Below are 137,204 nucleotides of genomic sequence, written 5' to 3' on the forward strand. Positions count from 1 at the left end.
GTGTGATAGATTCACCAATTTTGTTTTTACAAACATACTTTATATTATCAACTATCTTGTCTTTACAAGGAAATTACAATGAAAGTCATTGAGAACGTGTAACTTAGGCTATTGTTGATGATCTATACATGTAAAAAATATTATTTTGAGGAAATCTCTTAGTTACCCCAACAATGTTCTTATAAAACAGTTCAGAGGTGAAACATTTATAAAGATCGCTATAGACATTTATCCAAACGGGACAACATACCCAAACAGTCACTCCCACACAACACTAACCAAAATGCCCACAGGCTGCCAATGGCTGTGCAATGATTATTTGGGGCCAGCCCTACAAACTTCTGTTGTCTAGTTTACAAACAGAATGGCGTGATTAGCCAAAACAGCAGTGTTTGTGGACAAACACCCCTTTGTTAATGACAGGTCAGAGTTGAATGGTCATACTCATTCACGCTAACAGGAAGGTCACAAGTACCCAAACAGTGATACATGTAGAAGAGGATATCTGAATGTACAATTTGTAAAACCTTGAAGCACTTTATTATGTACACCTAATGTACCTTTATAAAGTGACTACTGACTCGGGGTATGGCTGTCAGTCAGTGAGGTAATGTTATTTTATGTTTCGTTAATGTTACATTAAGTTATTTTCACAATGCACCCCAACACCTTCTTCACTTTCTTCCTCCTCAGTTGCGTTTAGTCAGTCGACCTGCTCTACCTGCCCCTGCTGTGGGTATTGGAACCATACATCACCAGCAACAAGAGGCCATCCTCTCTGCTACCTTTTCCTAGGAGCACCACCTGGTGTTGGTTGCCCAGTAGGTCCATACGGATCAATACAACATGGCATATCAGTAGTGGTCTTCTACTACTATATCAGTGCTGAAATGGAGAGCTGCTTTATGACGGATCTATCTGGTGTTTGGTTTATTTGCATTACGTTATACTGAATCTGTCATTTCACTGTGTAAGATATACTGTGAAAGTGAATGGTGTTTATAGTTATGTTTACTCTAATGCAGTCAAACTTTTGCTTTTATTGTTTTTGTTATTGTGGTAGCTGAGTTCAAAAAGCATGGTCAAGACTCCAGTTGGCTCATTGACAATGATTTATTTTCTGAAAAGGTTTTCTCATGCAGCATGGTTATATTCGGTAACTGGTACTGGAAGGTAGGTACTGAACAGCAGGGTTATGGCACTTTTCCACTGCATAGTACCAGCTCAACTCGACTTGGCTCGTTATTATAATTAAAGTTAAACTAGGTGTGTAAAAAAACATTCTTTTTTTTCACACCTACTTCCTCTGGGCAGGTGTGTAGGAGAGGAACCGTTACTGAAAGATAGTAGTCATGTTGCCTGAGGAAGGTTAGATGACCGAAACGTTTGCATTAATAAAAGTATTTAAGTGAAGATGAAGAAGTGGGGGTAGTTAACTGTAATTCAAATCAGAAAAAAACTAAAAACAACTGAAACAATTGGTGTACAAACTAAAATTAAAATACACAGAAAATGAGTTTAGTTAGTCTGTGTTCATTTGGACAGATTTCAAATCAACACAAGCACTTAGTGGACTTATTATTGCATATATACTGAGACTGGGATGTCTACCTGACTGAGTCACATAGTGATGTGTTTGTATCGTAATACCTATTCTGAACTTCTTAAATCTTGCCCCGGACAAATCATTTTAAGAATATTTAATTTAAAATATAATAATTTATCATAATTATGTATATAAAAAACTAAAACTAATAAAGGTTTACTTAAAAGCAACAACATTTTAATAACTGGATTCAACTTCACTTGAGTCGAGATGAGACAGTATCATGCATGGGAAAGGCACCAATACAGTTCTGTTTTAATCAAGACCTGTGAAGTCAAGTTTACAATAGACCCCTTAACAGACGACATCACACTGATAAGAACCAGTATGCGTGCAACCAGTATGCGCTAAATGAAACCCATTCTATCAGGTCTGGCCAGGACGTGCCACACTAGCCAACACACAAGAGGGGGTTGGGGTGTGCTGAAACTAGCGCACCCCGAAACAACAGGTTGGAAATTGATTGCGTGAAACAATCACCTGCGCATCCAGTCTCAATGTTAGTAAACAATTAATTGGTCTATAAGACTGAACAAAAGCACTTTGAGTTGATCAGCACATTATGATTGCAACAAGTAATACTGTCTACAACTTGCTTATGGTGTGTATCATAGGCTCCATTTCTCAGGTTGTTGTTCCAGAAGGACATGGCCGTCTCAAGCTTTCTTCGTTGCTTGAATTTTTTTACTGTTGTATAAGCATCAATCACCAGTTTGATATATTTGTAACCCCTAAAGTTTTAGCTTTAAATATTTGTGTTGTGAGAGACTGGCAGCGTCAATATCATGGATTGAGAAAAATGAACAATGTTTCTGAACAGTGTTTTCAAATGAATCTACACCACAGCTTTTAAACATTTCAACTCATACATGCCTATTAATTGGGATAGATACAGTTGTGATGATGTGGTGGCTAAGTTATGTATACATACATACATGTTAATCAAATTTGTACGTAAGCACCGAGCAGTATTTGACCTTTCATGTTAATGGAACATGATTTAATCAGGAAACTTTAGGTCCAAATAGTGACATTAAAGGGCTACTATTACATGTCAAAGATGGATTATCACATGGAAATATTTTTTGAATAAATCTACAATTTTAACCCTTTTGTATGATGTTTGCTTTCAGTGTTACACATACTTTTCCTAAGTCTTGCAAATCACTGGTCAGATCTGACACCAGCTAGTGGCAATTTGCATAATATAATGCATCACTGGTCTCATGGTTGTATTGGATCATTCTGCATAATGACTACTTTTATGCTCTCAGTCCTATATTTTGATGCCAATACTGTTGTACTTGGGACTTTTACTCAGTGCATTTCTATTTCTTATACTAGAATTGGATGAATTCCTATTGTTGACCTGCATTACAAGTCAAGACTCCTCCTGAGTGTGTCAACGTACGGTGTAACGTTTCCTCCATAACATTAACCTAGCCAGTTTAGGAGAGCAGTGTTTCTCAAGGAGTGGGGTCATTTGGGGTCACAAAGAACATCTTTGTCAGAAGCAGGGGTCATCGCCATGCTGGCGCTTGTGGTGGACATTTTTGTCGAAATTCTATTTTTGCCACGAACATACAAAATGAGTGGACAATGATATTACCAGAAACACATATTCCTCTAGCCCTGAATGACCATAACAGGTCTGTAACTCTGAGTGTGTTCAAAGTTATGGAGGTCCTTGTAAATAAAACATGAGAACCATATGCCATGGTGTCATAGTAAATCAGTGTCATACATATTCTGAAGAAAACCTGGAGACTTGACATTCAGTAATTGGGTCTTATGATCAGAATAAGAACATAATGGTTTAGAAAAATAAAATAAGGATTGCCACGGACAAGACCAAGTCTTTGCCACGGACACATTTGTCTGAGTACGGACATATTGATGTCCCCTGGTCAGAAGACTGTTGTTTATAAATAAAGATCATGCACAATGTGTGTTCCCATTCAAACTCGACAGAGAACCTCCACCCTGCCAGTCCATGTTTTCCATCTGTAGGGTCTAAAGATACAGAGCACCCTAAAAACTAACAACACATTAGGGGGGGCTGTGTCCACACAAAACTTATCGAGTGACACCAATGCTTTCTGTGGACAGAGCCCAAAACATATTTTCTCTGCTTGAGATTAATGTATAATTTGTACATGATCCCTAATACAAAAACGAATAAATGAAATGACCGTACAATAAAATATTTGCCTCTGAGGTGTAGCCTGGGGTGGAATAAGTAGCCTATCAGCAACATTGAAATAGCCTCTTCAAGTAAAAGTATCAATACTGCAATATAGAAAGTACTCATTATGCAGGATTTCCCATTTCACAAGTTTTCAAATGTATTAAGATCTTATGGCCTAAATGTATATAGGGCTGAAGTGGTTAATGTATGTTTTGTAATAATACAAAATCTACAAAGTAACTAGTAGCTAAAGTTTTCAAATAATTGTGGTGGAGTAGAAAGTATTTGCCTCTGAGGTGAAGTGCCTCTGAGATTAGAGTAGAAGTAAAAGTACAGACAATTGGAAATACTCCATGTAAAGTAAAAAAAAAACTCAATTTTACTTAAGTACAGTACTTGAGTAAATGTACTTAGTTACTTTACACCACTGATTATGTGTAACAACTCCACAAGAAGAGTTTCCAGTGGGTCGATGGTTTGGTGCAATGCGAACACTCATCTCCAAACCGTTGTGGAGGAGCGACCTCCCACTGCTTCTATTGCTATAACAACCAAAGGGCGGTCGGTCTGTGTGACTCAATGATGGCACATCAGTTCGGATGCGACTGACTTAGGACTAGGAGTGTCATCATCATCATCATCATCCTTCTCAACGTATGGCAGTCTGACCTCACCGTGCACCATTCTGTGACGAAATAAATTGCGCTCCATTGTCAAAGGAGATAATAACAGTGAGGAGGAAGCCCCGAATGTGCTACGTCAGACAGATTAAAGTAAAACCTCTCGTCGGGAAGGCAAGGCGCACCTTGACTGGACTGTGACTGTACGGATGGACCCGAGAAGAACGCAAATTATTACCTGAATTAATGACATAGGAACTATCTGCTGAAGTGGACTATTACTTTTGTCTCCCACACGCACGCCCCCCAGTGCGACGACATGGCGAGAGAGAACGGAGAGACCAACGACGGCTCTTCTTGGAAGAAACATGTCGATGATATCAAGAAGATCTTTGAGTTCAAAGAAGTCCTCGGGACGTGAGTACCGTAGCACCTTGAAATGGAACGGTTACAATGTAACCTCACTATGTAGCACCTTGAATGGAACGGTTACATTGTAACCTCCTCGGGACGTGAGTAGCCTACTGTCTATGTAGCACCTTGAATGTAATGGTTACATTGTAATCACCTCGCAGCTCTGGGTGGAAACTTTGTATCCAGTTGCTGCTGAGGCAGTGGCAGCGTCTTGCCTAGCCATGGATACACGACGGTCGTCTGTTACGACCGTCATGGATGAAGTTCAACCTGATGTTTGCACTTTCTCCATTACGGATGGTATATCTACATAAACGTTCCGATTTCAAATATAAAGTGCTTACCACATGGCCACGGATGTTACAATACTATTCGGGCCATCAGAAGTACCCGTATCTTCCGTATTGTTCAATAAAAAGCATTTTAATCCGATCGGTGGCCGTTTTCTCATACAGTTATAATGTTACAGTGCAATACACCCTCCAATACTCCCAACCGATAGGGTCATGTCTTTGAAAGCATATGGCGAAAATACGACGAAATGGCCACCGATCGGATTAAAATGATTTGTATTGAACAATACGGAAAATACGGGTACTTCTAAGGGCCCGAACATAATTGTAACATCCGTGGCCATGGGGTAAACAGTTTATATTTGAAATCTGAACGTTTATGTAGATGTACGGGCCGTAAATGGGGAAAGTGCAAACACCAGGTTTAAGTTCATCCATGACTGTCATGATTTGACAGTCATGTTTCAGGGCTACGTCTTGGTTAATTAATGTAATATCCTCTACACACTCCGTCCTACGACAACGGTGCCGCTTGCCGACAAGAACAGAATATCTGCTTCTTTTCTTGTCGGCAATCGACTCCTGTCGTGCGATGAAGCATATGTACACTGAGCGTGCAGACGACAATACCACATTGTATGGATAACACGGAAATCACACTGTAGCCTATATAATTTTTTGACATCTGTTGAATATAACCACACAAATCAACTCAACGATCTGTTGACAGCGACGACAATAATATGAACGCAAAGACGTGTTCTACTTGGCAAAGGATACATTTGGCCTAATTAGCTGTGAGCTGTAATTAAGCCTCCTATTTGTTACACAATTAGCGAACGAAGCAACTGATCGTGACGGAATTGAAGAACGTCCGCATTATGATGAGAAAACGTGCATGCATCGTGCTTGACATCATCATTATCACATCCAGAAACGAGTGTGATTGTATATTATTATTAATTTCATTCCAGAAATTACTGTTATCTGTAGATTGGTGTATGTTAGGCTAGACAAGACAGTTTCTTATTTAAAATGTAGATTAAGGCATAGTAAGGGTCCATCAACACATACACATTATAAGATGCACCTCTGGCCTATAAAACTAACCTACAAACTGTGTGAATCAATCCATGACGTGTACCCACGTCATGATGCAACCCAAGAGATCCCCTAAACAACAGTCAGACACATCCTGACCCTACATAAGCTGCACAGTAGGCTACTAGTACACAGTAGGCTACACACAGTATCAAAATTATCTCATTATAAACAGCCACTCATCAAACATGTGATCTTATTTTCAGCTGACCAACTATTTATTTGTAGGCTATTCATATAGTAGCCTACTGTGGTTTTCAACCCTTTTCATATCAAGGCCAATCAATATTTCCTCTACATTCTCTAATTGTGTAGACTTCTTGTCAATTAAGTAATGCAGATTTAACAATAATTTAACTCTTGAGAGCGTAAAATTAAACACTCATCTTACGCTCTCAAGAGTTAAAGATCTATAACTCTCCATCATTTAGCTGGGGATCACCTGGAACCCCCCCAAGGACCACTGGTGGTCCTCGGACCAGTTCATGTTCATGTTCACACAGTAAACATAGCCTAAACACTGTCTGGGGCTTGGTTAAACTCTTCTTGTCCATATACCAGAGGGGAATAGTTCAGCTCTTTGGTTTCACAACTTACTCTCTGGTGTTTGGACCACAGAGCAGGCAAATTCCACAGTTTATTTTAGTCCATGGTTAGTGCTGCTTGACTTAATGTATTTTTTTGCTGGATGAGTTACGTTGTAGAGACGGAATGTAAAGTGATGCACTTTGAAGGGCAAATTCCCCCAAATGGAAGACTAAGCACTAGAGGGGTTTAGTCAAGGGCTCTTAATGTTTGGAATGATGGTATACAACTTGGGGCGAATTTAACCAGTGATAAATTATATTTCCGTTTATATGGAGAAAATGTGTCAAAACATTGGAAAGAATATATTGCTCATTTTTCTGACGTGTTTTCCCAGAAACAAGACCTATAACCCAGCTCCCCCGTCTCCCCAACTGACTGGAATTTGATGTGCCGATGTGGGGAGGGGTCTGTGTTGTGGACTGAGTCTCCCAGGGGAAATATGTTTGGTTTTTTTTGGCCTGGGAAAATGGTGTCAAGCTTGGGGGGGAAATGATTTGGCCAGGGGCCATGGTGTTCTTTAACTGTGATGCTGGTCAGTGCCCATTCATAAATGTAAACACAGGTTAGATGAGATGGCTGGCTGGCTGTAGTTCTTAGATGTGTGTGCTTTGCCTTTCAATGACGCACTCCCTCTTTACACATTGTTATTATGAGCAGACTATTAATGAGACATTGAAGGAGCGTGTTTGTGCCTCATGAAAAGCTGCCTCCGTTGAAGAGCCCTTTGTCATCAAATGCACGGTAATAGTCAAAACATTGGCATAGTATTTATTATTTACAGTCCTAAACATAAGGTGAAATTGACATATTCTTTTAAAGTCCTGTATAATCTGTTGATGGCATGTGTAGATTTAAATCTAGCTACATCAATTTTGTGCGTCATTACCTCCTTGATTCTGCCCCCAGGGCACAATGTGTGTTCCCTGGGAGTCTGTCCTGACAGATCTCCTTGTTCCTGTGGAGCTCTTAAGCAGGACAAGGCTTATATGTGACCGTGAGCACAGGAGCAACCACACATCATAATGGTTTAATGGCTTTGTAGTGCATAACAGACACACTCTTGGCATGTTTGCTGTTGCACTCAGCAATCACACAATTCTAACTGTATAGGCAGCAATGATTTCCCCTGGGTTTTCATTGTCCTGTGCAGAGCCTATGAATACCGTCAGTGAATGATCACGACTTGCTGTCTATACAGTGTCCAGGTAGGAGGAGGAGATGATCTCATCCACTACCAAGAGTGCTCACAGACCAGTTATCTAACCGCCCACCTCCATCTTTTATGACTTACTGTGTGTACACTGCTCCTTATTAAGTTGAAGTACTGTAACATGAACTATTTTAAATGGCTGAGTCCATGGCTGAGGCTCCTATGGCCGTTTTAAATGAAGGGAGTGCCTTGTTGCGTGGGTAGTGCTGCTCAGATGGGGAGGGGAAGGGGGTCACTCAGGCCAAAAGGCTACCAGCACTGTTGGCCTGTCTTGATCAGCCCACACAGCTTTGCCTAGGGATTAAGAATAGACTTGAGTCTTGGCCAGAGGAAGAGACGAGGATTATCCCTCCCTCTAACCATTACCCACCCCGTTTTAAATGAAGGGAGTGCCTTGTTGCGTGGGCAGTGCTGCTCAGATGGGGAGGGGAAGGGGGTCACTCAGAGGAAGAGACGAGGATTATCCCTCCCCCTAACCAGGAACCCCCCCCCCCCCTCGCGCTCGCGCGCACCCGCTTAGGTCCCCCCCCGTGCACACACTTAGGTTTCATCCTGACAGTGTTCAGATGGATTCATCCAATCATCACTTCTGCTCAGTAACCAAAACAATATATATATATATATATATATAATACATTCAGCCATTCCTTTACCTGCTCACCATCATTTCAAATTTTATATTTTTGGATTTAATTTGAAAAGTAAGAATCATACACATCATACAACAGGCAATTCTCCATTGTATGTCCATGAGACTGGCAGTCGAAAGTACTTTTGACTGTTATGCACTTGGGAGGCTTTCGCAACGAATGGCCCTGTTGCCATATTGATAGTTAGAGGCCAATATTTTACTTCTACAATGAGGAAGCCTGCCTTCCATCACTTTGCACATACCGTAGGTTCTGTCCTATGTCAAACCTCCTGAACTGACACTGTGGGATAGTAGACCTGATGGTACCATCTAAACCTTAGATGGTTGCTGTAGCACCACTATCAGGTGGTGCTACCTGATGGTTAAAAAACTTTGAAAATGTACAATATAATTTACAATTTACAATTCAGTCATATAGGCTACTACCACTTTGCAACCTTCACCAAAATGTGAGTAGAAGTGTTCAGATGCTGTGATCAAAATGTGTGCACTACATGTTCTGACTGTCCTCCACAAACAATCTGGACAGATTTTAGAAGCATCAAAAAAGTTAGCAAAATGGCAACATGTTGACAGCTGTAAACAGTACTATAAACAGATACTGGAAACACTAAACTAGAAAAGTGTGCTGTCAGTTTTCCGCCAGGCCGGGTTGCCTACACGGGGCCCGCAAAATTTGGAAAGCAGTCATAGCCAGTTGGAATGTAATTTAAAAGATTTGACTGGTAATTCTTGATCACAAGACTCCAGATTTGTTGCACACAATTTGTAGGAGTAGTAGCAAAAGGTTTTGAAGAAAACACAATATGGTGATAAATCTAGTCTGGCACAAATGGCCGGCCCGGGGCCTATTGGGAGTTATGTTTTTCTCACCCTTCCCTCATTGGCCGCAGGGCAAACCATGCCAGTTGACAGGCTGGCTCTTGCATTGTTAGCCTTGAACCATCTATAGAATGCATTCAAATCATTCTCCAGTGCAGCATCAGCCCTCTAAATCGATGGGAACCTGCCTTTATTGTCCTTTATTTTCTTTATTTCAATAAGATCATGACTTGCCCTTGGTAGCTATAAGGTTGTGTTATGAGTTTGAGCCCTGGCTAATGCAGAATAAACATGCTAATGACTACTAGTACTCCAGTATTGTGCTGTTTAGATTAGAGACTGACTGTGAGAGATGTATTTTTCCTTTGTCTCCTCTTCATCCTATACTTCTTCCTTTTCCTCTTCCTCCTCTTCTTTATCATCCTCCTCTGCTTCTTCCTCTTGCTGCTCAAAATGTCCTTTCTGCACACTTCTCCATAGGTTCATTAAGCTATTAGCCTATTAGAGTTCCCAATGCAGCTACGTCCAAATATGGAGTATGTTTTTTAAAGTGTGGTAGTTTCGCTCACCCTCTAGTAGTTGGTAAATGATTAGTGCACTGCAACTTTAAGCTAGATCAGGCCAGCCTGTTCATAATTGCCAGCAGCCACCTCTGATTTCCCATTTTCACTAGGTAGTTCAACATGCTCACGGCATCATGGCATTGGTGGCAAAAGTCCAAGTTCAAGACCTGGGTGATGCTGCAGAATGAAAACCATATACTCTGACTTCAAGTTTTTATGATAATCTGGGTCTAAATCTGGACAATTTTGCTGAAGGACCCTCCTGCATTTCTCATTTTCCTCTTCTTATTTCCCCCCTCCTTTCCCCTCCCATGCCCAGCACCGACTCATTGCTATAATTGTATTTGGATTCCTCACTAAGTCAGTCTATTTTACACATACAACTAAAAGCACATCGCAAGGACAAATTTGATTGTCTTCCACAGGTGATCGATCTTTGTGAAAATATTATGCTTGATTGGGTTTCACCAGTCAATAAGGTTGTGTGCGACGGAAAGCCCGCAGCTGTGTCTGTATTAATGGTCTCTTCTTTTCCTCCTATTACCGTGTGGTTGCCACTAATGAGATCTAGCCAATGTTACATGACTGTCACTTGACGGCACAAGTCTAATTTCAGAACCTTAAGCCACCGGTATTCTGAGGGAGCAAATAAAGTAACCGCTCAGGGGAAATCCCTTTTACAGCCCTAGTAGGGAAGTGACCTAAAGGAGTGGCTGAAGAAACATTGCTGATGGTGATGATATGCTAGTCTGAGATTATTTCAGCGCAAAATACCCCACTAAATCTACGCTACCTGGATAGCGCTTGTATTATACATTTAATTTGTGCATGTGTGTGGCTGTTTTGTTGTGTGTTAAAAAAATTAAGAAACACAACCACCCATAAACAAATGGATTCTTTGATCCAGACTTGTATTAGGAGTGCTGTTGCTGTTTCTTCTCAGGGATACATTTGTCTGAAATGGCTGGAACTAGTAGGTACTCGTCTACGGCCATATCGTTTGAAGGGACAATGATGACCCGTATCTAAACAGTCAGCATTCTCCATCTTTTGGTTAGCCTATTCTTCAGACCGGTATTAGCCAGACCTATCTCTGAACTGTGTGACAGTGTATTGGCTAAGTTGATGGCATTAGCAAGTCAGCCCTCTAGGAAAGATCCCAGTGATTAGTTCCTCTTCTTAATCAGGTCTGTATGAACACGTGGCTCACATACCAGGAACATTGCCTCACGTTGTTGTATAGACCAGGTTCTTTGTATCCAGAGATATATCTTTAGATCCAGTCAGAACGAAGACAAATTGTTGTTTACACATTGCATTAGAATGCCTGTCAAATAAATGCATGAACAGTGACCAGTTTTGATCAAATCTCACGCCCGCTGCTCTTTGGCTTCCACCAGACCAACTCACTCGCTCAAGATGTTTCATGTACCCTTGGCCTTTACATGGATGAATTTCAAGTATGTGCTAATATACTAACTAGACAAATACCCCAACAACGAAACAAATGGAGTAACTGCTGTATAGCCTCGTACAATCAGATGCTGGTTGGTTGCAGGTTTATTAGACTAAGAATATATAGCAGACTTGGTGCATAGACTGTCGGAGACAACTGATTGTATCCCCTCACTGAAAATATTGTTTTACAGTGACAAGAAAAGTTGTGCATTAGCATCACTTTCAAGACCTGTAGAGAAGTATTTGTTTTATGCAATATGTTAGTAATGTTGTTGAATACAAAAGATGTCTTGTTTTTCTTGTGAACGATACGTATACATTACAATGTGTCCCCTTCGGCCCCTGCCCCCTTCACCAACATGTCTACATTTCTGGTAGTTCCGACTGCACTGTGGTAATGTACAGTATCTGAGTCTTGCGCTACATTGATGGAGGCTCCACCTGGATTATCAAGCTCCAACTTTCCCTATGCGTCCATTACATAACAGGCTGTGCTAATGCATCTTACACAAGATGATTCAGTGTGATTACTCAGCACGGCTGCTGCACTGACTGTCCACACAGTTGTCAGTAAGCTGCCTCTAACCTCCAGAAAAAGACTGTTTAGCCCATTAAAGCCGGTAAAGCATCTGTGTCATTTTAGATTAGTTTAGAACAGTGGTTCTCATACAAAAAAGCAGATATCGTTGCTGTCCGGCAGGAACCAGCTCAACTAAATTTTTCCGCTTTTGCATTTTTTTTTCTATAAATCAGTGCTACTGAACACCCTTTATGTCTGTGTGTTGGTAAAAAACATATTGAACCAATGAAAAGTATTAAAAAGTGCTTCTGACAAAAGCAGCTAACTCCATTGGATCCTCAAACCTTCTGCTAAACCAGCTCTCCAGCAAAGGGGGGTGGAGTTTGCTGGTTTTGCTGACTCCAGGATCCACCCCCTTTTGACCTCCAACCTCATTGTTAGCTTGGAGGTCCATTCAGCTGTTCTTATCAATGATGAACAAAACCTTCTAAATCCATTCCTGAAAAATGAACATTTTGGAGTTAGCTGGTTCCTGCCAGACAGCAGAGTTATACAAGCTCACAGTGCGACACTTTGTGCCGCGCTGCGAGCTTATACATCTGCTATTTTGGAACATTTTTGAAAAATATCAAAGGTTTTGAAAGTTTTGATTCATCTTAAATAAAAGTCTTCTTTTCTGGGGGTCCCTGGCACAAAACATTTTCAGATGGATCAATTTGGGGGTCCTTGACACGAAAAGTTTGAGAACTACTGATTTAGAAGGCATTTGTAGAATCGGCCTCAGGTCTTAATGGGTTAAAAAGCACATCTTTGCATAGAGTGCTGTAATTGTCATCAATACACAAGGCTGTTGGTGAAGTTGATGCCCTCAAAAGTGTGGGTGTTTCTGACTAGCTTCTTATCAGCACCATCAATTCTCAAATCCATTTGATAAAGCGTGACTACATCCATTAGTTTAGCCTTGAGTTGGTGCAGTGCCACTGTGTGGGTTTAGACCTTCCACCCACCGCTAATACTGTGGTGATACTCACCCTGTCCGTGGGAGGAACAACATCACTGTTGTCCTCCAAGGGAATCATCCACCTTCTCATCAAAGTGCATTGGTTTTCGTTGCGTCGAGTCATCTGAGTCCGAGCTCACTCGGTAACTCTAGGTCAAACATCTTTTGTAGTCACACAATGACTGTATCAGGTCACGGTGTAATGGATTAGTTTTAATGATGAGTTCCAATTTATTGCATGCGTGTGTGTGTGTGTGCGTGTGCGTGTGTGTGTGTGTGTGTGTGTGTGTGTGTGTGTGTGTGTGTGCGTGCGTGCATACTTGTGTGTGCATACTTTATGTGGCCATTGGTACTTCCATTTATCTCTAACACAATGGCGTACTTTTGGTTTTGATTTACTTTGTCAATGGGAGGAAGTGATATTGCTATTGCTACTGTATGTATCTTGTGAGTTGGGCCGCGGGCGGATAGCACGTGCAACTTTAACCAACTTCAGAGGCTTCCTGTGTTTCTTGTGATGATTTTTTTTTAGCAGTCACTTTTCAAAGCATGCTTGGTTAAAAAAAAACGTGCAAGATGTTGCCTTTTATCTTTTCACAGCCACAGGGTGCTGTTGGAGAAATCCTGTGCTTCTTACAGGAATGCAGCCATAGCAGTGGTGGCACGCACTGAATTGAAATGATCCTCACAGCATCATCTACAATCAGAAGAGAAGTGCCGCAACAGGCTGTTGTGATAGCAGCTACTCATGATGACTCAACTCTCTCAGCCTCAGAGGCCCTTGAATTTCCATATTGCCCACATTATGTCTGGGAATGTTGTCTCTCTCTCTCTCTCACACACACACACACACACACACACATACACATTCAGTTGTAAGCGGTGAAAATGTGTTCCACCTCTTCATCATAACTAGGACCACCTGGCTGGGTGGCCAGTGTTGTTTTTATTTATCCTCTGCCTCATGTATTCATCCTGTAGCCCTGCCCTGTCCCGCCTACCCCCACCTGGAGTGCAGAGAGGGGGATTAGCGTGGATTTGATGTCCACAGGAGGGCTTAGTGGACCATGCAGCGCTGACTTTAGACCCCGCTGGGAGGAACTGATTACATGCAGAGTATATAATGGACCCCTCATGAGCCGTCATACTTTCTATTTATTTTTATGTTTTTAAAGGTGGCAAAAGAGGTGCATCTCAATTTAGATGTGTGTATCGTTTGTCTGATAAGTGACAATGCTGATGAAATTCAACGGGTCACTAAATCCCACTGACTCTGGGATAAAAGATCTGAGGAAAAATGAACAGAACAATCTCAACCTGGAGATCAACCTGAAGAAAAAATAAAACAAGATGTGTATGATGAACCGTCTGAGATTTCTGATACATACAGTGGCTCCTGTATAGGAGCCACTGACAGGGATGGATCGAGAGAAAAGCTGCCCAGAGAGGTGTGGAGGACAAATGAGATGAGTGTGTGTGGGGGTGGGGGGTCAGATGTATTAAGGTGGACTGAATGTGGTAGCATAGCAACAGATACAGATTGCTTGGGCAAATATTCCCTTAATTCCATATTTGCTTTCTAAGGCATTCATGTATAGAGCCAGATGGCCATGGAAGACACGCCATCTACAATCCTAAATGAGTGTTTTTAAAGGTTTTAAAAGTGTTTGCCCGTGCTATTGCCAGCACAGAAGTGCACACACCACGCCGTGAGCCAACACAGGAGGCTGCTGCTCACAGCGAGGGGCTTAGTTGGTTCTCAGTAAATATTCACAATATGCTGTTTGTGTACTCTGCCGTGTCTGCCACTGAGTGCCCTCTGTTCACCGAGCATACGTTTTCTGTGTCAATAATCTCTGTGCGTATGAAAGCTGACCAATAGTGAGCTCCTTTTCTCTCCCCTGCTGTGTTTCTTTCTTCACAGTGGTGCGTTTTCCGAAGTGGTGATGGCTCGGGAGAAGGTCTCGGGGAAGATGGTTGCAATAAAGTGCATCCCTAAAAAGGCACTGAAGGGGAAGGAGACGAGCATCGAAAATGAAATTGCTGTGCTTAGGAAGTAGGTAACGCATGACCAGACAGTTCAACCAGCAGGGATTTTGCTGACAAAGCACACCACTTAAAAAATAAATGGTTAACTCCTTACACACTTTTTGTTTTAACCCTATATACTTCGTTGACCGTTGTCCCCCAGGTCTATACTTGGCCCTCTTCTTTTTCTCTCCACAATAAATCTTCACCGAAAGAAGCCGATCTAGACACTCACAATGCGCTGCATTGTGACACGTTGTGAGCTTGTAAAGCGGGTATTTTTGCCAAATATTCATCTATTATGACATGCCCAAAAAAGAGACTTGTGTCATGAACTTCTCTGGGTCTGGTTCTCATTTACAGAGACTGCTGCCTTGGAGTTAAGATGCCAATGCAGCACCATTTATTTAATGGTCATTATCGGCCAAAGTGACCAATGCAAACACACATGGGCCATTCAGGATTGTGTTGAAGCCAGATGACACTCTATTTACCTCTAAGCCTGATGGGTTGTTCTCCTGAGATGCTTGGTTATCATTCACTCTTGACGAGAGCGTGCCAGTTGTTGGGTGTGGTTGCCTGGTTACGGTTGCTATGCTTTGACTCCGGTTTCTCTCAATCTCTCATCTCCTCTCTCCCCCTCCTCCCCACACTCGCACTACCTCATTTCTGTCTATTTAGCGACCCTGAAATCGGAACCTTGTTTTTGTTAGAGCCACCCAACCAATACTGGGAGAGGAAGTTGTGGGGGCTGTTTAGTCCTCGGAGACCCCACCACCTCACCCACCTGTCCCTCTGAATAAGCCGTGTCACTAACATATCTCCTTGGAGAGTTATCCATTTTTTTCTTTTGAACCCACACCCTGTTGCATGGTTGCCTGGACACTGCCTTCTAGCACAGTATTGATTCTATATTCTATTCTATAGGTGCTCCTGCTGGGGGCAGCCAGCCACTGCGTGACTCAGTGGTATGCTATAAGAATCCTCCCCCTCTGTTGAGCACAAAAAGTTTCTTTACATGCACTGCTGCCATTGTGTGTGCGTGTGTGGAACAAACAAACACACACGCATGCACACGCGTGCGTACACACACCACAGTACAGTATGCGTGTGCGTGAGGTGGCTTTACAGAAAGTAGAAAACAATGCAGTAAGCCAATTTTACATGGCAGGGCTTCATTTCAATGACAGAATCTGGGTAATTTAACTGGGCTTTTGGACTGTGCTGAATCAGAGATTGACAGAAAGTGAACTGAATTTCCCATTGTCCCTCTCTCAGGATACAACATGAGAATATAGTGGCTCTGGAGGACATCTATGAGAGCTCAAACCACCTGTACCTCATTATGCAGCTGTGAGTACAACAACCAAACCACACCACTGGTCATGCTCATAATGTATTGTGTGTTTTTGCCTGAATAAGCATGGATAATGTCCTTGAGTTCCCATTGTCCACGGAAAGAGAAACATTGGAGCAGTCCATGCTACTGTTCCGGCATCCATGAAAAGATGCCCAATTTCAAGATTACATGTTTCTAGTATAGCACTATTAACGTTTCATTGTATTTTCTGTATGTGCTTATAGGGTGTCTGGAGGTGAACTTTTCGACCGCATTGTAGAGAAGGGTTTCTACACAGAGATGGATGCCAGCAGACTCATCAAGCAGGTCTTGGATGCGGTCAACTATCTCCACGACATGGGTATAGTCCACCGAGACCTCAAGGTACTGCAGTCCTGCGTTCACACAGATTACAGATAATAGTTAATGTATTTTTATGCGCTTTTCAAACAAGGTTACAAAGTGCTTTACAGAACAAGGTAAAAGAGCAGCAGGATACCCATAAAGCGTTAAAACGGCAAAGTAAAATCATGTTAGTGTTGAGGAGTAGGGGTGACCGCGCCTTTGCTGCTGCTGCTCCTACAGTAGGCTTTGGAACAAAGCTAATTCTAATTGCTAATTCTATTGAGGCTTTTAAATCCCATCTTAAAACACACTTTTATTCTTCAGCTTTTGATCACATTTAAGTTCATGTCTTGATCTGCTTGTTGTATGTGATGTGACTTTGTTGTTGTTGCACTTACATACTTTCCTGTTTGATGTTTTTTGTCTCACCCTGTACAGCACTTTGGTCAATTTCGATTGTTGTAAATGTGCTTTATAAATAAAGTTTGATTTGATGTTACACAATAACAACACAAAAAAAGGACCTGACATAAAGGTATGTTTTCAGAAGTGATTTAAAAGATGACACTAATCGCTGATACTGTTATTTTCATATATGACTACACACACGCACGCACGCACGCACTCACGCACACACGCACACACACACACCAGCTTGGACACCCATACTGTTTTCTATCTTTTCCAGCCAGAGAACCTGCTGTACTTCAACCCCCACGATGAATCGAAGATCATGATTAGTGACTTTGGCTTGTCCAAGATGGAGGGTACAGGTGACGTAATGGCCACTGCCTGTGGCACCCCGGGATATGTGGGTGAGTCTCCCCTGAGTTTGACAGAAAATGGCTCGCATAAGAAGGAGACACACAAGTTACACCAAAATTACCTGATCTAATCTGCTATTAGACATTGGCTAACCTTAGGAGTAAAGTACCTGATCTGACACTAGCCAACAAGACCACTAATGAGGTCAGACTCTGAGAAAAGGCACTAATTAGAAGCCTTAATTAAGAAAAGGTGTCCGCTGACTCTTGGTCATGTGGTTTAGCTGTGCCTCTGCTGCAGCACTAAGTAATTAGGGAAGCTCCTTTCAGATGACAACGGAGCCTTATGTGTCTTCCCTATCCCAGTGGTTCTCAACCTATGGGTCGGGACCCCAGGGGGGTCCCCACATGATTTTTGGGGGGTCACCAGATGACAGTAAAGTGACAATTTATGGACTTTTAATACCTAATACATAAAAAATAAAATAAAGAAAATGAAATAAAAAAAGACCATTGCTGCATCAAAAGTAATCAACAAACTATACTAAAAAAACTACTCAAATAATATGAGAAAGAGGCAAAATTTGTGAAAATAACGCTGCGAGGCGCTTGTAGATCGGTTATTTTCACAATATTTATCTGTGGAACCGAGTCAAACTAAATGTAATGCCTCAACTCCTACAATTCCAAGTGCTTGTCGGGGTGGGGGGTCCCCAGTTCAAATATGATTATTTTGGGGGGTTACGCCCTGAAAAGGTTGAGAGCCACTGCTCTATCCTATGTCCTTTAACATTAAGTTTACACTTCCAGTCTTGTCTCCTATGTATCAGCCTCTGTGAATTAATAACAGTTTGTCTCCCTGTCTTCATACATGTAGCTCCAGAGGTTTTAGCTCAGAAGCCCTACAGCAAAGCTGTGGACTGCTGGTCTATTGGTGTCATCGCTTACATTCTGTGAGTGTGTCATTTATCGCTTACATTATGTTGAGTGAGTCATTTTCAGCGGAATAATCTTTATTGTCACATCACAGCTTTAAAACAGTGGGTGAAATTTGTTTTTGTGCCAGTTCCCATCGTTTTTGTTGTTTCCAGAAAGAGAAAGGGAAAAAAAAGAAGGGGGAGCAAGGGGGAAAAGAACGGTATTTGCAAATTAATGCACAAAATAATTTATGAAGCCTTCTTTAATGTTTTCTGTTGATTCTATGCTGAATGCTCTGTTGAAGCTTCATGTGAGTGTGGGGGGGTGGTTAGCCATAATGGTAAAACTAGTGGTCTTATTTTGCAGCTATCCAAAGGGGTTCTGTCAAAAGTCCCATGAGTTAACGACTGCCAAACGAATTAAGTAAAGTGCTGCTACTCATTAGCAAGGAGAAAATCTCTTGCTTTGTTATCCATTCGTTAGGTGAGAAGACTGGCTAGGTAATCAGTTGGAAGACTTTCTAATGCCTTCGCAAATGATAATTCTGTATGTCTGTTACCGTGGAACTGTGAACACTTAATAATGCAATTAAAATCCCAATACATATCCACAGCTGTGTGCTTCTTTAAAAATATGCACTGATTCATTGGTGCACCACACATGCTCTGTGTTCTTGCAAATCAGATGAAAACTGACCGTTTCGTGCACTTCTTTTCCGGTGTATCCCTGTAGTTGCCTTAATCCCTCTGAGCCGATGGCTGGTATGCAATATGAAAGATCAAACTGCCCTTGAGATTAGTCCCTGACAAATCCTTTTTGTATTCAGGCTAAAGTTTCAAACATGGGTTGGATGATAGCTCTCACACCGTTGTGTAATCTTTGTCTGTTACCCCAGGCTGTGCGGTTACCCTCCATTCTATGATGAGAACGACTCGAAGCTCTTTGAGCAGATTCTCAAGGCTGACTACGAGTTTGACGCACCATACTGGGATGACATATCAGACTCTGGTAAGCTGTATTAAGATTAATTCGCACTCCATCGCATATCAGTGTTACTAGCTGAAAAGAACTGATGTTCAAGCTAACAGCGAATGCGCTGTTAAGTGACACTGTCGTGCGATGGAGTATGTGTGCCTCTGTTTGAGTGTGCATGTATTCACATGTGTACACATTTACTCGAGTGCATACGAATGCTGTATACTGTTCATTTGTGTGAACCAAACTTAGCCAACTCTAGTGATGATCTCAATCTGGAGATTTACGTTTTCATTCCCTCTTCAGCCAAAGACTTCATCAGCTCCCTGATGGAAAAGGACCCAGAGAAGAGGTTCACATGTGACCAGGCTCTTGAGCACCCCTGGTGAGAATCTAACCACCGACACAATGAATGAAGCCCCTTCCAGACAATCATAGGGCACCACACATCTCAATGTAGCTAAACAGTAGCGTGACGCATGTCAGACGGCTGACGCGTTTGTTGGCCGAGAGCATTTCCTCCCACTGTCATCCGTCTCCATGGCTCCAAGCTCCGAACCTTGCTCTGCCCGGCACTGTCAGCCCTGAGAGAGAGATCTGTTGAATAAATGGCCACCAATTAGTAGCTGACATCCTGAAGGATCCTTGAAGAATGCAGAGTCTCTAATGAACAATTAGAATGTCTTGCCAGGCCTGAGTCTGAGATAACGAGAAGGGGTGCGTGTGGGCAGCTGTCTCCAGCCGAGGTGGCTAATACGAATAGCTCTGTTAGCCAGTAATAGGCCTTCCGGATCCTGGGCAGGTGGTCTACTTTATGCAAAATACACAGTTTGGTGACACTGGTAACGGGTGTCATAAACATCAGAAACAACTTTCATTGTGAAAGTAATGGGCGCACTGGAAACAGTCACGTCCTGTCACTTGTAGCATTGTCACAACTTGATTAAACCTTTTTTTTTTTTTTTTTAGTTGCCAATTTTTTAATCAAACTATTTCCCCCAATTTAGTCGTTATGCCAATTAGTTCCTCCGCACACATTTCTGTGTTGCCACTGCTGTTGTACCCTACTGGCTCACCTGCCAGTGAGGAGTCCTCACCAGGAGGACGTAGCGTCTTATACTCCTCCAGTTCAACACCTCCCGCTGACAGGCACCACCCCAGCCCGTAGGAGTACGTGCAGCTACAAAGATCACCCTCCCCGCCTGACTTCCCTCCCCCGAACACTGGTCAATTGTTTTTGTATAGTCGCTCGGCCAAACCGGATGCATATCGTGGATTTAAATCTCTAGACTTTGCGGTGGTGGACAGGTACTTTACTTCTACACAACCTGAGTGCAAAGTTCAACTTTGTGAGCTTTGGTGCGTTTGACATCTCGGCATGCGTTGGCCACTCGCATTCAGTCACGCATGTGTGACCGTACCCTCGACCAGATGTCATCAACCAAATAAAGGTTTTAATAGACAGAACATACCTTTATCTGAGCCACAAAGAATCATACTGGCAGGAAAATGCTTGAAATGAGTTTGAACTGTGCTCGCAGGACGTAATATGACTTTGTTTTTATTTTCCCCAAGGATTGCTGGGGACACTGCCCTCTGCAAGAACATCCATGAATCTGTTAGTCGACAGATACGGAAAAACTTTGCCAAAAGCAAATGGAGGGTGAGCACATCATTTGTGGCCTTGTGCAGACCGTATTACGTGAAGACTTTGAAGTACAGTAGTACTGCATGTTAAATGAGTGCCTGGTAAAACTCACCAGTCATGTAAGCATTTCTATACAGTAGACTGTGTAAAAATGTGCTAACAAAATGGTATAATTGTAGATGTTTATTGAATAATGACCACCAGGTAAAATATTCCCCCCAAAATAGATACTGAACCATTTTTGGAATGGATCCCGTCACGTAACTCTCATAATTCTCTTTCTCTGTCTCCCTTTTTCCTGGTCACAGCAAGCCTTTAATGCCACAGCTGTGGTCCGCCACATGCGCCGCCTGCAGCTCGGCAGCAGCATGGAAAGTGCAAATTCCTTAGCCAATAACCAGAGCCGGATACCAACCAAGAGCCAATCTGTGGACTGTGCCCCTGTCTCCTGCAAGGACTGTGAGTGATTCTTCAGAAGCTGTCCGCAAACCAGAACCAGACCTTGAGCTTTGTTCATTTTGTCTCCCCTCTCAGTGTTTTAAGCTTAATGTACTGTATAAGTGAAACATTGTCGTGCAACATGCCACTTGAATGAAAATGTACAAATTTAAATGAAATTAATTGAACAATACATTATTCAATTTGTCAACGTTTATTTGATTAATTTTATGTTGATTTATTAGTCGGCTTAATGCGCGTCTTTGTTCCATATTATGTTTTTGACGGCTGAGTAAACATTAAGCACTTTCATGATGTCTGTTGACTTCTATGACAATTGCATAGATCAGTGGTTGTCAAAGTGGGGTACAGGGACCCTCAGGATTCCTTGAGGGGTTCCAAATGGACCCTTACAGGTCTGTAGCTCTGAGAGTGTACAAAAGAACCAAATAGACCCTCCACCGATCCATTTGGTTCCCTCTCAGAGTTACGGGGGTCCTTGAAATTAAACAAGTTTCTATCTATGCCATAACCACTGGCATATATGAATTATGAGAAGATTACTTGATTCATGAAAATAACCCTTAGCTGCCTGGCTGCAGGGATTCATATTCACCACGTGGTTTTCCAACAGGTCCTCCAAACGCCAGTGTGCCCTCTGCTCCTCCAGCCTGTAGTGAGGACCCTCCCCTCCCCTCCGCTGCATCCGACGACGAAGCCCCTGTGGTGGCCGAGCCACACTGGCCCCGGCCCTCCACGGTCACCGTCATCCACACAGGGACTAAATGACGCCAGGTTCCGCGGGAGGTCAGCTGGGAGACCACAGAACTGTGAGGTGGGAATGCCATTCCGCCTTGCAGATGTTAACGCTGTTGTCGCCCGGTTTGCCCATCCTGCCACCTTTCCCTGGTGCCAACTGCTGCTCCCCTGGGAGGAACTTGAGGAGTATCGGCTTAGCTCCCATTTTGACCACGGCTCAGCACGTCTGCAGTGCACCCCATCTGCTGTAACACACATTACAGATCTGGATGTGGAGAGAGAGAGAGAGAGAGAGAGAGAGAGAGAGGCTGGGAGAGGTCATAACCGTGTTTCCACACCATTGAGGCCATGTTCTCTGGATTTTCTGGATTCGTGGTTCCCGTAAAGGAAGGAGCCAGTCTGGGAGGTGTCACGCTATTATGAAGTCTCTATTGTTATGTCTTTGACTGAGGCTGCTGTGACACAACTTGACACGGGATGCTCCACTGAATGCCTTGTGTCCGCCTGGAGCGAGTGAGTGGAGTCATGTTGCCCAATTGAAATATGAGCTTTATGCTACGAGTAAATAATAGTGACACCATTATCCGCCCTCTGTATCTCTATATAATGTATAGTTGTAATGACGGCTTTCCTTAATTTTCTATGGTGATTGCTACAGTGTTTCACAGTGTCATAACTTCCAACAGTATGACGGATGTGATGTTTCTTTGCTTTGTGGTTTCTGGACCTGAAATATCTCAACAGAACCATGTGCTTTACGTGTGTGCGTGTGTGTGTGTGTGTGTGTGTGTGTGTGTGTGTGTGTGTGTGTGTGTGTGTGTGTGTGTGTGTGTGTGTGTGTGTGTGTGTGTGTGTGTGTGTGTGTGTGTGTGTGTGTGTGTGTGTGTGTGTGTGTGTGTGTGTGTGTGTGTGTGTGTGTGTGTGTGTGTGTGCGCGCCTGAACTTCTGCATGTGCGTGTGTGGGACCATTGCAGTGGGCAGTTTTGATGGTCAGTGCACTGTACTAAATGACCCAATTGAAATTTATTGAATTATTTATTTTCTTACAGTCTGTTGTGATTTTTGAAAGATGATCGCATAATGTGTAAATGTGTATTAGACTGAATTATAAAAAAAATACAGTGGCTAAAAAAAAAAGTTTGACAAAGATACTGTATGTAGTAGTTGTTCCTTTGTTATCGCTGTTTTATTTGCTGTATATTTTTTAGGCTGCATTATTGGTGTGAAATCCTCCATAGCCACAGGAGGGCGCCCATGAGTCCTAGCTTTGTGACCAGTTCTCAGGGATTATGCTTTCAGACTAATGGAACCAAACCCCTGTTAGAAGAATGACAGTAACCCTTAAACCCTGGTGTTTTGGGGGTGGAGACTGACTATCTAATGTGCCATTGGGAGAGTTTGTCAAATGAGGTCCGTTTATGTTTTGTGTTTAGAGTTTTACTCAATTATTCTCGTCATTGTGAGGATGATATATCTTATGCTGAGTGGAAGGTTTCTGCTTAATATTCTTTATGCATTTATATTACATTGAAAGACTATATCTCGCTTTACTCTCGTGGGACTTTGTGTAATGCAAATTGATTGGCCTTGACAAACCATTATGTATCTTGACATCTGTTCCTCTCAAGTAGTAAAATCAGCACTGTACAAATAGAATCCATTTGTACACTCAATTGAGTTAAATTAACACCGAGGATTTTATTGTGTACAACTGAATAGGATAAAAGTGTCCGTCTTGAAAACCGCTCACACACAATCTCAGTGTTTAGTCACTGTGCTTTCATACCAGCTCTTTGAATTTAGCAGCAAGACGCTGCCTTCTCTCCTCTGTCTCCGTCTCTCCCAAGGCTTTCAACTGGCCACACAGGAGACGAGGGCAGAATAAATCAGTCTTTGAACCATGTGAGTGTGATACCTCTATTTAATGTTACATTATCCTACATGGACGAAAACGAAAGAGTAGGCTATAACACCAGAACTTTCTCTGCTGAGGGCTTTGCCACCTTGAAATGTCAACTTTGTTATTGTGAATATAGACTTATTTGTGGAGAATGACCCATCTGTGTATTGTACATATAAATCTGATGAATTACCTTTGCTTAGTTCAGAGTCTTTATTGGTGTATTCATTTTTCTTTCCTTCGTAAAAACACAGAAGCAAAACAATAGACGGCATTATGCTTAACCATTTAAACCAGGGGTCATCAACAGGGGGTCTGGGACCCCTAGGGGGTCCTCAGAGATACTGCAGGGGGGCCGTCAAATCATTGTGTGATTATTTTTATTTTTTTACATTAACCACTTGAACCCTCGCATCCCTATTCTTGGGGGAACATTAGCCGAAAATAGCAGATCTACAAGCTCAATGCGTCTGCGACGCAGCTTGTAGATAGGCTATTTTCGGCGAAGAGGTTTGGCGCACAGGGAAAAAAGAGCTGACCAAGTACCGAGCCTAGGGTCAAGTTTACAAATTGTTGAGGGTTTAAGTCGTTCAATGTCACATTTAAAGTTGCAGTTCACTCCAAACTTGGTCAGAAATATAAATGTTTGATCAATATGGTCCATGTCAAGTATTTTTCTCACCCAAAAAATGTCTATAAAGGAGTTTTATAGCACCTCAAACTCAGCTCCGTCTTTGCCCTCATTTAGAATTCCAGTTACCATTAATAATGCAAGGACACCTGTAGAAATAACCCCTCATTAATATGCTAATTTGCCACGCCCCCGGAATCAACATTCAGAGACTCCATGCCCCCCACCCCCAAGAAAGAAAATGCCAACAACAAACCCAAAACTAAACCTAAACACAACACAACACACAACACAACACAACACACCTCCCTCACACACCTGTATCACTATGGCAAGAGGCAATATTAGACTTATTAGAATTACGCCTTATCAGGGTTAAAAAAAAGTTATACATTTGAATGTTTATTATAATTGGAAGTTATAAATGAATTGCAATGTAAATATATCAACCTAGTTTTGCCAGAATGGTACAATGTAGGCAGTGGTCGAATAAAGATTGAGTTCTTCTCTGCAAACATTTAGATAAATAACATGTGTAGAATCTAGAAGGAAAACTGCACGGTTCATTGAGCCGATCTACAAGTTCACAATGTGTCGAGGTTGCGACGCATTGTGAGCTTGTAGATCGGCGGTATTTGCTCTGGACACCGTTCAAGGAAGCATCAAGCATACATCTGGAAGGCTATAAAGCTATAAATCTGTCGTTTCCAGAGGGAAGCGAGTGTGTCGCACTCACGCATGCGAGCAAGCGACCTGCCGACTAGATTTTTTCATGTGCTTCTATTTACTTCTTAGTACCAACTCCGCTTCTACCCTTCGGGGATCAATAAAGTATCTATCTTTTACAAAAGTCGGCCTCCTGGTGTCGCTAGAAAAGGCAGGGCATAGGTTTATCCTTGGCCTCTAGGGAGTGTGTGTGCAAGGTTTCACACAGATTGATGCAGTTATAGGTAAAAACACAAATCGGCCTATTATAGCGCCACCATGAGGCTGATTTGAAAAAAGTCAAGTGGCATTTCTTCCTCGGCCTAGTGGAAATGTGCGTGCAAAATTTCACCAAAATCGTACCCTTTATTCATGATTTGAGGCATTTTGTTCAAAACGGACTAATCCTGCAAACTTTGGAAGCTAATCTTAGCCTTTCAGGATGGCATGTGCAAAATGGGACAGATCCGCCTTAATCACATGACTATGGAGATACTGTGTACCAATTTTCATGATGTTTGGACAGAATCTGTAGGAGTAATGTAAAACTTTTTTTTTTGCAATCTCGGCCTCCTGTTGGCGCTATTACAGGCCAATCTGTAAAATGTGCCCAGGCAGTGTGTGCACAGTCTCACTGCAATCGAGCCAACCGTGCCGGAGATTTGCTGTTCACAGACGGACGGATGGACGGACATGGTGCGATTCGAAACATAGTCTCTGCCACGCCTTCGGCCTGTTAAACGCAGTACCTGAATTTCATGTCACGTGCCACACCTGCTTTCGCAGAGAGGGCGGTCTTAAGGCCAGTTTTGGGGGTAAACATCCATACTTTAGAGAAAGGCAAAGTGCCAAAAAACACCAGTATTTTCATGAGCTTAAAAAACACATTAAAAATTAAAAAAACATGATTTTGTTTGGAGTGGCACTTTAACATGAATCCAATATGTAGTGGGGGTCCCTGCTTCATCTCTCTCTCAACTAAGGGTTCTTGCCTGAAAAACGTTTAACAACTGATTTAAACCAGTTTTTTGACAGGTATCCCCCGGGGGTCTATACCTGGTCCCCTCCGTTTCTCCCTCTACACCAAATGTCTTTGGCGACATTAGCCAATCTACAAGCTCACAATGCATTGTATTGTGATCTTGTAGATGGGCTATTTTCTGAAAATGTTCACCTATTTTTGACGACTGTTGCCTATTATGATATTTCTAGAATAGGGACGCTAGTGTTCAGTTGGTTAATTTATGCTCTGGCATATCATCAAGTATAAATCGGGAACGCCCGTAAAAACTCAGTAAAGAATAAATATTATAGAAACATCAAACTTGACAACGTCAACATTCTAAATAGGCCCAAGTGTATTTCCAGTTGCAGTGTTTGCTAAGATCAATAGCTGACAGAAAAAAAGAAAGGAAAAAAAAGTAGTTGCCTAGCAACACAATTCCACTGAAAACTTCTATACATTGGTTAAATATATTTATTTATTTATTTTCGTTAATCAGATATTCTTGTTGGGATCTGAGCCATTAACAAAACATTCTTTGCCATGTAGATAGATATCAAGCAGTTTGTTGTATAGGATGCATATAAAAAAAATACAGTGTATATACGTATATAGATTTAACCACTTAAACCCCATATGGTTGAGAGGAGTCCCTCAGGGCTCTATACTAGTGTATTTTCTGTTTTCTGTTATTGTGGGGAAAGCTCTCTCTGAAAATAGCCGATCGTCAAGCTAGCAACACGTTTAAGTGGTTAAATAGATATTGTAGTAACTAACTTATTAATTAAATGTACAAAATGTTAGTATATAAAAAACATTGCCACGCTCAAACTGCTACACTGCTACCCTGCTAGAAAACACTACAATGCAGGCATTATTATAATATTACATATTACAAGTAGAGGTAAATCCTTTAAGGCACTGTTTCTCAACCAGAGGTGGCCTGGGCTGAAAAGTTATGCGATGTAACAAAAATATTGGGTTTTCTCATATTTTCTTGGGTCTGATTTCACGATCAACACAGAATTCACACACTAAAGTACTCATTCAACTCTGAGAGTGTACAAATGGGTCCATTTGGTTCGATTTGTAGACCCTCTGAGTTAAATCAACACATGGCATTGTACAGTGCAGCCAGGTTCCAGTCTGAAACCAGTTGCGAAGCAAGTCATTCTCATCCTCTGTTGTTCATGGCGTGACGTCTCTCGGTGGGGAGGCAACAGGGCTGATCTCAGATTGATTGCCTGTTGTACTCGTGGGGAGGATGCATTCCGTCATAATGAAACTGCCTCCACTGTTCGGTGCTCTCTCTGGTCCTCTCGTCTTGCTCTGTATGGGTATAGAGTTCAGTGGTGTGACGATGAACGAGGTTAAAACATCAATTACCTCATTCTGCCAAGCTCTGTGGTCTCTGCACCCGTTGTGGCTGGTGTTTACCCGCTGCAGTGATTATCAACCTTTTTAATTTTGAGGACCCCCAGTTTCATATAATAGAGAGAGTGCAATATTATAAATATTTTAGGTGCCTAAAGTCCATATTGACATGCTTTTATCACAGCTGAGACAGAAATTGGCTTTTCTCTTCAGAAATAAATCACGTGTAGTGATTCGCGCCGAGCTGTGATCGAACCTCAGTCTCCCACTCGGCAAACCGATGCACAACCATACCGTGCCAATAGAGCTGAACCCGATTGGCAGAGTTGTTGTGGCCGGGTCTTGTCTGGGGCACTACATCTACCCCCTCAGTTTTTGTGAGCATTTCCTTGTGCTTCACACTACCACACTACACTGTCGGCGTTCATGATATACGCTCAACGAGGCAAGTATTTTCATGTCCCTTACACAAGACAAGAACCTCCTCCAAGTCCTGCCGACTACGCCAGATGTAGTGATTCGCACTCTCAAACCTCTGGATGCAGTTTATTATTCTGTATTTTGAATGAATAAATGTAATTTTGTCCAATCCATATGGTAGAGTATGTTAATACAATACAACTTTAAATTGGGGTGATTGTATTTTGTCTCCCTGCTCATCTATTTAGATCGTGTCAAAGGTCATATCTCACCTAGACACAGGATCTGACACAAATTAATACCTGATGGTCAAGATTCAATTTATCCCCTTTGGGTATAAATTGAATCTTGATCATCAGGTATAAATCAAAGGAAAGTTAAATAGTGCAGCTTTAAGGTTCATCACTGGTGGTAGTTAAGAAAAACACACCAATGCCTACTGTACAAAAAAAATTACCTGCCTGGTCTATCAGTGAGGAGAGATCAGCATTTCTCTTATTAAATGTATGTCCCCGGACCCCACACTGAGAACCAGTTGTGACCTACCGTCATTTTCCTCCTCAGCATAGTTCTCAAACTCGTTCCTCTGCTCCTCGTGGTATTCCCTCTTTCGCTTATCTGCGAGCAGAACCTGCTTCTGCTCAGCTGGAGGAAAGAGGAAAGAGACATATATAGTGACATAAAGAAGCTATACATTTATACCAAAATTATTACTAGAAAAGTGTGCTCCTTGGAGTGCAGATCTCTGCCAGGTTAGGTTACCTACCCAGGGCTGTGTCTGTCAGGACACAAGTAAGCTGCAGGGGGAAATCGAGTTTGTACGACAGATTCACGTTTGTGGTGACCCCAATGGGCAGAAATGTAAGTGCTTTGGAGGCCCCTCAACATGCGATTCCAATTTGTGGATGACTAAATGTTGCGTTCATGTCATGATAATATATGATTTTTTTTCTTTTTTTAAATGTGAATTTTGTGAATGCAAATACAGGCATGGTGTAAAGCAATTACAGGTATGGACTATGACCATCATAGTCCATACCTGTAATTTCTAAGTTGTGAAGAAAACAAAAGTTTCTGCCACAAACAGCGACATTTGGGTGGAAGTAAAACTACTTTTGGCTATGCGTTTACTGTAGGTGCCTCTCAATGTAGATCGGACACTGTGTTGATTATTATTTGTGGCATTTCTTTTGTAAAACAGGCCCCTCAGGCATACAAGACAATCATTGGCAATTACATGATTCTCCCACACAACTATCCTTCTCCGTTCTCTACACTGGCTCCCCGTAGCGGCTCGCATCCAGTTTAAAACCCTGACTGGTTGCCTTGTCGCTCAGTGGTCCTTCTGGCCGATCTACGCGGTCACTGCTTTTTTCTGTTCTGGCCGCACAGTGGTGGAATGAACTCCCCACTGATGTCAGGACAGCAGAGTCACTGCCCATCTTTCGCCGCAGGCTGAAAACCCACCTCTTCAGGAAACACTACACTTCCTCTTCGCATTGCTTCTTGTTGTTAACTAGTTGTACGAACTCTTGTTTTATTGTTTTATTGGATCTTGCTCATTTGATTTTCCTATTTGTCTCATCTAGAAAGTAGGTAGCTGATATATTTTACCTTAGTGCTAGGTATACTCTTAGCTGCTTGTTTTAGAAGAGAATGCACTTATTGTAAGTCACTTTGGATAAAAGCTAAATGACTGTAATGTAATGTAATGTACATGATCAAATTATTCTGGAGGTAATGTGTACCGATTTAAGTGAGTTATGTTCAAAATCTGTATCTGTTGAAGTAATAGCAAAAAGTGGAAACGCAAAGAGGCGGAAAGTGTCTTGCTCATGGACACTTTATCACAGACAGGCCCACAGACATTGCACAGACAGCCTCTCTACCCACTCAGCCAAGGCTGCCCACTCTCAGAATGTACAAATGAAACCAAAAGGACCTCAGTAGTTATACATCATATACATGCAGCTCAGTATCTCAATCATGGAGGTTTATGCAGCAGTAATAACATGAGGCCTCACAATGTTTGGAATGGCCCAAGTCAGGTCATGACCTCTGACCCCTAGCTACTTTGAGAGACAACACAGGCCTGCACATGTGATGAGCTACACTCTCCCGGAATTAACTTTAGGGAATTTGAGTCGCCCAGTTGTAAATTACCAAGTGCTGAAATATGACATTTACAGCTTTGTTTGCTGATGCCTTGTGACGAATAGGCCTATAAGAACAGTCGCCCCCAACCCTACTTGCCCCAGTCAAATCCGGCTGCCTTGGAACGGTCGGCACCAGGTATTCCTAAACTTAACCGCAGTAAAACTATGCCTAAACCTAACCTTATTCCTAAACTTAACCTCAGTAAAACTATTCCTAACCCTAACCTTATTCCTAACCTTAACCTCAGTAAAACTATGCCTAACCCTTATTCCCTAAGGAATAATTTCTGGTGGCGAGCGTTCCGAGAAAGCAATGGGGGGGTGTAGGTTTAGGGACGACCGTTCCGTGACAAGGTTTGACTTTTAAAGGGCTTCTTATGTCCAGAATACAAATGAATAGAGATTGAGTTCTTTGGAAACATTTAAATTTAATTCATAAATGAATTATCCTTTATAGAGTACACATCACTTCTTGTGCAAAGTTCTCATATCTGTGAGGTTGATGTTCATGCAGTGTGCCAATATAACTGGAGTTGCATTTAAAGGTAAGCCACTTGTTAAACCACTTTCCCCTTGTTTATCTCTGATCCCCCTCCCTGCTCTGTATGCCTGTGTGATGGCACATTCCACATTCAGCTCCCAACCACTCTCCCTAACTCCATCGCTGTCTTCCATCTCTTTTTGTCTGTTCTCCATTCTCTCTTAGTTTTTTATCTGTTACTCGTACCTTTAGCAGCCCTCAGCAATTCTTACACAAAGGCCCACAGTACAGTGTTACATAACTGCAATTCAAAACAGCTCTCTTGGCATCCTGTCTCACCTTGCTGTCAACAGAACAGTCAGTGACGTTGCATTGCACTTGTATGGGAACTGCAAACATCAGGCAATATGTGAATTTTCTCAACATGTTCCAGTATACATATACAGTATTTAAAAAAAGCAAAAGAAACTCTTTCCACAACTAAACCGAGCTGTAGTAGATGTGGCTATGTGTGTGTGTGCTCCATGTTGGCCTGTGGCTCCTGATCCAACTTCCAGCATACTAGCCAGTATGCTGTATGACTCCATCTGCTTGGGGGAGGTCTGGCAAGGCACACCACTACCTGAGGTGTCCAGGCCACAAATAACAAATAGCTTCTGGCTGCTGCCTTCATCACAGTCAATACAAGCTCCAGCCAGCCATAAAATGTTCCCTACTGTCCATTCAGTCAAGCACTAGCTACTTGAATCACCTCCAATTATGATAAAAACAGAATGACCTTAGTAATAGCACAGCAGTAAAAACTAGAGATTAAACTCCAAATAAACTACCCACCAGTTTGACAAAGTGCTGATGTAGTCATTACCACATACACACACTCCACCTCGGCTGACCGAACCCCAGTCCAAACAACCACAAAAACCTCACCGTCAATCTCATCTTGAGACTTCGCACCCCTTCTGGTGCGGCGTCTGAAGAAGTCTGAGGCGTCAGCCTCCTGCATGAAGATCCTGTTTAGCGAGCCTGTGATGGAAACAGAGGGAGGTTTAGCTCATGAGATGATGGATGGAGAGTGGATGTTTTTATTTCAGATGTAGGGATGGGAACAGAACTTTATCCTCACCTCGGGAGTCCGTAGCCTTAGCTGTGTCCTTACCATCAGGGACAGCTGCAGCATCCGTCTCTTGAGACACTGCGTCAGAGGAGAAGTCAGTGTGAAATAGAATGCACTCCAATGCTTTGTTCTCCGAGAAATACTTAAAACTTGGAACACTAACACAGAAACACAGCCTGTACCATTTCCCTATTTATCCACACACACACGCACACGCACACGCACGCGCACGCACACACACACACACACACACACACACACACACACACACACACACACACACACACACACACACACACACACACACACACACACACACACACACACAAACACAAACACAAACACAAACACATGCACATGCAACATATTCCTCAAATACCTATCCACGCTCCTGAAAGGTGAATTGCCCCCAAATCCCACAGTCCCTTGCATTAGACTCACAGGACAGTGCGAGGAGGACAGCGAGTAGGGCTGCATGTGTCCAGGACATGTTTGGTTCTGTCTCTGTTGAGCTGTTGAGGGAAATGAGAGAGGGGTAGAGCAAAAGGTGACTGAGATGTTTTGGCAGAGCGTATCCCAGGGGGGTGGGGGGCTTGGAGGAAGGGCATCAGCTAGAATCTATGGATTATTGGCCAAAAGAGGGAGGTGCATAACAGACCTGATAAGGTGGACACTGCACACACAAACAAGAATAAATGAGTACCGCGTCAAAGTGAAGGGATTGTACTTCATTAAAAGGAAAACTGTAGCCTGTGTTTGCATGATGATCTTTTTTTAATTGGATTTCCCTGTGTTTCCTCAGTCAGTTTTGGCTGCATTTCATATGGCTGAATACCTAATGCTTCTTAGATGGTCTCCAACTCCATATGTGGAAATATGTAGTATTCACCCCTGTTCAGATATCATATCATACCAGGTTTGAAGCACTCAACGTGGACTCAAAGCTGACTTCAGTCACAGTAACCTGTGACTTGTGGTTTGAATTGGATTTGTGAATTTGGACAGGACTCAGACATAGAGGTTGTTTCATTTGGACTTGAACTTGGACTTTTTAACTGTTAGAGTACAAGTTTTATAAATTAATTAATAATACAAATACGCATATAATTCCATGAGGCATGTGATTTCAATACCATCCCTGGGACCAACCAATAGGGAACAGCATTGACAAGATTACAAGTGTGGGGGAAATCAGGGAATTGGCATAACAACTAAATTGGGGGAAAAAAGGAGAAGAATTGGCACACAAAAATGCAGCTATTATACGGTATACTCAAAGTATTGTGTGGACTAGTGCTATAATTCACTTTCAGAATTGGTTTCACCAGTCACGCACAAGTTATTCACAAAGAATTTGGACTGTCAATTGGGTGACTTGCACTATTAGTGCTGTAGACTTTATTTAACCACTTGAATCCTGGTGTCCCCATTCTGGGCATGTCATAATAGGTTAACATGCGAGATGAAAACGCATTGTGAGCTTGTAGATCGGCTATTTTCTGGGTAAGGATTTGGTGTAGGAAAAAAGGAGCGGGCCAAGAAGGATAGAGCCCTGGGCCCTGGGGGACCCGGGACCCCGGTCAATATATAGGGTATTAGTGGTTAAATGACTTGATTACAACACTCACATAGACCTATGAGAACATGTTTTGTTGTTTAGGGGGTGGTGGGGTAACTGGGATCTCTGCATGGGAAGGAAAATTCACACGCCCCAGGTGTAGATTGTTCCTCAGGCAAATGTGTATTTCATACCAAGGCCTATCAGACATAATGTATGTCCTGGATCGGTGTGACAGAAAGCAATTGAAAGCACAAAGTCAGACAGTGCTGCTTGCCAAAGTAAGTCTCCTTCCAGATGCAACTGGAAATGAGCCGCTGAACAAGGCTACTCTCTCTGCTCAGCAGAACTCCTGCTGGAAAGTATGCACCTCTCTGTTTGCTCAAGTCATTTCTCCCCACCTGAATGGACAGGCCCCAGAAAAGACTGAATGTGTAAAACTGTTGTAGAGAGAGAGAGAGAGAGAGAGAGAGAGAGAGAGAGAGAGAGAGAGAGAGAGAGAGAGAGAGAGAGAGAGAGAGAGAGAGAGAGAGAGAGAGCTCTCCAGGATGTTGGGATTGTAGCTCAATGAGTGAGTGAAAATAAATTGGAGGGACAGTTTGTGAATATTCATGAGTAGGTTATATTTTTTTGCTGGTACCGTTTTATAAGAAAACCCAGAAACTAACAACATGCGTAATGACGACCAAAGACTAGATGAAAAACGTGTTTAAACGTACTTATTGCAGGGTTTTGTGCAACATTATTTTGGGGTTTGCAATTGCAACCGGTTGTTATGTGTGTTTTGGAAATATAGCTCAAAGACAGCAACATAATAACCTCCAGAAGAAACCACTGTGGGGCGACATTTGATCATATTTTATCCTCATAACGGACCAGGGGTGGCGCTGTTTCCCCACTAACCGCCCTATAGTCGGAACAGTCTGAATGTATTTTTCGATGACACGGCGGTGTGGTGGTCAGTGTTGCCATGTCCGCTTATTATAAGCGACTTTGGGCTTGTTCTTCTGTAAAGTTGCTTGTAAATATTATGGTAGTTGCGGGTTGCGTTTTTTGGGGGGGGACTGGTTTCTAACGTGTACTTGCTTATTTAGGCTTGCTTCCACATGTTTTTTTAATAATTATTTAAACCAGTGGTTCTCAAATATTTTCATGAAAGGGTTTTGTGCCCAGGGAGATTTGTGTTGTTAGAAAAAAATCTAAATATTCCATATTTTATTTCAATAGTTTTTGAAAATAGCGGATGCATATCGGTGTAAAAGTACTCATGTGGCCTAGTTTCTTCTTTTGGGCTTGTTTTCCTAGACCTGGTTGCTTGTTTCTCTCACAAAACCTGGCAACACTGTGTGGTGGCAGCAGTAGGACACACAACAGCTCGTCCCACCACAACGATCATCAATCCTCACCATCGTCTGTCACGTTGAGTATGTTTCTCCTCTAAAAGCTTAACGCCACTGGTTTGTCATCGTCTGGAGTGTAACTTATAGGTGACGAATAGTCATGTTGGGCGCCACGTACCCGCGGATATTATAGGCGACAACAACGACCGAGGCAAGAAGAAACTAAACACATCGAAAAACAACAAAGCATTCCTTTTTTTCTCTCCTCCACGGTCGGTGGAATTTAAAGACGTCGGCATCCGGCCTGAAGAGAGGCTCCGAGGTCGGGGATCCCTCGGGTCGGAACAACGTACACCGTTTCTGGTGAGTGGGAAATGATCGAGCCAGTGGCCCAGCGCATTAGAAGGAGTTCTCCTTATAGCGCTATGTTACTCTTGAGCTGTTGCCCGCACACCCCCGGTAGCGCAGCCTCTCGTCTGTAGTAAAAAATAAAAGATACACTTTCGCTACTCACCAAAACAAAGACGGGTTTATGGTGTTGAAAGTCTTACTTTCCCTAGTGGGAACACTCGGAGGCCCCCACCTCACGTCTAAAATACACTTTTTGTCCAGAAAAGAAAATAATTCACCCGAAGGAAACATGTTTTTAAGTTACTCCACTGCGCCCCCTACAGGTCCGGTCAATGGATTTTTTCTATTGACACATTTTTTTCCTTCCGGTGAAATATTTTCTTTTATGGTCAAAAAGTGTATTTTAGACGTGAGGTGGGGGGCTCTGGGTGTTCCCACTAAGGAAAGTAGCCTTTCAACATCTTAAAACCGTCTTTGTTTTGGTGAGTAGCAAAAGTGTATTTTAAATTTTTACTACAGATGAGATGCTGCGCTCCCGCGGTTGTGCGGGCAACGAATAGAAAGTTAAGGAGAACTCCTTCTAACGCTATGGACCAGAGCTAGAAATGATCTAGAATTTGTGTCGGTGCTTTAACATTACAGCAGAAAAACAAAGTGGACGGTGGAGCAGAGGCAGAGCACCAGTGTTGCCAGGTTTTGTGGGGGAAATAAGCAACAAGGTCTAGGAACGAGCCCAAAAGAAGCAACTATAGGCCACATCTTGAGCACTTTAAACCTATATGCAAAATACAAGCTCACAACGCGTTGCAATGCAATGCGTTGTGAGCTTGTAGAGCTGCTGTTTTCCCCCAAGAAATATTGAAAAAAATGTGGAATGATAAAAAACTAAATTTTAACCACAAATCTTGTATGGTGGTCCCTGGTATAAAATATTTTCAGATGGTGGTCTGTGGACAATTACATATTAATGTGGGGGTCCTTGACATGAAAATGTTTAAGAACCACTGGTTTAAACAACATTACACAGCAAGCCCAAAAATAAAAAAAAACTACACTTTAGAAACAAGCCAAAAAAGCCCGCAACTACCAATATTGTAAGCAACTTTACAGAAAAACAAGCCCAAAGTCGCTTATACCAAGTGGACATGGCAACACTGAACACTGCCGGCTACTAGTTGTAGCACCGTTCGTTGACAGAACTAACATTGTTATCGCCGCTGCATTGTCACAAAATGGGGTAACAATGTAGCAATGTTTACTCCACACCGCGCACCGTGCGTGAATGCAGGCATTCGTGTGCGTGCCTGTGTGTGAGAGTGTGTGCTTGGTTGGTTGGTATTCACTTTGGGCTTCTTGTCCCGCTTGCCAAAGAATGGTTCCTGTTTATAAATAAACATGTCGCTAAACACCAACCGCCTGCAAGCTGATTTGCTCTAATTTAAATGTCAACAACATAGAGCAGGGTTTATTCAAACTTTTTCATCTTATGGACCTGCACTTTCATTATGCCATAGGGTAGACCCTTATTATATGAAAATATGTTTGGTTTAAATAAATAACATATTAAATTGTTTAAATGTTGTTGTTGTCCTGTCCATGACCATGATGAATGCAATCATGGGGCGGTATTAAAACACTGTTCTAACCATACGTTATTCTAACGTATGGTTAGAATAGTCACTCATTGAATAATTTGAAGTGATTGGAAAATGGTGACAGCCCACGCCACCCTCCAAGGAACCCTGGGGCCTGGGCGTTCTGTAACCCCTTTGAAAACCACTGGATAGATAGATGATGGTCGAGTTTCAGCAGAAACAATCAGTCACAAGTTAAAGTGACTGATTGCTTTTTATGTATAAGACTACAACATAATTTTCAGATTGTCAAAACTGTTTGAAAAGAAGGGGCTTGTGCTGTGCATGTATCAACTTGCATGGCTGATAACCTGCCCAAGATTTTACTGACCCATTTTTAAGATGTTTCCCTTATTTCCTGTTCCCATTATTCAAAACATGGCAAGCAGTGCCAAGCTCATGATACATCATCCTTGAGAATGAGGCCATTTAATCCACTGTAATCAACCCCCCTGTGGGACGATGTGGAGCATGTTTTGAGGAGTGCTGCTGGTATTTGCAGTTTCAAGGAATCTCAAGAGGCAGCCTTCATGGAATTCCTGTCCCCCTGCTGTCTGCAAAGTGACTGGAGTTAAAGTGTGTGTGTGTGTGTGTGTGTGTGTGTGTGTGTGTGTGTGTGTTTTAGGTCTAGAAAATATACATTGTTCTGGAAAAGTGTTTAGTAGAGCCCGACGATGCCAGATTTTGGGTCCGATCATCGATGCCCATCCCACTTTGGGAGAGTCCTAGACCACTACTGTTTTGACCAACATTTTGTCCAAAAGATTTTCTAGTCCATTTTAAAAAAACGGATAAACTATAAATAGCTATAAGGAATTGCCAATCTACAAGCTCAAAACACATGGCAATGCAACATGTTGTGAGCCGTATACGTTGCTGTTTTTGAAACATTTTCGCCTAAAATGATTGGGACATGTCGACTGCATAATTGCAGATAGTGAGGTAATCAAAAAAAGTAAAATAATGGCTGATATATTGGTTGGGATGTAGTGTTGTACAGTATTACTGAGGAGGAGAAAGAAGAAGAGTGTGTATGAAATTCACTTTAGTTTGTGAATGTAGCCTGTAGCTCATGGTGGCTCACTGACAACATCATTGATGTTGTCATGTTATAATGGCCACAATCTTACTGGGTTAATTCAGGGCCCTGGCTAGCGAGATGTACAATTAGCCTGTAAACTTATCTTGCGCCGTTTATAGCAGGGTGAGTCGCGGTCGAGTGGTTGGGAGGCGAGGTGACTTTCTCTCATTTCCTGTGTGGAAGTTACAGCAACTTACACAACCTTGCTTGCTTGATGTGACATTGCTTGAGGAAATACAGTAAGCAGCTTGAGGTGCCGTGGTACCTGGTAAGGAGTGAGGAGATCGTTGGTGGTACTGGTACCGTGGTAGTGTCTGTTGGTGTGTGCTGGTTTGACGTGGGATGGTTCCCTTGGTGAGGACCTTGGGGATGGTGGTAGCAGGGAAACATGACACGCCGTGAAACAGCTGTAGCCACACGGCAGTGATCCCCATGAGGGCCAGTGCAGATCATATTATGGTTGGGTATGTATTTGAGTGAGAGAGTGTGTGTGTGTGTGTGTGTGTGTGTGTGTGTGTGTGTGTGTACGTGTAAGCATACTTAAGAATAGATTAGTTTTTTGTGTGAGACTGCCATAGAACAAACATAGACACATGCACAGGATTGTACCACACTCAGTGAGAGGCTTACCTATATAAAGTCACTTTTCCATTGCATGGCACCTGGCTCGACTCGTCTCTACTCGCCTTTTTTGGCATTCCTTTTAGGCAAAAGTACCTGACACTTGGTACTTCTTTGGTATCTCCTTCGATGTTCCAAGTTAGCTGAGGAGATGCCAAAAGGTGACAAAACACGGCTCACTACTACTAAGTAGCCGGAGACACATATTGTCACCTAGCGTATTGGGTCAAAATGGGTTCCCCATACATGGAAGGCCCCTCATACCGTTAACTAACTTTTAGAATAGTCATCCATACTGTTTTGGCTTATTTTTCATCTAAAATTTACAAAAAGATGTTTTTTTGTTTGTTGTTTGTTTTTTTGACTATACATAAAGAGAGATAATTTACAGACAGCACTAGCGTTTAAATGAAGCATTATTTAGTACGCTCCTATGCAGGAGTTTGGACGTCGCTATGACGACCAGCTACGTGGGGGGGCGGGGGGCGGGGGGGGGGTACTACTATCTGAAGTGAAGTTAGTTGAGTCAAGTTGAGATGTTTACATTTATGGAAATTCTGGTGTTATAGCAGCTATAGCAGTGAGATTGAAACACAGGACAAGTATAGGAAAGAAGAACAATGCCTAGATGATACACCATAGAACGACGGTGTTGCTTGCCGACAACAAGATCAGCAAGCGAGTCGCGGCAGTCATGCGATGAAGTATAAATTGATTAATTGAAAGTATAAGAGTAAGGGCAATAATGCACCTACATTCTGTAAGTGCTAGACTGAGTTATTTTTTACTTTAATATGTGTGAAGAATAAATTATGATCAGTGTAAATAGTTTGTGCGTGTGTGAGTATGTTCTGGGTTCATGCTGAAGCAGCAGGCCATGGACAGCTGGCTGAAGGTTAATATGTCACCTCTCCCTGGGGAGCAGCTGCTATGTGACTATATCACAGTCACCACCACTCCTGTCTATACATAGAGAGCCATGAATACAAACTATTTCTCTTTCGCTACTGTTAACACAAGGAATCTGGCACCAGCTTTTAATTCTATACCATGAATACAGTTGCCCTAGACAACAAATGCTGGCGCTATGTAGAAAAATTGAGCAGCCTCCACACCCCGAAACTCCTTCAGTCTTTAACTGGAAGTGTCCCCTTTGCTAAAGTCACCCAGCAGTCGTCGCGGGGCCAGCTGGATATGAACCTGTTTGATTGAGTCATACAGTACTGCCTTATTACTCACTTAAAATGTCTGGATCATTTACTCCTTTTAATGTCTGAAAGAAACAGGTGATGGACAAATACTGCCTATTTTACCCTCACACTCAGCACATATGTCTTTAAAGCATTCAGATTGTGTGTCTGTTATTCACTTCATAAGTCTCCATCCAAAGTACTAGGCTATTTCTGTAATAGCATAGCTAGGCATATTAGAGATGCTCTGAAATAATTACTTGGTAATTATGAGCTTACCAGTTACATAAAAAAGATTCAAAGTCCCATTTGTGGCTTGTTTATTAGTAGAATATGATTGGAAACCCTGACTCAAAATATTTTTGTAACCAATTAATCTGAGTGGATACATGCTCACGTAGACCAGAAATGATTGCGGTCTCTCTTAATAACAATATTATTTCTCTCCTGAAATTCAAACATTCTCACCACTCAGGCCTTTGCAAATGTACATCCTGGTTTCCCAAGCGCAATTCACTAACTTAGAGCCCTGTGGTGAAACGCAGACTTTCAGTGGATGAATATTTTGCATAGTCCCTGACTGTGTGAGTCCTGTAAAAGCTACAGAGTAGTTCTTGTGTTTGCTGTTAGATATGGGTACTGATACTCTTGATAACCCAGCTTGTCCTGCCACCCGGCCTCAGATAAGCGGTGTGGCCTGTTGCTCCTGTTGACAGCCAATAAAAGGCCTTCGGGAAAGATGAGGCTTGCTGGTGTGGAGGATGATCAGAGGCCTGTTGTTTCTATTGACAACTTTGACCATGGAGTCCCTATTTTTGGCATGTCACAAATTGTGATTTTTTCGGCCTCAAATTTAAAAGAATTTCAAAAATGTAAAATTTCTTTCGATAATAGAAGGCCTGCAAGCTTGCAACGCATGGTGAACTTGTAGATTGGCTATTTTTGCTGTTCGTCGTATGACAAAGTATATTGGGCACTTATATAGTGTATACTTTGTTGTCCGGGGTCTTTCAGGGCTATGTATTTGGTCCCCTCCTTTTTCTCCCACCGAAAATAGCCCATCTACAAGCAAAATCTTTGGGAATGTGTCACATTCTCAGATTATCTGCCTATTTTGTCATTCACAGAATAGAGATGCGGGGGTTCATGTGGTTAAGTGGTTTTAACAGCCAAAGGCTCCCAGGAACGTCAAGGCCTGCTGGTGAGGAATGATCAGATATGGGTGAAGAGAAAGGGAGGGAGGCGCGGATGATAATCGCTGTTCTCTGTGATGCTAATACCCGGCACACAAACAAAGACCAGGTAACTTCACTCCAGATCAGTTGAGCCCTTTTCCCGGGTCATTATCCTCATAATGAACCTGTCTGTGTATAAAGACCCCACCGCCTTTTATCTAGGCTGTGTAAGAGCACGTCCCTCCCGCTGTCTGCCTGTCCTGATAACATCAGACGGTATTCCTTGATCTCTCAGTTGTCTGTACCAGAGAGCCAACAGTGTGTCTGTTTGGCAGAGCGGTAATAATTCATGTCAGTCTTCTATCCCGTACACAGTGTTGTCATGTTAAGGATAAGCAGTGCGCTGGAGTTACAGCTCTCGTTCAGATGCCTGATTTGATTCTGAGTTGCAACATTTTCATTTATACAAAAAACTGTTCAACTGTTTTGTCCTATTAAAATGTCTCCCCTATTTAATTGTGGACAGTTCCCCCATTAGTAGTCCTTGTCACTGGCCTCCTGTACTGGTCTGGGGAGGGTAGCCAACCACGTGTCTCCTCCGATACACACATGGAGATGCCAGGTAGCCGCTTCTTTTCACCTGACTGTGAGGAGTTTCACAGAGAGGTTCTGCTCCCTTCTGAACAAGCACCCTGCACCCGGACCAACCTGTAGGAGTCAGTCTGTAATGCAATGACCGAACACCCTCCCCTGGCCCCAGGCCCACCCAGATTGACAGCTTGCCCCACTGTATGAGATCCATGAAATTCCACCTGGCAGAGTTGCGTTGCGACTGCAGCATGGCAGCCGCAGCTGATCATGGCCCGCTCGAGAGTCTGGTAGACGATGCTTGTGATTCCATCAGATGCATTTTCAGACGTGTCCCAGAAGCGGCGAGCACGCATGATCCGCTGCCCCTGGTCTATTCTTTCTGCGTGCTGCTCATGGAAAGCAGCCAAAAATCATATGGACATCATCCACCAAAAATAGCCGATATGCAAAGTTTCTGTTATTTTCAGGGAATGTTTGCCGCAGAATAGTTCATGTGGTTAAGCCCTATTGAATAAAAAAAAAAAGTCACACAATAGCTCTGATATATCAACAAAAGCGTATCAGTTGGGCTCTAAAAAGGAGAATCGTGGGTGTTACTACTAGGTCACAGGGAGAGCTTATACAGGGAAAGAGAGGAGCAGCCGGGGCCTTGTCAGTCAAGCTGCTGTAACCATAGCAGCAGTGTTAATCAGCGTCAAGTCTTATTGTCACAGAGATCTGTGGCCGTGCGTCACTCATCGGCTCCGGGCCTGCTGTTGGCCTCAGTCTCTGGCGAAGGTGTCTGCTGTCGATGCACGCACGTAACCTAATCAAAAGACGGTTAATCAAAAAATATTTCCAAATCGCAGAGGCTGCAATTAATTGCGTAAGAGAGGGGTCAACATGTACTTTTAAACAAGGTAGACACATTCTAGTGTTTTATGACATATCAAGTACAATATTCATTCCCCCTTTAAATTTATACTAAAAGGACCATAGGTGTTTACGTGTTTAGCTCACTGTTAAGTTTTCCTTACCTTCCAAGAAGCCATTGGTTTCCATTAATTTCTGTATATATGCAAATCAACAGTGACTTAAAACATGCTTGAGATAGGCAATCCAACACAGTGAACTTCACAAGTATATCAACTTTATTTTGGTTGAAGATACATTATTGTTGCATTTTAAGTAAGTGTTTTCATCATGGTGACGTGAATATTAGCTGTAGGGGCAGATCATTTAAAAGGTAACTTATCACCTGGAAGTTAGACCTACAATATAGGGAGAAAATGTAATTATTCAAAATACCTTTATTTGGAAAGTCGGTAGTAATATAAAGTGTTGAGGAATTCTAGATCTTTCAGGAATGGATGTTATGGCTAACAGCGTCAGAGACAGAGACACTAACTTTATACTACGTTTAATACATGATATCATGGGAGAAGTACATTAACCACATTATATACTTTGTTGACCAGGGTTACTCAGGGGTCTATACTTGGCCCCCTCCATTCTTCCCTCTACACCAAATCTCATCTTTGAAAATAGCTGATCTACAAGCTTCGCATTGTGAGCTCGTAGATCGGCTATTTTTGCCGTCTGTTCTCTTATTATACCATGCTCAGAATAGGAAAGCTAGGGTTCATTTTAGTGTTGTGTAGCCAGAAGATCTGAGATCTCCTCCTACTGTTATGTCTGGCTAAATTCAGTGCGTGGGCTTGATTTGCAGAGAAAGCCGATTCTAACAAACCTACGCCCACTGCTTTGAAAACCAATCCTAATACCTTACTGATTCGTAGGGCTGTCACTATTACAAATTTAAGTTGATGATTAATTGCCACTCAAATTATTGCGATTTACGATTTAATTGTGTTTTTGGCATTGAACATTGGAAAATAATTTCTGCCTTTTATGCTTTGTAATAAAAAATTGCACAGGGCAGATATGACCAATCATTTAAATATATAAAAATATCCCCCCCCCCCCCCTACGAGACTCGGATACATCTTTTAAAGCGATCGGGGGATCGATCATACTGGAGATGAATATTCTATGATTTTTCAAAGGTTGGTGAAAACACTAGAAAATCGCTGGCAGTGGCAGAGCAAATTATGTTTTATTTCTGGCAGTCAAAAGAAATTGAACACTTCAATCCAAGTGACACAGATGACAAGTGTGAAAGGAAAGGTGAGAAGAGAACAGAAGAAGGATGGAAAGAGAGCAACGGAAGAGGAAAGAACAGCCGACAGTGATGGATCTGTTGCACCTCACTATTCAAGAGCCAATCTTTCCTTTAAGCCTCACCTGCCTCTCGGTATGGGGGAAGCATGCCTAATTGCTGCCCTGCACAGGTCAGCTCGACCCAGCACACTACGGCCTCCTCGATTTTTTTTGTCTTAATTTCTTTAATACAGGAAACTGGCTTTCTGCTGCACACAATGGTGGCCTTTATGTAAGCCTCCCATTATGGAGCCAGCTCCTTCACTCATGTCCTCATTGTCTTGGCCAGGGTGAGAAGGCTGCTCTTTAGAAAAGCAAGGCTGAGCTCACCCTTGAGTCATGCCAACAATTGCACTTGTTCACTCTCTCTTTGTCTCACTCTCTCTTTTTATTTCTTTTTTCTTTTTTTATGATTTATAATTTTATTGAGAAAATAGAAAATTTCTCCTTTTCTTTTTTTTTTACACAAACACAAAACTAAACAGAACACGCTTGACAAAACACACTCTCTCTCTCTTAACCCCTCTCATTCATTCATTTTTCTAAATGGCGGTAGTGTCTGGGGTTCACCAGGAGGTCTTCGTCTTCCTGTGTGGGTCCAGAGACTCCAGACTGGTAGAATTATTACTTATACGTAGGTAAGACCCTACTGTCGAATTGTCATGTTGTTCACCCTTTTGATTATGTCCTGACTTATGACAATCTGTCATGATGGCACAGGCCTGGTATTTATTGTTTTCAGTACAGCTTCATCCTACGGATGGATGAATGTTGTTTGCAAAATGATTATTTATTTATTTATTTTTCATCAGAGCGGTGAGGTCAGAGCTTCTCTCTACTTTTGTATGATATTGATAGCCTAAACTTGAATTTGAATTTGATAGTAGTTATTCATTTCTATTGCTTGCTGGATATTAAGACTCATACTTTTGGAATTTCGCTGTATTTTTTCACATTTGTTAATTAAAAGTCGGGCTCTCGTCTGTCTCTCTCTCTCTCTTGCTCACTCTCTCTCCCCCCTCTCTCTCTGTCAAACACGTTACTTGGCTTCCACTGTATTTTAAGCTGAAATACAGGCTACTGGTGCAACATTTCACTTGATGTTGTCCAATAAGAATTTATAATCTCAACCAGACAACTGGTGGTGTCTACCGTATTAACAGGAAGATAGCGCCGAGGGGAAACGGTGAAATCAGCATGGGCAGTGCAGTCGGGCACCATGGCCACTGTGGCCTTTAGGGCATGTCATTTTTCGAGGGGCACACGGCCAAAGAGAGGGGAAACGACATGGCCGTCGTGAAATTCCTGCCCTGGTGGTCATGTAAAAAGTGTCTCGGATACCATTTGCCTCAATATCCTGATTGATCCTGAACTCCTTGACAGTGCTGGAGGTGATGATGATGATGATGATGATAATGATGATGGTGGCAGATTGGTAGCGATTGGTCCACTACGCTGAAATGAGACAGTTCCAGGGATGATGAATTCTGCAGAGACAGGCGGCCACAGTGGAGCGCTAACCTGGCTTCCTGTGCTGCAGGGTGTGTGTGTGTGTGTGTGTGTGCGTGTGTGTGTGTGTGTGCGCTTTCTCTCATCCGCCATGCTGATGCCCCTGCCCTGTCCATTGTTAGCATACAGTCCGCTCAGGGCTACAACGGGGAAGAGGACAGCATATACAGTATGTGGGCTAAAGATGCCCACTGGCATCACATAACATCAGCATCCATGGGGTCCACCCCCCTGCCTACTATCTCCCTCCCCATTTTCCCCTGCTATCTTCTGCTTACTGTCCCTGTGAGGCAGGCTGACCAGGAAATTGAAATTTAGCATACAGCTGGAGCATGATGCGGGAGTTGTGATGCGCAGCAACCGCTGGTTTGGAGGGGATGGAGAACAGGGTGGGGGTGGGGGGGAGTTGTGGATGAACGCCACGGGGGATTGGAGTTGGGTATGACCTCTATAGGGTATTGGATGGGAGATCAAAAATCTGCATGTTGTTTTCCGCCTTGCTCTGCATTTTCAGCACGGGGGAAAAAAGCAGCGGGGTTGCTGTGGCAACAAATCCCTAATGGACGAGTTTGGGACCCACCCTCCGACATCACCTCCCCACACACACCCACCACCCCTTCTTGGCTGTTTCCCAGAGGAGCTCAGAGCTCCGACCTTCCCCTCTCAGGGGAGCATGGTTCGGGTTGGGGACAGGGATCATGTCCAAGCAAAGCTCCACACTCCCAAGTCCTAGAGCCAGGGGATTGAGCCTATGAGAGTACCCATAAACCCTCTCCTTTTACCCTCCAATGCTGCCATAATGTTTCCATTTTCTAGAGAGCACATTATGGGAATTTATGTACACTGAGAGTTGTGTATAAGCTCATAATCCCTGCCATCTACGTATAAAGGATATGCAATTTACATGTATTTCCTTCCAAACATGACATATGGCATACTTATATTAATTCATGTCCTCTTCCGACAGAGAGAGGTAATGGCAAATGTAACACCCGTGTTTGTCAGAAACTACATTTTTGAAGCTTAAATAAGTCTGCCCCACCGCCCCACCCCCTTTCTGTAAATATTTAGATTATTTATTTTAGTGTTGTTGATATGTAATATAAATATCTCAAATAGAAGAGTTAGGAGACCACGTGACGTCCAACCACCACAATTGTGTCTGTTATACTGTATTAACATAATAGTTATTCTGTTACCAATACCAGTTTCGGAAATACCTCCAATACTGCCTAAAATGCTTGTATCGTTATCAGCGAGTACACTAGTCTATGCACCGTTGTGGTACTACGTAATTTATTATCACGTGATGATATCTCATCTACGCTAAACAATTATTGTTTGTTTTGAATGTTTGCTTTTTAATTTGATGTTGCATTATTGTTTTATACCGTTACTGTACTATGTTAAGTCTTATTTTACTAAATTATGCCTGCATTTTTACAACTTATTAAAGGAATTGTTATTTATTTGTAGATTTATTTATAACACACTGATACTATTTTGATCTTCACCAAGTTCAGGTATCGCTATTGCTCTACCCTACAGGAGAATGCAAGGTCACAGAGGGTTGTTCAGTAGAACTGTGTTGTCCATACTGGTGCCTCAATGTACTTTGTGGCTGAACTGACTTGACTTGCAACTGTTTCAAGTGCTGAGTTATTGCACTGTCTTTTTCCAGTACCATGAATAACTAGATTGAATGTCTTTGATCATTTTGATTGCCTGATGAGTGATGACTAACTTATCGTAGAACGGAACCGCAGCACAATATACTGTTTAGCTCAAGAGTCGATGAGTAATACTTGCTTAACTACATTTGGCACAGTTTTTTGGTTCTTCCTGCTATTGTCCCAACTCGCCATGGTCTTGTGTCATGGCTGACGTGTACCACTGGCTGCAGTTCAGTTTATGAGTGATGACTAGGAGACGAAGGCTGCCGGTGGAGATCCGTTGACAGGCAGCTCTAGCCCTCAGGGACTGTTAGTCATGTGGCTTCATGCTTTGCTCTTACTCACAGAGAGAGACAGTCAGGCACATGTCCATGTCTGCACTAGTAGTGGAATTAAGACGGCTCCATTGAGGTCGCAGGGAGAGTAGAGCTGGGCAATATGGATTTTTAGAATCATATACTGTACCTTTGTCGATATTGTGAGGATGACGTATTTGTGTTTTCACAAAACATTTACATAAAGCAATCTTTGATAAATAACGAATAGTGATGCCCACGTGGGAAAAGGCAAATGATAGCAGCTAGAACACATAATGTAAGTTCAGAAAATCACGACTGTATAATGCACTTATTCCATATCATGAAATTTAAAATATCCAAAATCCCAGAAGACTATATCTAATCCCATTATCATGATATTGATTTAATATCCATACATTGCCCTGTCCCAGTGGATTGGTTACACATAATATGGGCATTCTCTTATTTGTCATTTAACATTCATCCTCTCTCTCTCACTGACTCACTCACTCATTATCTCTCTCTTCCCTTTTCTCTGTGACTGCGTATGGAATGTGTGTTGTGAACTGGATGTTGTCCGAGCTAGTCCTGTTCCATTCAGCCACAAATCCCCTGGTTTAGGATTTGCTTTTACAGTCCGGTGTGTTCAGGACCATACTCCCGAACCCACGGGTAGGAATCTCTCCCCACCTTGTCCCAAGTTTCCCAGAACTGTAAAGTAACAGCTCCCGCATTCGCTGAGTCACAATTGGCATTGGTGTGCTGATCTTTGCTTGTCACCACTTCTTTGCCTTGTGAACTAACCATGTCTGCTCCACAGACACTTGCGTCTTGATGTGGGATTAGGAAACACAGCCCGAGGCGGTCGGTTGAGGTGTACTCTTTCATATTTTCTTCCATTGAAAGTGGTTTTGATATTACCTATTAATTCGGCAACATGTCATGGCCTGCAAAGTCCCACTCATGATTGTTTTCACATAGTGGGAATTTTCTCGGAAACTCACAACTGCTGGTATTATAGGACAGGTGGCAAGTGACAAAACTGTTATGTAAATATACATACACTGAGCTGTGTGACTCTGTAAGATATTTTCACACTGGGGTCTTATCAATAGAGGTCCCGCCCCCTCTAAAACTGTGTGTTTGTGTGCGATTTTTTTTTTATTATTATTTTTTTTTTACAACTTTATTTTACAGTTTTTATGTTACATACACGTATATACACGTACAAATGTATGGCATTTTATAGCGATTTATTTAATTTCTGTACATTTATTTCGTTATTATTAGTATTTCACTCTTTTACCCCATTACTCTGTACCACAGGCCTCCCCTTCCTGAGAGCTCCATGGAAAAGATGAAGAGGTTCAAGCGGCGTCTCTCGCTGACGCTAAGGGGAAGCCACACCATCGATGAGTCGCTCTCTGAGCTGGCTGAGCAGATGACCATCGAGGAGAACGGCCTGAAGGACAGCGGTGAGTGAGCGACCTGCATCTCACCTGTCACCACGAGTGTATTCATGACCAAGTTCAGACATACACGTTTGAACAATACAACCACCCCCCTACATACATACATACATACACACACACACACACACACACACACACACACAGATGCACACGCACAGCACACTTCCCTTCCCATGCAGATGGTACTGTTCATTACATCGCTCAGTGGGAGGCATTTGAAAACTGTGACCTATTAAGGCTTCAGAACAAAGCTAGGGTTGCGTGGCTGCTTATCTTTTCTTCGCTGATATTCAGCAGAACTGCGGGTGCGAGGGAGGGAGCGTGCCTTGGTACTCTGCTTCAGTGTTGCTATGGTGTTTGGGGTCTGGAAACATTCCAGAGTTTCCATGACATTGCCTCAGCTACTTGTGGACTATGTGGAACCAGGCGGGTATCTTGATGCATTTCTCTCTCTCTCTGTGTCTCTCTCGCTCCGTGCTCTCCCCCTTCTTCACACAGAGCCCCAGCCTCTTTCAAACCGTGCTCCAGCTTGTTGTTCCCCTCCCGGATTTTTCCAAAGGACAACGCTTTGTTTTGTGTTTTTTTTTCCTTCTCCAGCCAATCGGCTCATCCAAGTTTTTTTTTATCCCCTCCCTCACAACGTACTTCCTGTGAGAACTAACTGGGGTTTGTAAAAAGCTTTTTGTCTGGTGATTAACACCAGGTTTGGCCAGAGTGTTCTGTGCTTGGTGCGAGGGGACAGAGAAGCATAGTGCGCGTGAATGTGTGCGTGCAGGACATTTCAGCAGTCTGTGTGTGTAACAGACTGTAAATGGGGAGAGAGGAGGCAAACTGGAGTAGCCAGATGAGATGGGATCTGAACTCGGCGATTGTGGATGTATTTTCGTCCAAATCTTATTATGTAACAAAAGACACACACACACACACACACACACACACACACACACACACACACACACACACACACACACACACACACACACACACACACACACACACACACACGGGCCAGCAGCTGCAGAGATGAGAGGTGGCGTCATGATCCGGATTTGCATTGTGTGCCTGTGTATATGTTTTAATACGTTTGTATGGAAATATTGTGTCTATTTTTACTGGACTGTGTCCAGCCTGTAATAATCGATGTCAGTAGTTTACTCCCCAGTGACAATCACTGCTTGTGCTGCAAATACCAGTATTTTCTCGTTCTGCTTGATAATGTTGGAAAGCTTTTCATATTTTACCTGGTCAGTTGATGGCCCATATCAAGTAACTGGACAGAGAGTTGCCAGGTTGCCAGAAAGTTGCAACAGACAAAACATAGACAGGGTATATTTACCTCTTTGTGATTATTTTTTATCTCAATTAAGCACGTAGGCATTTTGTTTGTCTGCTTGTACTGTAGTGTAGTGTTTGTCTAAATGTCTGATAAAAAAAAACAAAAACATAAAAAGACAGGGCGCTGGAATGCACTCAATTGATCTGCTTTTGTGATTTGATTAACTTCCCAGTGGTGTTAGTAAAATGTTGAATCAGTCCTGCCCAGCGTGGTCATGGTGACAGACATGTATGGCCACGGTGAAAGCGTGTGGGCCTGTGTGGTCATAGATGGATAGACCTTTATTGATCCTGTGTCATAGAAGCACCACAATAGGTCCTGTGTCATAGAAGCACCACAATAGGTACTAGGCCTGTCACAATTATTACATAATCGTCTTATCGCAATTATTTGAGATAATAATAATCAGCATAGTTGTTTCCATGTTGAGAAATGTTCACACATTTTCAAATATAAAAAAATTGGAGAAATAACAGATCTACAAGCTTACAACGCGCATTATTTATTTGTTTTATCTGCCCTGTGCAATTTTTGATTACGAAGCCTAAAAGGCAAACAGATTTTTTTTATGACCATGTTCAACGGCAAACACAGTTAAATCGTTTATCGCAATTATTTGAGTGACGATTAATCGTCAACTTAAATTTGTAATCGTGGCAGCCCTAACAATAGGTAACACAGGACAGATAGAAGTAGAGAGCTGCAAGAGTAAAAATAATACGAAAGGAGCAAACGGGATCTGACCTACAGGGAGTTAGAAATAAGGTACCAAAAAAACTCAAAAGGAGGTCAGGTTGCCTCCATAAATCTACATTATTTAACACAGCTTAATGTTAGAGCATCTTTCTCGATCTCAATTTTAGAACGAGCATTAAATTCAAATGAGAAGTCGAGTTGAAAGTACTTTTGTTAGTATGTAGTTGTCATTGGAAAGATACATGCTTTCTTATCGATTCACTATTGAAAGCATGACTCAGCTTCCAGTTTAACAGTCCTGCCAACAGAACAGAGATTAGATCACAAATAAAGCTTCCATCCCACAATGGTGTTTGTCAACAGAAACTGATCTTTAAGCTAACAAACCATCACACACCATTGTTGTACTACGGAGTGTAAAAAAATCAGGCTTAACCACTCAAACCTTATATACTTTGTTGACCGGGGTACTGGCGGGGTCTATACTTGGTCCCCTTCTTCTTTCCCTCAATACCAAATCTCCACCGATTGTCTGACTATTTTAGCTGAATGTTCACCTATTATGACATGGCCAGAATAGGGGCGCTATAGGGTTCATGTGGTTCAGAAGAAATCTTGGCTGGCTGTGTCCAGGCCAGGCTTTGGTTGAAGAACTAGGCATGCCTGGTCTTGCCTGCATTTGTAAGAGCATCACACAATGTCTGTAGTGATGTCTTTATTTTTAGAAATAAGTGAGTCTGTCGATCAATGGATAAGCTTCTGCCAACACAACTCCATTCTTCAGAGTGTCTGTAGAGTTTCCATACTCCTATCAACCGTGTTTGTTCTTATATAAACAAAGCTGTTGTTTTTGCCCCTCTACAGAACCCATAGTGAGGAACGGCCGCCCTCCATCAGCCCACAGTGTCCACTCCTTCCTGCACCAGTACACAGGCTCCTTTAAGAAGCCACCGATGAGGCGACCACAGAGTGTCATCGGAGGTGGTCTGGGTTCCCTGGTCATGCCCCGCAATGGCAGTCGCCTTGGTGAGAGACACACACACACACGCACATGCACACACTTAACTTGATTGTTTTCTATAACTAAAATGATTGACCGGTAGATTCGGTCTGGACCAAACTAGTCTTGTGTTGCCAGATGCTCGGACATTGGACATTCTGCCACTGCCCCAATATTAAGGACCGCCCTAAAGTCTTTGTAAAGTCTTTGTATTGGTTTGGTTCATCTCAAAATTGTTTCCACTCAGTGTAGATGTCACCAGATGTATCGGACATCTCCCATCGTCTGGCTACGCTAGACTAGGGCCAAATCTACAAGTTACTTCAAATCCAAAAGGAGATTTGAATGGAGTCTCTGCCTATTTGAAGATATGAAAAACACCTGTTTATAGTCTAAAGTTTCCTTTGAAGCCAGTTTTAAATCTTTCTCTTTTTCTGTCACTCATTTCGCTTTTACCCATATCAATAGAACCTTACTTACACATCATATAGAATAAAACATACAAAATAAAACCACTGTCAGGGGCCCATCTTGTCACATACACACTTACATGTTGACTCAGCCACTTCAGTGTTAGATTCGGTCACACATTAAACAGCTCGTTAGCAAATGTTCTTTTAACTAACATGCCTTCTTAAAACAATGGTAGCTCTGTAGGACAACCACAGAGATTTCCCTTCCAGTTCAATATCCATGATACTCCACCTCTATACAAACAACTACTGCATGACTCGGTGCTTGATAAGAGTAGCTGCCATTAAAAATGTCACAGAGAATGTTATTGTTTCCGTTTCTCTTTGTTGATGTCATCAGCTGGTGCTGAGCAAGCAGCCGCTCCCTGGACTGGTTTCCACTGGAATGCCCTTTCTCAAGCCCAATTTATACTTCGTTGTACGACGGCGTTGTGTGCTGAAAATAGCTGATCTACAGGTCTACAATGTGTCGCATTAGCGACGGCAAAAATAGCTGATCTACAAGTTCACAACACATCGCTAATGTGCCATGTTGTGGGCTTGGGGGCATGTTGTGGGTAGATCATCTATTTTAGGCTCGCGACCTGATGAACATGCATTGACATCGAAACGTTGTCACGTTATTTGCCTGCACCCTGTAAATAAAAAAAGGCTTTATTTGTCTGAGTTTGCTCCAGTGCTGTCCTTCTTCTCTATATAAACACTCTTTATCCCTTCACTTTACCCCTCTGAAGCTTAATTCCTCTGTAGTACAACAGTGACTACGAGTCAAACAAAGGCTGTACAAGTTAACAACGTGTTGCGATGCGTTATATTGCAGATCAGTTGTTTTTGGCAACGACACCTTTGTACAATGGATTGTAAATTAAGATTATCTGTCTCCTTCCAGATATCGTCCACGAGAACTTGAAGATGGGTTCAGATGGAGAGAGTGACCAGGCGTCAGGGACCTCGTCAGATGAGGTGCAGTCACCCACAGGGGTTTGTCTGAGGAACAGAGGCAACCGATCTCGCATCTCAGCGGAGGTGAGACACCCCCCCCCTCTTCCTTCATGACGTTTAGATTTTTTTATGGGACATGAGTCAGCGATCACGTTTGGGCCGGCACAGGAAGTCAAGAGGTTTATTGTTTATTTAGATCCTCATTAGCTGCCACATATGGCAACAACTGGGGTCTGTGTAATGATTCACATGACACGACAGATTTATTCATGAAAGCATGTCACTGGCTATATTAATCAGGAGTGCCTCTTCAGCCTCCACTTTGAACCAAATTAGTCTGACGTTTTACTTTGCCTCTGATGAACCCACCTCAGATAGAACGGTGAGCTGGAGGGACCATTTGACAATGGGCCTTTTCCTCAGGAAGTCCTATTTGATCATGTGTGTGTGCATGCGGCCTCTGAGTGTGGGCGTCTTCTTCAAAGCTTGCAAACACATGAGGAAGTTCTTTACCGGCCACAGGATCGTAACATGTGTCTTTCTCGCACACGAGTAGTGAGCGGTGAAGTCTGCCGTTATAACCCCATTCTACCAGGCACTTTTCGCAGCAGAAGATCTTGAATGCAAACAAAACAAAAGTGCTGAAGTCAGGGTTTTATTTATTTAGTTTTGCATCTGTCATGTGAAACTTAACAGGTCACTGCTATGCTGGTTATGTAATATGCACACACAATATAAACGGTTTGTATGTGGATTCTTGTCTTTTTGCTAAACAATGTCTACTACAGGAATGTAACTTTTCTGGGAAGAACACTTATTAGTATTAGTATGTTTAACACCAGCCTCAACCCTTAAATAGTAAAACCCATCATTCTATCATCTAAAACGAATGTATACTTACGTCAAATCTTCTCATATGCAACTTGCTAATGTTCTGTACATACTGTATTAGTTAGATTAGGATATCAAGTGCCTGTATTTGTTTGGGATGCAGTGTGTGCGGAGGCAGTTGGCAGTACTAAAGTGAATGAATGGCACGTTCCACTCTACCTGATGGGTGCGTGTCCCCCCCCCCCAACTCAAGTGTGTTCATTGGTTGGTTTTGGTCACAGGATTTGTCAGCGGCTCCCAGTGGCTATGTTCAAAGACCAAACATTCACACATGTAAGATGGGGGGGGGAAAGAAGTCTCTTAAGCGGCTTAACTCCACTGGGAGTCTACTCACCACGAGAATGTGACACACCACCTCTCGCTGCTGCTTTGAGAGCTAGCTAGTAGCTAACTCTGCATGCCGGCTGGAACGCTTTTTTTTTTTGACACACACATGACAGACACATGGTCACACTCAGACTCTCTCTCTCTCTCTCCTAATCTAACACACACTCCATGTATTGTATGAGCAGGATTTCTGCTGGAACTGTGAGACCAGTACAGTATGTGTCTGTTCTTTGCCTCTGGGCTGCAATTTGTCCAATTATTTGAGGGGAGGGACCAGAGGAGCATGGGGAACCTGTTCATCTATGGTCAGGTAGTGATCTATGGTCCAGCTCTGTGTCCGAGAAGAAGAAGCAGGACTGTTTTGTGATTAAATCACTCGGATTACTGTAATACGCTCCAGATGGGCCCTGTTGTAGCAGATTAGAACAGGCTGATTGGACCACTGGAGAGGCGGGGCGGAGGGGTTAAAAGGGGCGGAGGGGTTAAAAAGATCAAGTTGATGGCAGCCCACGCTCAAGGGGGCAGTTGACCAGTCACGACCTGGCATACAAAATCATAGACCAATATGATTGAAAAGTTGTATTCAAAAATGTTGGATAGAAATTTATATTTGGTTGAAAATCAAGCGTGACCACATTAGGTCATTATAAAAGCAACCATATGCCTAAACATCTCAAAGCTTGTGCAATCACACAGGCCAGAAAGGCTATGTGTGATTGCAAGTTGCGTATTAATTTTATTGGTGAGGCTGTGGGCTGAAACTGGGAAAGTTGCATAAACTGAGGGAGTGCCCACAGTGGGGCCAAGTGTCCACTGGAGTTTCATTGGATTTAAGGCAACTAAGAGGAAGTCGCAGTGGATTAACAGCAATAATCTAACAAATAGAGGAAATGCATCATGGGAAGAATCTAGGCAGCGTATTATGTGAGTGTGTGTTTTCATTTTTATGTAACAAGTCATCAGGATCATGCTTTTGCAGTCTGTTCCTCTGTATAGAGTGATCCCTGGTCTCTTAAAGAGCCCTGAGGCCACCATTAATTCCGTACAAAAGTCCAGTACACATTTAAGTCTATACGTTACAGTACACTACAAACGAGTGTGTGTAGACACACATACACACACGCACACGCGCGCACACACTCGGCTCGCATACTACCCTCTCTGTTGACTCATAGTCTAAAGCAGGCTGTGTGTGTGTGTGTGTGTGTGTGTGTGTGTGTGTGTGTGTGTGTGTGTGGTGGGGGAAATGGCTCATAACAGACTCAGAGGTCGTTTATTTAGGGTCGCCACCATTTTGTTTAGGGTCTCTAGTATTTATTTAGAGCTTACTCCGTTTGCTCAGTGGTTTACTTTTGTTTGCATAGGGTTTTACACAGTGTTGACACTGTTTATAATGGCCTTCTCTGTTGTTTTGTGTGTGTGTGTGTGTGTGTGTGTGCATGCACGTGCACATGTATGCGTGTGTTTTGCATACAGGATCTGAACAAGCGCCTGTCCCTACCGGCCGACATCCGGATACCCGACGGTTACCTGGAGAAGCTGCAGTTGAGCAGTCCATCGTTCGACCAGCCGCTCAGCAGACGTTCACGCAGAGCCTCCCTGGTGAGAGACACTGAGAGGGGAGGAGGAACAAAGAGGAGAAATTAAGTATTAGCGTGAGGGAAGGAGAGCTTGCTAAGAACGTTTAGAGGAAGGTAGATGGAGAGATGGGCCTGGACGAAGAGCTGGTAATATTGACAAAGAAGGAGGGATAGAGGAGGGCGAGCTGAGATCAGGAAAAGCAGGACTGGATGCAGTATTGATCTCCAGGGGAAATTCAGGGGTCGTAGCGGCAACACCAGCAACACGCATGTGCAGTCTATCACCAGTGAATATATGTATGAAATGAATATACAGTACCTCTATCGCCAATTCATTTGATAGACTATCAACAGAGACTGTATGCACAGTGTCAACTGGTCTTCAACAGTCTTATCAACAGTTAATATGAGTGTATCTACAGTTTATCCACAATGAATGTATGAGTAAGTATAAGTGAGAGAGTGATGCTGATAAGACGAGAGTTGTAGGACGATACAGGCAGAATAAGTTTGAGGATAAGATCGAGAGGGAAGAGATAACTGCAGTATGATAAAGAAGACAGCTTGTGAGAATGGGTTTTTAGTATTGAAATACTGTGAGAGGCGCAAGTTGAGAGCTCATGCTTTGCCACACAGCCTCCCTAATCTCGTCCTCTCAGCTCCTTTGTCGTGTTTACGTTGCACCTCTGCGTTGAATAATCATCTCCCGATTGTACTGTTCTGGTGTACATCTGTCTGAAACAGAGCGGAGGAAAAGTGTGAACATTTCTGCACACTCCCGGTCACATGCAATGTCTCACATGTCCTCCTTACACAAGTGTACGCATGTGTGCACTGTGTGCACACATGCCAAAAAGCCAAAAGCCAACGATTCCCTGTCAGGCGAGATTAGCTATGATGGTCGTTGGGGGAACGGCCTCCTTCTAAACCCCCCCTGACATGAAAGGCAGTCAGAAGGATTTCTTGTGGTGTCTATAAGCTTGTCAACACTAATAAAGAGACGATCTTCATTAATGTAATTTTTCCTCTTCTCTCTACTAGTCAGAAATTGGATTCGGGAAGCTGGAGACCTACATTAAACTGGACAAACTGGGGGAGGTACGTGGAAAGTGTTGTTCACCTTGGCATTCTTTCCTCTATCTCCCAGGTGCTAATGTTCTCATGGCCACTGATGGGTAACACACACACACACAGACACAGACACAGACACATACACATACACATACACATACACATACACATACACACACACACACACACACAAAAGGGCACCTCCTCCGGGTTGCCCCAGTTTCCTCCTACACCAAAGAGACATGCATGTTAGGGATATAATCCTGCCCACTGCCCTTAGACCTGGGGCTGGGCCATGGATGCCGCAGGCTGTCCTTGTAAAATAAGAATTTGTTCTCAAGGGACTTTCCTGGTTCAATAACAGGGTTAAAATGTTTTACTGAAACACACAAACTTGTGTCTCCCTGTTCTCCAGGGCACGTACGCTACAGTCTACAAGGGGAGGAGTAAGTTGACGGACAACCTGGTCGCTCTGAAAGAAATCAGACTAGAGCACGAGGAGGGTGCGCCGTGCACTGCAATCCGGGAAGGTGAGAGGATAAGCATGGCGTACGACGCATGCCTTAATTGCATCTCTAGCATCCTTATTCTGGGGGCGAACATTCTGTGAAAATAGAAGATCTGCGGTGCGTTATGAGCTTGTAGATTGGCTCTTTTCATCAAATAGATTAGTTTTTTATTTTGTATTTACCATATCAGCAATACAATTATGCCAGTACACATAGATGCATCATGAATGAAGTAAACAAGATACAAACACATGCACAACTTAAAAACAACACAAAGGTTCAATAAAATAAAATAATAAGCAAACCCACCCACCCCTCACAGGACCAATGATGCCATGACAAAATAGATTTGGTGTACAGGGTAAAAAGGAGGGGGCCTGGTCTAGACCACTGGGGGACACTGAAGTATAATAGGGTATAATATAAGTGGTTAAGTTGCTTTTCCACTGTATGGTACCACCATCTCAACCTGATTTGACTCTACTCGCTTTACTTGATTTTCTGCTACAGATGGGGGGCCCCCCTCAATGTAACAATGTGGTTGTCATAGCGATGTCCAACCCTCTGCGTAGGAGAGTGCTAAAGCAATGCTAACAATTTTCATGTTACAGTGTGTTTGTGTTGTCCTAATTTCTATAACTGTATACTATGTTTCCTCTTTTTGTGCTGCTACATGACAACCACATTTCCCTCTGGGGATCATCAAAGTATCTACCTACCTACCTAAAGTTGAAGCTACAGTATTGCTGTCTCTAAACATTATCTATTTCACCTATACACACCAAAACAAACTGTTTCTGATAACATTTTAGATGAGAAATAATCCATGCAATTGCTTAATATTGATTCATTTTACATTTCCAGTGGCTTGTTTAAAACTCGGTAGCTTCCACGCATTATAAGACGAGTCGTGATACAATGATGCTTGTGACTCTTCTCTTTGATCAATCAGTAGTCTGCACAGGGTTCTCACGTCAGCTTTTGGCATCGCCTCAGCTTACTTGTTACCTCGATGGAGGTGATACCAAAAAGTTAAAACAAATGAGTAGAGTTGAGCCATTACCATGCAGTGGAAAAGTGCTTTCAGATATGTCTACATTACCATTCAAGTCCTCATGCCTTTCACTCGTCTGTGATGTCAGAGATTTACCCTTCTTTGTTCTCTTCAACCCTTTCAAGTATCGTTACTGAAGGACCTGAAACACGCCAACATCGTGACGCTGCACGACATCATCCATACAGAGAAGTCTCTGACACTAGTCTTCGAGTACCTGGTGAGAACAACAAAGTGACCCCACGTCCGTGACTCGCATAGGAGCCTCAGGAAATGTCTTCCACATCATTATTTGTTTAACTCAGCGCCCTCTGTAGAACAGATAATGTTAATATATGGAGCATGTGAGGCCAGCTGCTGGTCTGGTCCCGTGGTCTATAACAGAGCGCCCTGCTCATCTCTCTGTCCTTTAGGACAAGGACCTCAAGCAGTACATGGACGACTGCGGGAACATTCTGAGCATGCAGAACGTCAAGGTGAGCATCTGCAGGCAGTGTGCCAGACCAGCTGTCTTCAGGGACAGTCTCAAAACTCTGAGGCTGACGGATCTTAAGAAAACAAACATGCTCGCTCTGCCCCCTGGTGGCGGAAATGTCTACAGTTGAGGGAGGAATGATGTGAATCACTTTTTGGAGGTCTACTCCTCCTGACCAAATAAGAGCACAAACTATAATGTTATGAAATTGTGTTCTCTTCTGTTTTTTTAATTGATGGGATATTGCGATTTCCTTGTTGATATATAGCAGTAATAATAATACCTGCAATTTATATAGCGCTTTTCTAAATACTCAAAATCGCAAACAAAACAAATACAAATCAACTTAAACGTATGCAAACTATGAATTAAATTGCACATTTGGGAATGAACACACAGACACATAGATATAGATATAGATAGAGAGAGATAGATGGATGGATAGATATATAGATAGTACATTTTGAATGACCTACTTTCCAGTGATGTTAATTTTATCAGTACAATTATTGATTCAAAGTGCTCTGTCTGTTCTCCAGATTTTCCTGTACCAGATTCTACGAGGTCTGGCATACTGTCATAAACGGAAGGTTCTACACAGAGACCTAAAACCCCAGAACCTACTCATCAATGACAGGGGAGAGCTCAAACTGGCTGACTTTGGTACGAACAATATTGTATTCAATATCTTTCTTTTATTGTGGGAATATGAAAACTGAGGTTTGTGTTCTGGACTCAATGTATTTTTTTTCCTTTCTCATTTGTTTTAAAAACAAAAACAAACAAACAAACATAAAAATCCAGGCTTGGCCCGGGCCAAATCGGTTCCTACGAAGACATACTCCAATGAGGTAGTTACGCTTTGGTACCGGCCACCAGATGTTCTACTGGGCTCCTCTGAATACTCCACACAGATAGACATGTGGTGAGTAGGCTGGTCTTATTATGACAAAAACACTGCTTAGACTTGCAGCTCGCTCCATCATTGTGACCACCTCTACTCCACACAGATGATGGAGAAGCAAATGTCTTTGTTAAATACTGTGAAATACTGCTGACTAGCCATCCTTCATTGTTTAAGGTTCTTTCTATGGGAGTTTTTGTTTGATTAAATTGTGGGCTGCAGTGCAGAAACCAAGACAGGAAATGGAGGATGAAAAGTAACACACTTGTCTTGTGGTCTTTGCACCCACAGCAAACTGGTATTGAGGCCTAAACGCCTCTGCTGTTCTGAATAAGACTCACTTTGTTGCATTGGCACTGGCGCAGAACATATTCATAGTCATGTTTAAGTTTGCACTCTTACCAATATTCTAGACACAAGCTATACATGTCACGCTATATATACAGTATATTCAGTCATTTGAACTTTCAATGTACAGTGACCATCAGGTGATAGACTATCATCGCATTAGCGAAGATGATTATCGTTTTTCAGAGTAGGAAGAAATACGTGAAGTAGACTCCACTAGCAATTGGCCTGTTCATTAACCATCCTCTCTCCTCCCTCTCTTGCCAGGGGGGTGGGCTGTATATTCTATGAGATGGCTGCGGGCAGACCCCTGTTCCCTGGCTCCACTGTAGAGGACGAGCTGCACCTCATCTTTAGGCTACTAGGTCAGTACTGCCCCCTGCTGACAGAGAATCAGTATAACTTTTAACATCACACTGGTTATAGCTTTGGCTGGCAGGCACACCCGGCCGGCGGTTTAAACAGCCCCCTGCCTGCCGTATGATAAAGCCCTACTTAAATGGGTGTCACTTGAATGTCTCAACAGGCACACCCACAGAAGACAGCTGGCCCGGAATCTCTTCCATCGATGAGTTCAAATCCTACAAGTTCCCTAAGTACAAACCTCAGCCCCTCATCAACCACGCGCCCAGGTAGGGATTGCACTTGGGATCTTTTAAAAGAATGATGTGGGAGTACGCCATGCAAAACCCAGGGAAATAGATTTTAAATGTCTTAATTCTATGCTCCCCGGGAATCCTTGCCTTTGCATTCATGAAATGTTTGGATATTTTTGTTTGAGCAGATACACTATGTCGGGGATGACCACATGTTGGGTGCAGTTGTTATTTCACTTAATTTGGCCGTGACAAACCCTGACAGCTGAATGTATATTAATATCTCCCACTCTATACTCCCACTCTCTCATGTTAGTCCTCTAATCGTTGGAGTTGGAAATGAGCAAAACTTTTTTGAGGGACCCAGGTATAGTATGTCAGCTGACTGTTAACCACGTAATCCCTATATACTTAAAGTAGTTGACCAGGGTACCCCAAGGCCCTATACTAGGTCCACTCCTCTTTTTTCCTCAGCACCAAATCTCTTCTGTGAAAAAAGGCGATCTTCAAGCTCACAACACGTCGTGAGCTTGTAGATTTTCAGAGAATGTTCTCCCCAGAATAGTAGACACTGGGGTTCATGTGGTTAATATTAGCGCTTCAGCCTATGCCTATGTGGTTGTTCATGGGCTTGACATTAGTGCTGTTTGGTCTGTTGGATAATGTAGTTTGTGCTCTCTGTCACTTCCTGTAAGGAAATCCTGTGGAATGGTTGACTCTGTTTCTTTCCTAACCCTTGCCAGTATTTGTGAGTCTCCTTCTGATTACTTTTCTGTTTCTCTCTCTGTCAGGTTGGACACTGATGGCATTGAGCTGCTGATGTCATTCCTAAGAGTGAGTGTTACTATATTTGACAAGCATTACTTTGCTAAGTAAAGCCGCTTCTCCACTGCATGGAATCAACTCAACTCGCTTTGTTTTACACAGCAGATAGCACCCCCTCAAAATGGTCGTCACAGCAATATGAACCTTCTGCGTACGGGTGTGTAAAGCAATGGTAAAGTCAAAGCTAATGCTGTCTCAGGGCTCGAAGTTGTGCCCGTTTTGATCGGAAATGCTCCTAAAATGTAATCTGTGTTACCTCAAAATATAATTGGGAGCATTTGTGTGAGTGCAAATTACTCTTTTAGTGAGATCAAAATGAGCGTTCCTCTTCCTCTGCCATCCGGAAAAACAAATGTGCCTTGTAAGATGACAGTCAGTAGGCACTCTGGTGCTATGCAGCGTGGTGATAGTTTACTCATTTACACCGCACACGGCAGAGCAGAGACACAGCTGTGCCGACATTCCAGCAGTTTCTGTGCAGTGTGAATGTCAGAAAATACATTTTCAAGTATGTTGAGAAACAAGACTAGTTGATTGTGGCGAGAGAAACTGTGTGTGTGTGTGTGTGTGTGTGTGAGGCTGTCTTGAGTTTTTCCTCTTTTCTCATAACATTTGTACAGGCATTCTGTTTATTCTATGCTTTGTTTGCACAGGAACACACTCTTTATTCTACGATTGCCTACATTGTGTTGTGCACATAAACTTATGGCAATATTTCTAAGTAGGTAAAATTCCAGTTATATTAAACAAATAGGCTATCAAATTGAGCAAATAAAAACCCCAGTTGAAGATGAGATTGGAATCGGGGTCCTCCTCTGTAGACATTTTATGTCTAGGTCTCAGTGAAGAGATGGGTGGAAGAGGGACAGAGAGCCAGGAGACCATATTTTAAATCCTGCCACCACCGCCCCAGCATATATTGCATAAAGCCCCAGTGGTGTCTTACCATGCATTTTTAAGACAAACACACACACACACACACACACACACACACACACACACACACACACACACACACACACACACACACACACACACACGTATATACTGTGTATACATATATACTGTACTGTATACATTATTTATATAGTTGTGAGCGCCAGTGCTGGTATCCGGAAACGATCTGTATTTAACCTGTACAATCCAACAAACACAGTTTCTGATAACATTGTACGAGAGAAACAGGACATGCAGTTGCTCAATATTGTTAAATTTCACTTTCATTTCACATTCACATCAAGTAGTTTGTTAACATAGCTTCCATGCAGAATAGGGGTAGTCCGTCATGATGCAATGTCCGTAGTGATGATTGTCTCTGACCAATCAGTGGTCAGCAGTGTTTTCATTTCACCTTTTGGTATTGCTTAAGCTCGCTTGGAACCTCGGCTGGAGGCCATGCCAAAGAATTACCTGGTACTTTTGTCCAATGGAAAGTCCAAAAAGGCTAGGGTTGAGATGATTTGAGCTGGTTCCATTCAGTGGAAACGCGCTATAGTACTGCGATACATTTTGCAGTTATATTGAGACTGTATAGTTTGCCTAAATGGTAAAAATGATATTGGAGCTCATTGGGCTAACACGCACTCAAGCATGACTTTACTCCATCTGAAGTTGTGTTTTTAACGGCAGCATCTTTCTTTCTTGACCCCTTGTTCCAGTATGAGTCAAAAAAGAGGATCTCCGCTGATGAAGCAATGAGACAGCCCTACTTCAAGAGTCTGGGGCCACGTTTACACACACTGCCAGAGGGTGAGTAATGAAAAGACAACACAGTAATGCAGACTTGGCAGGCTCCTCGAGTACTACTCGAGAAGATATAGTGCTATACACTCAGGATCAGTTACAACCGTTTAACAAAGCGACTGTTTTCTCACTCTTAACATGTTTTTAATCGGCACCGTTTTATTTTTTTGTGTCTCTCATTCTGTCTGGGCTTTTGGCAGTCGTTTCCATATTCACACTGAAGGAAGTCCAGTTGCAGAGAGATCCTGGCTACCGGAACTCCTCTTATCCAGAGCCAGGTAAGGAGTACCTCAAGTATGAATGACGGGACCTCCTGAAATTTTCATTTTCTGACTGATTGATTTGAAAACAAAGTGGCTAATTATTTTTGTTCTTTCTACACCTCAGGCAATGGCAAGAGCAGAAGGCAAAGCATGCTGTTTTAGGATCTTTGAACTGTTTATCGGACGTCATCATAGCTGTACAGTCTCACAGATGGATCAGTCCCTGAGATGGATGTGCGAATGGTCATAGCACAGCCTCCCAGCTTGACTCCTCAACTCGCCTCGGATTCACGCTCTACTGTGGGGGGCCCCTGGAGGTTTGTCGTGAAACTGACCCAAAAGAGACATTTATATACATTTATATTTATTGGGAAGAGAATTTGCTGCTAAATCCAACTACTGTCTAGAATTCTAACAGGCTCAGTCACTTTAAGCAAAACATGCAATGTGTATAGATTTTTAAATTTCTTTTTTTTTTTTTTTTTTTTTTGAAGTGGTGGTGTTTTTGGTGATTTTAATGTCATATTTTCCATTTTCATAAATCGGAACCCCACCTCAAAGTTCCTTTAGTGTGCATGTGTAAGACAGACAGACAGACGGAAGTTTCTGTAGCAGCTCTGAATTTTGCGATTTAAATTTCTGAAGTTTGGACTTTCTGTGCCGTCATGCTGTTCTAAACCATCTACATCCAGTATTTCTTGAGCATTTCTTTCAAAGACCATTGAGGCCAGTTGATATACAATGGATGGCCATGTCATTCTCCTAACTGGAGGCTCAAATGGGAGCAGAGCTGCCAAGACGTGGTTCACATTCTTGTCAGTCACCAAATAAAAATGCTGGCTTATTCAAGGATGCTGTGGTCTCTATCACGACCAATGAACAAATCCAGGAAAACAAATAGTTTGTGGAATCATTGACACGGGCATTACAATTAAACATAATGCTTCTTCAGAGCACTTCAAGATACAGTATAACCACAGCGAATAGCCTCCTCTTCCCCATTTCCTTTTTTTTTTACTCCGATCTCTCACGCCAGCTCGCTTCTGACTCTCGGACGAAACACGCACCGTGATTTCCCAGGGTCAGAATCGGCGACGTTGGCATTTGAAGTATCACAGTTGTGTTCTCCTTTCTGCCAATCCCACCTCATGAAATGGGAAGAAACCAATGGTTCATGATTGGATTGCTTCCATCATCATGTTGCATGCCTACTCTGTTGTATGGAGAAAGCACATAGGCACTGAACACTTGTTCAGGGCGTACTAGTGAATACGATACTGAGTCATGGTCTATTTAACAGTGTTACAAGAGATGTTTTGTATGACATACTTTAACGTTATTTGTGGATAATTGTTATTTGGTGTGGCATGACATTGCAGATGCCCTCCTATATTTGAGCTTGATTTTTTTTTTTCAGAGAAGAGAATAAAAATGTTAAGAACAATATGTAGCCCGAGCCATTGCCGTTTTTTCCTCTTGCATGTAGACAGACATCCACTTAGTATCTAGTTTGTTTGACCCACAAGTGAAACTTGTAATCACTCCTAAAGGAAGAGCGTTGGAAGCATTCAATGCTTGGTTTATTGAAAATGACGCTTTTCTTCCCCAATACAAAATAATACAGAATACATATACTGTATGTTACTTCCAGTATAACAAAACAAACAAACATCAAAAAACATTACAAGATTTAAGGGGGGGGGAGGGGGCTGATTTTGAAATCTCGTCTTCATAAAATGCGTTTGTAAAAGAAAACAGGACATTAACAAGGCACAGCTGGTACTATCCGAGAAGCGCAGTGCATACAATAACAAACGATACACACAAACAACCGAAACGACCAGTTTCACAGTGCGATTAAAGTTTTACGAGAAAAAAAAGAGAATAAAAACAAAATTGATAAAAGCAACCAAGCTGTATACTTGGAATGAGAGGCTGGCTAGCCATCCATAGCTAGTCGCTACACTTCACTTGTGTCCACCTTGGACAGGGTCATGTAGAAATGTGCTGTACATTATCACAAGGAGCCAGATGTCTTACAGACACCGTGGCATATGGCTTTTTTGCTTTCAATAACTGGAATTTGAAGCAACTTAAGTGCAATAAAAACATGAGGTCACAAAAATGTCTCTCAAAGTAATTTACATTGTAAGCAAATTTTGACAGGAAAATAAACTTATGAAATGTTGATGATGGTAACCGTTATGATAAAAAATGTCATCCAGAGTTGGGTAGAGCAGAGTTGCTTTGGAGACCCTGGATCATGACTTGTGAGAGTTGTGGGACAGAAGCAGGGAGGAGGGTGTTCCTTCCAGGTTTGGCATGGCCATAGGCATGTGTCCGTTGATTAGACTGGGGAACTGTGGAGGAAGAGAAAGGGAATAGGAGTTAGTGGGGTGGCGGGGAACTCTGCAGAAGCTGATTTCCGGTGAGGAACTGCCGTATTGTCACTGCTCTGGCTTCCTGTTGTTTTATGTTGTGTTTCTCTTCCTCTCTCTGCTCTGTTCTCTATCGCCAGAACAACAACTATGCTTAAATTTGTTTGAAGCACAAAGAACACGACATGTGTGTGTGTGTGTGTGTGTGTGTGTGTGTGTGTGTGTGTGTGTTTTTGTGTGCCCAGTTCACAAATGAAGAGCAGCTCTCAAAACCAGTCCGCCCTGTTCAGACTGGATCCCCAGGGCTCAAACAGGAAGTATTCGCAGGATTTCCTCTCCTTCAGCGCTGAAACCGGACACCTCAGTTGGACCTCCTTGCTTTCTGAGAGACTGAGTGTCTGCAAATCTAACCTAACAACCTTTGGTTCCTGCTAGTACTGTCGCATATCTCAAAAGCATTTTTTATTTTTTATTTTTCATCAAAAAAACAAATCTCAGGTAATATGGGTCTAGAGAATATCTGATCAAAGTGTTTGCCATAGGAGTAGGACTTGTGCCCTGTCTGACATGGCCACATTTATTATAGCCAAGACACGTGGGCAACGTTGTGGACAGTAATGATGTAAAATATTTTATTTTGTTTAATGAATCAGGTATGGAAAGAAAATCCTGATGGGACAGAAATCAATGTAGACTGTCACTAAAAGCAACAGTGAATAAATATAATTAATAATAATTGAACCTTTATTAATCTCCATATGTAAATTACGTTTGCACTCTTTTACATGCACAGGCCTGAAACATAGATGGTAGGGTGATGGGCCACACGTAGTCGCACCCAGGAGCTATTTTAGGGATTCCGTGCCTTGCACAAGTGCACCTCAGCAGTGCCCAGGAGGTTAACTAGCACCTCTCCTGCTACTAGTCCACACTACATACTAATGGAGAATTTTTAATTTTAAGAATCGGTTCAGAATTGAATGAGTACGGCTATAGTTAAATGTGAACCTCTTTCTGTTATAAATATGCATCCACCGTTCTGCCTGTCGGCTGCGACGTTTCCTTTTTGCCACACATCTACACTTCATGGAGTACATTTTTTTGTACCGAATAAACCGAAATAAAAGAAAAAAACGCACGCTCTGGGAACACATGCACGTGTGCGCATGTGTCCCCCTTGGTTCTCAAATGCTCTCTGCGTCCTTGGCTAGTTTACTACTCAAATCGTGTGTGTCATATCTGTAGTCACCTGAATATTAAGTACTCAGGGCTGGGGAATAACGAGAGGGATTTTTCTTTCTTCAAACTTCCTCTTTGACTTTCATAGTGTACATTGTGTACATTAACCACATGAACCATAGCGTCCCTATTCTGGGCAAGTCATAATAGGAAAACATTCACTGAAAATGGCTGATCTACAAGCTTGCAGCGTGTCGCAATGCGACACGTTGTGATCTTGTATATTTACTATTTTCGGCAAAGATTTTGTGTGGAGGGATTAAAAGGAGAGGACCAAGTATAGAGCCCTGGGGGACCCCAGTTAACTGAAGTATTAAGTGGTTAAGTCATCTCTCTCGCTATCTTTTTTTCTCTTTTTCTTCCTGCTTGCCTGTCTTCCTTCCTATGGTACATACCTGGAAAAGGGAGCCATGGCCCTGTAGCCTGGCGGGGCTGAGTGGGGCGACAGGACTTAGGTTGCTCCAGAAGTGGATACCGGACAGTAGGGGACTGTGGGCCAACAGCAACCCCGAGGGAGTCTGAGTAGAGAGAAAATCGGAAAGAAAGAAACAGATGGAGGGAAATGCCAAGGAAAGGGATAGAGAAAGAGAATGAGAGCAAGACAACGAGAAAGAGCGTGAGTAAAACACAGGACAGCATTTGTTTTTTGTTATTTTTTCTTTTTGGAGATGAAAACTGCATTGGCCACTGGCTGGAGAGAACTTTCATGTGAAGCTGAGGCTTTTCATAATGTGAAACATACCGAACTCTTAAATGGGCGTTTGTTGGCGTTAGGAACAACAAACTGAAGGATCGGGGAGGAAGTCTGTGGTTTCTCCGTTGGATACAGGGGTGATGTGGGGCAAAAGGGAGGTGGTGGAGGAGAGGGTTCTTGTTGATTGGGGGTGGGGGTCCTCAAGCACCATGGGCCTTGGAACGGCAAAGGAGGTCGGAGAGAAACATATGAAATCAATTTCTCCCTCTCCCCCTAGCCCCCACCCCCCCGTTCCAGTTTCCCCTGTGTCACCTCAGAGAAGTGAGGCAGTGTTGCAGTGCAGAGGGACCCAGCCCTGCTCTCATTATTAATGGAATTATTGGAGCATATGGCATCACTTAGCTTCCATAGACTGGCCTAGCAGAGGATTTCGGTAAATCTCTCATTTTTTACTCTGATCTCATTTCTTGCACACTTCTAAACAGACAGTAAGTAAGTGAAGTCTTATTGCCACGGCATGCTGTAAATCTCAGTCTCTGGACGAACCTTCAGTGAGGCGTGCGCAGTTGTTCTTTGTAATACTTCCAGTCTAAACACAATATTCACAGGAATATTTGTTTTTAATTGACTAATGCTTATTGCACTTTTGGGGGTTATAGCAAAGATCAAACCAAACCAAACTTTGCTTGCTGGATGAATTTGGGTCCAACTTCATGGCAGAGCACACACTATAAAAGTGTACTGTAAATTAATCCTTCTTCCATGGACCATATCAAGACTGCAATACTAGCAGAAGAAGAGAGAAACTCACCAGCTACTCTAGTTATGACTTTGTCTCAGAATTTACACTAGTTTCACTTGTACCGTTAGAAACGGCTTATTCCCAGACATATACAGTAAAATATGTAGTGTAATTTAACTCTAGCCTAAAAATTGACCCATTAGGGCCCAAGAATAGACCCTTCATTCTTGTCATTTTAGCTTAGCATTGTTCATTTCCGAGTTAAATTAACACTCCAGATTTTGGCTTTGTAGGCAGGATAATGAGAATTTGTAAGAACTATGTAAAAAATGCCATGTCATAACATGCCAAAAGTCATGTCATGACTGAAAGGGTAATTCATAGTTCATACAAATAAATACAATTAAATATATCTTTTTTAATTAGTGAGTTACTAAATATTTGACTCGTTTTCAGTTTGATGGAGTACATTTTTGGACACAATCTCTGGCCTAAAGAAAGTTTACTTCCAGTAACCGTGCTACTTCTTGATTAGGCTATAAGTACTGGTACCGTTTCCACCTCTGTATGCCAGGCTGTGTCAGACGTGGTTGGGCCTGGGGTGCTGCCTCGCTGCTCTGGGAGGGCTTCGGGGACAACTGAACTGAACTGACATCATGTTCTGGATAGATCCCATCAGCTTCCCGTTGCCAGCAGCCAGACCACAGCACAGGGTAGACGGAAACGGATACCATCGCAGAGTTATTCTCCATTCTACAGGATGATTTGATTATTACTTGCTCATTATGCCTCAGCTGTGCCTGCCACAGAATGACATAGCCTGTCGCCGATCTCTGATTTCGGTGGTGACACTAATGATGGAACTAAAATTTTGTCAAGGCACAGCACTTGACGTTTTTTAAGCATGCTGGGGGTCACGCATTACGAGACAGTGGTGACAGACAAATGGTGCCCAACTACAGTGTTTGAGAAACCCAAAGCAGCTATGTTTTAATAGCAGTATAAGTGTATTCAGGATATATATTATTCATTATTCATTTCACCTGAGCAGTGAAGAAGGCTGGGGTGAGGGAGCCAGAGGGCAGCGCTGGGCTATTGAGAGCTATGGAGCCGATGTCAGTCCCAGCCAGCAGCAGGGAAGGGGCAGAGATCTCCAGAGCTTTGGGCTTTTTGCTTTTCGGTGGGAGTCCATCTCCGTGGTGATTGCTACTACCAGTACTATTTCCACCACCTCTACCGCTCCTCTTCTCAGGGGGATGCAGGGCCCGCTCTCTGTGCCCGGAGGAAAGGTTGAGGGGCTGGGCCCCCTGGTCAGAGTCCTCCACTTCCTCGGGTGTCGGGCTCCAGCTTCGCCCAAGCAGGGCGGGGTGGGGTGGGGACGACGGGGAGCGGTGTGGCGGGGAGATTTTGGACGACCTGGAGGAGACATTGGTCTCTGTTCTGGTGGGAGGGGAGGTCCTCTCGTTGGCATTGGTGCCAAAGCGGATGACGGAGCGTGGCTCATCCTGGCATTCCCGCAGGGCTCGTAGAAGCTCGGCCTTGTTGTGCAGGGAGCTGAAGGGCGAGTAGAGGCCCGAGTGGAGGAAGTCGCTGCGACATGCCTGTGCCCCCAGGACCTCCAGCGTCCTCCTCTGGGTGTCCTCCTCCTCCTCTTCCTCCTCCTCCATCTCCATCTCTGGGTTATCTCCTTCCTGGAGGAGGGTTGCCCTCCCAGGGGCCAGGCCCATCTCCACTGCCTGGGGGTCCATCTTAAGGATCTCAGGGAAGGAGACAAACTTGTAGACAAACTTCTGGCCAATCACCTTCTTGATGATGTTCTGTAAGATTGAGGAACATGGGATTAGTGGTGAACTAGTTGAGACACAGAAACTCTTTGATTCCACTTTACTTTTGGACATTTTCCATTTGAATATTTTAAAAGGTTAAACCAGCAGTGCAGTTACTTGAAACAACAGGGTCTGTGTTGATATTCAAAGGGAACTTTCTGTTTGACAAAATGTTATGGCACTTTTGTAGCAATAGACTGAATTTCCTGCCAGTCCAACCAATCAAAAGATCCCCTGGTCAAAAGCCAGTCTCTTGTTGGTAGGTCACTGCCATAGCTGTGCTGTTGGTCCGGTGAGAAAATGGGAAGTGGAAGTATCTGCCAGCGGAGATTGTGGGTTTAAAAAGAAGAACGACAATGAACTTTTTCTGTCACAATGCTGTCTCAGGAACCTATTAAAATGGCACCAGGTACGCTGTGTTATGACAGCTGCAATAACAGGCATGGAGGTATAAGTGTAAAGTAGAGTACCAACAATTCAGTCAACTACTCTTTGAGTCAAAAACCCTTGGCCACTACAACATGACATTACAAGAGAGATTAAGATGGATTACGGCGAGAGATCCATCCTCCATTCATAGTATTTTTTTTCTTTATTGATGCCAACAGCAGGAAGCTCTGAATGAGAAGCTCTGAAGCAGTATGGTAAAAACAGGAAAGAATGCTTCATTGTGTGGGATTCAATCCCAGGCCAGCAGGTTCATGTGTGCTTCCAGAGATTGGGGGGGTGGTCGGCATTTGTCCTGTCACACTGAAGGGACAGGTGATCTCACCTTGTCGTAGTAGTAACGCAGGGCTCTGCTCAGCTTGTCGTAGTTCATGTTGGTCTTGTTCTTGCGCAGTCCCCACAGCTTTGCCACTTCCTCTGATTTGAGGAGCTTGAACTCCCCGTCGGTGGACGTCCAACAGATCAGGTGTTTGTGACTCTGGTCCAACAGCAACTGCAGAAGGAACTGCCACAGGGTGATGGCGCTGTCCATACCTAGTAGAAAAAATGAAGGGTCATTTTTTAAAGGTACCCACAAACTATGAATGCTTCTGTATTTTCGATTCAATGGTTCAACATTGATAAGCCCCGGTTTTGTTGTTGTGATTACCTGGACAGGCTTATGGATGTATATTCGCTAACTCCTTATTCTCTATACTGTACCTAAGCTATGGTGTAGATGCCATCATCAACCTCAGAATGTGTGTGAATGGGTGAATGTAATGCACATTGTAAAGCGTGTTGGATAAAGGCGCTATATACATGCACCATTTACCGTTTATACCCAAGCTCAAGGGCGATAATCTTTCTAAAGATGAACAATGTTTGATATCTGGCCACCATTTACTTACGTTAATACTTCTAATACGTTCAACAGATTGGTTAGGTGGCAAAGTGGAATATACAGTAACTATATGACTTCAACCAATGCAGGGCAGGCACAATGTCGTAACTGTACCCACACACACAACATGGAAAGTGTCCAACATAAGTAAAACACGAATCAGAATCCATCTGTCTTAACCCAGATGGAAACAAACTGAACGCACGCTACTTTAATTATAACACTACTTGTCACTTTAAAAACCTTTACTAACTGCTAATACATCGTAATGCATTCATGGTAAAGCTCTTTGTTAAATGACCTCTTCCTAAACTTTACTTTTCTTTGTGTCGTACACTTTTAAGCTTCACACTATGCAGAGTTGCAGACTATAGTAGGTTAAGGAGGCGGTGGCTTATGTGAGCTGTAACATGTGGTGTAAGGGAGAGCAGACTCCTGATGAATAGAACAGTGTGTGGAGACGGGAGCAGTGTAACGTAGCAGCAGTGGCCGCAAAAGAAGAAGAAGAAGAAGAAAAATATAAGGAGAAACAACAGCTCAAGCCAGAAATATGCTGCGGTCCAACCTGGCCCTCTCCACAGGAAGTATGACGGGGCCAGGGTGGGTTATTCCTTTAATAGAGGAATGTGCAGCCTCTGAGCTCCTGTCTGAGTCTTTTAAGCACATTTACAAAGGGGCTTTTTTGTCTGTTCAAAGAGAAATAAACATTTCAATAAATATTGATTCCACTACATCCCCTTCTTCTGTCCTGTTGTTCATTCTAATCTTCTTATCATATATGAGGGCTTTGACTGGTGAGGTGATGGGTGAGTGTCTTAATAGGCTAAATAAGACAGAAGACTGAATGGCCATACTCTCTCTCTCGGAGAAGGTAAGAACATCCGTACACTGGTTTAAAGCTCCCAAGACTTATTTTATTAATGGCGCAACGTTTCGACCTTATAGGTCTCCATCAAGCAGATGAAGGCCTATAAGGTCGAAACGTTGCGCCATTAATAAAATAATTCTTGGGAGCTTTAAACCAGTGTATGGATGTTTTTACCTTCTTCTTGATTATTGCCTTGATGTCCAGCACCTGGCCTAAATAGAAATACAGGTACAAGATGTGCACACAATCTCCTCGGCATACTCTCTCTCTCCCCGCCCATACACAGGAACACACACACACACACACACACACACACACACACACACACACACACACACACACACACACAATGTTTGCCCCTCCACTGACTGGTGTATCACATATGAATGAACACACACACACACACAACACGGCTGAACTTGTTTCCGGGCCAAGCCTATCCCTAGAGTTTTCTATCTGCCATGTGAAACTACAAAACTGTCACAGTCAGGACTTCCTCCTATTCTACTTTCAAGGACAAATGTTGAGGAGAGGGGATCTCACACTGGGGGAGCATTTCCCCAATCCTGCCACACTTCCGACACAAATCCCGGGAGTGAGCGGGTCAAAAGATCAAATCATTGTCCCCTTCCTCTCTCCCCACCCTTCAACCCATTCTGAAACAATACATGGCATTTTCTGCAGTGCTCGGAGATACTTCTATTATTTGCAGATGTGAAGGTGGTGGCTGTCATCGAGTTCCTCTTTGACAGCTCTACCTCCGGCTACGTCTGCTGCCGTCTACTCCCTCTCGTTTCCACTCCATCCTGGCTGCTGCTGTTTGATGCAGCTCTTTGGATCTGTAGACTCACATCCACGTCAACTTGTGAGTTATGAGGTTGTTGCAGATGCTCGGATTGAGAAATCACGCTGCGAAGCGCCGGGCACACAAAGCAATCCAGTGTGTTGGGGGAACGGAAACTCCTAATGAGATTAGATGTGTGTGTGTGTGTGTGTGTGTGTGTGTGTGTGTGTGTGTGTGTGTGTGTGTGTGTGTGTGTGTGTGTGTGTGTGTGTGTGTGTGTGTGTGTGTGTGTGTGTGTGTGTGTGTGTGTGTGTGCGTGCGCGTGTGCATGCATATGTACACCAGTGAGAGGGGCAAACATTGTGTGTGTGTGTGTGTGTGTGGTGTGTTCATATGTGATACACACCACCAGTGAGAGGGGCAAACATTGTGTGTGTGTGTGTGTGTGTGTGTGTGTGTGTGTGTGTGTGTGTGCGCGCGCGTGTGTGTGTAGACATTACTTAGCTATGACTAAACCTGCTCTCTCTTCCTGTTCACAGACAGACTGTGGAAAATTCAACGGGCCATCGCGGCCCCGTTAACAAAGCATCTGTCATATAAAAGTTTAGGTTTGTTTGTTAATCAATGTTTTCTTGCGATCACTTTGCCTGCATATAACACTCGATAACTGATTTTCTCAGGAGTTAATTTGTTTGGGTATATTGGGATGATGGGTAATATGTATTGTAGACTATACAGTCCTCCGCTATTTTTGCCCCACTGACTCATTTTCAAGATGTTGCTCCATAGACACGATCACACCGGAAGGAGGTTTATATACGGTTTGTGCACTCGGGGAAAACCACTGACTGACTGTACACAGAGCCGAGATCTCTTGGACTTTTATGTCACTTTCTTATAAAGTTATAACACAGTCGGTTTAATGGCTAGAACATAGGCAAGCGTATTCTATACAGTCACGTTATTACCTAACCAAAAGAGATGCGAGTGCAACAGAACCAGCAATAACAAATCATCTCACTATATACTAGCTGCTCACAGCAAGTTTCAGAACTTTCAGTCAACAAAATACTACTTTATTATAATCTAATGTTAGGCTAGAATACATTTTTACAAGTACCTGCTTTCTCTGCTTTCTTTGTCTTCTCCTCCTTGGCGGAACTTTAAGATGAAATTCGTATGATCCCTTGTTTTTCCATCATGCTTACTAGTTGTCTTCTTCACGGCTCAGTGTGCTGCTGCTGGACTGAAATAGGATCCTGACTTTTTCTTTTTCTTCCGAGCAGGAAGTTGGAGCAGGCAGACACAGAGCCGGCTCACTTCCTCTCCTCTCCCCCACGGTTCCCCAGGCGCTCTGCAGCCGTCTGTGTAAACACACTTTTCCTCTCCTCTTCTCCTCTCCTCTCCTCCCCGCTGCCTGCCGATGGCCAGCGATACTCTATTTTAACACACATGGCAACGTAGTAACCAGTGTTGCCAGATTTTGTGAGAGAAATAAGCAACTAGGTCTAGGAAAACAAACCCCAAAAAGAAGAAACTTAGGTCACTCGAGCAGGTAACAGGACAGGTGGGCACCAAAACCATCTGGGCACTAGGGACAACTGGGCACCAAAACCATCTGGGCACTAGGGACAACTGGGAACCAAAACCACCTGGGCACTAGGCACATGTGGGCACCTGGACGAGTGGGCACTTAGGGGTGGAGATAACTGGGCACCTGGATGAGTGGGCACCTGGAGAGGTGGGCACCAGGACAACTGGGCACTATGGTCATGTGGGTACCAGGATTTGGATTTGTGTCCTCAAGTGTTTTTCAACTTTACAAGCACTAATGAGCACTTGAGCACTTTAGACCTATATATGCATCGCCTATGCAACGTGGTGCATCGCGACACCGACACGTTGTGAGCTTGTAGATCTCCTATTTTCAAAAGATCTGGAAATAAAAGGTGAATATTTTTGAAACATTCTAACAACACAAATCTGGAGCTCCTTGGCACAAAAGATTTTCAGATGGGGGTTAGGGACAAATACATATTAATGTGGGCGTCCACAAGTTGTGAAAATATTTGAGAACCACTGGTTTAAATCATGATAAAAAGAAGTTGGAAGCCAGCCCAAATAAGAAACTACCCATACTAGACACTTTACATAAAAACAAGCCCAAAGTCGTGTATTAATAGCGGACATGGCAACACTGATAGTAACTCTCGGTGCTCTGCTCTCTGAATGACGTCGTCGCCCTTTTTGGCCGCTAGGAGGCGCGATAACAGCGTTCATCTCTCTATCCCCTCCCCCCTGTAGTTCTGTCTCTCGGACTACCATGTATGTGATCATTTTAAGACAAAAGTTACCATTATTTGTGATTGTCGAAGTATATGACATAAAATTGATTGTAACTATTAAAGAACCATACGTATTTAACGTTTGCATTAATAGCAGAGATTCTCCCTGTCTCCAAAACATATAGGTTATACATTATGCAGAGCACATTTTAGAGGATCTCCACCTACATTTGTAAATGTAATTTACTGCCATTCACGTCGAAAACACTGAAGAAAAAAAACACTCAATAATTTAAATTTGCTAGGTATAGGTCATTCCAAGGCACTCTCACTCTGTATGCTTTTCACTCAGAAACATTTAAACCATGTCCCCAATCCATCCCTGTGATATTTACATCATTTGACAACAAGGCGATATCCACTGTGGGTGGATAATCCACAGCAGGAGTGAGTGGGTGATGATTCTGGAGGACCATGGACAGTTCCCAAGCCTCAGCACCTAACAAATTAGGCTAATGAATTCTGTCAGTGCATAATTATCAATTAAAGCAGGGGTTTTCTACCAGTGGTCCGGGGACCACCAGTGGTCCTTGAGGGGGTTCCAGGGGGTCCCCAGCCAAATTAATAGTTAGCAACCAAATTGACCCTTATATGTCTGTAACTCTGAGAGCTCAGAGTTAAATGAACACTGATGATGGTGATACAGTGTAGATTGGGACCCCCAAGAAATCTAAATGCTTGAGTCCCTGGCATATCTTTTCGAATGGGGGTCCCTGGGCTAATATTTCTCAATTTGGGGGTCTTTGATGCGAAAAAGGTTGAAAACCACTGAATTAAAGTACAACAGACCTAGGTGAATGTAATTCATTCATTTCACTCATTAGTAGAGCTGAGGGCAGCAGTTGGGACTGCATACCGGCACATTGTTATTATGCGTGCTGAAGCAAACTCCATCTTCTCTCCAAGAATGGCATCAAAAGAAGTCCACTCTGTTAGGCCTACTAGGCTACTTGTTAGACTGTATTGATTTTTTAACATAGGCCCGCCTAATAACTACATTTAGATATGCAAATATCTAAATGTATGGCCGGAGGCCTATATTTATATTATTTATGGTTAATGTATATTTAATATTTGTAAAACATATTAAAATGTTGGTGGGGATGGGGTGCTGGTAGACCTACTGGCAGTGGTGGAAAGTAACTAAGTATCCTACAATTAGGCTACTCAAGTAGCCTACTGTAATTACTTATGTAGCCTACAATTCTGAGGTATTTTTGATTTAACACTTTTACTTCTACTCCACTACATCTCAGAGGCAAATATTGTACTTTTACTCCATTACAATTATTTGAAAACTTTAGTTACCACCAGTTACTTACTTTGTAGATTTGTATTATTCATTTATTACAAGACACCCACTTCAGCTCAATACATTTCGGCCATTTGAAAATATCCGATCTACAAGCTCAGAATTACTTAAGTAAAGATTTTAGTACTTTTTCCAACTCTGCCCACTGGCCAATCTGGAGAGAGGGGCAGTGGGCACAATGTCAAATCTGGATTTTGTGCTCCCTTTCTGGCGCCGCCGCTGATTGGCGCTTTCTATCATCTGCGTTGTCAAATGTCTTACTTTGTGGAAAAGGAAAAAATATCCTAAATATTATTAGACCTGATAATGTTATTTAAAAATAGATAGTAGGCCTACTCAAAAGACAAATGACATTACATGTCAAATCGTTTCCAGAGTCAGACTCAGCCCTTTAGGAATTATGTGACCTTTGTAGCCAGTGGTGGAAAGTGACATTTACTCAAGTACTGTACTTCAGTACAATTTTGAGGTGCTTTTACTTACTGGAGTAGGCTATTTCCAATTTGTTATAGGCCTACTTTTAGGGATTTTTTTTGGGATTATTATTACAAAACATACATTATGATTAACCACATTCAGCCCAATGCATTTCGACCATTTGAAAATAGCCGATCTACAAGCTCACTACGCTTGTGAGCAAGCATTGTGAGCTTTTGAAATTCATAAGATTTTTATACATTTTATAGGCTACATTAGAAAACGTGTGAAACAGGACATTCTTCATAATGTGCTTTCTACTTTTGGTACTTTAATACTTGAACACTGGTACTTTTACTTGTAATGGAGTGTAGCCTATTTCTACATTACATATGCCTATTGATACTTTTACTTAAGTAAACATTGTGAGTAGGCTACTTTTTCCACCACTGCTAACTTTGTGGAAAAGGAAAACATAATATCCTATATTAGACCTGAAAATGTTATCTTAAAGATAATATTCAAATTGCATTGGTTGTTGTTGTCAAATCGTTCCCAGACTAGACTACTGAACCAGCCCTTTTACAAATGTGACCCTTGTAGCAGGTGACCCGCAGAAGTAGGCCTACTCACATTTTTTACTTAATAATACTACAATGCAGAAATACTCTGTTACAAGAACAAATCATGGTATTCCGAATTTACTCAAGTAAAAGTACAAAAGTATTGGCATCAAAATGTAAGCTATTTAAAGTAACACAAGTAAAAGTAGGCCTACTCATTATGCAGAAATCTTCCATTTCATGTTTTCAAAATGTATAAAATCTTTTGAAAATACACGATCTACAAGCTCACATGCAAGGCATTGTGAGCTTGTATATCAAATAGCCGAAGTCCAATATAGGGCTTAAAGTGGTTAATTTAAGTTCTGTAATAATATTCAAAATCTACAAAGTAGCCTAACAACTAAAGTTGTCAAATAACTGTAGTGGAGTAAAAGTGCAATATTTGCCTCTGAGATGTAGTGGCGTAGAAGTAAAAGTGTTGAAAATTGGAAATACTCCAGTAAAGTAAAAATCACACCCAGTGTGAAGTGGGCGGTGTGTGGTCATCACAACATGACTCACTTTAAAAAAAAGAATAAATGACTTTTTTTAAAGTCCATACTGCTATTCAATCACAGTCCTGAATTTGCAAAGTCAACCAATCACATTACAGTTAGTGGTGATGACACTAGCTGTAATGTGATTGGCTGATATGAAAAAAGTATCGATTTGCATTAACAATGGAAGGGTTAGGGGGTACACAATTTTTTTGGTCGGTGTCCAAAACTCACTTATAGGGGGCGGCTACACCGCCCCAAAAACAGTACTTGAGTAAATGTACTTAATTACTTTTTCCACCACTGCTTGTAGTAGGTGACCCGCGGAGGTGGGACATAACCGAGGTATGTCGAGGCGTGGCCCCCTAGCATGTTTCTTATTGGTGGGTTACATTGTAGGTGCTGAACGTGGTACCCTGGAGAGCACCGCTCTCCAGTCAGTGGTCTGCGGAACCCCCGGCTGACAAGACAAGCGATGCCTCGGTACACGGTCCACATTCGGGATGAGTGGCTGGCGGTCCCCTGCAGGGACCCCAGCACCAGCACCATCCAGTGGCTGGGGAACCAGGCCCTCACACGCTACGTGAAGAACAAGCCCGACAACGGCGGCATCACCACGTCCTTGAAGGACGTGCGTTTCGTGGCGAGAAGGTGCCAGGGTCTGGGTCTGCTGGACGCGGATGACACCATCGATGACGTCCTGGAAGATAATGACTTTGTGGAACTTGGTAATGATATTATCCGAGACAAATTAGAATATACAACGTGTCATGTTGGGGTGATGATGGTGATATTTTCTGTATCCCACCTGTGTGCGTAATGGCGCAGAGTGTAGCCTAAGCCAACTTTATATTGGGATGTCTGTGGTACGACCAGTGGTGGAAAAAAGTACTCACATTTCTTACTTAAGTAAAAGTATCAGTAGCCTACTGCAATGTAGAAGTACTCTGTTACAAGTCTGGTAATCAAAATGTACTTGAGTAAAAGTACATAAGTATTGGCATCAAAATATACTTGAAGTACCAAAAGTAAAAGTACTTATTATGCAGAATGTACCGTTTCACAAGTTATCATTATGTCTCAAATTTATAAAAATATAAACTGGCATTGTGAACTTGTAGATCGGCTATTTTCAGATACTTACTTAGTTACTTTTTTACACCACTGGGTATGACCTTGTTGAAGTAACCTAGACTATAACTAAGTCAGATGTCAAGTGGGATATGTTTAATTAGCATTAAAGCCTCACTATGTAACTTTTTTTAAATGAATAAAATGTAATTTTGTCCAGTCTGTAAGGTAGAGCATGTTAATACAATATAACTTATACAATCTGATTCTGTACGGTAGAGTATGTTAATACAATATAAATTATTGGGGTGATTGTATTTTGTCACCCTGCTCTTCTATAGCGACATTTAGTTCGTGTCAAAGGTCATGTCTCACCTAGACACAGGATCTGACACAGACTGATGGTCAAGAAGATTCAATTTATCCCCTGAGCAAGCAGGCCGGCTCTATTAGCTCAATTGTAAAAAATGTCAGCACTTGTGCAGGAAATCGGGTTCAAATCCGGGGCTGAAGAGGAAAGTTACATAGTGCTGCTTTAAGGTGCTTTATGAGCTATTTGTGCAATTGATTCTATTTTCTATTTCCAGCCATCGAAGGAGATACAATGTCTCCAGACTTCATACCATGCCAAGCTGGGGTTTCTCATCTGTATCCTTATGTTTATGTCATTATAGTTAGAATAGTCATAGTATGTCGTGTCATAGTTGTAGTGGGTTATATTTGAAACCAGTCGACCACCGATTTAATCTAACACTGATTATTAACTCATTACAAGGATTATTTCAATGCTGAAAAATATGGCCTCATAATGGTTAACAACACGCCACACAATACATTTAATAGGCTACTGCATTTATGAAATTTAACTAAAACTATGTTTTAAGATCTCATATCCTTAAACTATATCATATAGAACGGCTGCATACAAAGTACCTGAAGAGGTGAGTGTTGCGGATTTCAAAAATTGTCATTACCACAAAATGTTTGTATTAACCAAGTGTGATCATGAATTATGTGTAAACTCCCTGTGTAGTATCTTCACATGGATGGCAACAACCTCACAGCAACAGATCTGGTTAATCTAGGCAGGGGGCAATACAAGATAAAGGTAACAATCAATATGCTTTATTTGTTGTCTTCATTGTCTTATGCTTATGACTGACATAATATAACCATTCCCCATTTTTCAGCTGACTCCAGCAGCCGAATGCAAAGTTGTGAAAGCCAGGGAACTTTTGGACACGATTGTCAAAGAAAACAGAGGTTGGGTTAAATCTATTACATTTTTAATTCTCTTTATTAGGATTATAATAACCTGCACAGTATTCTGTATTGATAAACAATATGCTATATCTCTATTAAATACATTTAACCTCTTTAGCCATCTCTTGACACATTTAACTTTCTGCCCCTGCATTTCTGTCTTTCTGCAGTTGTCTATGGAATCACAACAGGCTTTGGCAAATTTGCCCGAACTGTAATTCCTGTCAGCAAGCTGAAGTATGGACTATATTACGGCAACTCCGTCTATTTTCTATTAAATCTTTTGTTGAGAAAATCTGGCATTTGATGCACTGATGGAATGTGCTTTCTTTCCTACAGAGAGCTTCAGGAAAACTTGGTGCGATCACATTCTGCAGGTAACTTTCTTTTCCAAATATATACATATATATATATATATATATATATATATATATATATACACACACACACACACACACACACACACACACACACACACACACACACACACACACACACACACACACACACACACACACACACACAATCTGAATAATCTACCAACCACAGTAACTGGTAGCTGGTTAGTTTCTTTCCTCTTCTGCTAGTATTGCAGTCTTGATATGGTCCATGGAAGAATGATTAATTTACAGTACACTTTTATAGTGTGTGCTCTGCCATGAAGTTGGACCCAAATTCTTCCAGTAAGCAAAGTTTGGTTTGGTTTGATCTTTGCTATAACCCCCAAAAGCTGTGCAATAAGCATTAGTTAATTAAAAACAAATATTACAGTGAATATTGTGTTTAGACTGGAAGTATTACAAAGAACAGCTGCGCACGCCTCATTGGAGATGTCGTCCAGACACTGAGATTTAAGTGCAGTTGACAGCTTTACAGTGTTGTCAGCACCATCAATACTTTACTGTGCTCTGCAGGTGTGGGAAACCCGCTAAGCCCAGAAAGGACCCGCATGCTGTTAGCTTTGAGGATCAATGTTCTGGCCAAAGGCTACAGTGGAATCTCTCTGGAAACCCTGCATGCCATGATCCAGGCCTTCAATGGTAAGCCTCATGTACTCAGGAAAATCCTTAGCTATGGGTCCATTTGGTCACATTTCTACTCTCTGAGTTAAATGAACACTGAGGATTTTGCTGTGTGCTCTGCATCAACCTGCCCTTTACCTCAATTGACTCTGTTTATCGACTTTAGTTGACTGAAACTATGTTGTTGACCCATTCCTTCCCTCACTGGTCGATAAAGGGGGTTGCTCACATGTTGGACTGTCATGTGTTTGTAACTGTAGCTTGTGTAACTAATTACTTTTATAAAGTAATAAATCAAGTAATGTTACTTTTTTAAGGAGTAATAACCTATTACACTTCATAAGTAGCTTGCCCAACATTGCGTGCGACATGTCGCTCAACTAAAATGATGTAATGTATTTAGCTGAAACATAAATTAGCCCAAACTGTGGTTGTCTTTGCAGCATCCTGCCTATCCTTTGTCCCAGAGAAGGGGACAGTTGGTGCCAGTGGAGACCTGGCCCCCCTTTCTCACCTGGCCTTGGGGCTGATGGGGGAAGGTAAAATGTGGTCCCCAAAGAGTGGCTGGGCAGACGCCAAATATGTAAGTATTGTATTCTACACAATACAATTGTCACCAGTGAAGACGCCTTCGCAATGCTCCGGCCTTCTGCCTCCTGTCTGGAGTTATAGGACGTGAGGTCCAGTTGGAAAACATGTTTGCTTTTTGATGACCCTTGACTTTGGGTATATTTTTCTCTACCCTTTCATCTCTGGCCAGGTCCTGGAGGCCCATGGACTGAAGCCTGTCACACTAAAACCTAAAGAGGTAAGTGTTTTTAATTGCTGAGTTTAAAGGACCAGGTACAGTGTTGGTGTTTGCATTGCAATCTGCATTATGGAATGGATTTAATGCGACTAGGTTGTTGGAATCACATGCACTGAAAAAGCAATAAAAAAATCTAAAGAATTCAACATTTCTCCAAACATGGAAGAGGACTAACCCCCCCCCCCCTTCCCTCACCACTATCTCTTTCCTTACTCCTCTTGTATCCGTTTGTTGACCCACATTCTTTGTCAATGATAACCCTGTCTTATTATGTATTATTATTATTATTCATATACCCCCCCCCCCCCTGAGGTGGGTGGGGGGATTGTGATTGGGAAATGTTCAGGAAACGTTATGTTCTGACTTGTACTGTTGGTGCTGCACTGAATGATGTATGTCTATACAAAAAAGCAATACATACAATCTCCAAATACTCTGCATTCCGTCCTCCATAGGGCCTTGCTCTGATCAACGGGACCCAAATGATCACATCTCTGGGGGCTGAGGCTGTAGAGAGAGCCCAGGCTATTGCTCAACAGGCAGACATCATAGCTGCTCTGACCCTAGAGGTGCTGAAGGGAACCACAAAGGCCTTTGACAGTGGTGAGCAACGGAAGGGCTTAAAGCGATGTTGAACTTTGGTAGAAGCTTGGGTTGCATAGCAACCGGGTCACAAGATAAGTCCAAATATTGTTGATTGTCTTTATCTGTTGCTTCTGTGCTCTGTGTTCGCGGAACAGGGAGAAGTTATTCCATTCCCTATAGTTGTATGGTGAAAGGTCAAACTTTTATCACAAACTCAATTCAAACAAAGCAGATTCAGTTCTTGTTTTCTGTATATTTTGCCCACTGAGCAGCAGCAGCACTTGCGTTAACGCTTATATTTGTGATCTCGCTCGCTCTCTCTCTCTCTCTCTCTCTCTCTCTCTCTCTCTCTCTCTCTCTCTCTCTCTCTCTCCCTCTCCCTCTCTCTCTCTCTCTCTCTCTCTCTCTCTCTCAAGTTGACAAGTTGATTTAACCCTTCCATTGTGTTAGGTTCATTTTTTACCCGTTTTCAAGTTTAAATAGGTAAAATGTACCCTTTACATTTCTTTATTGGAACGAGGCTTCATGATATCCTCAGAAATAGCTATTTTAACGCAACAAAATTATTTATCATCATTTTAATTAATTCTGATGGTCTCTGTAAAAAAAGTGACACTTGTGGTGTTAGGGTCCGAAATGACCCGGCAAAGAAGTGTGGCTCATTTCCCCCCCAGATTGTCAATATTCAATGTTTACATGTTTGAGAGTGAGAGAGACTTGTCCTTAATTAGCATTTGCTATCAGGAGTAAAATAAAGTTTGAGTTTATGAAAAATAAATTACTTTTTACCTTCTATGGTATACGGGTCATTTCGGACCCTAACACCACAAGTGTCACTATTTGTAATAATATTAACATGTTTTTAAAGTTAAAAAAATAAAACAAGTATTTTTTTTAATATATATTTTTTGGAAGAGTGTTCTAATTATTATTCCTAATTATTCTATTATAGCTAGATAACATCATTATACATTGTCTTCATTATAGGAAATGTAATGAGTGAATTTTAACATTTTTATAATTGAAAACGAGTTATATTGAAAGATGAAACCCTAACCCTAACCCAACATAATATTTTAAATTTAAAAAGTGTTTACATGGATATGAATGCATAGCAAGTCAGCTATGAGGTGGGAGAAAAAAATTAATGAAAATGAGTTATTGATTTTGAGAGTTGTATTTTTATGCAATTTGTGAATGGAATCACTACTTACTGTTCATTAATTACACAGCACAGAAGCAACAGATAAAGACGATCCACAATTTCTGGACTACATGCAAGCCGAAGCTTGCCGAAGTTCACCATTGCTTTAAAAAACATTTAAACCCTACATACTTAGTTGACCGGGGTCCCCCAGGGCTCTATACTAGTCTGCCCCTTTTTCCCCTCTACACAAAATGTCTCCGACAAAAATAGCCAATCTACAAGCTTCATCTACAAGAGCTTGTAGATGGAGCTCGCAAAATGTTTGCTAGAGACGCTAGGGTTCATGTGGTTAAATCCAAAAGCTGCACCAGATGATTCATTGGAAATACATTCTTGAGAATGTAGGATTCTCATGACTCTGGGATGTGTGTCCCATCCTCCATTGTGTTCTCTTCTCTGGACAGACATCCATTCACTGCGGCCCCACCCAGGGCAGATAGAGGTGGCGCAGCGCTTCCGCTCCCTGTTGGACTCAGACCATCACTCCTCGGAGATAGCAGGTCAGAAGAAGTGGGATTCATGGCGGAGAAGAGCTGGAACTTCACATAATGACAACACATACTGTATACGCCTACCTCCTCCTTTTGTCATTTTAATTATTATTAATTATTAATAAACCACTCATTGTGTTAGTGGTTTTACAATGGAGTGTCATTGGAGAGATAATGCCCCCAATTGGAAATGGAAAATAGAAATGGAAAAAGTTCTAACCAGTCTGGCGATGCCAGGCTAAGAAGTAGCTCCCGTAACGTAACTAATAGTAGTCATGGTACCAGTAGAAGCCTTAGATTAATAATTATAAATATGCATGAAAATGTATGTAAGCATGTACTTCAATGTACTTCAGCCATGAAGTTCACTGCAAAATCCTTAAGTGTTAATTTAACTCAAAGACTCACTAACGGTTCCAAATTGAGTCAATTTGTATACTCCCTGACTTAAATAAACACTGAGGACATGTGCACAACATAATGTTTTTATATCATCTAGGTCTGTGTGTGATTACTTTTCCCAGAGAGCCACCGATTCTGTGATAGAGTCCAGGATGCCTACACCATGCGCTGCTGTCCTCAGGTAAATTCATACTCCATCACATGATGGTGTCACTTGCTGACCAGAACTCGCAATGCTACATGATGTTAGCTTGAAGATCAGTTCTTGTCGACAAGCAACACATTGTACCACAGAGTATAAATTAGTTTAGTGACTTAATGGATTTGACCGGTAGCACTCAAACATGTTTGGAGCTTTTGCTGCTTTTTTTCTTTTTCTTTTTAAGCTGCAATCCATAACTTTCATGTCCTACCAGGGATTTCAACCCTGGAATGCGGGAGACCACAATTCTACGACTCTACCAAGACAGAATCCATGCTTGACCTGGGGATATATTACACTTATGTGCTTCATGCAGTACTACTTATCAACCAGTAGGTGTCCTACGTGACACCAGGTTTTAAGTTTCTCAATGGAAGTGTAAGGAGAACTCCAACCGCTACAGATTGGTTAAAATAACAAAGTATTCATTAAAATAAGTTACGGATTGCAGCTTTAACCCATAGATAGGACTCAATATTACTTGAATATAGGCCAATCACTGTCATATGCAACAACAATATCATAAAACGTCTGTTTTATTTTCTTTACAGAGCTGAATTTGTTACTAAAATGAAATGTCTTGCTATGCAAACACTTTTGCAAAAGCCTGATTGTTAAATCCGTTTTAAGAAATGATCGACCTTTTTCCCCCTCTCTTTACAGGTCCATGGTATTGCCAACGACACAATCAATTTTGTCAAACAAATCATCAACACAGAAATCAACAGTGCCACGGACAATCCCGTATCCCTTTGTGACATTAAAAAACATTACAATGTGATGCCATTTTAATCCCACGAGTAGATGTAATTGTGTTGTCAGTCACTATCATAGTACTGCAGTATGATTCAGTCTAAAGTTACAGTACCTCTAGGCCACCCTTGAGTAGCAATTATATTTTTAACGGCTGCATAAGATGGTGTTTGCAGACAGAGGAGAGACCATCTCAGGAGGCAATTTCCACGGCGAATACCCAGCTAAGGTTAGTGTATTATATATATTTTTCTGAATCTCATCTTAACTAATGTTCCTTTGGATTCCCTCAACTCTCTCCCACATGTTTAATCACTTCCATTCTTAGGCTCTGGACTTCTTGGCCATTGGAGTCCACGAGCTGGGCTCCATCAGTGAGCGGAGGATCGAGAGGTTGTGCAACCCCTCTCTGAGTGAGCTGCCTGCGTTCCTTGTCAGCGAGGGTGGACTCAACTCCGGCTTCATGATTGCCCACTGTACCGCCGCTTCCCTGGGTATGTGTGCCACCTTCAGTACAGCCCTCATGTTTCAATACAATATCAACTCCTCTTCGTCTTTATTTGTAGGTCGTCTGTGGCATGATGGTGAGTCACCTGCTTATCAAAAGTGCTACAAAACGGTCCTTCAATCTGGGACTTATTTTAATGATGGGAGGGAGACAGACATAAAACGTACAGATTGTAGCTATAAAGGTCGTAATTTAACATTCAATTTTGACCACTTGATAGCTCTAAACAATTTATCTAAAAAATAAAAAGGTTTAGAACAAAGGCACAAAAAAGAGGTATCAAAAAGGTCTTAAAAGTCCTTAGATTTTCACATTAGAAATGTACAGATACCCAGTATACACTTATACTGTATGTTGCTACTGTATGTTCACTGTTCGAGTGAGAAAACAATGTTGCACATAAAGCAAATCATCTGGGGACCCCCCAAAATCATGGACCCACAGTTTGAGAACCACTCATGTACAGTACTGGAAACGTGTTATATTGTGTAATATTGCAACAGAACATTTAAAAAACACAACACGACATCTAGTCTGTGGGCCAGACAAGATATTTGTACCATTTGAGTTGGCAGAACCTTACCTATACTAAATTGCTTATAGGGTAAATACAAGTAAATTAATATATGATAGCCGCCTATCCACAGGAGTAGCGTTTCATATTTATTAGTGTGGTTGCCCTAACAGGGCAACCAGACTATAGTACACTACTCTATACACTTTATTCTTCTTCTTCTATCCGGATAAACTTTATTTTGGCACGCTACTCCTCCCACAGTTTATTTTTCCCAATTTAGTGCCATATGTCAAAATGACCGGCCTCACCGGTCATCAGAGATTGGTTACATAGTTTAATTGATATTGATTTATTAGTGCATTAAAAGTCCCCATCCACTTTAATGGAAAAATGGAAAAACTCCCATTCAAGTATTTTTTTCTCACAAACCGTAAGGGCTAGAGTTACAAGACTTCGTGGGGAGGTTCATAGATTATTGCAAAATTATTTTAAAAAGAATTACACCAGTCGGCCTCATGGTGGCGCTATAACAGCCCACTTTACGTTTTGGCTTATAACTCTTGAACCGTAGGTCGTAAAATAAAAATCTTTTTTCCCTAGATTCCTTGGGTCATGACGCAACTCCCTATATAGGCCACGCCCATTTTCGTCAGGATAGATTTTCCGCCATTTTGAATTTTCTTCCAAACACACTTTTAGCTCCTCCTCCCACATATTTTGTCCAAATTTCACAATTTTCACAAAAATGATCTCTGGACCCATGTGATGAACATCTCTGAGCGAAATTCCGATAGTCCATACCGTTTGTCCGTAAATGGCTTCCAAAGTTATCGGGAGGGGCTTGTTTTACAAAAAAGGCCAGAAATCACAGACGAAACGTCCGGTCAATCCCAAATTTGAATCACATGTCAAGGGTGACTTACTCAACAAATCCCCAAAAGCATTTCCATTTTCATCCATAGGGGGCGCCACAAATGCACAAAGCGTAACCGTTTGATGCAAAAACCTTATTTCGGGGGGATCAATCCTCTCTACATGAAACGCAAGTGATCTCAGGAGTAACGTGACAATGTAATTGGGGCAGCCTCCGACGGTATTCCTCCCGACGTATTCCTCGTGTCCCGGCGGCAGCGACCCGCGACCCGCGTCGGCGCAACCACACTTTGCAATTTCCCAGAATTGCGACGCGTCTAGTTAGCAGTTTGTTATTTACCCTATTAGTATTAATTGTTTTCACAAACTGCCATTATCATATTATCAAGGGCAACTCAAACATTTATAAAGGTAATGAAAGCAATGTGTTTGCATTTGCATACACATTTTGTTGTTTTGAAATAAAAATAAATAAAGACAATCATCTGCGTGTTTGACCGGGCACTATACGTCAAGGTAACAGAAATAGTGTGAAATAGTATGACAAGTAAAAGAAAAACACTGTCATCAGGATTTGATTCATGCTTCTAGAGAAGGCAACTGGATGTTGCACCTTGCATGCACCCAGGAGGGTAAGGGTTAGGGTACTACTATTTCCCAAATCATAATTATTGTGTTTTTCATCGAATTGCCTCACTGTTCCTGGTCAAAAGTCGCCACCATTACTTGGCACACACACACACACACACACACACACACACACACACACACACACACACACACACACACACACACACACACACACACACACACACAATTCTAGACGGCTGACCCTTTGGTACCACACCGTAAAAATCGGTAACATAAATGTCATTCAAAATCCAAAGTGTTAGACGTCTGTGTACCACAGCAGGTAAAATTGCTCACTCAAGGCCACTCAATGTCTGGAAGCACTTTGCCAGCAGTGGAGACACCACAGGTGTTGATTAGACTATTCAATGTCCTAAAAGAAAATAACAATGACAACTAATGAGGTTCAAAAAAACATAATTGGTGCAGCAATCAGATGAAAAACACGACATGTGTGATTTTGAAAAAATAGTAGTGACGTCAAGGCAAGTTTATGAGCTGAGAAAGCTGGATTGTTGAAGGAGAGATCATAAGATTCACACTCACGCACACGCACACGCACACACACACACACACACACACACACACACACACACACACACACACACACACACACACACACACACACACATAAGAATACATACAAAAGAATGCTAAAAGGATAACCCAATAAGCCCAGGGCTTGTTTACAGTTTACACAGGACCTCAATGGAAACAAGCCCTGGGCTTATTGGGTTATCCTTTTAGCATTCTTTTGTATAAATCTGTGCCACGGCCACCATGCCTTTATTTTCTTTTGCAAACTGTTAATAAAGTATTCAATTAACCAATGTTTAAGTATTAGCAAGAGCTTGTGACTAGTACATTCAGCAATAATCACCTGTTTCCTCCTGTGTCTAGTTTCAGAGAACAAGGTTCTGTGCCACCCGTCTTCAGTGGACTCCCTGTCCACCAGCGCTGCCACAGAGGACCATGTGTCCATGGGAGGCTGGGCTGCCAGAAAGGCCTTGAGGGTGGTGGAACATGTGGAACAAAGTAACACGCGCGCACGCACGCACGCACGCACGCACGCACGCACGCACGCACGCACGCACGCACGCACGCACGCACGCACGCACGCACGCACGCACACACACACACACACACACACACACACACACACACACACACACACACACACACACACACACACACACACACACACAGTGTTAAACCTGGGTGAGAAGAGGTTTGTGTTCTCACAAAGGTGAAACCACAAATAGCCAACTAATGTGGAGATACATTTTTTAATCTCTGACTAAATGAGGAATTTACTTTTTAACCACTTGAATCTGTCGGCAGTATAAATTAAACATAAAGGCCCAGGATAGTTTTGAGGATTTCTGCCTATAATGACATGCCCAAAATAGGGACGGCAGCTTTAACATTAGGTTGAACCTCAGTGAAGTCGTTCTTTCTTCCTAAACAAACAATGGACAGCGTGTAATGTGGTGGATATCACTGACCACAGTGTTGTGTCATCAGTGTAAACACAATAATGTAGCTGTCAGCTTTCAGGATAAGTCTTTTTTTTATCAAGTGTTGTGACAGAGCATAACTGTCCATTTTATGTATTTCACTCCGTAATGTGTTGAATCCTGTGTAATCAATGAGAATTTTAAGACATTAGACTTTAGACTTTAATTACACAGCAAACTCCTGAGTGTTAATTTAAGTGTAAAAATGGACCCGGATGTTACTGGTCCATCTTTACACTTTCAGAGTTAAATTAACACGTAGGATAGGCCTTTTTCATAGCAGCCATATTGACATTTGTGTAATGTTACTTACACATGTTTTGACCATTCTGGTCAAACAATATCAGGGTACTGCTACATGTATTGTGCATGTTGGCTCTGCTACACTAAATGGAACAGATCCTTAATTAGTAACACCTACAGGATGTAACACACAACTATTTATGTCAATATGCAGTGGTGGAAAGTAACTAAGTACATTTACTTAAGTACTGTACTTAAGTATTTCCAATTTCCAGTACTTTTACTTCTACTCCACTACATCTCGGATCCAAATATTGTACTTTTACTACACTACAATCATTTGAAAACTTTAGTTACTAGTTACCTTTCAGATATAAACTATGATATATTGAAACATACATTAACCACTTTAGCCCTATTTTATACATAGGCTGTTTGAAAATAGCAGATCTACAAGCTCACAACGCATCGCGACGCGTTGTGAGCTTGTAGATCGGCTATTTTCAAATATTTAGTACTTTTACTTTTGGTACTTTAAGTACATTTTGATGCCAATACTTTTGTACTTTTACTCAAGTCATTTTTTTATTCTGGACTTTTACTTGTAACGGAGTACTTCTACAGTGCAGTATTGATACTTTTACTTAAGTAAAACATTTTAGTACTTTTTCCACCACTGTCAATATGGCTGCCATGAAAAAGGTCTGTTTTACTGCTTATAATGCTTTCAGCAGAAACTCAACTGATCAATTTTCTCTAATCAGTTCTGGCTATAGAACTGTTAGCAGCGTGCCAGGGCATCGAGTTCCTGCGCCCCCTGCGTACCACCACTCCATTGGAGAAGGTCTATGACCTTGTGCGCAGCGTGGTCAAGTAAGTTAAACATATGTGGCCAAGGTACACACGTTTCTGTTCTCTGAAATGATGTGCAGGAAGGTTAATATTTATCCACTGTTCTTTTCTCTGCTCCCTCTTTTGTCAAATGATCTAACATGGGTTCACAGGCCCTGGCTTAAGGACAGATTCATGTCCCCTGACATCGAGGCAGTTCATCGTCTCCTCCTTGACCAGAAGGCAAGTGTTAACAACTTAACAACTTAAACCCTATAACTTAGTTCAGTGGTTCTCAAACTTTTTCATGTCAAGGACCCCCAAATAGACACTTATTAGCCCGCGGACCCCCATTTGAAAAGATAAGCCAGGGACCCTCATAATAGAAGATTTGTACGGCTCTCTAGCAGTGATTTTCAACCATTTTAATTTCAAGGACCCCCAGTTTGACATGCATTATTAGGCTACGGACCCCAATTTAATGGCATTTATATCTCTGGGACCCCAATTTATATTGTAAAATCAATGTTAAATGAACTCTGAGAGTGTACAAATGGTCCAAATGGTCAGAGAATTAGGACAAAACCAATAATTTAATTTGAAAAAAAACCAAACTCTTCAACTATGCCGGGGAAATATATTTTAAAAGATCTAAGTGTTGACTATTAAACCAAGTAATGGGCGAACCTCCCAAAATAGGAACGGCAGTTTGAAAGTGGTTAACATCTGATGCTGGACTTCATGATCTTGTCCTATCATGATAGTGTCCGTACATACATACAGTAGGTAGGCCCTGTCTCTGATGAGACATTGCTATACATCTATACAGAGTCAAATTCTCAAATTAAAGGATAGATTTTGAGCTTCAGGCAATGCCACTTGCTAACCAGTAGGTGTCCTACAGGGTCTATGTTATTCAATGGAAGAGTTGGGTGACCAACCACTGCAGATGTGCTAGTTATATTATGTAACGTATTCTATCATACATTGGAATTGGCCCCCATCTGAATTGGAATTTATTTGTACATTTTATTCAAGTTTTATTAAGTTCCGGATTCCAGTTTTAACCCTGTGGGAGTGTAAAAATGGACCCAATGGACCCATTTTACACTCTTAAGGTCATTTACACATCAGGAGCGTGATAAATAAATGATCTGAAAACGCGTCAGCGAATATTTCACATCAAACTCTTTAATTAATAATACTCATTCTCCGTTCTGTGTGGATATACTCGTGACAACAGTAGTTTGAATGAATGCGAGTAAATTGCACGGGGGGAAAAAATGATTTTACAGTGTACAAAAACACATTCAAGAAAGAAAGTTGGTTTTGTTGCTAATGTGTTAATATTTCTATCCATTTCAGGTGTGGCAGGTTGCCAAACCTTACATTGAAAAGTATCAGACTGAGTACATTCCTGAGTCTCGTCCTGTCTCACCTACTGCCTTCTCCCTGGAGTCCCCAGCATCGCCACGGAAACGTCATCGCCATGAGTGTAATTAAGGCATATTTCCGGGAAAATAACATTCAAGGCCAAAAACGTTGCTTAACAAAACCTCAGTGTTTTTCATTAAGCTGTTTTACTGACCATTGTCAAAATGCAATGTTGTTAAATATAAATATTCACACACTGATACTAGATCTAAAGTTTGATTTATTTTACTATGGTATTTGCCCACAAAGGGACTCATCATGTATCAGTATTTATCTTAACCTCTTTGTCTCTTTATTACTACCTCAACCATTGTACAATTTTCATATCAAATAGTAATTTATGCCTGATTTACATGTACTCTTGCTTGATGATATGAAAGTGAAAATGAATATTAGCCCAATGATGCCACGATAAACAACAGCAATAAAATCTTATAATATTGGATTCATTTATACAATGTCCTCCTATGCCTTGTCATTTTCAAAAAAGTTAATCAGCTGTCCTCAAAGGCAAACGGATATAATATTTCAAAGGCTGTCAAATACTCCATCGCATGAGAGTGTCGCTTGCCAAAAGAAAGCTAGCTCGTCGCTAGCTCAAAACCCCTAGTCCCATCACCCATGGATTCAGCCACATTTTAAGCCACATACTGTAACAGAAATGATGGAAGTAAAGGACATGACATAAAACACAACACATCAATCCTACAACACGTTCCACATAACCAATGACAACTGAAAAAAACACAAAATAACCCTGAGACATGCTAGAAGTCCCGCCGCAGCCCACCAACAGTCAGGGATGCTACACAGTTGTACTTGAGGGGTAGCCTCGTGGGTCCCAGCCCTTTCTTATCTCAGAGGAGAAAATAAAGCCTGGTAACAGCCTACTGCAGAGCGTGTCTATAGGGCAGGACATGTGTTTTATGTACTTCCCCAGAAGCGGCATTTTTTCGAACCAGTCACAACATGTTTCATGTACGGGGAATGTAAACATACAGTATCGGCAAAGCAGATATGTTTACATTCCCCGTACATGAAAGCCAGTAAGGTACCAGGGGGACCTGGTGGATGACCACCTGATGGCCCCCTAACAGCTGCACCCTGTAGACCATGTTGGGCAACCTGGCCAGCAGTCCAGTCCATTTGACCTGAAGCTTTGATGTGACCCTCTTCTTCTGGGAGGGGTCAAACACCCACACCCGGGTTAGCCCAAACATGAAGCCCACCAGGGTCTGTAATTCTCTCCCAAACAGCAAGCCACTGGGGTGAAACGCATGGACTCCTGCACTTTGTTCTGTAAGCCCACAAGACATTGGCAAGTGGAGGTCCCAATCTTGCTGTCAATAGAGAGACACTAGGATATAGAAAGACACTAGGACCTGCTGCCTTATCTCACCCCCCTCTTTGGGTGTCTGCAACCTGCGATACAGGGAGACAGCCCACTTGGTGGCAGTTTTAAGCCTACTCTTAAATATAGAGAAGCTGTCTGCCTCCTGGACCAAAACTGGGAGATAGTTCCCCAGGAGAGGAGGTGAAGGCTCTTCATCCCAGTCTTTTGGAGATTCTAGGAACCTCAAGTAAGCCTCCATTCTTGGAGTGCAGTGTTATGGGGTAGGCCTATAGGTAGTCTCGCGTGGCCAGACTGTTGCCTCCCACAATTTTCAAATGTTTCCGGTCATACAGTCTGGGACTCGGAAGCTCTGATCATGATTAGAATATAAAGCGGATGTGAAGCCTCCGACCCACTTCCGTTTCGTATTTACAGTCGCGCAAATTTATCCTAATATAAATACAAATCATCTAAGTGTATTTAGCTTGCTGCTTAGCAGAAATGGAAATTAAAAAGTAAAATGTAAAGATATTTTAAAATATATTTTCGTGAACGGAAGTGGCAGTTTCCTCTCTCGGATTTCGGGAGTTGTAGTTCCAGACTCTATATAGCATTCAGTGATTGTGGAATAGTTGTCTGGCTACGCGAGACTAGCCTATAGGGCATAGCAGTGGTAGCCATTTTATGGTGCCACAGATAGAAAACCCATTCATTTATCACACTTAGAGATTTCTGAAAAATATGTATATTCATTATTTTAAGCCTGGAACCAAGCCATCCAGGTTCCTGGTGAATCATGACCATAAAACAGTTGATTCTATGTCAAACCATATTTGAGAATCCCCCCCAAAAAGGGTATTAAATATAGTAATAATAATCAAATATTATTATTTTTTTTGACAAAGAATCAAATGTTTTATGGTCATGATTCATCAGGAGCCTGGGCTGGATGGCTTGGTTCCAGCATTAAAATAATTATATCAATACTTTCAGAAATCTGGGTATGGGTTTTCTATCTGTGGAACCACAAAATGGCTGTCAGTGCTATATCCTATCCTATCCAAGGGCTCAGCATCCGGCTTGAAATTGAGTCTATATAGGAAGTGACAGTTCATATGAATGGCCTGTAGTTTCGCTGTTTTACCCCTGCTGGTGTCAGAAATATTTTTTCTCCATTCAAGTGGGTGGGTTTCTGACGAACTTTAGACTTGATTTTCTTACCTTAATAAACATTGTCATAAATACTATATGCTTCCAGTCGCTAGTTTAAAGTCTTCTTTCAATCATCATGATATGCGTTTTGGTAAATTATGGTCCCATTTATTTTAAAATTGATGATAAAGTAGGCTAGGGTATGCTCTAGGAGGGGCGGGATGTATTCGCGGGGGTCCGGGGACTCCCAGGGGGTCCCGGGACCCCCGTGAAAACATTATTAACCACGTTAATAACAACAGTTTTGCATGTGGCCCCATGCGGTCTGTGTGTTGTTTTCCTACAGTTGCCAGGTTTAGCAAGAGAAACAAGCCCGAAAGAGGCGAGCCCTTCGCCCCACGGTGTCGAACTCTAGAGGTTCAGGCAGTTAATTTCTAGATAAGACACAATGAGCTCTGATATGATGGTGCTTGGTTCTTAAACATCTTCACGTCAATTGGACTTCCAAATTGATTAAGTATTTGGCCCCCATCTGAAACTATTTTGTACCAGATTTGTGTCTATATTTGTGTCCATATTTTAATTTAAATCAATATCGTCTCCAGTTAATTTAGGAATATTTTAAAAGTAGGCTAACTCTCATATCCTCTCATAGGGAATGCATCGGCAGCTGCAGTTCATAGTTCTCACGGACCGCGAGTAGCAGCGCTGTCTCAAAAGTGGGCGTGCAAATTGTAGTTCCCGTGTTGGTCTATGGGAGAAATATAATCTCTTTTTTTCCCTCTTTTTTTTCAATCGCTAACAATTTGTTCGGTAGCACTTTACAATAATGACCCGTTATAAAGCATTTATAAACGTTTATAAGTAGTTTGTAGACTATTAACAAATCATTAATAACCTGTTTGTTGACATTCGTAAATGACTACTAAAACCTTTATAACTACAGTTACAAATCATTTGTAAAGTATTAGTAAGTAGTGAACTATTCATGAATAAGCCATTTATATACATCTGTAAAAGATTATTAAATCATTTGTAACGACCCATTCTAAAGCATTTATAAACGTTTATAAGCAGTTTGTAGACTATTAACAAATCATTAACAACCTGTTTATTGACATTCGTAAATGATTACTAAAGCCTTTATAACTACGGTTACAAATCATCTATAAAGGTATTAGTAACTATTCATGAATAAGCCATGTATAATACATCTGTAAATGATTATGAAATCATTTGTAACTGATGTTACATAATATATACAAGCTATAGAGCATCGCAGTTGCACAGAATCCGGGTGCCGGAAGTAAATACTCAATGCATTTTTCCCATTGACTTTTCCAAAAATATTTATATCAATGAATTTAAGCCTAGAATCAAGCCATCCAGGATGCTGGTGAATCATGACCATAAAGCCTTTTTTTCTGTGATTTTTTAAAATTTTATATTTAATGATATGATATACTATGTTTAATAAATACCCTTTGTTTTGCCGTTTTCAAAAAAGTTTTTTCACAGAATCAAACGTTTTATGGTCATGATTCACCAGCATCCTGGATAGCTTGATTCTTGGCTTAAATTAATTTATATAAATATTTTCGGAAAAGTCAATGGGAAAAATGCATTGAGTATTTACTTCCGGCAACTGGAAGTGGGCGGGAACTGCGACGCTCTATTGGTAGCTTGTTCATGTTTAACATATGCTTTGTTAAACATTCCTAAAGTATCTATACATCCTTAGTACATGTTATTATGTGCCCTATAGTAAAGTGAAGACAGTTCATCATTTACAACTGTCTGTTAATGTGTTTGTTCATGTTTAACATGCTTTGTAAAACATTCCTAAAATATCTATACATCCTTTGTACATGTTATTATGTGCCCTACAGTAAAGTGAAGACAGTTCATCATTTATGACTGTCTGTTAATGTGGACTTTCTCCTTACCTTTTTTTTTTTTTTAAATATCTTTTATTGGTGAAACAGGTGGTACAGGGAAAGAAGAAATAGGTAACGGTATCAACATATCACCGTGTTTCTTTTTAACTTTTATGGGACATGACAGGACATTGACAAGACTGGGAAATGACAAGGGGCAACGAGGAACTAAACAAAACAAAAACAAAAAACAAAAGTAAACAAAACAAAACAAAACAGGACAGAGTTTTATACAAACCAAACATGAGTAAGTATGCGTGTGCGCATGCATAAGCACGTACGCACACCCACACACTCACATGGTTATAACCAGGATACTTTAAGGCGGGGTTGCTTAAATGTCAGAGGTGCTCACCTCAGTGAGGAGTATTTCTTTTCTATGGGATCAGTCTGGGTCAAGGGACGAGAGGGTGTTAAAGAATGTAATCAGTGGTTGCCATCTATCATAAAAAGTGGAAGTTGAGCCTCGTAGGGAGTATTTAACCTTTTCTGATGCTAGAAATGACATTAGGTCCTTGAGCCAGGAAGTGGTGGATGGTGGGTTTGGGCCTTTCCAATGCAGGAGGATACGCCTACGGGCGATGAGAGAGGCAAAGGCTAGAACATCAAGTTCCTTCCTGGAGATACCAGCGAGTGAGTGGGGCACCCCAAAGATGGCTATCAGGGGGCATGGATCAAGGTTGATATTTAGCACGTTGCCTAGCGTGACGAAGAAGTTGGACCAGTAATTAACAAATCATTAACAACCTGTTTATTGACATTCGTAAATGATTACTAAAGCCTTTATAACTACGGTTACAAATCATCTATAAAGGTATTAGTAACTATTCATGAATAAGCCATGTATAATACATCTGTAAATGATTATGAAATCATTTGTAACTGATGTTACATAATATATACAAGCTATAGAGCATCGCAGTTGCACAGAATCCGGGTGCCGGAAGTAAATACTCAATGCATTTTTCCCATTGACTTTTCCAAAAATATTTATATCAATGAATTTAAGCCTAGAATCAAGCCATCCAGGATGCTGGTGAATCATGACCATAAAGCCTTTTTTTCTGTGATTTTTTAAAATTTTATATTTAATGATATGATATACTATGTTTAATAAATACCCTTTGTTTTGCCGTTTTCAAAAAAGTTTTTTCACAGAATCAAACGTTTTATGGTCATGATTCACCAGCATCCTGGATAGCTTGATTCTTGGCTTAAATTAATTTATATAAATATTTTCGGAAAAGTCAATGGGAAAAATGCATTGAGTATTTACTTCCGGCAACTGGAAGTGGGCGGGAACTGCGACGCTCTATTGGTAGCTTGTTCATGTTTAACATATGCTTTGTTAAACATTCCTAAAGTATCTATACATCCTTAGTACATGTTATTATGTGCCCTATAGTAAAGTGAAGACAGTTCATCATTTACAACTGTCTGTTAATGTGTTTGTTCATGTTTAACATGCTTTGTAAAACATTCCTAAAATATCTATACATCCTTTGTACATGTTATTATGTGCCCTACAGTAAAGTGAAGACAGTTCATCATTTATGACTGTCTGTTAATGTGGACTTTCTCCTTACCTTTTTTTTTTTTTTAAATATCTTTTATTGGTGAAACAGGTGGTACAGGGAAAGAAGAAATAGGTAACGGTATCAACATATCACCGTGTTTCTTTTTAACTTTTATGGGACATGACAGGACATTGACAAGACTGGGAAATGACAAGGGGCAACGAGGAACTAAACAAAACAAAAACAAAAAACAAAAGTAAACAAAACAAAACAAAACAGGACAGAGTTTTATACAAACCAAACATGAGTAAGTATGCGTGTGCGCATGCATAAGCACGTACGCACACCCACACACTCACATGGTTATAACCAGGATACTTTAAGGCGGGGTTGCTTAAATGTCAGAGGTGCTCACCTCAGTGAGGAGTATTTCTTTTCTATGGGATCAGTCTGGGTCAAGGGACGAGAGGGTGTTAAAGAATGTAATCAGTGGTTGCCATCTATCATAAAAAGTGGAAGTTGAGCCTCGTAGGGAGTATTTAACCTTTTCTGATGCTAGAAATGACATTAGGTCCTTGAGCCAGGAAGTGGTGGATGGTGGGTTTGGGCCTTTCCAATGCAGGAGGATACGCCTACGGGCGATGAGAGAGGCAAAGGCTAGAACATCAAGTTCCTTCCTGGAGATACCAGCGAGTGAGTGGGGCACCCCAAAGATGGCTATCAGGGGGCATGGATCAAGGTTGATATTTAGCACGTTGCCTAGCGTGACGAAGAAGTTGGACCAGTAATCGGCCAGCCTGGGACAGGAGAAGAACATGTGGGTATGATTGGCAGGTGACAGGCCGCACCTGTCGCAGGCGTCGCTCATTCCTGGGAAAAGGTTACTGAGTTTGGCTTTTGTGAAATGGACCCTATGCAAAGTTTTAAACTGGATTAGGCTTAAGCGAGCACATGATGAAGTGTTATTGACCCTGAAGACTGCCTCTTCCCACTGTGCATCTGTCAGATCAGACTCAAGCTCCGTTTCCCATTTACCTCTGACCCCCGCGAGCGATAGCACTTTCAGAGAAGATATAATATCGTATAGTGACGAAATCCCGCCTTGTACTTTTGTGAGAGAAAGTATTTTACTAATCGCGGAGTTTGTAGGGGACTGGGGAAAGGGTGTAAAATGGGTACGGGCGTAGTCGCGAACCTGGAGGTAGCGGAACAGGTGGGAGTGAGGTAAATTGAACTTGGTGCGGAGAACTTCAAATGAGTCAAATGAGCCCTCTGAGTAGAGGTCTAGGAAATGGGTCAGACCTCTCTCTCTCCAAAGGTTGAAGGCTGAGTCTGAGCTGGAGGGTTTGAACAGATGGTTGTTGGAAATCGGGCTGTAAGGCGAGGCGGTCTGGAGCCCGAAGTGTTTTCCGGAGTACGACTGGGTTTTTTATGTAGTCAGGGCGACGAGAGGTAAGGGGGGCACAGACGAGCGTCATCAACGAAGATGGGCATGCGGAAAGGCTCTCCATTATGCACCAGTTGAGGTTGGGGGAATTGTGCCAGTTCTGGATTCTCTGGAGGTTAGCTGCCCAATAATAATGTTGGAAATTTGGCAACGCTAGACCACCCTCGCTTTTGCTCTTTTGGAGAAGGGCTCTACGTGCTCTTGGGCTCTTGCCCGCCCAGATAAATGTTGAGATTGTTTTATCTAGTGTATGGAAAAATGATTTGGGTAAGAAAACCGGGAGGGATTGAAAAAGAAACAAAAGCCTTGGTAAGATGTTCATTTTGACAGAGTTGATTCTGCCTGCTAGGGAAATGGGGAGAGAGGCCCACCGAATCAGATCGGACTTTATTTCCGTGACTAATTTTGTGATGTTGTACTCGATTAGTAGGGAGGGGGAGTGAGCTACATTGATACCCAAGTAGCGGAAGCCGTACGGTGACAGGCGGAATGGTATGGCGCTTTGGGTAATGAGCTTGGCTGCCTCATTTATGGGGGAACACTCACTTTTGCTAATATTTAGTTTATAGCCTGAGAAGGAGCCAAAGGAAGTTAGAATTTGTAAAATATTTTCTGCAGAGTTGCATGGGTCCGAAACAAAGAGCAAGAGATCGTCGGCATAGAGAGATACTCGATGTTCTCGTCCAGCTCTATAGATGCCGTTAAAGAGCGGCGAGGACTTGAGGGCAATTGATAACGGTTCGATTGCTAACGCAAAGAGCAGGGGAGAGAGAGGGCAACCTTGGCGTGTTCCTCTCGTTAAGGGGAAAAAAATCAGACTTCTAAGAGTTAGTGATTACGCAGGCCGTGGGGGCAGAGTATAAGAGTTGTATCCAGGAGACAAATTTAGGCCCGAAACCAAATGTCCCTAAAACCGAGAACAGGTACTCCCACTCGACGCGATCGAAGGCCTTTTCCGCGTCGAGCGCAATAACCAATTCAGCAGGTTGCGTGTTGTCAGGCGAGAGCATGATGTTTAAAAGCCTACTGATGTTCGATGATAGCTGCCTTCCCCTGACGAAGCCCGTTTGGTCTTCGGATATAATATCTGGGAGGCAGGGGTCCAGGCGGAGTGCCAGAACTTTTGCGAGCAGCTTAACGTCTGAACTTTCTCCTTACCTGTTGCAAACTACCTGGCTTTCATGAATGCAGACACCAAACAATTACTAGAATTATCATTCATGTTAAGCAAATGATGCGTAAGACATTCGTAAAGAGTATGTAAACCATTTGTGGTGTTAGGGACCAAAAACGTCACTACAAAGTACTACCAATCAACTCTAAATTGCCTGAAACGTACTCCTAACAGGTTTTTGGGGGGACGATTTTGGCCTCCACACTGATTATTTCGGATTTAACTTTCGTTTCGGTGGTGACCAACTTTCGTTTCGGTAGTTTGATTACAAAATGTAAGTTGTGTAAAAAATAATCTGACTATACTAAGTTGTTATTTGTTTGTTTAAGTCAGGCTATACTCTACTCAGAGTCATAAGTTTACAAAATGTACTAAAGTACAGTGAACGTCTGTGCGGCTTGTCTTCATCACTGAAAATAACGTACATGTAAACTGATGTCATGTGCAGTTGGGGTGAAGAAACACAACCATTTCACTCCTAATAATACCTATTTGATTTGACATCCTGACTTGCTGCTGTAGCTGAGGCTTGAACCTGTTACCTGCGGATCACTAGTCAGTGACTCTATCCATTCACCTACAGCTGTTTCCTTGGAATCTGTGGTTCTGAAACGTTTTGTTGTCAACCCCCCAAATTGCATGTATTTGGGCAGTGGACCCCAATGTGAAAAGATGTAGTGTCAGGGCCCCCCATGAAAAAGATTTATATTTATGCTGTAACACATTTTTTTAAAGTTATTTGTCTTGTTTGTTGTTCAAGTCAAAGCACCAGGAAGGCTGTACTTGTCAGCCATCTGTTAGCTCAATGGGTTGAGACGCAGTATTCATGATCCAGAGGCCATGAGTTCAAATCCCATTGATGTCTTTCCTATGATTCTTTCCTTTGCAGACTGGCTTCCAGAAGATCAACTGAAAACTACCAGGAAGGCTATATTTGTCATCCAACTGTTAGCTCAATGGGTTGAGACGCAGTATACATGATCCAGAGGCCATGAGTTCAAATCCCATTGATGTCTTTCCTATGATTCTTTCCTTTGCAGACTGGCTTCCAGAAGATCAACTGAAAACTACCAGGAAGGCTGTGCTTGTCAGCCATTTGTTAGCTCAATGGGTTGAGACGCAGTATTCATAATCCAGAGGCCATGAGTTCAAATCCCATTGATGTCTTTCCTATGATTCTTTCCTTTGCAGACTGGCTTCCAGAAGATCAACTGAAAGCTACCAGGAAGGCTGTACTTGTCAGCCATCTGTTAGCTCAATTGGTTGAGACGCAGTAGACATGATCCAGAGGCCATGAGTTCAAATCCCACTGGTGTCTTTACTGTGATGCTTTCCTTTGCAGACTAACTTCTAGAAAAACAAGTTAAAACCACCAGGAAACCGGTAACTCTCAGCCAACAGCTTAGCTCAACTGGTAGAGCGTCTGTCCAATAACATGACTTGACTTGACTTGAGTGGGTTCGATTCCCACTTGAGTCTAGTGTCCCCGGTAACTTGAGGCAACGGATAAATTGACTGATATCCTTAGTGATGCTTCCCTTTGCAGACTAACTTCTAGAAAAACAAGTTAAAACCACCAGGAAACCTGTAACTCTCAGCCAACAGCTTAGCTCGACTGGTAGAGCGTCTGTCCAATAACATGACTTGACTTGACTTGAGTGGGTTCGATTCCCACTCGAGGCAAGTGTCCCCGGTAACTTGGGCCAAGTTACCTGGGACACTTGACCCACTCAAGTCAAGTCAAGTCAAGTCATGTAATTGGACAGACGCTCTACCAGTTGAGCTATGCTGTAGGCTGAGAGTTACAGGTTTCCTGGTGGTTTTAACTTGTTTTTCTAGAAGTTAGTCTGCAAAGGGAAGCATCACTAAGGATATCAGTCAATTTATCCGTTGCCCCAAGATACCGGGGACACTTGACTCAAGTGGGAATCGAACCCACTCAAGTCAAGTCAAGTCAAGTCATGTTATTGGACAGACGCTCTACCAGTTGAGCTATGCTGTAGGCTGAGAGTTACAGGTTTCCTGGTGGTTTTAACTTGTTTTTCTAGAAGTTAGTCTGCAAAGGGAAGCATCACTAAGGATATCAGTCAATTTATCCGTTGCCCCAAGTTACCGGGGACACCTGACTCGAGTGGGAATCGAACCCACTCAAGTCAAGTCAAGTCATGTTATTGGACAGACGCTCTACCAGTTGAGCTATGCTGTTGGCTGAGAGTTACAGGTTTCCTGGTGGTTTTAACTTGTTTTTCTAGAAGTTAGTCTGCAAAGGGAAGCATCACTAAGGATATCAGTCAAATTATCCGTTGCCCCAAGTTACCGGGGACACTTGACTCGAGTGGGAATCGAACCCACTCAAGTCAAGTCAAGTCATGTTATTGGACAGACGCTCTACCAGTTGAGCTATGCTGTTGGCTGAGAGTTACAGGTTTTCTGGTGGTTTCAACTTGTTTTTCTAGAAGTTAGTCTGCAAAGGGAAGCATCACAGTAAAGACACCAGTGGGATTTGAACTCATGGCCTCTGGATCATGTATACTGCGTCTCAACCCATTGAGTTAACAGATGGCTGACAAGTACAGCCTTCCTGGTAGTTTTCAGTTGATCTTCTGGAAGCCAGTCTGCAAAGGAAAGAATCATAGGAAAGACATCAATGGGATTTGAACTCATGGCCTCTGGATCATGAATACTGCGTCTCAACCCATTGAGCTAACAGATGGCTGACAAGTACAGCCTTCCTGATGCTTTGACTTGAACAACAAACAATACAAATAACTTTAAAAAAAATGTGTTACAGCATAAATATAAATCTTTTTCATGGGGGGCCCTGACACTACATCTTTTCACATTGGGGTCCACTGCCCAAATACATGTCAATTTGAGGGGTTGACAACAAAACGTTTCAGAACCGCAGATTCCAAGGAAACAGCTGTAGGTGAATGGATAGAGTCACTGACTAGTGAGCCGCAGGTAACAGGTTCAAGCCTCAGCTACAGCAGCAAGTCAGGATGTCAAATCAAATAGGTATTATAGGAGTGAAATGGTTGTGTTTCTTCACCCCAACTGCACATGACATCAGTTTACATGTACGTTATTTATTTTCAGTGATGAAGACAAACCGCACAGACGTTCACTGTACTTTAGTACATTTTGTAAACTTATGACTCTGAGTAGAGTATAGCCTGACTTAAACAAACAAATAACAACTTAGTATAGTCAGATTATTTTTTACACAACTTACATTTTGTAATCAAACTACCGAAACGAAAGTTGGTCACCACCGAAACGAAAGTTAAATCCGAAATAATCACTAAGTGTGGAGGCCAAAATCGTCCCCCCAAAAACCCGTTAGGAGTACGTTTCAGGCAATTTAGAGTTGTTTGGTAGTACTTTGTAGTGACTTTTTTGGTCCCTAACACCACAAATGGTTTACATACTCTTTACGAATGTCTTACGCATCATTTGCTTAACATGAATGATAATTCTAGTAATTGTTTGGTGTCTGCTAATCTCTCAAGAACAGATTCCGACCTGCGGTGGAATCTGTCGGAGCGGTTCGTCCTAACCAGTGCGCATTGGATACAAGTGGGCGTGCCTTCAGATCAGGAAGTGGGCCGCGCTTTACCCAATCAAATGTAGTGGGCGGGATTCACGTGTCCATCCACCATGATCCACCCTCCCCCCCTCGAAACTAGCCGAAACTAATTTAACAATAGCGTCCTCGGAGCGGACAAAACCACGGAAAGATATTCACATTTTAAATTACTCTTTCATCATAGAAACAAGTGGGCTTATAACCAAAACCATCCATGTTCTCTGGGAGAAGTGGTGTTAGTGTTCCGTGTAGAAATATTGTTAGTGGGAATGAAAACATGGTCGCACCAACCGGAAGTGATGCACTATAGGCAGACATGAAACCGGTGTTTCCCTGCGCTCTAGTCTAACATTATACTCCTGCCAGACTCCACAGAATATCAGAAAAGCAGAGGTCGCTGTTTTTCATTTTCTGTGGGGTCTGGCTACGCGAGACTAGGTGTCTGCATTCATGAAAGCCAGGTAGTTTGCAACAGGTAAGGAGAAGGTCCACATTAACAGACAGTCATAAATGATGAACTGTCTTCACTTTACTGTAGGGCACATAATAACATGTACAAAGGATTTATAGATATTTTAGGAATGTTTTACAAAGCATGTTAAACATGAACAAACACATTAACAGACAGTTGTAAATGATGAACTGTCTTCACTTTACTATAGGGCACATAATAACATGTACTAAGGATTTATAGATACTTTAGGAATGTTTAACAAAGCATATGTTAAACATGAACAAGCTACCAATAGCTTGTATATATTATGTAACATCAGTTACAAATGATTTAATAATCATTTACAGATGTATTATACATGGCTTATTCATGAATAGTTAGTAATACCTTTATAGATGATTTGTAACCGTAGTTATAAAGGTTTTAGTAATCATTTACTCATGTCAATAAACAGGTTGTTAATGATTTGTTAATAGTCTACAAACTGCTTATAAACGTTTATAAATGCTTTAGAATGGGTCGTTACAAATGATTTAATAATCTTTTACAGATGTATATAAATGGCTTATTCATGAATAGTTCACTACTTACTAATACTTTATAAATGATTTGTAACTAGTTATAAAGGTTTTAGTAATCATTTACGAATGTCAACAAACAGGTTGTTAATGATTTGTTAATAGTTTACAAACTACTTATAAACGTTTATAAATGCTTTTTAACGGGTCATTATTGTAAAGTGCTACCATTTGTTCTTAAACAATCTAAATGTTGTTTAAGAACAAATTGTTAGCCAATGTTAGATAGCTGAGCTTAAAACGTAAAGCTGCTGTACCTACTAGTTTGCATGTCTTGTGCTACCATACCAGACCGCCCACAAGGGATCTGTTACCATAGCAACCATGACGTCATCAAAATACTCCAACCAGTGCGCAACTGATTCACACCAACTTGGGAGAGTTTGGGGATGCACATAAATGTCAGCAATGCAAACATGTTTTTGGGATGCGTTTACTGGTTTGTCCTGCACCAGTGAATTATTTTGGATGTCCATAACAATTCCTTTTTAATCATACATAAATGTTTCAGTGCTGCATTGACTACACTCATAGTTGCTGAAGCACTGAGAATTAAATGCACCAATGCTTAGCGAGAGACTGTTAGTCGTTAGTGTCTTGGCGGCAGCAGCAGCAACACTTATGGCTCCTTCCAGAGGAAAACAACAAGAGACCACCCTCTTGAAGGCCTTGAAGGAAATGAACCAGACCTTCATTGAGGTGAAGAATAAATGGGAGGAAAGTCAACTCTTACTAGAGGAGAAGATTAAGGAAATGGTGCAAATGGAAAAGAGGTTGGGGGAAGTGGAAGCAGAGGGGAAAAGGAACTACCAGGTAATTGCAGCCCTCAAGGAAGAGAGGAGGCAGGAGAGGAACCAATGGATGGAGGAGAGAGTCAAACTGATTAGAGTGAAAGAGGCTTTGTCACAAAAATGCCTCTATGCAGACCATAAGAAAGCAGACACGCAGATCTATACAAAGACAACGGAGAACAAAGTCTTGAAAATGGAAGAGTGTATAGGAGATGTTCAACTAGACGCACAGTTGAAGACGTTGCTAGAGGAGAAGATTAAGGAAATGGTGCAAATGGAAAACAGGTTGGGGGAAGTGGAAACAGAGGGGAAAAGGAACTACCAGATAATTGCAGCCCTCAAGGAAGAGAGGAGGAAGGAGAGGAACCAATGGACGGAGGAGAGAGTCAAACTGATTAGAGAGAAAGAGGCTTTGTCACAAAAATGCCTCTATGCAGAGCATAAGAAAGGAGATGCGCAGATCTGTACAAAGACAACGGAGAACAACAAAGTCCTGAAAATGGAAGAGTATATAGAAGATGTTCAATTAGACGCACAGTTGAAGACGTTGACAAAGCAGTTAAGCTCCTCAGATGTCTATAAACTCACACTGGACCCAAACACAGCGCACAGTAACCTCTCTCTGTCTGAGAACAACAGAAAAGTGACACGTGTGGCAGAGAATCAGTTGTATCCTCATCATCCAAACAGATTTAACTCCTGGGAACAGGTGTTATGTAGAGAGGCGCTGACTGTACGCTGTTACTGGGAGGTAGAGTGGAATGGAAAGGTTTCTGTAGCAGTGACATACAAAGGAATCAACAGGAGAGGAATGGGTGATGACTGTGCGTTTGGATACAATGACAAGTCCTGGAGTCTGGAATGTAATAATGTTCTCCATTTAAATAGGTGCAGTGTCCGTCACAATAGGAAGAAAACGGAACTCGGAACCTTTATATCCAACAGAGTAGGAGTATATCTGGACTGTCCTGCTGGGACCCTGTCCTTCTACAGAGTCTTCTCTGACACACGGACACACCTGTACACCTTCCGGTGCACATTCACTGAACCCCTCTACCCTGGGTTCATGTTTAGTTCTGACTCCTCAGTGTCTCTGTGTTAGGGGAGGACAACACACTGCTGCTGAAATGATAGCAGTCTGTAAAGGAACATGCATACGCACGCACACGCACACACAGTTACTGTACACCTGGGTAAGAAGAGGTTTAACTGATTCAGGGTTCTAAAGTAGATTTTTTTTAAATCTCTGATTAAATGAGGAACTGACCTTTTAACCACTTGCGTCTGATTTATACTTCATCATACAGTATATACAGTATAAATTAAACATAAAGGCTATTTTCTGCTTATGACATGCCTAAAATAGAGCATAACTTATTATTATTCAAGTCCACAAATATAACAATTCACATAACAATTCATGAACACTTAAGAATACACATAGTAACTTCTCCACACAGCCAGGCTGCATATGACAACAGAAACAAAGCAGTATTTGGCATTGTTCTTAGTCAAAGGCAAACACTGTTATGACCACTCAGTAAATGTATATACTGTACATGGCCCATGATTCCAAATGTATAGTATACAGAATCTAGTTATCTGAACCCAAAGTTAGTTATATAATGTCAAGTAACAGGTGGTACTGTGAAAGTTTAGACCTGGGATCGAACCCCAGTCTCCCACTCGGCAAACCGACTTACAACCTACCGTGCCAATAGAGCTGAGCTCGATTGGCAGAGTTGTTGTGGCCAGGTCTTGTCTGGGGCACTACATCTACCCCCTCAGTTTTTGGGAGTGCGTCCTCGCGCTTCACACTACATGCTAGACCACTCACGATACACGTCTTTCATGTCCCCCACATAAGAACCTCCTCCATGTCCTGCCGACTACGCCAGATGTAGTGCTTCGCACCGAACTGGGATCAAACCCCAGTTTCCCCCACTCGGCAAACCGACACACAACCTACTGCGCCAATACAGCTGAGCCTGATTGGCAGCGTTGTTGTGGTCGGGTCATGTCTGGGGCTCTACATGAGGTTACCATGATAAGCCCTCACAGACCATGGCAGCCAAGTCAGCCTCACCTCAGATGCAGCAGGAAGCCTGATGAAGACTCTAGTCTAAAGTAACAGACAGGATGGAGGAAGCAAAAGAGAGACTTTAGGTTCAACCAATTGTGTGGATACTTCTCAAAAGAGAGCTCCAGAAGTGACCATGAGGTGGATGGTGGTATTGAGGACCACTGGCAGCCAGGCCTCCATGGACAGGAACAGGACATGGAGGTGGCGTGCCTTTTGATGAGCTATGTGTGCACATCGTGCTCGGTTGTGGCTCCATCACGTGGTGATTTGTTTCTTGCCTCCGCCCCATATGGCAGTGATTTTCTTAATCATGTCCGTTTGAACAATGAAGGTTTGTAAAGAATGAAGCATTTTTGCACCCGTTACCACTTATATTGGTACAGCGGCCACATGTTTCAACCAATCAGCTTGGGAGAGTTTGGGGATCTCCATAAATGTCCTATTGTTTCAACCAATCAGCTTGGTTCACTTCCTAATTTTATTTCAGGGGTTTCCTGAATAAAGTTTAGTTAGTTAATAGTTGTTACCTTTGAGTCTTTCACCTTAGTCAATGGTGAAAGGGGTTTTGGCTCATGTAGATGTTTGTATTCTATTATTATGATCTCTGTCGATTAGTGAAATGTGTCTTGGTTAAAATTGTAAAAGGATACTGTTGAGTCTGTGTGTAGAACTAGTAGTACACAAGTAACGCCAATCAGCACGACATAATAGTAACGTGATACTGTACAGCTCTTTATCATGTGTCCATGTAGTAGCTGTTTATTCCATTATATTTAGAGTAATGGTGTGCAGTCAAGGTCAAGGTGATGACAATAAGCAATAAACTTAAATACGGTAAGGTATTAGGTCATGCTCGTGAAGTCAGGTGTGACAGGATAGGAGCAGCTCCATCTAATAAACATAACTATGGGATTTGTAGTCGCCGTCCCATAGCTCAAACAGATGGCCATGCTGTGCTTTCCTTAGTCTATTTGAAATTGCAATATGCGTTGACCATTGTCTTAACATTAATTGACAAAGCTGATTTTCATTTTCTTTAAATTAAGCTATTTATAAGAATCTTTGCCTCATGCTCTGTAGTAATAGTTGTGGTCCCAAGTCTGCATGTAGTTGGGGCGTGCACCTACCTAGGTATAATTATACTAGATTGGTCATGTAGTTTTGGTATTTAACTTTACATACTGATTATTAAAAACAGATAATCGGCCGGCCGTTTAACCAGACCCAAGAGCCACTGTGATTGTATCCAAGCAGGAATTAAACCAATACGCCCCTGGGCAGTAGAGGTAGAAAGAGAATCCGTTGGGCAACATCCTGGGATCTGAGACAACTCTGAGATTCCCCTACCTTTATATCGTGGTGTGATCGGTGCGTGTGTCATCCTGGTGATGTCAATACGAGACAGTCATAGCCGTATACGGCGTCCCAATATGCCCAAAGATGGATGCTGTGATGTCGGACTTGGATATGTCCGTTAGCTCCATATATGGAGTACCAAGCATTCAGTGACGTGGTCGGACATAGTACCGCGTAACTATGGTTACCTATCCAATGAACCTGTATGATGTGAAAGCCTTTTCTACATGTATGACTGTTATTTGTATCAGATGTCTGGGTAAACTGTAATAATTCTGGATATTGTGAGGTAGTTCAAAATCCTCCGCTTCACAGCTGCTCTATCTATCCACTTCTGTCTGACTGTCAATCAATCATCCAAAGACGATGACAACATTGAACAATAACTGAACCGGATCTTTTGGAAAACCTTCACTTATTTATCCGTTTACAAAATTCTCAGTTTTAGCAGCCAAAAACGCTGTTTGCGTGTGGCTGAAAGGCCCAAACGCACACCAAAATGTGCGTTCAGAAAAAGATCCATATACGTGTAGCCTAGGCCTTAAAGTCTATTCGGTGTTCAGAATGTTCCGGTTTTTTTACATGCAATGATGGGGTCCTTTCTACGTGCAGTGATTTTATGCTAGTAACACTAGGTTAGAGGGGAGTGCCACCCCCTGTACTTTTGTCCCTGTTGGCTTTTGTGACTCGGGACGCATCCATGTTATAAATGAAACTCTGAATTCACCAGTGGTGTAAAATAACTAAGTATATTTTTGAGGTACTTCCAATTGTCTATACTTTTACTTGTACTCTACTACATCTCAGAGGCAAACTACAATTATTTGAAAACTTTAGTTACTAGTTACTTTGCAGGTATGAAGTATGACTTTATAAAACTTTAGCCTTATTTTATACCTAGGCTATTTGAAAATACCAGATCTACAAGCTCACAGCGTGACGCGTTGTGAGCTTGTAGATCTGCTATTTTCAAACATTTTAGTACTTTTACTTTTGGTACTTTAAGCACATTTTGATACGAATACTTTTGCACTTTTACTCAAGTAAACTTCTACATTGCAGTATTGATACTTTTACTTAAGTAAAACATTTGAGTACTTTTTCCACTGGAATTCACTTTATTTAAATGGATTTATGCCTGATTCAAACTTACTTTATACTTTATACATAGTAACTAAGCAGAACCGTGCTATCATCTGTCATCAACTGTGATATCAGTTTGTACTGGAATGTCCTGTTCTTGATTAATCCTGTCTAAGCTATTTATATTACGTATTGTGATGACACCAGTGTGTCTACATAATGTATTGCTCCGCCATTTCTCAGCCATTTCGTGATTATTCCTGTCTTACCTCACTTTGAAAGAGACCAAGACTCTTTCAAAGTGACACATCTATTTATAGGCCGCTATACGTCATGCGTCTTACTAGCCAATCAGAGCACACTCTTTCAACGTATTGTCACGTGAGGCTTGACCAATGTTAGCTTGGCCGAGGGGGGGGGGGGGCGGAATGTGAAAACATAGTCTCCTGGCGGAGACAACTAAGGCTACTAGGTGTAAACATTTATTTTATACAACATCAATATGTTTGTGTTTTAATGTACTGTATAGTTCAAAGCCATCTGCATCTAAAGTCCCTTTCCCCACACCTTTTCGGAGGAAACATATAACTGGGGTAGGACTTGAACCTGTGACTTCCTGCTTACCAGGTAGCCACTCTATCCATTCAGCTATGGCTGTGTGTCTTTAGTCACAGTGGTTCTCAAACATCTTCATGACAAGGACCCCCAAATTGATATGCATATGGCTGTGGACGCCCATGTCAAAAGATGTATCAGGACTCCCCATAAGAAAGATTTATATTTATAACTTGTAGGAAAAAAAATCACACCCAGTGTGAAGTGGGCGGTGTGTGGTCATCACAACATGACTCACTTTAAAAAAGGGATAAATGACCTTTTTTTTAAAGTCCATACTGCTATTCATGGGGCTGCACATGTGTCATGTGTTTCGCTAGCCAATCACATTACAGTTAGTGGTGATGACACTAGCTGTAATGTGATTGGCTGATATGAAAAAAGTATCGATTTGCATTAACAATGGAAGGGTTAGGGGGTACACAAATGTTTTGGTCGGTGTCCAAAACTCACTTATAGGGGGCGGCTACACCGCCCCAAAAATCACACCCAGTGTGAAGTGGGCGGTGTGTGGTCATCACAACATGACTCACTTTAAAAAAAAGGATAAATTACTTTTTTTAAAGTCCATACTGCTATTCATAGGGCTGCACATGTGTCATTAGTTAGGAGTACGTTTCAGGCAATTTAAAGTTGATTGGTAGTGACTTTTTTTTTGGTCCCTAACATTCATCGAGCTCTGGACTTAGTACATTTTTTTCCGTTTCGGTAGTGACACTACCGAAACGAAAAAAAAAATATTCCCCCAAAAACCTGTTAGGAGTACGTTTCAGGCAATTTAAAGTTGATTGGTAGTGACTTTTTTTTGGGTCCCTAGCATTCATCGAGCTCTGGACGTAGTCATTTTTTTCCGTTTCGGTAGTGACACTACCGAAACGAAAAAAACATTGTTCCCTCAAAAACCTGTTAGGAGTACGTTTCAGGCAATTTAAAGTTGATTGGTAGTGACTTTTTTTTTGGTCCCTAACATTCATCGAGCTCTGGACTTAGTACATTTTTTTCCGTTTCGGTAGTGACACTACCGAAACGAAAAAAAAAAAGTTCCCCCAAAAACCTGTTAGGAGTACGTTTCAGGCAATTTAAAGTTGATTGGTTGTGACTTTTTTTTTGGTCTCTAACATTCATCGAGATCTGGACTTAGTAAATTTTTTTCCGTTTCGGTAGTGACACTACCGAAACGAAAAAAAAAAGTTCCCCCAAAAACCTGTTAGGAGTACGTTTCAGGCAATTTAGAGTTGATTAGTAGTGACTTTTTTTTTGGTCCCTAACATTCATCGAGCAATGTACTAAGTCCAGAGCTCAGCACAGCACAGCGTAGGAATCTCTCCTTCACTGAGGACCAGCTGAAAACCATGGTCCGAGTGGATCTACAAGCCTCACTCCAGTCACATCACCAGGACCTCCACAACGTTTTCCTGGAACCAATGACTGATGCTGAAAAGGCCACTGTCCATGGGCTGGTCAACATGGAAGACGCCCTCATCCGTGAAGAAATGAACTACGATGTGCGCGAGATCTCCGCCACTGTGGAGGCAACAATACCAAAGTTCACTACAGCACAACAACAGATTTACGACACAGTCATGTCAGCTGTCACACAACAACAAAGCCTACAAGTCTTCATATCTGCACGTGGAGGCTGCGGTAAAACCTTCCTGCTCAATGCCCTCCTAGATGCAGTGCGGAGTCTGGAACCAGGTGGCTGCATTGCCCTTGCCATGGCCACCACTGGCATTGCAGCCCAACTCCTTCACCTCGGCAGAACGCTCCATTCGCGCCTGAAAGCTCCTCTCCACCTCACAAAGAACACTACCTTGAACATCACAGCACAGAGCAGCCTGGCCAAACTACTACGCCGCTCACGCCTCCTGCTGATTGATGAAGCCACCATGATGCACCGCCACCTGCTAGAGGCACTTGACCGCTCACTGCAAGACCTACTCCAGAAGCCAAACACTCCATTTGGTGGCAAAATTATTGTCTTGGCAGGTGACTTCCGACAGTGTCTCCCAGTGATTCGAGGGGCCAATGAGGGCCAGATTATAGACAGCTGCCTGAACAATTCCACACTCTGGGAAAAATTCTCCATCTTCTCCCTCACAGAAAACATGCGCGTCAAGGCCAGTGGAGACCCACGTCTGGAGGACGTGGACCCTCAGCCTTGGCGATGGCACAGAAAATGATGCCAACGACTTCGTCTCCATCCCTGAAAGCATGCGTTTCCACATTCAACCTAACACAGATCGCAACAACGTCGCAGAGGCCACATCCATGAAAGAATTTTGCAACACAGTGTTTCCAGACTTGCCTACCAACTACGCACGCACTGACTGGCTGCACGGCAGATCACTGCTTGCCCCTACCAACAAAGAGGTGGACACCATCAATGACATCATGGAGACCTGGATGCCAGGTATGGCTACCAAGCTCACCAGTGCTGACACCCTGGTGGACTACCAAGATGTTATGCGCTTCACCATCGAATATCTCAACACCCTCTGCCCCAGTGGATTTCCCCGCCACATCATCACCCTCAAGCCTGGAATGCCCTTGATGCTACTCCGCAACATCAGCCCTAAAGACGGACTGTGCAATGGCACCAAACTCTTCTTCCAGAGGTCCCTCAACAACAAGCTCCTGCTGTGCACAATCGCAGCCACACAAAAGGAAGTCTTGATCCCTCGCATCAAGTTCCTTCCTGAAGCTGGACAGTTCCCTTTTGACTGGGCCAGACGACAGTTTCCGATCCGCACTGCTTTTGCCACCACCATCAACAAGTCCCAAGGGCAGACCCTCAGAAGAGTGGGAGTCTGGCTACAGTCCCCTGTCTTCAGCCACGGACAGCTTTATGTTGCCAGTTCAAGGACGGGTGACCCAGCAGCCATGACGTTTGCCATACCGCACCAGACATACCACACTGAAAATGTGGTTTTCAAACAAGTGCTTCTTCCACATTGAGGTAAAAGTCTTGCATTCTTCCATGTGCCATTTGTAATTGCTCTACATAATTGACAATACCTACCGCTTCAAACACAAATCACTGTCTTCACTGTCACATGATCCATAGTGGACGTCTCACATTGTGTGCTTCCTTCCCGCCTTCTCCATTTCTCCCATTCTGCAGCCTCTGTCATGGATGACTATCTGTGTAACCTCAGCCCGTTGCAACTTCCCTTCATGGTCAAGTGCTCCTTCACAAAGAGGTACGTCTGCTGCATTGTCACATGTGCCATTTCTCATTCATCTACATAAGTGCTGCTGACAATGACGCAAATTACCACTTCACAGACATTTCACTGCCTTGCCCGCACACCAGCGCCCGTTCCAGAGACCATCTCACAGCAGTCCTCCACCACCTGCAGTGGCCCCCCGTCAAACAAACAATCCACTTGAACACTACTATTACTACAGTTTTCCCCCCTAATCAACGTGACGATGAGCTGACTAATTGGTGGTTGCCAAAGTCGTTGTGATACAGGGATACACTTTTATCCCGCACTGTTCCAACAACTTCTGGCACCACATAGGTCACAACCCCCTTCTGCTCATCACACAGCACCACAACCGCTGTCATCAAAGTCACCGCTGCCATTCAGCCATTCTGCAGAGCCTCTCATGACAACCTGCGCCACCTGCCGGCCTTGCAGCTTCTTTCCTGGACTACTGCTTCGTCCCCCTTGAGGCAAGGTTCATGCATTGTTACATTCCTTTCTCATAAATCCACATAACTAATAGTGCTGCTGCTTAACACTTCACACACATATCACTGCCTTTCCTTTCACATAATCCCTCTTCAACATGTCACATTGTGTGGTTGATTCCTGGCTGCTCTTTCACTCCCATTCTGCAGGCCCTGCGTTGCCAATCTCTGGAACCTGATGACGTGCCAACTTCCTTTCATCATGGACATCTGCTTCTTCTCCATTGAGGTACATCTGTTGCATTCTTCCATGTGTCATTTATGCTTGCACTACATAATTGTCAAGGCCTACCACTTCACACAAAAGACGCTTTACTGTTACATACTCTATGCTGGCCATCCACATGATGTCCTTCTTCCTGCCTTTCTCCCATTCTGCAGGCTCTGCCATGAATGCCATCGATGGAAACTGCATCCCTCACAACATTCCTTCATGGGGAAGTACTCCTTCACAAATTAGGTACATCTGTTGCATTGTCACCTGTGCCATATCTCATTGACCTACATCACCGATGCAGACAATGCTTCTCACCACTTCACTAATACACCACTAGCTTACGTTTCACCTGTTCCCTGATGGACATGCCAGACTGCGTGCTTGACTCCTGCCTTCTCCTTCTCTCCCATTCCGCAGGCCCAGCCATGACAAGCTGTCGTCCTCAGCACGTTGCCACTGTCTGCAACACCTGCTCACTCCTACATCATTTTCTACAAATACAAAATCTCATGCAAATAAACTCCTCACTTCGTCACATGCAATTCCGTCTATGTCATTTATCTCACATTATTGCACTTCCTTTTCACATGTCATCACAACACATCTTTTCAAAATATCCATTCCTATGCAAGGCCCAGTAGCAAACAAAAAAGCACACAACATCGCAAGCTATTCCGCCCTACGTACACACAACACTCACTCACACGATCAGGTGGCAATAAGGTGAGTCTGCAATGAGCCAATATTCACAACGCCTCTTTGCAAACAACAGAATCCCACGATCCACCTCCCTTAAAGGAGCATACATCCCATCTTAATGCCCACTCTGTGCTACAGCGACACTAACACAAAGACAGACACACGTAGGCACCAGCGAACGCAAAGCCCCGCGCAACGGCTGGGGTCTCGGGGGGCGTAGTCCCCCGAGACTCTAGTAAATGGATAAAGTGGTTAAAATGTTTATGATGCTACCTTAACTACTCTAGCTGGGAACCCCCTGAAATCCCCCCAAGGACAGGCTAAAAGCTTGTAGCTGCGTTAGCATTTGGAACCATATCCATCACACTGTAAGAGCTGGTGTGTGGACTTCACGTCTGATAAACCATTACAATACCAGTGGTCCTCAAACTTTAACGTTTCAAGGACCACCATAACGGGTCCATTTGGTTCCATTTGTACACTAAAGAGTTACAGACCTGTAATGGTCCATTTGGTCATCAACAATTATAATGATAATGAAGGATCCCAACCCTACACAATGAACATAAAGAATAAAACAAACCATGTAAGGGTAAATACAACATTATGAACATAAAGATAAAATAAACCACATAAGGGGAAATACAACACAATGAACATAAAGAATAAAACATAAAACCATAAAGGGTAAATACTATGAACATAAATAAAACAGACAATATAAAATGGTAAATACAACACTGAGTAGGACACTGCAGGGAATTGAACCCCATCCCGGTAAACCAGGAGAACCACACCAGAGCCTTTGTTTTTATGTTGTTATTTACAAATCATGGTAACATTCACTCATTTACATTTCAACAGTAAAGTCACTTCACAATTTTCAATGTAGATATTCATCTATACTCTTTGTCCAGAGTGACTCACAATAAACAAGGTAAACACATACATAGAATACAATCACATTCAAATACAGTAAATGGAAGTTAAAACAAAACATACATTACAACTGAAATATTTTTTGTGCAAATATTACATAATTTCCAATGATATTATCCATATCCAAGACTAATGCTATTATGTAATTTTGACAAGCCTATGAAGTCATGACGACCAAGAAGAAAACAGGAAAACAATAACCCAAAATACATGTCAATAATTAACATTACAATAAAAAAGGAGAAAAACTAAAACAAAATACAGATAAGACACAATAAACTAACAGATATTCAAATTAATATTTGCACAAAAAAAAAACTCTTGCTGACCTCCCTCATCTATCCCGTCACAGTTCATCCATTTACCAATTTAGTTTATCCACTTAACAAGGTTGCCATGTTAAAGGACAAGTCCGGACTAGAATAACAGACTTTTGTCCTACTTTTATTGATCCCAAATGACTGGCCATGGAAAATTCATGAACAGGCCATAAATAGGTAGCCATGTTTTCACTCCACACAAACTTTAAGGAAAACTCCTTAGACAGAGATTAAGAAAATATATTTGCATTTTATTTGTTCATGCTCATAAAGCGCTCCAAGAGCTAAGTGAAAAGTGCAGCAGCAAACTTTTGGGTCAAAGGACCATCGTCAGTGCCTCGCCTACTGACCGCCGTGAATAATGAAGCTTTACCCGCAAATGACAACACATAAATCCACATCACATACAGCGCCTATGGTCATATGTGATGTGGACTGACGTGATGAAGACTTACCTGCACATGACTGAAGTGACGTGAAATGATAAGACAAGACGCAAATCAAATTACGCAAAATGAAACGAGACATAAATCCACATCACATACTACACTACACTACAGTCATTATGTGATGTGGACTGACGTAATGAAGCTTTAACCGCAAATGATTAGATCTGATGATATAGCACTGACGATGGTCCTATGACCTAAATGTTTGCTGCTGCACTTTTCACTTTGATCCCTTGGAGCACTTTATGATCATGAAACGAATAAAATAAAAATAGCTTTTCTTTGTCTCCGTCTAAGGAGTTTGTGGAAGGAGTCTTTTTTTCTGCCAGTTTTGCTTTGTTTTTGAGACCAGCTACAGTCAGTAAATATTCCTCTTTTTCCTTTTAGTTTCCTACAATAAAAAAGAAAAGAAAGAAATGTACAGAAATAAAACGTTATTTTTCAAAGGAACCTCATATATTTAAGGAAACATGGAACAAAATGGACCCTTGTCCACTGTTTCCCAAGTTATGGGTCGGGACTCAATAATGGGTCGTGGACAATAACCCCCCCCCCCCCCCCCAACCTGTTAATCCCCCCCCCCAACCTGTTAATTAAGTATTCAATCAAAGCTTCCAGCAGGTTATTGGCCTGTGGATTACGGTTCATTGAACATTGTAATGTATTAAATACATTTGAAATGACATTGGTTTGTTCTGAATGGATTAGATATGACATATTGGAATATTGTTGATGTCCAAAAAACATTATAAAAAGTGAAAATAGCCGATCTACAAGATCAATGTCACAAAATAAAGAAAAACATTCAAAATAATGTAATTTAAGAAAATGCTAAATAAGAAATTCCATGAAGAAAAGAAAATAATGAAAATCTACAAGAGTGAAGATCTACAAGCTCAAACTAATTTCATAAAGTAAATTCAAAAAAGAAAAGCAATTCCATAAAGTAGGGGAATCATTTGTTTAACATACAACTTACATTTAGTTGAAATTTAAACCAGTGGTTCTCCTCCTAAATATTTAGCAAAAACATTAAGATTTAATATAAAAAAGTTATAATACATAAATAATTTATACCAAGTTAGTACCAATGGATTGATTGGTCTTTAAAGCATGCTCTGGAAAGGCCCACCCATCTGTCCACTTAACACGGCTGCCATGTTAAGTGGTCAGATCCAGAATAAGGTTGAGAACCACTGATTTACACATTTCAAAGATCTACAACTACAGCAGAAATGAACATTTAATTAAAGATGTACAACTACGGCAGATGAAAACCTAACCCTATGGATTAAGTACATGAGCAACATGTAATTAAGTTTCACAATTAAGATTGACATTTTTAGAGGAACTTCATTTTATTTAACACTTTTTTAAAGCTCTGTGGACATTGTTTTAATAAAAACCTGATAATGCTTTTAATCGGGTAAACGACATATAGATCATATTTGTTATCAAAAAACAAAAATGTCCACAAAACTTACAAGTGTGAAATAAAATCTTGACTCCTCCAACCAATTTTATATTTTTGAAAATTGTAATAATGTAATCATTTACAGACCATAAATGGGTAGCCATGTTAACATCTTTATAAAAAATAAAAAACGGTTGAAGAAAAGACTCACTCCACAAAAACCTTATGGAAAACTCCTTAGACAAAGACTAAGTAAATATATTAGTGTTTTAATTTTTCATGCTCATAAAGAGCTCCAAGTGCTAAAAGTGAAAAGTGCAGCAGCAAACGTTTGGGTCAAAGGACCATCGTCAGTGCATCGCCTACTGACCGCTGTGAATAATGAAGCTTTACCCGCAAATGACAACACATAAATCCACATCACATACAGCGCCTATGGTCATATGTGATGTGGACTGACATGAAGACTTACCTGCAAATGAATTATAAGTGACGTGAAATGATATGACGAGACGCAAATCAAATTACGCAAAATGATACAAGACATAAATCCACATCACATACTACACTACACTACACCAGACATACACTATGGTCATTATGTGATGTGGACTGACGTAATGAAGCTTTAACCGCAAATGATTAGATCTGATGATATAGCACTGACGATGGTCCTATGACCTAAATGTGTGTTGCTGCACTTTTCACTTTGAGCACTTGGATCACTTTATGATCATGAAACAAATAAAACAAAAATAGATTTTCTTAATCTCCGTCTATACATTTTTTTTTTCCTTTTAGTTTCCTACATTTTTTTTTAAATAAAACATTTACAGAAATAAAAAGTTCTCATATTTCAAAAGAACCTCATACATTTAAGGCAACAAATGGACCCTGGTCCACTGTTTCCCAAGTTATGGGTCGGGACTCAATAATGGGTCGTGGACACATTTTCTTGGGTCATGAGTAAATAACCCCCCCCCCCTCCCCCGAACCTGTTAATAAAGTATTCAATCAAAGCTTCCAGCAGGTGATTGGCCTGTGGATTACGGTTCATTGAACATTGTAATGTATTAAATACATTTGAAAATGACATTGGTTTGTTCTGAATAGAGCAGATATGACATATTGGAATATTGTTGATGTCCAAAAAACATTATACAATGTGAAAATAGCCGATCTACAAGATCAATGTCACAAAAATAAAGAAAAACATTCAAAATAATGTAATTTAGGAAAATGCTAAATAAGAAATTCCATAAAGAAAAGAAAATAATGAAAATCTACAAGAGTGAAGATCTACAAGCTCAAACTAATTTAATAAAGTACATTAAAAAAGAAGCAATTCCATAAAGTAGGGGAATCATTTGTTTAACATACAACTTACATTTAGTTGAAATTTAAACCAGTGGTTCTCCTCCTAAATATTTGGCAAAAACATTAAGATTTGATATAAAAAAGTTATACTAAATAAATAATTTATACTAAGTTAGTACCAATGGATTGATTGGTCTTTAAAGCATGATCTGAAAAGGCCCACCCATCTGTCCACTTAACACGGCTGCCATGTTAAGTGGTCAGATCCAGAATAAGGTTGAAAACCACTGATTTACACATTTCAAAGATCTACAACTACATCAGATGAAAACATAACCCTATGGATTAACACTCTGTACATGAACATTTAATTAAAGATCTACAACTACGGCAGATGAAAACCTAACCCTATGGATTAAGTACATGAGCAACATGTAATTAAGTTTCACAATTAAGATTGACATTTTTAGAGGAACTTTATTTTATTTAACACTTTTTAAAGCTCTGTGGACATTGTTTTACTTTGTTTTAATAAAAACCTGATGATGCTTTTAATCGGGTAAATGACATATAGATCATATTTGTTATCAAAAAACAAAAATGTCCACAAAACTTACAAGTGTGAAATAAAATCTTGACTCCTCCAACCAATTTTATATTTTTAAAATTTGTAATAATGTAATCATTTACAGACCATAAATGGGTAGCTATGTTAACATCTTTAAAAAAAATAAAAACCGATTGAAGAAAAGACTCACTCCACAAAAACCTTATGGAAAACTCCTTAGACAGAGACTAAGTAAATATATTAGTGTTTTAATTTTTTATGCTCATAAAGAGCTCCAAGTGCTAAAAGTGAAAAGTGCAACAGCAAACGTTTGGGTCAAAGGACCATTATCAGTGCATCGCCGACGCCTACTGACCGCTGTGAATAATGAAGCTTTACCCGCAAATGACAACACATAAATCCACATCACATACAGTGCCTATGGTCATATGTGATGTGGACTGACGTGATGAAGACTTACCTGCAAATGACTTATAAGTGACGTGAAATGATAAGACGAGACGCAAATCAAATTACGCAAAATGATACGAGACATAAATCCACATCACATACTACACTACACTACACTACACCAGACACACACTATGGTCATTATGTGATGTGGATTGACGTAATGAAGCTTTAACCGCAAATGTTTAGATCTGATGATATAGCACTGACGATGGTCTTATGACCTAAATGTGTGTTGCTGCACTTTTCACTTTGAGCACTTGGATCACTTTTGTTTTATTTGTTTCATGATCATAAGATCATGAAACAAATAAAACAAAAATAGATTTTCTTAATCTGTCTATCAATCTTTCTCTTTTTCCTTTAAGTTTCCTATTTTTTTTTTAAATAAAACACTTACAGAAATAAAAAGTTCTCATATTTCAAAAGAACCTCATACATTTAAGGCAACAAATGGACCCTGGTCCGCTGTTTCCCAAGTTATGGGTCGGGACTCAATAATGGGTCGTGGACACATTTTCTTGGGTCATGAGTAAATAACCCCCCCCCCCTCCCCCGAACCTGTTAATAAAGTATTCAATCAAAGCTTCCAGCAGGTGATTGGCCTGTGGATTACGGTTCATTGAACATTGTAATGTATTAAATACATTTGAAAATGACATTGGTTTGTTCTGAATAGAGCAGATATGACATATTGGAATATTGTTGATGTCCAAAAAACATTATACAATGTGAAAATAGCCGATCTACAAGATCAATGTCACAAAAATAAAGAAAAACATTCAAAATAATGTAATTTAGGAAAATGCTAAATAAGAAATTCCATAAAGAAAAGAAAATAATGAAAATCTACAAGAGTGAAGATCTACAAGCTCAAACTAATTTAATAAAGTACATTAAAAAAGAAGCAATTCCATAAAGTAGGGGAATCATTTGTTTAACATACAACTTACATTTAGTTGAAATTTAAACCAGTGGTTCTCCTCCTAAATATTTGGCAAAAACATTAAGATTTGATATAAAAAAGTTATACTAAATAAATAATTTATACTAAGTTAGTACCAATGGATTGATTGGTCTTTAAAGCATGATCTGAAAAGGCCCACCCATCTGTCCACTTAACACGGCTGCCATGTTAAGTGGTCAGATCCAGAATAAGGTTGAAAACCACTGATTTACACATTTCAAAGATCTACAACTACATCAGATGAAAACATAACCCTATGGATTAACACTCTGTACATGAACATTTAATTAAAGATCTACAACTACGGCAGATGAAAACCTAACCCTATGGATTAAGTACATGAGCAACATGTAATTAAGTTTCACAATTAAGATTGACATTTTTAGAGGAACTTTATTTTATTTAACACTTTTTAAAGCTCTGTGGACATTGTTTTACTTTGTTTTAATAAAAACCTGATGATGCTTTTAATCGGGTAAATGACATATAGATCATATTTGTTATCAAAAAACAAAAATGTCCACAAAACTTACAAGTGTGAAATAAAATCTTGACTCCTCCAACCAATTTTATATTTTTAAAATTTGTAATAATGTAATCATTTACAGACCATAAATGGGTAGCTATGTTAACATCTTTAAAAAAAATAAAAACCGATTGAAGAAAAGACTCACTCCACAAAAACCTTATGGAAAACTCCTTAGACAGAGACTAAGTAAATATATTAGTGTTTTAATTTTTTATGCTCATAAAGAGCTCCAAGTGCTAAAAGTGAAAAGTGCAACAGCAAACGTTTGGGTCAAAGGACCATTATCAGTGCATCGCCGACGCCTACTGACCGCTGTGAATAATGAAGCTTTACCCGCAAATGACAACACATAAATCCACATCACATACAGTGCCTATGGTCATATGTGATGTGGACTGACGTGATGAAGACTTACCTGCAAATGACTTATAAGTGACGTGAAATGATAAGACGAGACGCAAATCAAATTACGCAAAATGATACGAGACATAAATCCACATCACATACTACACTACACTACACTACACCAGACACACACTATGGTCATTATGTGATGTGGATTGACGTAATGAAGCTTTAACCGCAAATGTTTAGATCTGATGATATAGCACTGACGATGGTCTTATGACCTAAATGTGTGTTGCTGCACTTTTCACTTTGAGCACTTGGATCACTTTTGTTTTATTTGTTTCATGATCATAAGATCATGAAACAAATAAAACAAAAATAGATTTTCTTAATCTGTCTATCAATCTTTCTCTTTTTCCTTTAAGTTTCCTATTTTTTTTTTAAATAAAACACTTACAGAAATAAAAAGTTCTCATATTTCAAAAGAACCTCATACATTTAAGGCAACAAATGGACCCTGGTCCGCTGTTTCCCAAGTTATGGGTCGGGACTCAATGGTGGGTCGTGGACACATTTTCTTGGGTCATGAGTAAATAAACCCCCCCCCCCCCCCCCCCCCCCAAACCTGTTAATAAAGTATTCAATCAAATCAAAGATCTACAACATCAAAACATAACCCTATCGATTAACGCTCTGTACATGAGCAAAATGTAGTTCACAATTATGATTGTTTTTAAAGGAAAAACTATTTTATTCAACACTTTTTAAAGCTCTGTGGATTTTTTGTTTTACTTTTTTTTTTTTATGACAACCTGATAATGCATTTAATCATCGGGTAAACAATACATCATATTTTTATCAAAAAAACAAAGCAAAAATATCCACAGAACTTACAAGTGTGAAATACAATCTTGACTCTTCCAAACAAAAACATTTAGAAATTTGTAATAATTTAATCATTACAGACCATAAATGTGAAGCCATGTTAACATCTTTATACAAAAGGAAAACCGGTTGAAGAAAAGACTCACTCCACAAAAACCTTAAGAAAAACACCTTAGACAGAGACTAAAAAAAATATATTAGTGTTTTATTTGTTCATGCTCATAAAGAGCTCCAAGTGCTAAAAGTGAAAAGTGCAGCAGCAAACGTTTGGGTCAAAGGACCATCGTCAGTGCCTCGCCTATTGACCGGCATGAATAATGAAGCTTTACCCACAAATGACAACACAGAAATCCACATCACATACTACACTACACTACACTACATTACGGTCATTATGTGATGTGGACTGACGTGATGAAGCTTTAATTGCACTGACGATGGTCCTACGACCTAAATGTGTGTCGCTGCACTTTTCACTTTGAGCACTTGGAGCACTTTATGAACATAGAAAAAATAAAATAGAAATATATGTTCTTAGTCTCTGTCTGAGGAGTTTTCCTTAAGGTTTTTATGGAGTGAGTCTTTAATTCTGCCAGTTTTAATTTGTTTTTGAGATCAGTCAGTGAATATTCCTCTTTCCTTTTAGCATCCTACATTTGTTTTACATGAATAAAATACAATATTTAGAGTAGTAAAACGTTCTTATGTTTCAAAAGAACCCGATACATTTAAAAACAAAAATCAAAGAAATTCAATTTAAAATATTAAAATAAGAGTAATGAAAATAGCAGATCTACAAGCCGAGCTTGTAGATCTGCTATTCTCACTAGGTCCCAGGGAGACATCACATTTCTCTTTTGGGTCTCGAGCTAAAACGTTATGAAAATCTTTACACTGAAATGTTTACATTCCAGTGTGTTTTTGCCATTGCTTGTTTATTGATAATTTCAGATCCAGATTCAAACAGTGACTATTTTTTCTGGGGTCAAATAGTAAAATGAAAATGAATTAAAAGCACAGCAAGCAAAATAGAACATGTGCTATTTCGTGAAAACAACAAATCTAAGCAATAAATTAGAAACAAAACAAAAAAAAGAGGTTGTGAAAATAGATTTACATGCTCGTTGTGAGCTTGCAAATCTATTATCTTCACTAGTTTGGGTCCTGAGCTAAAAGGTTTCGGAACCTCTGCAGTGGCACAATGCCTGGTAGCTGTTAAATATAGAGCTTACACATTTTGAATGACATCAGTTATGACTGTAATGTTTAGAATGCAATCACACAGTTATGACTAATGTTTATTTTATTTTCCAGAAGTAATACAGTCTACAGTGACTGAACTGCCTCTTACACAGTGTCACAGTGGCTGCTAGCTGATGCCTATGAGTTCAATTCAAAGTTTCAATTTAAATGGTGCATTTATCTATAGTACCTTTAACCAAAGCACTTTGTAATGTGCATTACATTCACCAACATACTTAGCAGGGGGAGAGATAGAGAGATGAGGGATGAAGAGACAGAGAGAGGGATAGATAGAGAGACTCATATAATTTACATCATTTGTGAACGATTGACATAAATCATACGAGGCGCATATGACGCAATGGCAGCAGCATTCTTTGTTTCATGTTCTCTGCATCAGTCTCAGTCCAGCATCAGTCCATTTTCTTCATTATTCTCCGGCCAAATGACGAGCATTGTACGCAAACAACGTGAAACGAAGTCCACATCACATACTGGTCATATGGTTGTATGTATCGTTTATATTATTATATTATTATTATTATTATGTGATGTGGATTGACGTGATGAAGCTTTACTCGCAAATGACGGCACAAATAACGAGTAACTATACGTGATGCACATGCCGACATCCGTCAAACACCTTCACATCACATACTGGTCATATGCGATGTGGATTGGCGTGATTAAGCTTTACCGCAAATGACGCAACGCAAAATCAATTGTGCCAATATTTGTCAGCAATACAGCAACAGCATGAATGACATTAGTACACAACACTATGAATGACATTAGTACACAATATACAACACTATGAATGACATTAATACACAACATACAACACAAGCAACAGGAATAACCAAAGTCATTAAATGCATATGATATGAATGATGGCCCTACATCTCTCCCTTTTCTTACCTACTGTAAACAACGGCGTGTACCTCGCCTAAAAGAAAAAATTGCCGACCGATGTGAATGACGAGCTATCCGCAAATGTCGTGAAATAATCACAAAATCACATAAATCCACATCACATATAACCCTAACCCTACGACCAGTAATGTGATGTTATTATTATTATTATTATTATTATTATGTGATGTGGATTGACGTGATGAAGCTTTACTCGCAAATAGCCTGAAACGGTACAACGGCAATAAAATTACGCGAAACGACACACGTAAAGGACGACATGCATCACATACCTCCACATATGTTCATATGTGACGTGGACTAACGTGATGATGTTTTACCCGCATATGTTGTGAAATGACACAACACAAGACATACATCACATCAATGCACATCACATACGGCCCCCGTGTACGGTCATATGTGATGTGGGCTGACGTGATGAAGACTTACCTGCATATGACGGAAGCGACGTGAAATCAAATGTAATTTTTACCCGCATGTGTTGTGAAATGACAACACATACATCACATCAATCCACATCACATACTACACTACACTACACCATGGACTTATGTGATGTGGGCTGACGTGATGAAGACTTACCTGCACGGATATGACGTGAAATCCTGAGACGCGACGCAAATCAAATTACTTAACGCAAATGACGCGAAATGCTACGAGACATAAATCACACAAACGCTGGCCGTGACCCAATAATAAAAAAAAAAGGTCCAGTCCCTTACATATTCTTCACGAATGACGGGCATTGAACGCAAACGACGCAAACCTCTGGCCCGCCACCCGTTAAATGACGCAACGCAAGCGGCGCTGGTAGTGCAAATTTTACAGTTAAAGCTAAAAAAAATGTTTAGTTGATACTATGACAGGGCAAAAAAAAAAGCTATATTTTTAACTTTATCAAAAATAGATAAAGCACAAATAGGTTTAACTATGTGAGTTTGCTATGTGACCAAGAGCCACATATACTATACCCTGTCACTATATTATACAACCTAGTATACATATACTGTACCCTGTCAATATATTATACAACCTAGTATACATATACTATACCCTGTCACTATATTATACAACCTAGTATACATCTACTGTACCCTGTCACTATATTATACAGCTTAGCGTAGGCCTACATATACTGTACCCTGTCATTACATAAACAGCCTGGATACGTATACTGTCAGTACTACGAATAGAACCAAATGGACCAGTGACGGGTCCATTTGGTTCCATTTGTAAAAAACTCAAAGACACACTAGAAGGAAAAAAAGTTATAACTTTATTCAAGCAAATAATGAAGAGAAAAGAGGGGAAGTTAAAGTATGGAGGTCAGGCAGAAACCTTGTATGTCCAAAATTGTTACTTTTTAAAATGGACACAAAATAACCTGTGTTCCAATGGATCCAATATAATTATCATGATCTTTGCGTTGTGAGCTTGTAGATCGGCTGTTTGTACTGCTTTAGTATGTGACACTGTCACACGGTATGACCAAGTAAAGAAATGTCTTTACGACAATTTTTTTTAAATATATATATATATGGTTTCTGCCCGACAACCAATGATAGACCGTGTCACTACTATCACTTACCTTGAACAGCAGCCACGACTCAAACAGCAAATGAAATTAAAAAGCACTAAGAAAGAAGCAAATGACACATCGCACATCATTTGCCTTCTCTTTTAGTTTGCACAGACCTACAGCATAGATGACTGTTAACACAGTGTTAATGGGGCTACATGCTACCATAATGATACCAGACATAAATCACATAGCTCCACATCACATACATTTGTACACACAAACCACTAGTGAAGAACTAGTGCAATAGACAGGCAAGAAGAAAGAAATGTGTTTGTGAAAAGAAAGATAGACAAAAATAAAAAATCGATCAAATAACTCAGACACAAAAGTAAATAAAACCAATCTTGTTATTGCTTTATTAAAGCAAAGAATAGAGAAAAAGAGGAGAAGTTACGACCACATATGGTCATATGTGATGTGGACCGATGTGATCAAAGTTTTGGGCGCAAATGACGTGAAACAATAAATAAAATCACATTAATCCACATCACAGAAAGGCACATGGTCCTATGTGATGTGGACCGACGTGATGAAGCTTTACCCACAAATGACGCGATGCAAATGACGTGAAACGATAGACGACGCAAATGACCACATACATGGTATATGGTAGCATGTAGCATGTAGCCCCCTTAACAAGCAGCAGCTGCAATCAAAAGGTTCCTACCTTCCTGCCATCTTCACTTACGGACTTCTTCTTCTTGTCATCTTCGTGTTCTGTAAAGACACAAAAAAGAAAACAAAAACGTTGAGTTGAGCAGGCCTTACAGGGTGACATTTTGGAAGCCAAGATGGTCTGTAGAGCCATAAGCTGGTCACTGACAGGGCTGTGTCACCATTATGGCATTTTACTTGAGTAATTGTCACAAATAATTGTGATTAAGGATTTAATTGTATTGTACATGAACATTGAACATGTTTGAAAATAAATCAACATCCTACTATAATTCTAGTAACCTCTGTCTGTCTGTAGTGGTGTCACTACCCGGTTCTCCTCAGTGGCTGGACCAATTGCTCTGATTTTGCACACAGCCATTGACCATTACCATCTGAACTTAACTGTGAAGCCCGTTTTTCAATTTCATCAAATCTCAGCTTCTTATTAGCGTTTATGTGTCAAACAATGTCGCCTCCCGGGTTGCCAGATCATGTGCGCATATCCCCCCACGGATGCGTCGACCGGGTATGGTCTAGTTTTTGTAACTAGAAGAGTGGGCACCCGGGAAAGTGGGCACTTCAATGTGTAATTGGCCGTTCCTATTCCTCAAAGTAAGTAATTAAGTAACTTAAAGGAGTAGTTCACCCACAAAATGACTTATTTTCTATCAATTGCACACGCCATGAAGCCTTGAATTCATGGATTTGTTTTTGTCGCATTCCTATGCCAATAATTAGGTTCCCGTCTCCTACCGGCTAATGTATCCGGTAGGAGACACAAAGTAAATCATTTGTGTCTCCTACCGGAAATACACCCGGTCATCGAAGTATTGGCTTAGTAATAAGACAAAAACTAAATCATGAATTCAAGGCTTCATGGGGTGTGCAATTTATAGAAAATAAGTGTTTTTTGGGTGAACTACTCCTTTAAGTACATGATTTGAAGATGCTTGACTGGCCTACAGCCACTGTGGGCATAAAACAATATGTTTTAAGTCTGATAATGATGTACCCACCCGTACATGTTCACATCATGTAGACTTTACATTACTTAAAAGGGATAGTTCACCCAAAAACGTACTTTTTTTCTATCGATTAGTCACCCCATGGAGCCTTGAATTATGGACCGGTAGGCACAAAGGAGACTCTTTGTGTCTCCTACCGGAACCGCTGCCGGTCATCAAATTATTGGTTTAGGAATGAGACAAAAACATATCCATGAATTCAAGTCTCCATGGGGTGACTAATCCATAGGAAAAAAGTGTTTTAAACTATCCCTTTAAGACAGGGGTCTTCAACGTTTTCAGGCCAAGGACCCCCTAGCTGAGAGAGAGATGAGGCAGGGACCCCCTCTATATTGTATGAAATTATGTTTGAGATAAACTTTTGCTGCTCTTTTTTCCCTCTACACCTATAACTCTTTGCTAAAAAATAGCCGATCTACAAGCTCACAACGCCTCGCAGCAAAAGGGATGCTAGGGTTCAAGTGGTTAATGTAAAAAAAGATTTGGCGGACCCCCTGTAGTAACTCTGGGTCCCGGACCCCCTGTTGAAGACCCCTGCTTCAAGAACATTTTGCAAATTCTTCATTTGCTTTACATTTTGAGAGAAACATTGCCAATTTAGCAAAGAGGCGCCGTCTATTCCTGTATCAAACACCATGTTCAAGTAAAGTCTACAATGCTTATCATTTCATCAAGTTTCAGAAACAACTAAAGACATTGGCTCTCAAATGTTTTCATATCAAGGACCCCCACATGAATATTCATTTGGCCAAGGATTGGGCCTCTTCCTTCCTTCCTTCACATTACCACGTTACCAATGATACAAATGAAGGCTCTGTTCTATTTAGTGTAGCACAGTGGTTCTCAAAGGACACCCATAACTCTGAGAGTGTACAAATGGAACCAAATGGACTGTAATTTGTTTCCATCTGTACACTCAAGAGTTACACACCCGTAAGAGTCCATTTGGAACAGAGCCTTCATTAGCATCATCGTAACACCCTGTGAAGGAAGAGGCCCGATTTATTTCCAATACGGCCGCTGATTCCAAAACTCCAGTTTGTGCCTCCTACCTCCAGCATGGTGGTGTTGTGTTACAGTGAAATTGGTGACCTTCAGAAAACATGCGACCATCTCGTGGACTTCACAAAAACATCACCATGTCCAAATGTAAATAACAACCGTTTGTTTATGAACAGAGCAACTCTGTTCATAAACTAACAGCAGTGATTTACTTTGGATGTTTTGACATGTGATGGACACGATGGACACATCTTTTGTCAGGTCACCAATTTCTCCATAACACTGGAGGAGGCAGAATGTTGAGGGTTGGGATTCGGCTTGAAAATAAAACCACAGATGTCTTGGTTCAGCTCTCAGCCGCTAGACCAGTGGCTCTCAAAGTGATGTCTGATATCAGCCATCAGTTACCATGAGTATAAACCCTAGGGTTTATACTAGACCGGTCACAATTATTACGCAATAGCCTAATTGCAATTATGTTTTGCATAATCGTCATAATCATTACCATGTTAATAATGTTCATATATTTTCAAACATTTTGTGGAAATAGCAGATCTACCAGCTCAAAACGTGTTGCGATGCGACACGTTTTGAGCTTGTAGATTGGCTATTTCCACTCTGCTAATCCCACTATGAATGTCTTTTTTTGTAATTAAATGATGTATATTATGTGTCATATCTACCTTGTGCAACTTTTGTTTACGAAGCCCTAAAAGCCAAAAATAAATTACATTTGTATTCATAATGTTCCCATGCTCAACGTCAAACACAATTAAATCTTTGATCGCAATCAATCATGTGACAATGAATCGTCAACTTCCATTTCGTAATGGTGACACAGCCCTAGTTTATAATGGCCAGCAGTGGTGGAAGAAAATACTGATTTGTTTTTACTTAAGTAAAAGTATCACTACTGCAATGTAGAAATACTCTGTTACAAGTTAAAGTCCAGAATTCAAAATTCACTTGAGTAAAAGTACAAAGGTACAGGTATCAAAATGTACTTGAAGTACCAAAAATAAAAAGTACTCATTATGTAGAATATCCCGTTTCACAAGTTTTCAAAATATATTAAAATCTTTTAAAAATAGCCGATCTACAAGCTCACAATGCGTCGCATCGCGAGCTTGTAGATCGGCTAATTTCAAATGGCCAAAATGTATATAGGGCTGAAGTGGTTAATACATTTTTTTCTTAATTATAGTCAAAATCTACAAAGTAACTAAAATAAAGTTTTCAAATAAATGTAGTGAAGTAAAAATAACAATATTTGGATCCGAGATGTAGTGGAGTAAAAGTAAAAGTATTGAAATTTGGAAATACTCAAGGAAAGTACAAATCCCTTGAAATTGCACTTAATACAGTACTCAAGTAAATGCACCTAGTTACTTTCCACCACTGCTGGCCAGGTGTGATCCAGGTACGTACCGTGCGGGGCCTCCCGCCGCGTGGTTGAAGATAGCCGGTATTAATAGAGCCGCGTAGGTTGTATGGCACCACGTCCCGAGCACCGTACGCCTTGTATCTCAAACGGAGAACGTTCGTTGGCACCGTTATACGTTTCAGCTCTCAGGGCCTCGTTGCTGCGTCGACTCCATCGAGGTTCCATCTTCAAGCCCCTTGTCCTGAGTTACAGACACTCTATTACCAGCTGTCTCCTGATGACTCCATCCATCCTTTGAACCTTCCCTGAAGCATTCATACAGCGAGTCAAACGCTGAGTCATAGCTAGGAGCCATGACTCAGCGTTTTCAACTCACTGTATGAAGTAGATTTAGTCCACTCTGCAGAAGGTCACATGATTAACCTGCAAGACACAGATATATACCAACATTAAATGTAATACATTGTATAATAATAACAATACTAATAGAAAATACAGTTTTTAAGTAGGCTATAGCAGTGGTTCTCAAACTTTTCCGTGCCAAGGACCACCAAATAGACACTTATTAGGCCGGGGACCCCCATTTGAAAAGATAAGCCAGGGACCCCATAATAGAAGATTTTTACGGCTCTCTAGCAGTGATTCTCAACCATTTTAATTTCAAGGACCCCCAGTGTGACATGCATTAGGGCTACGGACCCCCATTTAATGGCATGTATGTCTCTGGGACCCCAATTCATATTGTAAAATCAATGTTAATTTAACTCTGAGAGTGTCCAAATGGAACCAAATGGACCCGTTAAGGTCCATTTGGTTCCATTTGTACACTCTCAGAGTTACAGACCCATAAGGGTCCATTTGGTGCCTAATCTATCATTTAGCTGGGGACCCCCTGGAACTCCCTCAAGGACCCCTGGGGGTCCCTGGACCCCACTTTGAGAACCAATGGGCTATAGTGCAGGGGTGATGCAACTTTGATGGTGTAGAGCAGGGGTCCTCAACAGGCGGACCGCGGTCCACCTCTCTGTGGACCCTGGGGAAATTATAATTAAAAAAAAAAAAAAAAAAAAAAAAATTAAATAACTATAACCCTAACCCTAAAACCGAATTAAAGTAAGAAAAAACGGGGGGAAAAGTACCCGAATCCGCCCAAATCCGCGAAAAAATCGCACGCGCGCGCGGGGGGCACATGCGCGCGCGTGCATGTGCGGACCCTAGCCTTATTCAAAAACGGATTTGTGGACCTTCAAGATTTGTTGTTGAGGACCCCTGGTGTAGAGGGCCACTATATTTCCACACTCACTCCAGAGGGACACATTGCATATTATTGTTGTTGTCGGGCAGACACCTCTTATCTCCATATTTATTTTTACTTTTTTTGTAAATTAAATTCGTCATTCTAGTATGTCACACAAAAGTAGCAAAAATAGCTGATCTACAAGCTCAAAGCGCGCCGCATCGCGACGCGTTTTGAGCTTGTAGATCAGCTATTTTGGAATTGGAATCCTGACAGTTTTTTTTTTTTTATTAATTTCAAACGGATTTGCTTATAATTAAGTTAACTTTATGAACTTAAATACAAATACATTGGATATAAAGTCATTGAACTAATAATATAGACTGGAGTAATTAAAGCAGGTCATGATTGCATGTTTGGAATTGGAACAGCTGAAATCAATAATATATCACTGTTAACCTGCGGGCCGCATTAAGTTAAGGTGAGGGCCGCGTGTGGCCCCCGGGCCGCCAGTTGCCCATGTATGCTATAGTGTCAACCCTTTAAGATCGGGAACGCGTCAGTGTAAACACTTTAACCATTATCTTATACTTTGGCTATTCAAAAATAGCAGATCTACAAGCTCATAGCGCGGCACCGTGTGCGGCGCTATGAGCCCGCATATCTGCTATTTTTTGAAAAATTGTGAAAATTTCTGAATTTCTTTTACTCAAATGTTTGCTTCTGGGGGGTCCCTGGAACAAATATACATATCATTTTTGGGTGGTCCTTGTCCTTGACATGAAAAAGTTTGATTATAGCAACATACGTTTTTTTCAAAAAATGTATGATTTAGAACATTGGTTCTCAAAGTGGGGTCCGGGGACCCCCAGGGGTACTTGAGGGGGTTCCAGGGGGTCCCCAGCTAAATGATGGACAGGAACCAAATGGACCCTTATGGGTCTGTAACTCTGAGAGTGTGCAAATGGAACCAAATGGACCCTAACGGGTCCATTTGGTTCCATTTGCACACTCTCAGTTACATTAACATTGATTTTACAATATGAATTGGGGTCCCAGAGACATACATGCCATTAAATGGGGGTCTGTAGCCCTAATGTATGTCAAACTGGGGGTCTTTGAAATTAAAATGGTTGAAAATCACTGCTAGAGAGACGTAACAATCTTCTATTATGGGGGTCCCTGGCTTATCTTTTCAAATGGGGGTCCGCGGGCTAATAAATGTCTATTTGGGGGTCCTTGGCATGAAAAAGTTTGAGAACCACTGATTTAGAAGACATTTGTAGAATCCCCCCAGAAGCAAATATTAGTGTTAAAAATGTTCGCTTTAAAAAAACATATTGAAAAATGTGGACACATTTTCAAGTAGTACCATCAACAGTAGCAGATCTACAAGCTTGAAACGTGGCACAAAGCAACACGTTTTGAGCTTGTAGATCTGCTACTTTTGCCATTGTTTTAATCCTGAAAAGTAACAGTTTGGGACATTCTATGGTTTCCTCCCGATAGACACGATATTATAGTTTCATGCCTTAGATCAAGACTCAGATTTCTTGAGTGTTTGCCTGAGTGTTATTTATCTTATGTTACAATTTAGCTCAGTTTAATCTCTATCCTTAGGCTTTTCCTTTTTGTTTTGTTCTAGATATTTCATGAAAAGTATGAAATGTGAAAAGTGCTGTACAAATAAAATGACATTATTATTATTATCCTATCTTTGACATTCTTAACACTCTCCAAAAATAGTGTTTGTAGTTAGTTCCATGTTAAAGTCTCAAACATCTTGATAAATGTATGTTACTCTAAATATAACGTGTTTATCCCAAAGCCACAGATGTTATCCCACCATACGGACCCTTTATGTTCAGTAATATTCCGTATTCTTCAATAAATAAATGTTTCAATCTGGTCTGTCTGAACATCACTGTATATATCATTCAATGGGTGTAAGTGGCGCTGTTGCAGGTGAACACCGGTATTACACCCCATGTAATCCAGGAAATACAATGACGTTCATCCACAGAGGGGATTAAAACACTTCTTTATTAATCTATACTGAACATTAACTGAACACTAACACCCCGTATGTACGGATAACATCTGTGGCTTTAAGATAATCACTTTATATTTACAATGCATACATAAGTATAGACGCACGAGCCTTAAACACAGAACCACAAACTATTTGGTAAAGTGGCGCTGTTGCAGCAGGTAAATGTCCATGTAAATGTGGAACTAGAACGGCGTTCAGACACACACGTGATTAAAACGCGTCTTTATTAAACTCTACGTAATATTACGGAACACAACAGACCCGTATGGACGGGTAACATCCGTGTATTTGTGTTTAAACACTGTATATGTTGGATTGGGTTCATTTATGGGGATTTATGATCCGTTTAAAACTACCAACAAACACCAGACTCGATCACCATAAATAATACAATCCCTGACGGGCCGTCTTGATCCAAGGCTTAAGTAGATTATAAACACACATGAACATATGGCAGGGTTAGATCTACAAACCCCCACACAGTGAGTGTTTAAACTTTAGATATGAATCAAACATTAGTTTACCTTCAGCAGAGGAGCGTGACGTGATGCAAGACAAAATGTTTGAAAGCACTGCCAAGCAGACGTTGTGCGCCTGCGTCTATTTTAAATCCGGATTCACATCCGGTGTAAAGCCCCGCCTACTGGATCCGGTGCGTTGAACACGTTCAACCGAACGTCACATGGACAAACCATTTCCGTTTTCTGACCGGATCTTCATCCTGCAGAGTGAATAGATCCCCACAGACTGCTTTTTACTCATCAACACTAAATCATCTTCACCTGTGCAGAGCAGCGGTGTAAAGTAACTAAGTACATGTACTCAAGTGCTGTACTTAAGTACAATTTTGAGTTATTTGTACTTTACTTGAGTATTTCCAATACTTTTACTTCTACTCCACTGCACCTCAGAGGCAAATATTGTACTTTTACTTCACTACAACTTGAAAACTTTAGTTACTTTATAGATTTTTAATATTATTACAAAACATACATTAACCACTACAGTCCTATGTATACTTA

The 137,204-nt window shown here is 41.5% G+C and overlaps 6 protein-coding genes across 8 annotated transcripts in view; 4 read left to right on the forward strand and 2 right to left on the reverse strand.

Moving 5' to 3' along the window:
- dhtkd1 (dehydrogenase E1 and transketolase domain containing 1) overlaps nucleotides 1–2,142 on the forward strand; it is a 19,730-nt gene extending 17,588 nt beyond the window's left edge. The window contains exon 17 of the mRNA XM_084059362.1: nucleotides 694–2,142. Coding sequence (XP_083915488.1) covers nucleotides 694–795 — 102 coding nt within the window. The 3' untranslated portion in view covers nucleotides 796–2,142. The remainder of the gene's footprint in view (nucleotides 1–693) is intronic.
- Nucleotides 2,143–4,480: 2,338 nt separating this feature from the next.
- On the forward strand, nucleotides 4,481–23,132 carry camk1db (calcium/calmodulin-dependent protein kinase 1Db). 2 transcript variants are annotated; one of them, XM_084060050.1, is made up of 11 exons: nucleotides 4,481–4,831; nucleotides 14,960–15,091; nucleotides 16,342–16,416; nucleotides 16,648–16,786; nucleotides 17,436–17,562; nucleotides 18,389–18,464; nucleotides 19,325–19,437; nucleotides 19,711–19,789; nucleotides 20,980–21,067; nucleotides 21,361–21,511; nucleotides 22,125–23,132. In XM_084060050.1, exons 1-11 carry the CDS (start codon nucleotides 4,734–4,736, stop codon nucleotides 22,277–22,279), a joined length of 1,233 nt encoding a protein of 410 aa, XP_083916176.1. In that variant the 5' UTR covers nucleotides 4,481–4,733; the 3' UTR covers nucleotides 22,280–23,132. The 2 variants fall into 2 exon arrangements, with proteins under 2 accessions (XP_083916176.1, XP_083916177.1); XM_084060051.1 differs by lacking the exon at nucleotides 4,481–4,831 and adding an exon at nucleotides 11,068–11,089.
- Nucleotides 23,133–26,974: 3,842 nt separating this feature from the next.
- On the reverse strand, nucleotides 26,975–32,573 carry ucmab (upper zone of growth plate and cartilage matrix associated b). Its single transcript, XM_084060022.1, has 5 exons — nucleotides 32,475–32,573; nucleotides 32,043–32,111; nucleotides 31,847–31,942; nucleotides 28,829–28,927; nucleotides 26,975–27,817 (listed from the first exon to the last, which is right to left on the reverse strand). The coding sequence occupies exons 1-5, from the start codon at nucleotides 32,521–32,523 to the stop codon at nucleotides 27,720–27,722; spliced, it is 411 nt and encodes a 136-aa protein (XP_083916148.1). The 5' UTR covers nucleotides 32,524–32,573; the 3' UTR covers nucleotides 26,975–27,719.
- A 2,375-nt stretch (nucleotides 32,574–34,948) lies between these two features.
- LOC311048063 (cyclin-dependent kinase 17-like) lies at nucleotides 34,949–64,302 on the forward strand. 2 transcript variants are annotated; one of them, XM_084061083.1, is made up of 17 exons: nucleotides 34,949–35,294; nucleotides 48,581–48,729; nucleotides 51,623–51,784; nucleotides 53,121–53,257; nucleotides 55,868–55,993; nucleotides 57,013–57,069; nucleotides 57,458–57,572; nucleotides 58,731–58,825; nucleotides 59,019–59,081; nucleotides 59,620–59,743; nucleotides 59,885–60,005; nucleotides 60,600–60,697; nucleotides 60,859–60,964; nucleotides 61,720–61,762; nucleotides 63,412–63,502; nucleotides 63,697–63,774; nucleotides 63,884–64,302. In XM_084061083.1, the coding sequence occupies exons 2-17, from the start codon at nucleotides 48,603–48,605 to the stop codon at nucleotides 63,919–63,921; spliced, it is 1,581 nt and encodes a 526-aa protein (XP_083917209.1). In that variant the 5' UTR covers nucleotides 34,949–35,294; nucleotides 48,581–48,602; the 3' UTR covers nucleotides 63,922–64,302. The 2 variants fall into 2 exon arrangements, with proteins under 2 accessions (XP_083917209.1, XP_083917208.1); XM_084061082.1 differs by lacking the exon at nucleotides 34,949–35,294 and adding an exon at nucleotides 38,303–38,461.
- A 1,020-nt stretch (nucleotides 64,303–65,322) lies between these two features.
- On the reverse strand, nucleotides 65,323–75,032 carry LOC311048064 (ETS domain-containing protein Elk-3-like). Its single transcript, XM_084061084.1, has 5 exons — nucleotides 74,741–75,032; nucleotides 71,411–71,619; nucleotides 69,856–70,629; nucleotides 67,772–67,894; nucleotides 65,323–66,119 (listed from the first exon to the last, which is right to left on the reverse strand). The coding sequence occupies exons 2-5, from the start codon at nucleotides 71,615–71,617 to the stop codon at nucleotides 66,021–66,023; spliced, it is 1,203 nt and encodes a 400-aa protein (XP_083917210.1). The 5' UTR covers nucleotides 71,618–71,619; nucleotides 74,741–75,032; the 3' UTR covers nucleotides 65,323–66,020.
- Nucleotides 75,033–79,271: 4,239 nt separating this feature from the next.
- hal (histidine ammonia-lyase) lies at nucleotides 79,272–93,222 on the forward strand (the record flags this gene model as incomplete). Its single annotated transcript, XM_084059439.1, has 20 exons — nucleotides 79,272–79,524; nucleotides 80,455–80,515; nucleotides 80,781–80,808; nucleotides 80,901–80,975; nucleotides 81,058–81,130; nucleotides 81,301–81,367; nucleotides 81,470–81,507; nucleotides 82,045–82,170; nucleotides 82,596–82,735; nucleotides 82,913–82,960; nucleotides 83,416–83,563; nucleotides 85,157–85,252; nucleotides 85,768–85,826; nucleotides 86,511–86,591; nucleotides 86,764–86,829; nucleotides 86,929–87,094; nucleotides 90,029–90,163; nucleotides 91,653–91,761; nucleotides 91,893–91,962; nucleotides 93,085–93,222. 20 exons carry the CDS (start codon nucleotides 79,272–79,274, stop codon nucleotides 93,220–93,222), a joined length of 1,977 nt encoding a protein of 658 aa, XP_083915565.1.
- Nucleotides 93,223–137,204: the final 43,982 nt, after the last annotated feature.

Source organism: Gymnoscopelus microlampas, assembly GCF_963454915.1.
Source record: "Gymnoscopelus microlampas genome assembly, chromosome: 6".
Classification (NCBI taxonomy): domain Eukaryota; kingdom Metazoa; phylum Chordata; class Actinopteri; order Myctophiformes; family Myctophidae; genus Gymnoscopelus; species Gymnoscopelus microlampas.

What these genes read in the sequence shown, in the direction of transcription:
- ucmab (XM_084060022.1), bottom strand. Translation starts at nt 32,523, where the DNA reads ATGTCCTGGACACATGCAGCCCTACTCGCTGTCCTCCTCGCACTGTCC. An exon ending in TGTCCTCCTCGCACTGTCCT is followed by an intron (nt 32,112 to 32,474) that starts GTGAGTCTAATG and finishes CCTCTGACGCAG; the next exon opens with TGTCTCAAGAGACGGATGCT. An exon ending in TAAGGCTACGGACTCCCGAG is followed by an intron (nt 31,943 to 32,042) that starts GTGAGGATAAAG and finishes TTTCCATCACAG; the next exon opens with GCTCGCTAAACAGGATCTTC.
- LOC311048063 (XM_084061082.1), top strand. Translation starts at nt 38,430, where the DNA reads ATGAGGGCCAGTGCAGATCATATTATGGTTGG. An exon ending in AACTGGACAAACTGGGGGAG is followed by an intron (nt 57,070 to 57,457) that starts GTACGTGGAAAG and finishes CCTGTTCTCCAG; the next exon opens with GGCACGTACGCTACAGTCTA. An exon ending in TGCTGATGTCATTCCTAAGA is followed by an intron (nt 61,763 to 63,411) that starts GTGAGTGTTACT and finishes CCCTTGTTCCAG; the next exon opens with TATGAGTCAAAAAAGAGGAT.
- camk1db (XM_084060050.1), top strand. Translation starts at nt 4,734, where the DNA reads ATGGCGAGAGAGAACGGAGAGACCAACGACGGCTCTTCTTGGAAGAAA. An exon ending in TTCAAAGAAGTCCTCGGGAC is followed by an intron (nt 4,832 to 14,959) that starts GTGAGTACCGTA and finishes CTTTCTTCACAG; the next exon opens with TGGTGCGTTTTCCGAAGTGG. An exon ending in CTGTACCTCATTATGCAGCT is followed by an intron (nt 16,417 to 16,647) that starts GTGAGTACAACA and finishes ATGTGCTTATAG; the next exon opens with GGTGTCTGGAGGTGAACTTT.
- LOC311048064 (XM_084061084.1), bottom strand. Translation starts at nt 71,617, where the DNA reads ATGGACAGCGCCATCACCCTGTGGCAGTTCCTTCTGCAGTTGCTGTTG. An exon ending in TGCGTTACTACTACGACAAG is followed by an intron (nt 70,630 to 71,410) that starts GTGAGATCACCT and finishes TCAATCTTACAG; the next exon opens with AACATCATCAAGAAGGTGAT. An exon ending in CAGCCTTCTTCACTGCTCAG is followed by an intron (nt 67,895 to 69,855) that starts GTGAAATGAATA and finishes CTCTCTACTCAG; the next exon opens with ACTCCCTCGGGGTTGCTGTT.